General features: G+C 43.2%; 1 pseudogene; it reads left to right on the top strand.

The window, feature by feature from the left end:
- Nucleotides 1-9598: 9598 nt before the first annotated feature.
- LOC138081230 (probable ATP-dependent RNA helicase DDX60) lies at nucleotides 9599-99620 on the top strand (annotated as a pseudogene).
- The last annotated feature ends 5775 nt before the right edge of the window (nucleotides 99621-105395 follow it).

The raw sequence follows: 105395 nt of genomic DNA, 5'->3' as shown, positions 1-105395 counted from the left end.
TGGACAACGAATGCAGTAGCAATCTCCTCCCCTCCCCCTTCTCCCCCATTCTCGCCTCTTCCTCCTCCATTTTAAGATAAGCGGATGCTAACCCTATGACCCAAGCTTCATCTCAGCGTTTTAACAGATTTTATTATTGTGTTAAATTATTCAGGAGGCACCACGTGTGTTTTCTGTCTGCATCAGACTGCACCTAGGCTGCTGCTGCTGCTGCTGCTAAGTCGCTTCAGTCGTGTCCGACTCTGTGCGACCCCATAGACGGCAGCCCACCAGGCTCCCCCGTCCCTGGGATTCTCCAGGCATGAACACTGCAGTGGGTTGCCATTGCCTTCTCCTGCACCTAGGCAATAACTTGCAAATCCTGGCTTCATTTTAAAACCCACCTAAAGTGTGTGCTAGGACATGCACACTCGTACTAATATTTTTCTCTTATTAACACATTACCAAGAAGATGCACATCCTTGCAGTTTTTAGGAAGAGAAGAGAAGAGAATGCAGTCTAGTGAGCATTCACTGTACACAATGACAAGAAGAACCATAACGTATTACTGATAAATTAGTGGCTCATCGTTTTTCATTGTTGTGGAGTCATTCACAAAGGAATGAAAATACATTTCCCCTTCCTCTTTCTGGAAAGTATAGCCAAGTTTTATGATCTTTAAGGTGCCTTGGTCACAGGAGACAATTCAGACCTTTTTGCAGAAATGAAAAGTTAAAAGTTGCAGGTGTGAAAACCATCAAAGCAACTGAAGTTGGTGTGTAGGATGGGAACAGTATTGTTGGTGTATCTGCAGGGAGGTGGGGGCTGAGGCTTCTGGGGAAGATGCCTTCTCAGACCCTGGAGGGACAGAGGGGTGGCAGGTTCTGTGATGGCCCAGGAGGCTGATGAGAGCACCGTGGCCTGGCAGCAGAGTGGCAGGGGTGGGCTCCTCCGCCTACCGATGGACTCGGGGCGGACAGTACGTCTCACCATGAATCTCACGTGGATGTGCTGTTTCTCAGCCCAGAGGGAGCCCTGGCCCACATGTCCCTGGAGTGCCGGGTTCCCAAAGGCCTGGAAGCCATAAGACTGTAAGAAGAATAAAGAAATAAAAAGATAGCTTGTGGTCCTGAGAAGCATCAAAGATAGATATGATTTTATTCAAAAAGACAAAATGACTTTTCCTGAATAACGTGAGCATGGAGCAAACCATGCTTGTTTAGCAGGTATTGTAAGAATCGGGACACAAAAGTTCTTTTCCTTAGAAGAGACTCTTGACCAAGGCTCGTAAGTTATCGTGGGAAGGTCTGGGGATGTTAAGGATGCGACCTGTGTGTACAGTCATGCCATGTGAGGTCCACTTTTATTTACTGTCAGAGCCATTTCTGTGAGCACTAAGTCTGGGGTGGGGTCATGACCCCTCCCCAGGTCTCACTTAGTTCATCTTCCAAGTGGCTTCTTCTCTGGGGGACAGTCCCTGCTCTTTCCGAGGCCTGCACTGAGCGGCCCGCCCTCTGTCCATGTGTTCTCAGGGAAGCCTCCGGCTGTGGCTGAGCGCCTGCTTCCCTCCAGGTGTGTGGCCTGTGTCCTCGTGACGTCAGCCTGCTGTCTGTGTCCCTGCCCCAGGTGTACCCCACCTGCCTAGGGCAGGCTAGCTTCACCACCTACCCGCCCTGTTCTCCTCACAGGTGACCCAGTGGGCCTGCTCCCCCTTGATCAGCCTGGACTAGTGCTACTTTCTAATGACTTATTGAGGAAATTAATGTCTTAGAACAATAAATATATATCACCTCACACTGTTTCTGTGTGTGAGGAATGCTGTCCAGTCTGAGCCTGCTGACCCCTAGGTCGGGGTATCATGAATTGACATCCAGGTGTTACACGTGGCTCCTTTCTTCTGAAAGCAGGACTGGGCTCTGGAATCTGCCTCCAAGGGTGTCACTCATGTGCATATTTCTTTGCACAGGTGTATAAACTTCCATTTAGATTATAAGGACCCTGGTTTTTCAGACAAACACTAGGCGAAGGTAATCAAAGCTTTTGTGATGGAAGGGATGTGAAAAGGACCTGCCCCTTCATTCTTCTTTGATGTTTTCTCACCCTGGGGGCCCAGAAAGCTCTGAAAACCCTCTGGTTTTCCAGGAGCTGATCCCCTTCCCCTCTTTCTGAATATTTTCCTTCCCCTTCACTCGCGATATGGTCTGCCAGCAAACAGGGATCATGGGACAGCACATAAAATAGTAAACTGAGAAATCAGGAATCAGATAAAATTAGAGGCATAGAATGCTTGCAGAGTTGTTCTGATGATCACTTGTTGGCCCGTTTGGCCATCCTGGGAACAGATATCCTTCAAACCATGGACAGGCTTCCTACGTCTTCCTCCTCCCATGTATGTGGCTTGGACACAGGTCACAGGATCAGGTGTGACCTAGAGCCTTGTTTGTTTAAACAGGTTATGTCCATCTGTGTGTGTGTGCTCAGTCGCTCAGTCGTATCCGACTCTTTTGTGACCCCCGTGGACTGTAGCCCACCAGGCTCCTCCGACCATGGGATTTTCCAGGCAAGAACATTGGAGTGGGGTGCCATTACCTTCTCCAGGGGATCTCCCTGATCCAGGGATCAAACTTGCGTCTCTTGAGTCTCCTGCATTGGCAGGTGGACTCCTTACCACTGAGCCACCTGAGAAGCCTTGTGTCCATCTGTACATAGCAGTAAACTTCAGATTTGTCCCTCATGAGTTATACTTTAGGAACTGTGATTAAATCTGCTGCATTTGTGTAGCCTAAGCCTGCAGGTCGTCTTTTGATCACAGGCTTCTGTTACTTGGGATGTTTACCAGTTTGTGTATGTGCACAAAAATGACTAGAGGAAAGTACCTTTATCACAGTAGTCATCAAAGGAGGGTTGACATTTCTGAGAATAGATTCTATAGTGCGTATTTTAAATGGATATTGTGGCCCAGTTAGGAATTATGATCTTCAGCAGAAATAATCTCATTTTCAGCTTGACTCTTAGGGCCCAACTGTAGAGAAGTTTTATTCTTCAGGGCTTAAAAACCAGTGACATTAATTTCAAAGTGGTGTTTATTGGATTTAAGCAAAATACATTTAACATTTTTTAGAAAGAATAACATGGGTATCTTTGAATAATGAGAAAAGTACAGATTGTGTTTAGAATAGTGATATAAATTTTGAAAAAAAATTAGTAAATAGAAATTGTCTATTGAAAGAAGACTATGGCATGGACAACTGAGTTTTATCCAAGTTATAGAGGTTGGCTTAATTAACACCTGAAGATTTAATTAATTCTCCATATTGATAAGTCAAAAGAGAAAAGTATATGGCCATTACCATAGGTTATTAATGAGCCTTTAGACAAAATTTAACATCCACTCTTACTTAAAACAGAGAAGGCGACGGCATCCCACTCCAGTACTCTTGCCTGGAAAATCCCATGGATGGAAAAGCCTGGTAGGCTACAGTCCGTGGGGTTGCGAAGAGTCAGACACAACTGAACGACCTCACTTTCACTTTTCATTTTCATGCATTGGAGAAGGAAATGGCAACCCACTCCAGTGTTCTTGCCTGGAGAATCCCAGGGATGGCGGAGCCTGGTGGGCTGTTGTCTATGGGGTCGCACAGAGTCAGACACGACTGAAGCGACTTAGCAGTAGCAGCTTAGTTAAAAAAATCCCTCAGTGGGATGGGGAGAGGAGGGTTCCCCTGTCATATGGTGCATTAATTATATTGAAGGGTATGTGTATGTGGTCCAGCCTTGTGTATACACAGATTCATTTACACGCACCTAAGATGCATCGCATAGTGACACAGGGAACACCAAGCACAAAATGCATGCCTTAACCTGTTCTAAAGGAAAGAGGAGGCAGAGTAAGGGAATAAATGGAGTGTTATGGGAAGAACTGATTTTGTAATATAAAAAATCCTCCATAAAAAATTCTACAAATGTTGTACAACCTCAATTAAAATAGTATTTTGTGTGTGTGGAACTGGGAAAACTGATGTGAGTTTATCCAGAGGAATTATTGTGGCAAAATATGCAGGAAGATTGTAAGAAAGGGGACAGGGCTGGAGAGGAGCTCTTTGAGAGCAATGACATGCGCACCAGCTCCTAGTAGATGAGAAATAGGGGTGGGATGATGGCTTGAATGGGATGACATCTTACTCTTGTATAGGAAGAACATTTCCCTGAAATGGCTGCACATAGTCAATGACTACATCTGCTTCTTTTTCTTGTCCAGTTCCACTGCCTGGCGCTCATTACAGTTTAAGGACTGATACCCACTTCACTTCCTGCGGCAGAAAGCAAGCTCGTTAGGCTCACACAAATTGAACAGAAAAAGGGATGTGGGGTGAATGAATAAGTAAGCAGTTACAGAACTATATTCAGGACAGGATTAGGATAAGAATAGTGTACACTTTGGTGTGTGTAACATCATCGTTATATATTATATAGATATGTACACAAATATACCGCTATATATCGATGTCTGTTATTTCTCTCTTTCTGGCACATAACTGACACATTTTTAAGTTTTCCTGGAGGGTGACAGTGGTCAGCCTGGGAGCAAGTGCTCTCAGATCGTGTGAGCAGACCTGGGCAGGACATGACCCCAAGGTGGCCTTGCAGTGTTACTTCTAAAAATGGCATCAGACATTATCTTGACTATGATTGTTGTTTCTCTTTATTCTTTGCCTAATTAATTGTAGTAATTTTTAACATGTACTTTCTAATATACCAAGACGTGAGATGGAAAAACTGTCCCAAATATTTTGTTAAGGGCAACAAGCACATTCCATCCTTGTTATTCTCTGTGGACGGTTAAATTAAAGAAAACTTTCAACTCCTTTTTTCCTATACTTGGCATTTGTGTGCATTCATTACATGAACCATCAAAAAAAAAAAAAAAAAAAAGACAAGTTAACCATACAATGAGCTAAAGCCATTTTAATTTTTTTACATCCTTTCTTGCCTGGTGAACCTACAAGAGAGTAAAAAATTTTGAAGTCATTTAGGTATAAAATATAGAGTAATCAAGAAATTCTGAATTCAGTATGTTTCAATTCAGAGAGTTAAAAATAAACTTCACTGATGTTAGTATCTTAAACCAGAGTCCCTCTTCTATGGGGCAGGCCTGCTTGCTGATTTGCCGCTGTTTAATCTGAGCAAATGGCAGATTAAATGACTCTGCATCTGCGACCAGTCCTCTTCGCCTGGCCGACATCAAAATGGCACGTCCTTTGACCCACTTCATCCCAGGTCTGCTCCAAGGACATAATCTCAACTATAGCAAGAGCTGTATGCAAAATACATTCAATTCCACGTTGCTTATGGTAGCAGGAAGCTGAAGCAACTCAAATACAGTTTGTGGAACAGCTTAGCAAAGTCAGGGAGTTTTGAAGTGGCCACAAAAAGTGACTTTTTTGAAGTATTTACATTAGGTAGGAAAAAGGAAAACAGGAAAGAAACCAACAGTTTTCACAGTTTGAATATAACTTAATTAAAACAATCTTTGCATGGCTGAAAGTTCTAATGGTTTACATTGAAATGCTTCACTATTTTCTACAAATGTAAAGACTTCCCCAAACTGTATGAGGCTCTCTGATTGTTGTTGTTGTTGTTGTTAGAGGGGAAGGCAGATCTGCCAGGATAATTCAATGTCTAATTGTGGCTTTGAGACTTCACAGCCTCCTCCCAGCTGACAGCCTCTGCTTCTCCTAGAGTTCTTGTTTTCTCTGCCTTGGGGAGACGTGGGGTGGGGAGCATCAGACTTGCCTGGGGAGCATTTGCTGCAACAAGCGGGGACGTGGGGACAGCTGCCCACAGCTTCAGGGGCAGCTCCCCATGAAGCCTGCCCTGGACCATGTGGCCGGGACTCCCTGGGGAAAGCAGACAGGAAGGAAGAATGTGTCAGAGGGGGAACGCGGCTGTCGGAGCAGAGAACGATTTGAACGCTGAAAAAGGCCAGCGTGGGGGCCAGTTGCTGTCCACAGAAACCCTGGATCCGCCCTGGCCCGCCGCAGCTGGACTCGCTCTTTGCTCAGCGCCTGCTATTCTGGGAAGGAATCTGCAGGGAGCTGGCGGGTCTTCAGCCCCGAGGTTTCCTCTGATGGACTGACGAGCAGGTGTTGGAGAAGCCTGTGTCAGAAATGTCACACACCCGGGGGCTCATGTTACTCCTATCACTGGGACTGTAGTTTAGCTAGAAGGTGTAGTTTCTTATCAAGGAGTCTTCCTGCTGGAGGAAAGTGGAGGAGATTATTTACAACACTTTCAGGCAATTGCTTGTCCATAGACACAGCCTATGCTAGGGTCAATACCATGTTTATCTCCAATTTATCGATCGAAAATTGTACCCATGATTGTACAGCCGATACATACATGAATGTAATCCAGAATGACCTTCTCGAAGAAAGGATGTTGACAGTTTAATCTTAAAAAATATTAAACTCCCTTGGGTTAATTTGATCTCACCAGCAACTTGTCAGAAAAGCATTACAACAGTGATCCTGTCGGTATTAAAAGGAAAAAAGCATATGTAAAGTGTCAGATGGTCAAACACCTCAGGTGTATAATTTGTTATGCTATTTTTATATTGTTTTGTTTCTTGATTTTTCAAGAAAATTTATCCAAAGCAAAAGAAACATGTATATGAATTATTCAGATTTTCAGTAAAAATAAGGAAATTTAAATAAGGCCAACATGTCCAATATAGTTCCCACCATGTGCAGAGTGATCACTGACATCCTTCTGTGGGGTCTGGGGTCTGCCTCCTCACTTTACTTTGGTGGCTCCCCTTGTCCACGGCCACCTTGATCTTTGGTTCAGCCACACAGGTGTCTCTGCTGTCCCTGGATGGTCTCACTGCCCCAGTGCCGGGCTGCCCTTCAGCCAGACACAGCGGCTCCCGGGGAGGAGAATACGCTGGATCCTTCCCTCCTTCACAGCTTCAGTCAGAAGTCATGCTCTTGGCAGAGTTCCCTATCCAGCAGTCTACAATTTATCCTCCTTTCTCCTTCAGCACCTTACATCCCTTCATGCCTGTGTTTTTTGTCTCTTGTAGTTTCTCTTAATCTAACACAATGCTCTTCTTGCTTCTCTTGTTATTAGTTATATTCCCCACTAGAACAGAAGCTCTGAAGAAGGGGTTCTGTGTTTTGTTTGCTTTTCCATCAACCATGTATAACAAGCGCCTGGGACATAGTCTTTAGATTGTCAATAATGCCTGCAAAGGAATGCCTGGAAAATATGAGGTTTGGGTGCAATTGGCCTGATGCTGCTGTTGCCACTCAATCAAATTATCCACTTTTCACATGCTTGTTCTTGTTGTTCAGTCACTAAGTTGAGCCCAACTGTTTGCAACTCTTTGAGACCTGATGGACTACAGCCCATCAGGTTCCTCTGTCCTTTACTGTCTCCTGGAGTTTGCTCAAAATCATGTCCATTGAGTTGGTGATGCTATCTAACCATCTCATCCTGTATCACCTGCTTCTCCTCTTGCCTTCAGTCATTCCCAGCATCAGAGTCTTTTCTAATGAGTCAGCTCTTCCCATCAGGTGGTCGAAGTATTGGAGCTTCAGCTTTGGCATCAGTCCTTTCAATGAATATTTGGAGTTGATTTCCTTTAGGGTTGGCTGGTTTGATGTCCTTGCTGTCCAAGGGACTCTCAAGAGTCTTCTCCAGCAACAAAGTTTGAAAGCATCAATTCTTTGGTGCTCAGCCTTCTTTATGGTCCAACTCTCACATCCATGCATGACTACTGGAAAAACCATGGCTTTGATTAAACAGACCTATGTCAGCAAAATGATGTCTGCTTTTTAGCATGCTGTCTAGTTTTGTCATAGCTTTCCTTCCAAGGAGCAAGCATCCTTTAATATTGTGGCCCAGTCACCATCCGCAGTGATTTTGGAGCTCAAGAAAATAAAATCTGTCACTGTTTCCATTTTTTTGTCATCTATTTGCCTTGAAGTGATGGGACCCGACGGCATGATCTTCGTTTTTTGAATGTTGAGTTTTAAGCCAACCTTTTGACTCTCCTCTTTCACTCTCATCAAGAGGCTCTTAAGTTCCTCTTTGCTTTCTGCCATTAGAGTGGTATCATCTGTATATCTGAGGTTGTTGATATTTCTCCAGGCAATCCTTATTCCAGCTTGTGAGTTATCCAGCTGAGCATTTCACATCTTGTACTCTGTGTATAATTTAAATAAGCAGGGTGACAATATACAGCCTTGACGTACTTCTTTCCCAGTTTTGTTCCACATGCTATGTAACTCTAAATTAGATATTGAACTTTGGAGTTATTGGATCATTTTTAGTAAAAATAATTTAATGATTAAATGTTGGTGTTTAGTTGCTCAGTCGTGTCCGACTCTTTGTGACCCCATGGACTATGGCCCACCAGGCTCCTCTGTCCATGGGATTTCCCAGGCAAGAATACTGGAGTGGGTTGCCATTTCCATCTCCAGGGGATCTTCCTGACCCAGGGATGGAAGCTGTGTCTCCTGCATTGGCAGGTGGATTTCTTTACCACTGAGTCACCTGGGAAGCCACAATGATTAAACAGAAACCTGCTGAAAAAACAAAAAAGAAAAAACCACAAACCACAAACAAAAAGACCCCAAGGCACTAAGACCTGCATCTGCCTCACAGTTCAGGGAAGGACCCCCAATCTAGCGCCCCATTCATGGTTCCTGAAGAGAATGATAATAATATAAGAACAACAACAACAATAATAATACGTGCATCCTATTGCTTTGTCCTTGGCCTCTTTACAAGAACTGATTCATTTACTCGTTTGACACCTCCGTGAGTTGGGCCATATTGTCTGGATGGATTTCACAGATGAGAATCTGAGGCCAATTCCCTACCTCATCTGCTATCCTTGGAGCTAATGCGTAGGGGAGCTGGTATGAGACAGATCATCTGAATCAGAATACTCATTTGTCACTGTGAAGCTATGGTGTTTGGGAGCACTAAAAAGAGATGAAATATGAACAGGCAGATCTAATCTGAAAGCTATGAAGTATGGTTAATGGATTTTAAACCGGGGAGTTGCATAATTAGGCTTACACGTGGGAGGAAGTACTTGGGCAGACAAATGCAGAGCTCGTTCCCATCAACGGAACGGGTGATACAAAAGGAACGTAGAATTCAGCTCTGTGTGATCCAGAGGCCACTGTGGGCTGAGAGGTTCCTTCCCTGGGTTGGGAAGATCCCCTGGAGAAGGAAATGGCAACCCACTCCAGCATTCTTGCCTGGAGAATCATGGGCAGGGGAGCTTGGCGGGCTACAGTCCATGGTATCACAGAGTCTGACACACTGAGGGACTGAGCATGCACACAGAGATGTAATAAGAAGAGCAGATTTGGAAGGGAATAATGTAGCTGAAGTCAAGGGAGAAGAGACCCTTTCAAAGAAGAAATGCCATGAAAATCTCAGACATTGACAACAGGTCAGTAACTCAAGAACTAAACAGGGCTGTTTGGATTTGGCCGTCCATAGCTTGTCGCTGGTGGTGTTTGGCAGAGGAGCCCTATGCAGATTCAGTCTAAGGTTAGGTCAGCTCAACCGCCTTCAGGAGTTTGAAAGGGAAGGAGTAGAGATGGAGCGTGTACACCCTGTAAGTTCCCACAGGGAAAGAGAGGAAGTGAAGTGGGGTGCGGGCTCATTCTCACAGGTGTTTCAAAGATGGAAGTGGATTGGTTATTTTAATGGAGTTGATGGTAAATGTTAGTTGTACTGAATTCTTATTGTCGTAACAAATTCCAACTAACTTACTGGATTAAAACACACAAATTTGTTTTCTTTCAATTCTGAAAATCAGAAGTCTAAAGTCAAGGTGTTAGCAGGGCTGTGTTACATCAGGGGGTTTAGGGGGATCTGTTTCCTTGTCTTTTCCAGCTTGTAGAGGTTCCTCAATACCTGTCATGTGCCCACCCCCATCTCTAAGCCAGTAGCATGGCACTTCTCTCCTCTCTAACCTGCCTGAGATCATATTGGGCCTCTTGGATAATCCAGGATAATCTCCCATCTCAAAGTCCTTAAATGAATGAATGACATATGCAAGTTCTTTTGGCCGTCTAAGGTAATATTCACAGGTCCTGCAGATTAGGGCATGGACTTCATTCACTGGGGGCCATTTATTTGTCTACTACAGTCTACTCTCTGCCCAGAAAAACTCATGTCTGTTTCACATGAAAAATATAGTCACCCCATCCCAAAGTCCCCCAAAGCCTCAACCCATGATGGTATCACCTCAAGTCCAAACTTTCATTTAAATCTTATCAGCTCAGCACATCCAAATATCATCAGCCAAATTATTTAAATCAGGTATGGGTGAGGCTGCTGCATATGAACCATTCTCAGTCTTTGATTCTCACTCCTTTCCATCAAAGTAGCGTGGAGCTAGAAGGCAGGTTATCTGTGCCCAAGATGGAACATTGTGACAGGGTCAGGGTATCAGTTATGAACATCCCTGTTCAGAAAAGAAGAAAATGAAAAAAAAGAAGTTACTGGTTGGTCCCAAGAAATTAAAATTTCTAGCAAACAATCCTCTGTGGCTCTGGGCTCTGCCTTCTGGCCTTGAGGTTCTGCCCTTGGGGTCATCCTTCCTTTTTCTTGAAAGGTATCGCACATCCTGAGGCTGGACTGTGGCTTTTTTCTCAGCAAACTTTAGAGAATTATTGTATTAGTTGTAGGTTTGTTGTGTCCTTGGGAGCAAGTGAATTCAGGCTCATTTTAAACCCTCCCTCTGTCACTCTTTACTGTCTTTATGGGACAGATTACAAGGGAGTACTGATTCTTCAGCTGTCAGGCTCAAAACCTTCAAGCAAGCTACTTTTGAGCTGTGTGTCATTTGTCATATTTATGATTGATTTAAATTTTTTGTGTAATTATTTGATTAGTATCCATCTTAGCCACCAGATTGTTTATTCCATGAAGTTTGTTACCATTAGTGTTTTGGCTCATTCTCTTTGTTGTTGTAAGTATAAGTGCATTTTTTATTTTTCTTTTTTTTTCCCAAGAGTGCTGTTTACATAAAATATCGTCTATTTAGAGGTGACAAAATAAAACACATTAGCCACATTTAGTAAATATTCTATTCTAAGGTCAAAATAGCAACCACAATGGGGTAGTTTTCAGTCTTTGACATTTATAGTTTATAAAACCACAATATCATGAGATACTCAGATTAAACAGTATTAAAAATAATTGGATTGCCCTCTCTTCTTTCCCTAACAATAAGTAAATTATGTGTTTATTTGGAAAGTATTGATGGTTCACAATAATCCTCTTTTTAAAGTTAGCATATCATGCAGTATTTTTCAGGAAAATGACAAAATTAATATTGAGTGAAATAGCAAAAGCTAGGTAAGTACTTTGAAACAAAAAATAACGTGCTGTGAAATTTTCTGCTCTGTGTCTCCGTGTATCTATAAAGTGATAAACACATAAATGATCATTCAGCATACTTACTTAGAGCAATTTGGTGATGGTGGGAAAGCATTATTTTCCCTATGGCTGTCAACAGGTGTCATTACCAGATGGTTTCCAAAATGAATCAGATTTCTGATGTTTTGCATGCGTATATATTACATATGTTTGTATCCAGAATAATGGCCTTAGAATCAGATTTTAAGTTTAGATCCTGGCTCTGCCTTTTAGCACTGGACATATTACTTTGTCCCAGTGAGCCCAGTTTTTCTTGTTATGAAATAGTAATTGCAATTTGTCTTTATGTAGGATAGTTGTAATGCTGAAATGAGGTTATTTTTGAAATTCATAGCAGACTGCCTGCTGTGATAAGTACTCATCAAAGATGACTTCCCTGCTAGTCCAGTGGTTGAGAATCCACCTTCCAATGCTGGAGACCCTAGTTCGATCCCCAGTCAAATATTCATTGGAAGGACTGATGCTGAAGCTCCAATACTCTGGCTACCTGATGTGAAGAACTGACTCATTGGAAAAGACCTTGATGCTGGGAAAGATTGAAGGCAGGAAGAGAATGGGACAACAGAGGATGAGATGGTCAGCTGCTGTCACCAACTTGATGGACATGAGTTTGAGCAAGCTCAGGGAGTTGGTGATGAACAGTGAAGCTGGGATGCTGCAGTGCATGGGGTTGCAAAGAGTTGGACACTACTGAGCAACTGAACTGAACTGACTCAACAAAGAGTAGCTGTTGATATAACTACAACACCAATGATGCTGATAATAAAAAAAAATAGCAACATATCCTTGTAGAAAATATAGTCATAAATCAGTAACATTTATTTTAACTGGTTGATTTTTATTTTATATATCCCACTTTACTAAAAGATTTTGTTGAATCTAACTTTTGTGATTGATGGAGACTCCTTGCTTGTCACATGCTTACATGAGAAGTCATTCAACAGGGACAGTAGCTTCTTCTACCTGGTAGAATGATGTCTCGCAGATTTTATGAGACATGAAGGACAGTTTGCATAGTTCTCAGATAGTCTTAATGAACTAGCCAGGACTTCAGGTGTCATGCTGAAGAGGAGTGGTGAGAGGGGTAACCTTTCTCTGTCGCTGATCTCAGTGGGGAAGCTTTGCGTTTCTTGTGCATGCTAAGTTGCTTCAGTCGTGTCCAGCTCTTTGTGATGCTGTGGACCATGGCCTGCCATGAGCCTCTGTCTGTGGGATTCTCACTGTTAAGTATAATGTTTCCTCTAAGTTTTTTGTACATGGTCTTTATCTAGTTGAGGAAGTTCCTCTCTATTCATAATTTATTGATTTTTTAAAATTATGAGTGGATGTTGGCTTTTGTCAAATGTTTTCTTTTCATATCTTGATATGATCATTTGATGTTTCTTCCTTAGCCAGTTGATGAATTTTAAACCATCCTTGCATACCTGGGGTAAATCCCACTTGGTTGTGAAATAGAATTCTTTTTATACATTGTTGAATTTAATTTGCCATGATTTTGTTGAGGACTCTCCAGTCTGTGTTCATGATACATGTTGGTCTGTAGTTTGCTTTTCCTGCAGTGTCTTTTCCTGTTTTGGGATTAGGGTAATGCTGACCTCCCAGGATGAAGTAGCATGTATTTCCTCTACTTCTGTCCTCTGAAAGAGGCTTTAGACAATTGGTATAACTACTTCCTTAACTATTGGGTAGAATTCATCACTGAGTCTATCTGTGCCTGAAATTTTCTGCTTTGTAAGGTTATTGATTATTGATTGAATGTCTTTAGTAGATAGAGGCCTATTCATATTGCTTATTTCTTCTTGTATAAGTTTTGGAAGATCTTGCCTTTCAAGAGATGGGTGCAGTTCATCTAGGTCATCAAATTTATTGATGTACAGTTGTTCACAGTATTCTGTGATTATCCTATTATGTCCATAGGATTGTCATGAATGTTCCCTCTTCATTTTTGATATTAGTAATTTTTGTCCTCTCTCTCTTTCCCTTAGTTAGCCTAGCAAGTGGCTTATCAATTTCTTTGAACTTCTCGAAGAACGAGGTCTTGGTTTTATCATTTTTGTCTGCTAATATCCTGTTTTTGACCTCATTGATTTCTGCTGCAATTCTTACTATTTTTTATTTCCTATTGTTAATTTTGGGCTAATTTTGCTCTTCTCTTTCTGTCATGGCAGTCCAAGCACAGGCTGGAAAAGAATTTCCAGACACAGCATTGCGGAAGGGAGTGAGTTTATTAAGAGCAAAGAGCAGAGATAAGGGGGGGCACTGAGAGCTCAGTGGACTGACCTCCTGACAGACCAGGGAGCATTAACAGTTTCTGTGGTTTAGTAGTCAGTTTTTATAGCCTCAAGGCAAATAAAATCCATGCTGTAAGGTTGGCATTAGGCGATTGGTTAGGGCACTGTAGGGTGAGCACTGAGGTGGGCCTTTTACCTAACTTGGAGTCAGGAAGCTTGCTGCTGATGATCAGGGGCCTTTTGTCAACAGTGACGCAGAGGCTCAGTCAGTTCCGGAGGTGACCTTGGCACTGGGCTTGCACCTGTGGCCTAGTTTTCTAAAGTAGAAGCTTGGATTACTGATTTTAGATCTTTCTTTTCTAATGTATGCATTTAATACTATAAATTTCCTTCTAAGAATTGTTTTCACTGCATTTCACAAATTTTGATGTTATATTTTAACTTAAATTTAGTTCAAAATATTCTAAAATTTCTCATGAGATATCTTCTTTGGTCCATATGTTACTTAGATAAGTGTTAAGCTCCAGTTATTTCGGATTTTCCAGTTATATTTCTGTTATTGATTTCTAGTTTAAATCTATTTTCAGCTGTGAGAAGTATTATATGACCATAGACTGATGTCTTTTTAATTCTTTGAAAATAAAAATTAAAATCTCTTCACTTAACTTTTAAACTACTTTACTTAAAATAAAGTATATCATTATAACAAATGGAGATTTGCAGAAAATATATAACCCATAATCTCAGTACTCAAAGAAAACCATTCTTCAATTTTCAACATTTTATTATAAAAATTTGCAAACATAAAAGGTTGAAAGGTGTGCCACAAGTATCCATAGCCCCACCATCTAATTCTATGATTATGTTTTATTATATTTGCTTTACATATGTCCATAAATTTTCTATGCCTCTAGTTACCCATCAGTCATTTATTAAAAAGAAGATGGAGAGAGAAGAACATTTCAAAGGAAGTTGCAAATGTTCAGTTCAGTCACTCAGTTGTGTCCAACTCTTTGCGACCCCATGGACTGCAGCATGCTAGGCTTCCCTGTCCATCACCAACTCCTGGAACTTGCTCAGACTCATGTCCATCGAGTTGGTGATGCCATCCAACCACCTCATCTTCTGTCATCTTCTTCTCCTCCTGCCTTCAAACTTTCCCAGCATCAGGGTCTTTACCAGTGAGTCAGTTCTTCCCATCAGGTGGCCAAAATATTCGAGTTTCAGCTTCAGCATCAGTCCTTCCAATGAATGTTCAAGGTACATTTCCTTCAGGGTTGACTGGGTGGATCTCCTTGAAGTCCAAGGGACTCTCAAGAGTCTTCTCCAACACCACAGTTCAAAATATCAATTCTTAGGCGTTCAGCTTTCTTTATGGTACAACTCTCACATTAATACTTGACTACTGGAAAAACCATAGCCTTGACTAGATGGACCTTTGTTGGCAAAGTAATGTCTCTGCTTTTTAATATGCTGTCTAGGTTGGTCACAGCTTTTCTTCCAAGGAGTAAGCATCTTTTAATTTCATGGCTGCAGTCACCATTAGTGATTTTGGAGCCGAAGAAAAGAAAGTATCTCACTGTTCCCATTGTTTCTCCACTTATTTGCCGTGAAGTGATGGGACCAGATGCCATGATCTTAGTTTTCTGAATGTTGAGTTTTAAGCCAACTTTTTCACTCTCCTCTTTCACTTTCATCAAGAAGCTCTTTAGTTCCTCTTTGCTTTCTTCTGTAAGGGTGGTGTCATCTGCATATCTGAGATTATTGATATTTCTTCCAGCAACCTTGATTCCAGCTTGTGCTTCCTACACCAGCATTTCACATGATGTACTCTACATATAAGTTAAATAAGTACGGTGACAATATACAACCTTGACATACTCCTTTCCCAATTTGGAACCAGTCCCATGTCCAGTTATAACTGTTGCTTCTTGACCTGCATATAGATTTCTCAGGAGGCAGGTCAGGTGGTCTGGTATTCCCATCTCTTGAAGAATTTTCCAGTTTATTGTGATCCCAGGTGGTCTGGTATTCCCATCTCTTGAAGAATTTTCCAGTTTATTGTGATCCACATAGTCAAAGGCTTTGACGTAGTCAATAAAGCAGAAGTAGATGTTTTCCTGGAGCTCTCTTGCTTTTGTAATGATTCAACAGATGTTGACAATTTGATCTCTGGTTCCTCTGCCTTTTCTAAATTCAGCTTGAACATCTAAAATTTCACGGTTCATGTACTGTTGAAGCCTGGCTTGGAGAATTTTGAGCATTACTTTGCTAGCATGTGAGATGAGTGCAATTGTGTGGTAGTTTGAGCATTCTTTGGCATTGCCTTTTTTTGGGGATTGGAATGAAAACTTGACCTTTTCCAGTGCTATGGCCACTGCTGAGTTTTCCAAATTTGCTGGCATATTGAGTGCAGGACTTTCACAGCATCACTTTTAGGAATTGAAATAGCTCAACTGGAATTCTATCACCTCCACTAGCTTTGTTCATAGTGATGCTTCCTAAGGCTCAGTTAACTTCACATTCCAGGATGTCTGGCTCTAGGTGAGTGATCACACCATCGTGATTATCTGGGTCATGAAGATCTTTTTTGTACAGTTCTTCTGTTTTTTCTTCCCACCTCTTCTTAATATCTTCTGCTTCTGTTAGGTCCATACCATTTCTATCCTTTATGTGCCCATCTTTACATGAAATATTCCCTTAGTATCTCTAGTTTTCTTGATGAGATCTCTAGTTTTTCTCATTCTATTGTTTTCCTTTATTTCTTTGCATTGATCACTGAGGAAGGCTTTCTTATCTCTCCTTGCTAGTCTTTGGAACTCTGCATTCAAATGAATATATCTTTCCTTTCCTCCTTTGCCTTTTGCCTTTCTTCTTTTCTCAGCTATTTGTAAGGCCTTGTCAGACAGCCATTTTGCCTTTCTGCATTTCTGTTTTCTTGGGGATGATCTTGATCCCTGTCCCTGTACACTGTCATGAACCTCCGTCCATAGTTCTTCAGGCACTCTATCAGATCTAATCCCTTGAATCTATTTCTCACTTCCACTGTAAAATCATAAGGAATTTGATTTAGGTCATACCTGAATGGTCTAGTGGTTTTCCCTTGTTCATTTTAAATCTGAATTTGACAATAAGGAGCTCATGATCTGAGCCACAAGCAGCTCCCAGTCTTGTATTTTTGACTGTATAGAATTTCTCCATCTTTGGCTGCAAAAAATATAATTAATCTGATTTCGGTATTGACCATCTGGTGATGTTCATGTGTAGAATCTTCTCTTGTGTTGTTGGAAGAGGGTGTTTGCTATGACCAGTGTGTTCCCTTTGCAAAATTTTATTAGCCTTTGCCCTACTTCATTCTGTACTCCAAGGCCAGATTTACCTGTTATTCCAGATATCTCTTGGCTTCCTACATTTGCATTCCAGTCCCTATGATGAAGAGGGCATCTTTTTTTGGTGTTGGTTCTAGAAGGTCTTATAGGTCTTCACAGAACCTTTCAACTTCAGCTTCTTCTGCATTACTGGTTGGAGCATAGACTTGGATTACTGTGATATTGAATGGTTTGCCTTGGAAACAAACAGAGGTCATTCTGGCATTTTTGAGATTGCACCCAAGTACTGCATTTTGGACTCTTTTGTTGATTACGAGAGCTACTCCATTTCTTCTAAGGGATTTTTCCTGGTGGTAGTAGGTATAATGGTCATCAGAATTAAATTCGCCCATTCCAGTCCATTTTAGTTCGCTGATCCCTAAAATGTCGATGTTCACTCTTGCCATCTCCTGTTTGACCACTTGTAATTTGCCTTGATTCATGGACCTAACATTCCAGGTTCCTATGCCATATTGTTCTTTACAGCATTGGACTCTATTTCCATCACCCATCACATCCACAACTGGGTGTTGTTTTTGATTTGGCTCTGTCTCTTCATTCTTTCTTATTTCATTTTCTATTAGTCCATGGAGTTGCAAAGAGTTGGACACGACTAAGAGACTTTCACTTCACTTCACTTCACCCTATGGACTGCAGCATGCCAGGCTTCCTTCTCTTTTACTATCTCCCAGAGCTTTCTCAGACTCATGTCCATTGAGTTGGTGATGCCATCCAACCATCTCATCCTCTGTCATCCCTTCTCCTGCCTTCAGTCTTTCCCAGCATCAGAGTCTTTCTAACGAGTCAGCTCTTAGCATCAGGTGGCCAAAGTATTGGAGCTTCAGCTTCATCATCAGTCCTTCCAATGAATATTCAGGATTGATTTACTTTAGGATGAACTGGTTTGATCTGTTTGCAGTCCAAGGGACTCTCAAGAGTCTTCTCAAACACCGCAGTTCAGAAGCATCAATTCGTTGGCACTCAACCTTCTTGTGGTCCACCTCTCACTTCCATACATGACCACTGGAAAAACTATAGCCTTGACTAGATGGACCTTTGTTGGCAAAATAATGTTTCTGCTTTTTAATATGCTGTCTAAGTTGGTCATAACTTTCATTCCAAGGAATAAGCGTCTTTTAATTTCATGTCTGCAGTCACCATCAGCAGTGATTTTGGAGCCCAAGAAAAGAAAGTCTGTCACTGTTTCCATTGTTTCCCCATCTATTTGCCATGAAGTGATGGGACCGGAAGCCATGATGTTAGTTTTCTGAATGTTGAGTTTTAAGCCAACCTTTCATTCCCCTCTTTCACTTTCATCAAGAAGCTCTTTAGTTCCTCTTTGCTTTCTGCCATTAGGATTGTGTCATTTGCATATCTAAGGTTATTGATATTTCTCCCAGCAATCTTGGTTCCAGCTTGTGCTTCATCCAGCCCGGCATGTTGCATGATGTGTTCTGCATATAAGTTAAGTAAACATTGTTCATACCTTAATTAGAAATACTTTTTTGATTAAAATGCTAACCACTATCTGGGCCTTCATTGAGTCATAATCTTTGTGCTGGTGAGGGGCTGTGGCCTCGGTGGCTGCTGACTGATCAGGGTGGTAGTTACTGAAGGGTGGGGTGGCCATGGAGATTTCTTAAAATAAGACAACACTGAAGTTTGTAGCATTGAATTGACTCTTCCTTTCATAAACAATTTCTCTGTAACTTAGATGCCATGTGATCTAACTCACAGGAGAACTTCTTTCAAAATTAGAGTCTGTCCTCTAAAACCCTGCCTCTGCTTTATCACCTAAGTTTAAGACACGTTCTAAATCCGTTGCTTCCTTTTCAGCAATCTTCACAGCATCTCCAGCAGAAATAGATTCCATCTCAAGAAGCCATTCTCTTTGGTTATCCATAAAAAGCGACTCCTCTATTAGAGTTTTATGATCAAATGGCAGCAAATAATCACATCCTCAGGCTCCACGTCTCATTTTAGCTCTCTTGCTGTTTCTTTCTCCTTCTTCTTTTCTTTTTTTTTTTACATTTTTGGGGAATTAGTTTATTTTTATTTATTTTTTAAAATTAATTAATTTATTTTAATCGGAGGCTAATTACTTCAGAATATTTTTGTGGTTTCTGCCATACACCAGCAGGAATCAGCCACAGGTGCACTTGTGTCCCCTCCTCCCTTGCTGTTTCCACCACATCGGCTGTTACTTCTTCCACTGAAGGGCTGAACCCGTCAAAGTGATGCATGAGGGTTGGAATCACCTTCTCCATTAACTCCTGTTAATGTTGATGTCTAGACCACTTCCCCTGAGTCACAAGTATTCTTAATGGGATCTAGAGCAGTGAAGCTTTTCCAGAAAGCTTACAGGTTACTTTTCCCAGGTCCATCAGAGGAATCACTATCTGTGGCAGCTGTCTCCCTATAGAATGTATTTACTGACATGTTTATTAAGGTCACAGTCTTTTATGGGTGCAGTTCATGATTCCACTAAACAATTACAATAGTAACATCAAAGAGCTTTGTTTATAGATCACCATAATAAATTGAATAATAATGACAGTTTGAAATATTGTGAGAATTACCAAAATGTGACACAGAGATATAGAATGAGCAAATTTTGTTGGAAAAAATGGTAGTGATAGAATTGCTCAATGTAAGATTGCCAAAACATTCAATTTTGTAGAATGTGCAATATCTTGAACACAGTAAAGTGAAATGCAATAAAACAAGGCAATCCTTTATGTTATGGCAATATGTTCTCCCCGTCTGTGGCTTGCCACTTGATTTTCTTAATGCTATCTTCAGATGACCAGACAGCTTTTTCTGATGAAATCTAATTCGTCATACTTTTAGTAGTTGCTGTTCCTGTACCACTTAAAAAAATAAAGCCTCTTGATCATATAGTCTCCTATATTTAGTTCTAGGGTAGTTGAAAAGTAGTTTCAATTTTTGAACTTGAGTCTAAGATATACTTTGAATTGAATTTTTTGTGTATGTGGTTTGAGTTAGAGTTTGAGGTCCAGTTATTCCAGTATCTACTGTTGAGAAGGTTTCTTTTTCCTTCAGTGGATTACTTTGTTCTTGTTGTTTTGGTGAAAAATGACCGTATATGTTAGTTTACTTCTGGGCTGTCTCCTCCATTTCAAAAATGGGCTTAGCTTTGTTTGTTGCCAGTATCACAATGTCCTAATCAGCATAACTTTATAGAAAGTCTTGAAATCAATTTTGTTCTGTGCCGTGCTTAGTCGTTCTTCGTGTGTCTGACTCTTTGTGACCCCATGGACTGTAGCCTGCCAGCTCCTCTGTCTATGGGATTTCCCAGGCAAGAACACTGCAGTGGGTTGCCATGCCCTCCTCCAGGGGATCTTCTCCAACCAGGGAAGATTGTTTGTTCTTTGTCCAGGTGCTATGCACCTCCACATAAATTTTACAGCCAGCTTCTGAATTTCTGTTTTTTTAAAGAAGCTTGATGGAATTATACTCCTTATAGCTGTAGAGTCTTTCAATGAATGAACATGGTATATATCTCCATTTATTTAGATCCTCTCTAGTTTCCATCACCAGTTGTTTGTAGTTTTAAGTGTGGAGGTCTTGTGTATCTTTTATTAAATATATTTACAGATATTTCATTAAAAAAATTATCCACTGAACTTTTAATTTCTTCATCTTTTGCTGCTAGTGTATAGAAATACAATCGATTTTGCATATTGACCTATTATCCTACAATCTTGCTAAACTAGCTCATTAATTTTAGTCATTCTGTTGTACATTTCTTAAGATTTTCTACATGTCTTTAGTGAATAAATAGGTTCTTATTACTTCTTCAATTTTATGTCTTTTTCCTTGTATTATTAAATTGGCTGATTCCTTCAGTAAGGGTTGACGTAGAGTGAATAAGCAACTTCACTCTCTTCTTGATCTTAAAGGGAAAAGGTTATGTCACCATTTGATACTGTGTTATCTGTAGTTTTTTTGTGACTTCCCTGGTGGCTCAGATGGTAAAGCGTCTGTCTACAATGCAGGAGACCCGGGTTCAATCCCTGGGTCGGGAAGATCCCCTGGAGAAGGAAATGGCTACCTTTATCAAGACTGAATAAATCCCCTTTATTACTAGTTTCCTGAGCATTTTTATCATAAATAGGTGTTAAGTTTTTTCAAGTGCTTTTTGTATGTACATTGTTATATGCTTTTCCTCTTATTTTTTTTAATTTAGTGTATTACATTGACTGATTTTGGAGTATTAATTCAACCTTTTATTCCTGGGAAAATTCTACTTGGCCATATTTTTAAAAAGATATATAAGTGGATTTGATTTCCTAATATTTTGTGTATGCATATATTCATTCATGAAGGATACTGATGTATCATTTTCTTTCTTTTAGAATGTCTGTCAGGCTATTTTCTTATCAGTATTACACTGACCTAGTAAATTTATATTCTTTATATAATATTAAATATTACATAAATTTTTATATTGCTAATTTATGACTTCTGTCCCATCTTATGGATTAATTTATCTAGTGGTTTAGTAGTTTTGTTGATGTTTTCAAGGACCCAGCTTTAGCTTTTCTTGTTGCTGTCTTGCTGGGTCTTCACGGTTGAGCAGGTTTTTCCAGGGAGCAGGTGGTGCTCAGGCCTCTCATTGCAGTGGCTTCTCTTGTTGCAGAGCACAGGCTCTAGGGCTCATGAGCTTTAGGAGTTGCAGCATGTGGGCTCAGTAGTTGAGGCTCGTGGGCGACCCAGGGACTGAACCCCTGTCTTCTGCATTGGCAGGTGGATTCTTTACCACTAAGCCATCAGAGAAGGCCATGGCACCCCACTCCAGTACTCTTGCCTGGAAAATCCCATGGACAGAGGAGCCTGGTAGGCTGCAGACCATGGGGTCGCTAAGAGTTGGACACGACTGAGCGACTTCACTCTCACTTTTCACTTTCATGCATTGGAGAAAGAAATGGCAACCCACTGCAGTGTTCTTGCTTGGAGAACCCCTGGGATGGCGGATCCTGATGGGCTGCCGTCTATGGGATCATATAGAATCGGACACGACTGATGCGACTTAGCAGCAGCAGCAAGCCATCAGGGAAGCTCTGGTTTTGTTATTTTCTCAAGTGTTTGTCTGTTTTCTAAAAAAATTCATTAATTTCTACCTATATTTGTTATTTCTTTCTCTTGGAGTTTCTTTATGTTGTTTCCCCTCCCTTATTAAATTGGAACCTCAGGTCAAGACCTTTTTTCTTTATGATTTTGAACATTTAAAATTTATTTTTAATCATTGCTTTAGTGGCACATCACAAATTTGCATCTACTGGTTTTTTCTTCCCCATTTAATTAGATGTATTTTGTAAAATACCTCATCATTCTTCTTTGACAAGGGATTAGCTAGAAGTGTTCTATTTAAATTTATAAATACTTGTTTTTTTCTAGATATGTTATCACTATTGGTATCTAATGTAATTCCATTGTAGTCAGATAAGTTATTCCTGTATAATTTCAGTTATTTTAAAATGTTGGGGCTTGTTTTATGACCCCCAAAATGGCCTATTTGAATGAATGTGCCATGCGTTCTTGGGAAAAATGCATCTTCCATAGTTTTTGAATATAGTGTTCTGAAAATGTCATCAGGTCACAATGGATGATAGGTAAGACTCATTTTTATTTGTGATGCAGTAAAGTGAAAATGAAGTGAAAGTCTCTCAGTGGTATCTGACTCTTTGCGACCCCATGGACTGGAGTGGGTAACCTTTCCCTTCTCTAGGGGAATCTTCCCACTCCAGGAATTGAACCCAGGTCTCCTATATTGCAGGCAGATTCTTTACCAGTTGAGCCACTAGGGAAGCCCAAGAATACTGGAATGGGTAGCCTATCCCTTCTCCAGCAGATCTTCCCAACCTAGGAATCGAACCAGGGCCTCCTGCATTGCAGGCAGATTCTTTACCTACTGAGTTATCAGGGAAGCCCCTATTTATTTGTGATGATGGATGTCTATTTTAAGGACATCCAGAAACATGAGGAAGGAGAAGAAATTTCATCAGCAGCCTTTTTCCTGTCCAGAAGCCATCCTTAAATTCTAGGAAGCCCTTTAGACTTCAAAAACTCACCAGGAATTTTATTTATAGCCCAGTAAAATGGCACATTCAACAGAGGCACTACGCTCTCATTGTTTCCTTTATTTAAATATCCTCAAACAAGGTAATTGTCTGGCTTTTAAAAATTACAAATTGAATGGATTCCAATTTTAGCAAATCTCAATCTGAATATAGAATTTCTCCTACCCTACTCTTTATAAGCAATTATTGCTTTACTTTTAAGCAATCTAGACTATTTCACTGAAAAATAGAATTTTTTATCTGCTTATTAAAGACTTGTGTTGTTTAAGGAGGAAATACATTACCTGAACTACTAGGTTTAATCCGATGAGAGTGACCCACATCAGTTTCCCAAAACAGATATAACAGATCCATCCACTTGCTACTTTGACCCCTGTTTGAACTCAGAGAGTAAAAGAATTGGAAGTTGAGAAGTGAAATTGATAGATACTCTAAGTAGTGTACACCTGCTTAAATATAGAAGACAAATTTATTTAAATCCTAATTTTGACCTATGGCATATATTTGTGAAATGACAGTTGAGGATTCAGATCTCTACTTAACTTATGGTCCTTGACTATAATTCAGAGCAAAACATTGGACCACACTGATTCTGATCCTATGACCCTTTGACTTCTAACTAATAATATTAGCTGCCATGAAGTGAAGATTTCAAAGTAATGTACATTTTTCCCCTCACTGCAAGAAGCTGAATGTTTATGTTTTGATTTCTTAAGCTTCTTTCACTGAGGTCTGTCTTAATCCTCTGTCTTCAATACAGTGCTAACACTGATGTTCAAACAGGGTTTTCTGGATGTCTTTCATGAGAGTAGAAATTTTTCTTGGAAAAGCATTGCCCATGTTTCCTGGTAGTTTCAAAGGAAGCCTGGATGACCTCAAACACTCCTTTGTAATTTCTTAAACAAAGCTAGTGGAGGTGATGGCATTCCAGTTGAGCTGTTTCAGATTCTGAAAGATGATGCTGTGAAAGTGCTGCATTCAATATGCCAGCAAATTTGGAAAACTCAGCAGTGGTCACAGGACTGCAAAAGGTCAGTTTTCATCCCAATCCCAAAGAAAGACAATGCCAAAGAATGCTCAAACTACTGCACAATTGCACTCATCTCACATGCTAGTAAAGTAATGCTCAAAATTCTCCAAGGCAGGCTTCAGCAATATGTGAACTGTGAACTTCCAGATGTTCCAGCTGGTTTTAGAAAAGGCAGAGGAACCAGAGATCAAATTGCCAACATCCCTGGATCATGGAAAAAGCAAGAGAGTTCCAGAAAAACATCTATTTATGCTTTATTGACTATGCCAAAGCCTTTGACTGTGTGGATCACAATAAACTGTGGAAAATTCTTCAAGAGATGGCAATACCAGACCACCTGACCTGCCTCTTGAGAAATCTGTATGCAGGTCAGGAAGCAACAGTTAGAACTGGACATGGAGCAACAGACTGGTTCCAAATAGGAAAAGGAGTACGTCAAGGCTGTATATTGTCATCCTGCTTATTTAACTTATATGCAGCGTACATCATGAGAAACACTGGACTGGAAGAAACACAAGCTGGAATCAAGATTGCCGGGAGAAATATCAATAACCTCAGATATGCAGGTGACACCACCCTTATGGCAGAAAGTGAAGAGGAACTAAAAAGCCTCTTGATGAAAGTGACAGAGGAGAGTGAAAAAGTTGGTTTAAAGCTCAACATTCAGAAAATGAAGATCATGGGATCCAGTCCCATCACTTCATGGGAAATAGATGGGGAAACAGTAGAAACAGTGTCAGACTTTATTTGTTTTGGCTCCAAAATCACTGCAGATGTTGATTGCAGCCATGAAATTAAAAGACGCTTACCCCTTGGAAGAAAAGTTATGACCAACCTAGATAGTATATTTAAAAGCAGAGATGTTACTTTGCCGACTAAGGTCCATCTAGTCAAGGCTATGGTTTTTCCAGTAGTCATGTATGGATGTGAGAGTTGGACTGTGAAGAACGTTGAGTGCTGAAGAATTGATGCTTTTGAACTGTGGTGTTGGAGAAGACTCTTGAGAGTCCCTGGACTGCAAGGAGATCCAACCAGTCCATTCTGAAGGAGATCAACCCTGGGATTTCTTTGGAAGGAATGATGCTAAAGCTGAAACTCCAGTACTTTGGCCACCTCATGAGAAGAGTTGACTCATTGGAAAAGACTCTGATGCTGGGAGGGATTGGGGGCAGGAGGAGAAGGGGACGACAGAGGATGAGATGGCTGGATGGCATCACAGACTCGATGGACATGAGTCTGAGTGAACTCCAGGAGTTGGTGATGGACAGGGAGGCCTGGTGTGCTGCGATTCATGGGGTCGCAAAGAGTCGGACACGACTGAGTGACCGAACTGAACTGAACTGAATCATACTTATCCAGAGGATGAGGGTCAATGTTATGTTTCTACCAGGGCAAGAATCTGATAGCCTCAGACCTTATGCATATGTTATGCAAAGCACAGAAAGAAACAAAACATTTTAAGAGGTAATATACAGGAACAATTCTCATTGTTTTGTCCTCATATTTTATTTCTCAAAATGGCTTAATTCAACATTCTTTCCATCTTTTTTTGTAAGATTTATCAGAGATAGTCTCAGAAGAGGTAATAAATTTAGTAATAGTAACAATTGTTTTTGCTAGTTCCTTTTCTAAATAATCTGTTTTAATTCTCAGAAAAATCCTATGAGATACAGGGTGTTTATTTATCTCTGTTTGTGGTATTATCACATCACCTGTCAAAGCATATTTAGAGTATAGAAATAATTTTCTCACATTAAATACCTAATGAAAGATTGACAGTGAATGTCTTTCTATTAATTTTTATTTTATATTGGAGTAAAGTTTCAGGTATACAGCAAAGTGATTCAGTTATGTATATACATGAATCATTATTTTTCAAATTCTTCTCCTATTTAGGTTGTTACATAATATTGAGCAGAATTCCCTGTTCTTTACAGCAGGACCTTACTGGTTATCCATTTTAAATATAACAGTGTGTACATGTGGATCCCAAACTCCTGAACTATACCTCCCTCGACTCTTCTCGGTAACCATCAGTTTGTTCTCTAAGCCTGTGAGTCTGTTTCTATTTTTTTTTAAGAAATTCATTTTTTTCAGTTTTTTAGATTCCATATATAAGTGATACCATATGATATTTGCCTTTTTCTGTCTGACTTACTGCACTTAGTATGATAATCTCTAGGTCCATCCATGTTAAGGCAAATGGCATTATTTCATTCTTTAGGGCTGAGTAGTATTCCATGGTATATATGTACCACAGCTTCTTTATTCATTCTTCTGTTGAGCTGACATTTAGATTGTTTCCATGTATTGTATACTGCACATAGTGCTGCAGTGAACATTAGGGTGCATATATATTTTTTTGACATTTAGTTTTGTCTGGGTATAAGCCCAGGAGTGGGATTGCTGGATTATGTGGTAGCTCTATTTTTAGTGTTTTGAGGAACTTCATCCTGTTTTCCTGGATTCCCTGGTGGCTCAGATGATAAAGAGTCCACCTACAATTCAGAAGACCTGGGTTCTATTTCTGGGTTGGGAAGATCTCTGGAGAAGGGAATGGCAACCCACTCCAGTATTCTTGCCTGGAGAATTCCATGGACAGAAGAGCCTGGCGGGCTACACTCCAAGGGGCTGCAGTCAGACATGACTGAGCGAGTAACTTCACTTTCATAGTCTATTTTCCCTAGTAGCTGCACCAATTTACATTCCAAGCCCCATGCTGTTTTTCTCTGAGTTTGAAAACCACCTTATAAATGTACAAATGGTAACAAAAATCAGTGAAAATTTGCTGTTTTGAGAGACATCCTCCATGACAGTGAAACATTTATAGAGTCCTGTGTTTTGGTTTACTGTTTGATTTTGTGTTGTCTCTGTTATCAAAAATTTCTTAGGTTTTTAAAAGAACTTTAAATTATATTTTCACAGTGAGAAAAGGTTCAGCCATCAGTAAATCTTTATTTTGTCTGAGAAATGCCAGACTCAGAATGTTAAAAATGCAGCATAAGTACTCTGTTTGGTCTCTCCTTAGGAATAACCTTATTTTTTTTAATTGAGGATTTTATTTTCTGCAAAATTATTTCCCACTCCATTGACTATAGCCACTTCCCTAAAAGCAGTTATTTTATTCATCAGCATTTGGATTCAGTCTATGAATGAGCATTATAGTTGTGTTATATGTTGATAATTGCGGGTGGTATAAGGATGGAGGTCATACTATTTTCTGTAATTTTGAAGACTTCATAATCCAAGCAACCCATTGTATTATTTAATAAAAATTAATTTGGCAAAAAGTTTAAGCAAATTACAGCTTAAATGAAATTGTCCCAAAGACATATACAGGTGATTTTACTCAGTGTACATTGTAACACATACAGAATTTATATATCTTATTTTTTTATAGTTGGAAAACTGAAGCCATAATTTTAGAGAAAACTACATAGCTGTGATCTACTGTATTATACACTGACTAAAAATATTGTGGTGCTCTGTCTCCTCGTTCAAAAAGCCTATTGCAGAATAATTCAGAATCTGAGCTCTAAAAGTGGGACTAGTGGCACATCTGGGGTTTCCCTTCATTGCTGTACCGCTCCAGCCAACACATTTGAAGAGTTATTTCTCATATGTGTAAAATCAGGATAGTAACAGTGGGCTTCCTCATAGGGTTCTAGTAAAACCTAAATGTGGCCATAGTTGTAGTGGAGCTAGACGCTGCTCAACATGTCGTAAGCCCTTGATCAATGTGATCTGTTATTAGCTATTTCTTCATAATATCCCCATCCTGTGTACTCTGTGTCCTGAAAGCAGTTTGTTAGCACATGCTAGATATTCAAGAAACGTTAGCTGATTTGATGAATAAATACTCATGTTTCAATCAACAAAGCAACGAAACTGCAATTCACTTGAATGTAAGCAAAGGAGAGAATCAAGAAGGAAGAAGCACAGAGAACTCAGTGTTCTTCTCTGCTCTGCTGTCCCCGGTGCCCAGGTTTTGTTTGTGTCTGTGTCCTCACCTGGTAGCTCAAGTGGTTAGCAGGATGCCGCCGCCTTTACTGGGACTGGGGAAAGCGGGGAAGCCCCAAGTTTGAGGCATTTGGTTGCAGGCGTCTTAAATTTGAGATGTCCATTGACTACACATCCAAGTGGAAATGCTGGTAGGCAATCGGACATGTGTCTGGAGTTCTAGTAATTTCAGAGACCAGGAACATTGCATCCCAAGGTGCGAGGTGTCAACTGGGTCGACACTCCTTCTCTGTTCGCAGACTGCACATTGTGTTACCAAGGACAAAGGTGATGTCTCGAGAAAACATGCTGATGGATTTTAAAGACTGATGACTCCTTCCCTAGAACAGTAGTTCTTTGAGCCCTGTGCAGTCGCTTTTTATGAACTGGATTTCTTTTTAGCCTGGAATACACCAGTATCCAGACTGAGACTGCATACAAGGTTTCCTCTGAGTGTGAGTGTGTGAACATGTCTAGGGGCACATTCAAGGAGGGAGGCATTTTTTATTAGAAAATCCATGTTCATGAACAGATTCTTAAAAGGGTCCTATGAGCCAAAAAGTATTTTTAAAATTCAGAATTTCTCCAGCATGCGCAACATGAACACACAACAACAGAAATGTTCTTTTATAAAAGGCAGTTTAGTAAAGTGGAACCATCATAAGCATTGGTGTTTCCAAGGTTGTGCTAGTGGCAAAGAATCTGCCTGCCAGTGCAGGAGAAGAAAGAGATGCATGTTTGATCCTTGGGTTGGGAGGATCCCCTGGAGAAGGAAATGGCAACCTGCTCAAGTATTCTTGCCTGGAAATCCCATCAACAGAGGAGCCTGGTGGACTACAGTCCATGGGATTGCAAAGAGTCGGATAAGACTGAAGCAACTTAGCCCTCATCCATGCACATATTGCAAGCTTTGATGCCAGTCCTCCTGGTAGAATCCAGGTAGCATTAGTTACCATGACAAATGCTTGGTCTCCACCATGTGAATGGAGAGCATCATAACACCTACCCTGAGAAGCTGCTGGAAGATTGAACTTTAAGCACAGAAAGAGACTGAAACACGCGCGCAGTGAGGTCTCCCCAGATTCATTTCTTTCCCCCTTCTTACTCACTTTCTCTGGTGATTAGAAAAATTAGAAAAGCAAGTACTAAGTGGAGCTTCAGATAATGCTCTCTCTGCATTGTTTTCTAAAAAACCCCAGTAAGTTAAATATATGTTCTCCTAAGCACTCTGATTTCCCCAGTTTTATTTGTTTTATTTTTGGCTGTGCTGGGTCCTCATTGCTGCGGGTGTTTTTGTCTAGTTGTGGCGAGCAGTGGCTGCTCTCTAGTTGCGGTGTGTGCGCTTCTCGTTGTGGTGGCTCCTCTTGCTGTGGAGCCTGGGCTGTAGGACATATGGGCTCAGCAGTTGTGGCCTCCCAGGCTCTACAGCACAGGTTCAGCACACAGACTTAGTTGCCTTAATACCTGTAGAATTTTCCCAGGTCAGGGATTGAACCTGGGTCTCTTGCATTGGCAGGTGGATTATTTATCACTGAGCCACCTGGGAAGCCTCTCTCCCTGTTTTGACATTTAATACATACAAATTAGCCAGAGGACAGGGGTAAGTTCCAAAGGAAGGACGCAATGGTCAGAAGCCAAGGGCGTTTCTAGAGTGGAGACCCCGGGGGGGCCCGGTGCAGCCACACCAGCCACACCTCCTGATGAATGACTGTCTCCACCCAGAGGCTGCATCCTGCCCTTCCCCGAGATGGGACAGTACGTTCTCAAGATGCTAACATCAAGTCATGCAGACATTATACCCGGAGCCCCAAGCTTCCTATCCATGGGAAGTAGAGAAGCTTGTCCGAAAAGAACACTTTACGAATGTCGAATAATTCAGGAAGATTGTTTTTTACTCAGCATGTTCTTAACTGAAAGAAAACATACAGAAAAAATGGTTCACATCTGACTACACAGAACTCCAGTAGTGGAATGATGACTATCCCTTCAAGTTTTACTTTATTTTTCAGAGTTTCTTATGCAAATCACCTTTTTCCATTCGAGGATCAGAAAAAGGAAGAAAGGGGTTTTCTTGCCTAGCAGTTCATCACAATCAACAGTGGTGTAAAGCTTTGTTTAAGGAAACTAGGTTGAAGGTACAACTAATTTCTCATTTTGACATTTTAGGTGACAGATGATAATTTTACTGACCTCCTCAATTAGGAAAACATGCACTAAAAACTAGATTGCTCTTGCATTAACTGCTACAAGTTTCAAAGCTGCCAGAGTCTGTCCTAATAGGGTTCCCAGAAATGAACATGAAGTCTTATCTGCCATCTGATCAATCCAGGTCCCATTAAGAGCATAATATGCTGAGATGCGGGCAGTTTATCTCTGGTTGGCAAGGTCACAGAAGGCAGCCTTTAGTCTAGTCTGAGGCACTGAACCCCTCAGGACAGTTTCCTATTGATCAAAGTCCATCAAACTTGTATTTCAAAACCGAACCTTTCAGTACCTCTTCCATAGTCCCTTTCCATGTTAAATGTCCTAAGTCAGGGGCTCATGCTAACATCTTCCTTTCTCCTGTGGGTTGCATGAAGCTTTGCTGTGTCATCTGAATCATCATCTTACTCTAAAAAACAGAGAAAGTTGTGTACAACACCTTCAGTGAAATATACATCTGTCCCAGATACAAAATATGTATCTGTCCCAGATACAAAAACATGACTGCTCCCCAGGTGAACGTGGTCATCACTTTCTCCATCTGTCCTTCCTATAGACGGTCACCTGCCACTCTTGAGCACCTTCTGTGCTTTGAGCAGGCCGTGGGAAGGCCTAGCCTTGTGGTGGGGTGGGGGGCTGCGGTTCGTGTGGACGTGATTCTCTCTGTGTGGCTTTGCTGCTCCGCTGCCCTGGCTTGGACAGCCTGTTCTTCTAGGATTGGGTGTGTCTGTATGTTCTTAAAAATGGTTACTGTACTTCATACTAGCTTATTTTCTGTTTCATGATGAGAAATAAAGAGCATGATCACCTTTAAAATAGATTCATGTTGCGGGAAACTGCTGTATAGTGCAGGGAGCTCAGATCAGTGCTCTGTGATAACCTAGAAAAGTAAGACAGTAGGAGGGAGGCTAGATGGGTAGGAGGGAGACTTAAGAGGGAGAGGATATGCATATAGCTGTTGTGGATATGTCTGGTGATGAAAGTAAAACCTGGTGCTGTAAAGAACTGTAATGCATAGGTACCTGGAATGTTAGGTCCATGAATCAAGGTAACTTGGATGTGGTCAAGTAGGAGATGGCAAGAGTGAACATTGACATCTTAGGAATCAGCGAACTAAAATGGACATGAATAAGGGAATTTAATTCAAATGACCATTATACCTACCACTATGGGCAAGAATCCCTTAGAAGAAATGGAGTAGCCCTCATAATCAACAAAAGAGTCCAAAATGCAGTACTTGGGTGCAACCTCAAAAAAAACAGAATGATCTCTTGTAAGGCTTGGAGAACTGCACTCTGAAAAGGACACTCAGGGACAGCCTCTAGTGGACTGACAAAGTTTATTATCCAATTGTGTAGTTTTATAATTTTCAGGGAATAGAGCATAAGGCTGACTTGCACGTAGCCATTCCAGATAAACATTAAAGCATTCAAGCATAAAATACAGTTCCTACTGCCCAAGCCATAACATAGCTTTGGTGAAACTCTAAAGGGAGCCTTATCATGAAACAACAGTCCTTGCTCTCAGAAACAGGTGGTCAGAAGGAAGCCTCCGAGCGCCTCAAGGCCGGGCGTATTGGCCCTTCGTCATCCGTTCCCAGCCTTGGGCGCTCAGTGAACGCTCATAACCCTTCGTTATGCTCGTCCCAGCTTCCAAGCTTCGTCATGAGTGGAGCAAATACATTTTCAGTATTTGCTTAAAGCCTTCCAGCTCCTCCACAATCTCTGTTCATTTCGAAGGTAAATCATTCAACATCACAGTAATCCAAGTCTATGCCCTAACCACTGATGTTGAAGAAGCTGAAGTTGAGTAGTTCTATGGAGACCTACAAGACCTCCTAAAACTAACACCAAAAAAGATGTCCTATTCATCATAGGGAATTGGAATGCAAAAATAGGAAGTCAGGAGATGCCTGGAGTAACAGGCAAGTTTGGCCTTAAAGTCCAAAATGAAGCAGGGCAAAGGCTAAAGGAACTTTGCCAAAAGAACACATTGGTCATGGTAAACATGCTTTTCCAACAACACCAGAGACTGTACACATGGACATCACCAGACGGTCAGTACCAAAATCAGATTGATTACATTCTTTGCAGCCAAAGGTGGAGAAACTCTATACAGTCAGCACTGTATAGAGCTGACTGTGGCTCAGATCATCAGCTCCTTATAGCAAAATTCAGGCTTAAACTGAAGAAAGTGGAGAAAACCATCAGGCCACTCAGGTACAACCCAAACCAAATCCCCTATGATTATACAGTGGAGGTGACAGATTCCAGGGATTCGATCTGGTAAACAGTGCTTGAAGAACTAGGGACAGAGGTTCATAACATTGCACAGGAGGCACTGGCCAAAACCATCTGAAAGAAAAAGAAAGGTAAGAAGTCAAAGTGGTTGTCTGCAGAGGCCTTACAAATAGAAAAGAATAGAAGCCAAAAGCAAGGGAGAAAGGGAAAGGTGCCCCGAACTGAATGCAGAGTTCCAGAGAATAGCAAGGAGAGACAAGAAGGCCTTCTTCAATGAACAATGCAAAGGAATAGAGGAAAACAACAGAAGGGGAAAGACTAGCGATCTCTTCAAGAAAATTGGAGCTATCAAAGAAACATTTCATGCAAAGACAGGCACAATAAAGGACAGAAATGATAAAGATGTAATAGAAGCAGAAGAGATCAAGAAGAGACGGCAAGAATACACAAAACTGTACAAAAAAGATCTTAGTGACCCGGGTAACCAAGAAGGTGTGGTCACTCACCAAGAGCCAGACATTCTGCAGTGTGAAGTGAAGGGGCTTAAGGAAGTGTTGCTGCTAATAAAGGTAGTGGAGGTGATGGAATTCCAGCTGAGCTGTTTAAAAATTGTAAAAGATGATGCTATTAAAGTGTTGCATGCAATATGTCAGCAAGTTTGGGAAAACTCAGCAGTGGCCATAGGACTGGAAAAGATCAATCTTCATTCCAGTTCCCAAGATGGGCAGTACTAAAGAATGTTCGAACTATTGCACAATTGTGCTAATTTCACATGCTAGCAAGGTAATGCCCCAAATCCTTCAAGCTAGGCTTCAGAAGTACTTGAATTGAGACCTTCCAGATGTACAAACTGGATTTAGAAAAGGCAGAGGAACCAGAGATCAAATTGCCAACATTTGCTGGGTCATAGAGAAAGCAAGGGAATTCCAGAAAAACATATACTTCATATGTTTCATTGACTATGCTAAAGCCTTTGACTGTGTGGGTCATAACCAACTGTGGAAAACTCTTAAAGTGATGGGAATACCAGATCAATTTACCTGTGTCCTGAGAAACCTGTATGTACGCAGGTCAAGAAGCAACAGTTAGAACTGGACATGGAACAACGGACTGGTTCAAAATTCAAGGAGTACATCAAGGCTGTATATGTCATCCTGCTTATTTAACTTCTATGCAGAGTACATCATATGAAATGCCAGGCTGGATGAAGCACAAGCTGGAATCAAGATTGCTGGGAGAAATATCGGTAACCTCAGATATGCAGATGCCACCACCTTTATGGCAGAAAGCAAAGAGGAACTAAAGAGCCTCTTGATGAAAGTGAAAGAGGAGAGTGAAAAAGACAGCTTAAAATTCAATGTTCAAAAAAACTAAGATCACGGCATCCAGTCCCATCACTTCATGGCAAATAGAAGGGGAAAAGGTAGAAGCAGTGACAGATTTCCTCTTCTTGGGCTCTAAAAACACTGTGAATGGTGACTGAAGCCATGAAATCAGAAAACGTTTGCTTCTTGGAAGGAAAGCTATGACAAACCTAGACAGTGTATTAAAAAGCAGAGACATCACTTTGCTGACAAAGGTTCATATAGTCAAAGCTATGGTCTTTCCAGTGGTTATGTACCGATGTGAGAGTTGGACCATAAAGAAGTCAGAGTGCTGAAGAACTGATGCTTTCAAACTGTGATGCTGGAGAAGACTCTTGAGAGTTCCTTGGACAGCAAGGAGATCAAACCAGTCAACCCTAAAGGAAATCAACCCTGAATACTCATTGGAAGGACTGATGCTAAAGCTGAAGCTCCAATACTTTGGGCACCTGATATGAAGAGCTGACTATTAGAAAAGACACTGATGCTGAGCAAGATTGAGGGCAGGAAGAGAAGGAGGAGACAGAGGTTGAGATGGTTGGATGGCACCATGGATTCAATGGATATGAGTTTGGGCAAACTCTGGGAAACGATGAGGGACAGGGAGGTCTGGTATACTTGGTATATGCAGTCCATGGGGTCACAAAGAGTTGGACACAACTTGGAGATTGAACAACAGCAACAGCCGATTTATGCTGTACAGCAGAAACTAACACAACATGGTAAAGCAATTACATCCCAAACAACAACAAAAAAATAGATTCATCTTGGAATAATGCCAGATCTAATTAGTTGATGAATCAATCAGGTCCCTTTTTCAATACATTGCTTTATTACAATATATCTGTGTTTTTTGAAGCATGAGAGCATTCCTCTTTCCTTCCTCCCTCTGATGAGAGTATGTTTCTGTGTCATCAACCAAGAAGCTTGGTTGACATTATGTTCTGTTCTTAGAACTAGAAAACCCATTTATGCATTTATTTTTTTCTGTTTATTATAAAATTATAATAAAAATTGGAAAACTGAAGAAAAATAGATAGTATGTACTCCTAGCCTACCTCTCAAATTGATGCTGATAACTATTAGTATTTTGACTTAATTTCTGCTACTATTTTATTTTAGGGCATAGGTTTTGTTGTGAGTGTTTCTCTCTCTCTTTTTTTCACTTTTTAAAAAATTTGGCTGAGCTGGGTTGTCATTGCAACATGTGGGGTCTAGTTCCTTGACCTAGGGGTCAAACCTGGGTTCCCTGTGTTGGGAGCACGGAGTCTTATCCACGGGACCACGAGGGAAGTCCCTGTGGTTGTTCCTTGTATGGTTGCAGTCATACTATACATACTGTGCATTATTTTACCTTAAAGGTATTTTCATTTTTCTCACAGCACTGTGCCAAAATAATTTTTATGACTGTTAAATATTGTTCACGTGACCTACTATATTTTATATAATTGCTCCATTATTACAGAAAGTGAAAGTGAAAGTGAAGTCGCTCAGTCGTGTCTGACTCTTTGCGACTCTGTGGACTGTAGCCTACCAGGCTTCTCTATCCATGGGATTCTCCAGGCAAGAATACTGGAGTGGGTTACCATTTCCTTCTCCAGGGGATCTTCCCAACCCAGGGATTGAACACAGGTCTCCTGCATTGGAGGCAGATGCTTTAACCTCTGAGCCACCAAGGAAGATTATTATAGAGCATTAGGATAATTTTCAGGTTTTATATCATAAATGCTATTGGTCTCAAAATTGTGTGTTTAAAGATTTCCTTCTAACTTGGAATGAAATTCTTAGATTTTCTGAAATGGAAAGTGGGATTATTGGCCAAAAAGCTACTGAAAATGTGGGGATCTCGGTACCTCTTGTCAGATTGTCATGGAAGGCGGTTAGTAACGCATGTGTGGGCAGCCCGCACAGGAGCGAGTTAGTGCTCCTGGAGCCCTAGCCCGTCGGCTGTCCCTCCTGTTCCTCTTCCAGGCATTGGCCAGTTTCCCTCCCTTCCCCACCCGCAGGCGGGGTGGGGAGACCCTTGGCTTCCTCCTCCTGCTGCTCTCTCTGCCTTCCTCCCTCCACACAAACCAGAGCTCTAGGGGCCACTCAGCCCACAGGGAAGTGGGGCCCTCCCAGAGGTCAGGCTCCCCTTCTCCAGCGGGCAGCCTGGCTTGGAGTGCTGTGCACCCCCAGGAACCACGGCACTGTCACTTCGGTGCTCCCCAGGGTGCTCCCCCAAATCTGGTCTCCTCTGTAGGCTTTCTTCTCCTTTAGCCCCCACCCCCAGGCTCCTCTCCCCGCCCTGTCCCCTGAAGCCCGAAGCAGCCGCTCCCGCCCCCAAACTAAGCCCAGGCCTTTGGCTCTTTCTGTCGCAGGCTTCCCCCAGTAGGTTTCCATATGTTATATTTCTGTTCGCATTTGTTTAGATAGTTTAGATAGTTTTAAATTTTACCTTTGGTTTACTTGATAACCAGTTGATTATTCAGCAGTGTTGTTTAATTTTGTGTGTTTATTTTTTCCATTAAAAAAAAGGTTTTGTAAGTTTTCCACTGAAAAATTTGCTGGTAGCCTCATGGGGGTTCTCTTGTATGTAACAAGTCGTTCTATTACTGCTGCATTTAGGATGCTTTCTTTATCCTAAGGGCTTCCCAGATGGCTCAGTGGTAAAGAATCCACCTGCCAATGCAGGAGGCGAAGATTCGATCCCTGGGTTGGGAAGATGCCCTGGAGAAGGAAATGGCAACCTGCTCCAGTATTCTTGCCTGGGAAATCCCATGGACAGAGAGCCTGGTGGGTCACAAAGAGCTGGACATGACTGAGTGACCAAACAACAATGGCATAGAGCTGGTTAGGAGGATCCAGGTTTCTTCCAGTTTAAGACCCACTTTGCAGGCCTTAACGGCTCAGTAAGGATAACTCCCTGGGCTGTGGGAGGTGTCAGAGCATCCTCATCTCAATAAAAGCTTATTTATAAACACAGGTTCAAGAGGGCGGGGACATGTGTATACCTGTGGCTGATTCGGGCTTCCCAGGTGGCTCAGTGGTAAAGAACCCCCTGCCAATGCAGGAAACGGGGGTTTGAATCTGGGTTGGGAAGATCGTTGGAGAAGGGCATGGCAACCCACTCCAGTATTCTTGCCTGGAGAATTCCCATGGACAGAGGAGCCTGGTGGCCTACAGTCCACAGGGTCACAAAGAGCTTTGTGCCTTGGGTTAATCTTATTCAGAACTCTCTGGGTTTCCTAGACCTAGATGTGTTTCCTTCCTCAGATTGGGGATGTTTTCAGAGACTATTTCTTCTAATAATTTTTCTCTCTTGCTCTTTCTCTTATGCTTTTGGGATCTCTATAATGCAAATGTTATTCGGCTTGATCTTGTCCCCAGGTCCCCTGAAGGTAGCTTTGTTTTTGGCTTTGCTGCTCTGTCTGGGCAAGCTCCTCTGGTCTGTCCCCCAGTCTGTTGACTCCCTCCCCCCCGCTGTTGAGCCTCTCTGGTGTGTTTGTCGGCTCAGAAACACGACTGTTTGGGTTTTTCTCTTTGCTGAAGTTCTCACTGTGTTTGTTCATCATCCTTGCCCTGAATTCAGTGAGCACTTTCAGGACTATGACTATGACCTCTATCAGTTAGATTGCTTATATCTGTTTCATTTAATTATTTTTCTGAGATTTTTTTTTTTTGTATTGTTCTTTTGATGGAAACACATCTCCTTATTTTGCCTAACTCTCTGTTCCTATGTATTAGGTGAGTCAGCTCTCTTTTCTGGTCTTGAAGGAGTAGACAGCATAGTAGGTTGCCTGTGAGCTTGGAAGCACAGCTCTGCCTGGCCACAAGAGCCAGGCGCCGAGGGGCTGCGTGCCCCTCCTGTTGTGATGAGGCTGTGCAGGCAGGTGGGGTGGCCCCGGGAGTGACTGCGCGGCCCGCCACAGCAGCTGTGGCCGTGGTGAGTGTAGTACAGTTTGTAACACATTAATTTGGCCAGTTCTGAGGCCCTTATTACGAGCTGCTAGTGTCCCTTTCTTGTCCAGTGCCTCAAACCCACACCCCAACCACCTCCCAAACAGAGTTCACACACTCCAGGCCACCATGCACCTGCCCTTATTACCCCCAGGCAGGTGCGACAACCAGAACTGGTGGGATTTATTTGGAGCCTGGATTAGGCTGCTCACTTGCCTCACCAGCTCCTTTCCATGAAAACCACAGGCCAGGCACCACCCACTGTTCCCCTCTCCTCTGCCGGCTGACTGACCCCAGTGCTTCCTCTGAGTGGCCCTGCCTGGTCTGCTCTCGCCCTGGAACTCAGCTGACAGAGCTGCTGGACTCCCTCTGATCTCTCCTCTCAGTCTGCTTCTGCCTTGCCATGCCTGACTGAGCTGATGTTGTGAAGGGGAGTCCCACGCACTTCCCATTTACCACCACAGCCATTCGACATGCATCTGAGGCTGGGAGATGAGGAGGGGAGTCAGGGGCCTGTCCTGGGGCCCCAGTTCAGCCTCAATGCAATTGCTTCTTCATAAAAAGCCCTGCTCTTTCGTATTCTTGTCGTGGGAGTGGACTGTCCTCTACCCACCGTGTTGAATCAAGACCTTGAACCCATCTGGGCTCTTGGCTTTCTTCTTCACCTCAAGTCCTGCCATAATCCTGGGTGACACCAGCACCCTCTTGTCTGTCAGTTCCACACCCCGCAGTCTTGAATCCGATCTGTGATTTTATCTTCTTGTACCTGCTGCTTTTCACCTCTGTGCATTGTCTAACCCTTGATTGTGCAGCAACGCTTATGTCCTCTGCTTCCAAATCCCAGATCAAAATATGTGTCAGTATGTACTGCTGTTGGCAATTTGATCTCTGGCTCCTCTGCCTTTTCTAAAACCAGCTTGAACATCAGGGAGTTCACAGTTCACGTGTTGCTGAAGCCTGCCTTGGAGAATTTTGAGCATTACTTTACTAGCATGTGAGATGAGTGCAATTGTGTGGTAGTTTGAGCATTCTTTGGCATTGCCTTTCTTTGGGATTGGAATGAAAACTGACCTTTTGCAGTCCCGTGGCCACTGCTGAGTTTTCCAAATTTGCTGGCATATTGAGTGCAGCACTTTCACAGCATCATTTTTCAGGATGTGAAACAGCTCAACTGGAATTCCACCACCTCCACTAGCTTTGTTCATAGTGATGCTTTCTAAGGCCCACTTGACTTCACTTTCCAAGATATCTGGCTCTAGATTAGTGATCACATCATCATGATTATCTGGGTCATGAAGATCTTTTTTGTACAGTTCTTCCGTGTATTCTTGCCACCTCTTCTTAATATCTTCTGCTTCTGTTAGGTCCATACCATTTCTGTCCTTTATTGAGTCCATCCTTGCATGAAATGTTCCCTTGGTATCTCTAATTTTCTTGAAGAGATCTCTAGTCTTTCCCATTCTGTTGTTTTCCTCTATTTCTTTGCCTTGATCGCTGAAGAAGGCTTTCTTATCTCTAATTGCTATTCTTTGGAACTCTGCATTCAGACGTTTATATCTTTCCTTTTCTCTTTTCCTTTTCACTTCTCTTCTTTTCACAGCTATTTGTAAGGCCTCCCCAGACAGCCATTTTGCTTTTTTGCATTTCTTTTCCATGGGGATGTTCTTGATCCCTGTCTCCTGTACAATGTCACGAACCTCCGTCCATAGTTCACCAGGTACTCTGTCTATCAGATGTAGTCCCTTAAATCTATTTCTCACTTCCACTGTATAATCATAAGGGATTTGATTTAGGTCATACCTGAATGGTCTAGCGGTTTTCCCTACTTTCTTCAGTTTGAGTCTGAATTTGGTAATAACGAGTTCATGATCTGAGCCACAGTCAGCTCCTGGTCTTGTATTTGTTGACTGTATAGAGCTTCTCCATCTTTGGCTGCATAGAATATAATCAATCTGATTTCGGTGTTGACCATCTGGTGATGTCCATGTGTAGAGTCTTCTCTTGTGTTGTTCGAAGAGGGTGTTTGCTATGACCAGTGCATTTTCTTGGCAAAACTCCATTAGTCTTTGCCCTGCTTCATTCTGTACTCCAAGGCCAAATTTGCCTGTTACTCCAGGTGTTTCTTGACTTCCTACTTTTGCATTCCAGTCCCCTATAATGAAAAGGATATCTTTTTTGGGTGTTAGTTCTAAAGGTCTTGTAGGTCTTCATAAAACCGTTCAACTTCAGCTTCTTCAGTGTTACTGGTTGGGGCACAGACTTGGATTACTGTGATATTGAATGGTTTGCCTTGGAGACGAACAGAGATCATTCTGTCGTTTTTGAGATTGCATCCAAGTACTGCATTTCAGACTCTTTTGTTGACCATGATGGCTACTCCATTTCTTCTGAGGGATTCCTGCCCACAGTAGTAGATATAATGGTCATCTGAGTTAAATTCACCCATTCCAGTCCATTTTAGTTCACTGATTCCTAGAATGTCAACGTTCACCCTTGCCATCTCTTGTTTGACCACTTCCAATTTGCCTTGATTCATGGACCTGACATTCCAGGTTTCTATGCAATATTGCTCTTTACGGCATTGGATCTTGCTTCTATCACCAGTCACATCCAGAAATGGGTATTGTTTTTGCTTTGGCTCCATCCCTTCATTCTTTCTGGAGTTATTTCTCCACTGATCTCCAGTAGCATATTGGGCACCTAATGACCTGGGGAGTTCCTCTTTTGGTATCCTATCATTTTGCCTTTTCCTACTGTTCATGGGTTTCTCAAGGCAAGAATACTGAAGTGGTTTGCCATTCCCTTCTCCAGTGGACCACGCTCTGTCAGACCTCTCCACCATGACCCGCCCGTCTTGGGTTGCCCTGCAGGCATGGCTTGGTTTCATTGAGTTAGACAAGGCTGTGGTCCTAGTGTGATTAGATTGACTAGTTTTCTGTGAGTATGGTTTCAGTGTGTCTGCCCTCTGATGCCCTCTTGCAACATCTACCATCTTACTTGGGTTTCTCTTACCTTGGGCATGGGGTATCTCTTCACAGCTGCTCCAGCAAAGCACAGCCGCTGCTGCTTACCTTGGATGAAGGCTATGGTTTTTCCAGTGGTCATGTATGGACATGAGAGTTTTACTGTGAAGAAAGCTGAGTGCTGAAGCATTGATGCTTTTGAATTGTGGTGTTGGAGAAGACTCTTGAGAGTCCCTTGCACTGCAAGGAGATCCAACCAGTCCATCCTAAAGGAGATCAGTCCTGGGTGTTCTTTGGAAGGAATGATGCTAAAGCTGAAACTCCACCTCATGCGAAGAGTTGACTCATTGGAAAAGACTCTGATGCTGGGAGGGATTGGGGGCAGGAGGAGAAGGAGATGACAGAGGATGAGATGGCTGGATGGCATCACCGACTCGATGGACATGAGTTTGGGTGAACTCCGGGAGTTGGTGATGGACAGGGAGCCCTGGCGTGCTTCAATTTATGGGGTCGCAATGAGTCAGACACGACTGAGCGACTGAACTGAACTGAACTGATACACTGCTGTATAAGAAACTACTCTCAAATTTAGAGGCTAAAGCAACAGCCTCAGACCTCATGTGTTTTTATCCAGAGCATTAAATGACCCTCACTGACTTTAAATACTTGACACGAAGTGTCCTCTACGCAGGCCCAGCACTCATCTGTGGACTGGCAGATCTTTAGTCCATTTGTAAGTAGGTTAGCATCTGCACACTTTAAATGCTCACACTTTACAGCATACTTTGACCCATTCATTGTTTCCTGCTCTTTGAGGACATGTGTGATGCCACGGTCTGTACAACAGTATTTATAGTAGCAAACAGTAACAGCCTCAATCTCCAGGGTATGGAGTGGCCAAGTAAATTCATAGAGTTTAAAGTGGTCATAGAAAGTGATGTGAATGAAATGTTTATAATTGCATAGGAAAAACTCTCTGTAGAATGATAATGAAAAGAAATAATCATCATCTGTGTTTCCAGTATGAATGCATTATTTAAAATGCAGCATCTTTTAAAATTTATCTATTTATTTTTTACCGTGCTGAATCTTCCTTGCTGTGCGGGCTTTATTCCAGTTGGCAGGGGGCGGGGCTCCTCTAGCTGTGCGGGCTTCTCTTCTCTTGCTGTGAGCGCGGGCTCCAGGGCACGTGCGCTTCAGTTGCTGGCTCTCGGGCTCCGGAGCACAGGCTCAGTAGTTGTGCAGCACAGGCTTAGTTGTTCCGTGGTGTGTGGAATCTTCCTGGACCAGGGATTGAACCTGTGTCCCCTGCATTGGCAAGCAGATTCTTATCCACTGCATCAACAGGGAGGCCCACAGCATTTTTTTTTTTTTTTAATGATGGCAGACTGCACTGTTTTAAGTTGAGTCTATATAAATAAGAGGAAGTAAAGCCTTGATGGAAAGAGGTAGTTTGGCTTTTTTTCTCCATTAGAGGGGAAGGCAGATCTGCCAGGAAAATATGATGTTTAAAAGTGGCTTTGAGACTCCACCGCCTCAATCCCAGCTGACAGCCTCTGCTTCTCCTAGAGTTCTTGTTTTCTCTGCCTTGGGGAGATGTGGGGTGGGGAGCATCAGACTTGCCTGGGGAGCATTTGCTGCAACAAGCGGGGACGTGGGGACAGCTGCCCACAGCTTCAGGGGCAGCTCCCCATGAAGCCTGCCCTGGACCATGTGGCCGGGACTCCCTGGGGAAAGCAGACAGGAAGGAAGAATGTGTCAGAGGGGGAAAGCGGCTGTCGGAGCAGAGAACGATTTGAATGCTGAAAAAGGCCAGCGTGGGGGCCAGTTGCTGTCCACAGAAACCCCGGGTCCACCCTGGCCCGCTGCAGCTGAACTTGCTCTTTGCTCAGCGCCTGCTATTCTGGGAAGGAATCTGCAGGGAGCTGGCGGGTCTTCAGCCCCGAGGTTTCCTCTGATGGACTGACGAGCAGGTGTTGGAGAAGCCTGTGTCAGAAATGTCACACACCCGGGGGCTCATCTTCACTTTCTACTGGAGCCTGGAATTGTGTTTAAATGTTTTATGTGTTTCTTCATGATGAAGAGGTCAGTATATTATTGGTGACACTTTTCCATAGGGATACATAAAAATTGATTAATTCCATTGTTTATTTATGATTTGTATATTTAATACTCAGGTTATTATTACATAATTCAAACCAAAGCAAATTCAGTAAAGACGAACTCTGTTGGTAATAAAAAGTGTTGACTTTATGATATTAAGAAAGCATAAGACTATCTTGGTGTTTAAAAAAAATTTCATCGTGGGACTCCCTGATGGTCCAGCGGTTAAGACTCTGAGCTTCTGATGCAACAGGTACAAGTTCAGTCCTTATTCAGGAAACTAAAATGCCACATGCTTCTTGGCAAGACCAAAAAATTCAATTACATCTCAAAAAGTAAGTCTTGAGATTCCTTAGAAATGTTAGGTAAACTCCTGAAACAATAATCACAGCATAATCAGAAAAAAATGTAAAAAGTGAAATAGCGTAGTATTCAGCTGCTGCGCTCTTGACAGATAATTTTCAGGAGCTGAATCATGTCTGTGTCTGTGTGTGTGCTCAGTTGTGTCAGACTCTTTGCGACCCCATGGACTATAGCCTGCCAGGCTGTCTGTCCATGGGATTCTCCAGGGAGGAATACTGGAGTGGGTTGTCGTTTCCTTCTCCAGGGGATCTTCCCGATCCAGGGATCGAACCTGCATCTCCTGCTTGGCAGATGGGTTCTTTACCGCTGACCTAGTGACGAAGGGGTGGCAGTCCTCACTGGCTCTCCAGGCACCAGCCCACCTTGGTGTGTTCTCAGCCCGAGGGTGCCCCCTGCTTCCACCATGGACCCACTCCCTTTATGGCTCCAGGAAGCCCCCGACCCCCGGCACTCCATCCAGCGGCAGCTGGTGCATGACTGTTACAGAAAAGCCAGCTGTCCTGCTCTGTGCCTGTTCCCACAGCCCTTCTGCTGTCTGCAGTGTCCCGTCTCTGAAGGGCCAGGCTCCCCGGGGAGGGGGGCAGCAGCCTGGATGTGCACGTGCTTTGTGGGTGACATCTTAGCCGTGTCACCTTTCTCCAGGGGCACAGGTGTGACAGCACTGATGGTCTCATCTGAGGAGGTCCCTTCTTTCACTGAAGTGCTCATCCTGGACTCACGGATGTTGACAGAATGCCCAGTGTGTGCTGGGGGTGGATGCTGCACAGACAGACGGTGCCGGCCTGCCACCCTGGAGCGGGGCTCAGGATCTGAGTGGTGAGCTGAGGGCTCCACTGCCAACAAGGAGTGCAGAGACCTGGTGACCGGCCCCCATCTAATGTGTGGACACAACGCTGATGGCTTTTAGTCCTGGTTGGGTTCTGGGGACAACATGATCTACATCTGCTCATCTCACCTGACTGCTGGTGTGACTTGCAAGTCACTGTCTCATGGGGGCCCCCTGTACCACACGCTGTAAAACCTGCCTCCGCTGAGCTCAGTGAGCATTCCAGAGGTGCCCTCCACTCCTTCGTTGAAGAGGCCTCCTCTCGTGACTCCTCAGTACCTGACTACCTGTGGTAGCCACAGGTACCTCCAGGCTTGTGACATCAAGTGCTGCTTTCCTCAGCCCTGCACTCCGGATCCTGGAAAAGAGGTGCTCAGGACCCTGAGCCTGTGACCCTCTGGACTCTGCCCTCCCCGATTCGGTTGGTTAACAGCAGCACCCCACAGTGTGGAATTGGGACCAGGCTGCTTGTGGAGGGCGGGGGTGTGGGGCTGAACCTGGGGACCCACAGGTCCCGCCCTGGAGCAGGACTTGTCCTTTGTGCCCCCTGCCCTCAGTCCAGGCCGGATGCTGGGGAGCTGGAGGAGGTACCCCGATCCCAGACCATTCAGTTGCCTGGGAACACCCAGGGATCGCCTGAGTGAACAGAAATGGGAGTTGGCAGATTCTGTAGATGGAGTTACCACCAGTATGTGTGCAGGAACTCAGAGGTGTGGGGCTGCTCTCCCATCTCTCAAACCAGGTGTCCTGGTGGAGGAGGGGGCCATGGCCAAACAGCTGGTGGCCCTTCTGCAGCAGTCTCAGCTCCAAGGCTGGCCACCCAGGGGCCCTGCCTGGGCATCTCCACGTGTGCCTGCCCCTGGCCTGGAAGGCCTTCCCTTTGGGTGGAAGGGCTCCAGACATCTTTGCTTTGCAGATACCCAAACAGAGAGCCAGTAGCAGACTTGTCTACATCTGCTAACCCCCAGAGAGCCCTCCTGGGACATGCCTCGTCCCCTTGGGAGTCCTAGATGCCATCCAGACGTCACGCACAGCAAGGACTCCTGTCCCATCTCAGAAGACATTGCTAGGCCTGAAGGGAGTGCTCCGGGCACCCACCTTCCATACACACCCCTGGCAGCCGGTCTAATTGGTTTAGTTTAGACGACCAAGGGACTCTTCAGAACTCTGATTGAAGTTAAACAGTAGCACATGCCACCCTCCCACCTGCTGTGAGTGTCACCCTTACTACAGGCACCAATCACGCTCTACCATCACTGTAGAACATGCAGAAGTCTTGGGGGAAAGGCATCAGCTATGTCTACAAACAGTTTGATGGGACACGAGCAGGGTCAACTTCCCCTGTGTCCAGAGAGAGCACTGGGGAAGGTGGATCCAGATTGTCAGCTGCAGGCAAGGTATGGAGGAGAGCCAGCAGTGGAATGGAGAGGTGCTGACCCGGAGCTCACCCAACAGGACCCGCTTCTGGGAGGTCCCCAGGGGAGGCGGCTGGAGGGAGGGGCTGACAGAGGGGGCGGGGTTATGATTGTCGACAAGCTGGACAAGGTCCAGGTGTGGTCGCAGGAGTAGGTTGTTGAAGTGGAAAGCAAGACTAGAGCTTCCAGTGCTGTTGAAATATGCTGGATGGAAGAGGGGAAGGACTGGGTCAGGGGTTGCTGAGGTTTCCCTTCCTCAACTCATTAAAAACCCTGAACAACCACAAAATACCATACATACCAAAACACTTCCCATCTCAACAAGTGAGCCAAAGGAGAAACCAGAGTGAAATCAGTTGCCCCTCAGTGAAAGGCTCTCAGCTGAGGATCTTGAAGGGTGGATCAGGTCACAGAGAAAGCTGTGGGCAGACCTGTGGCCCAGACAAGGTGTTGGATCTTGGTGCCATTTACTGCTGTGTTACCCCTCTACGTTTATGAAATGATAAAATATTTATGAAATATTTTATGAAATGATAAAAATAATAGCGCATATCTCATGGCATTGTTATGAAGGTTACTGTGGGAACAAATGTGAAGAGGTCAGCATATTTTGAACACACAGTGGCTTTGGCTATTGCTACGTCTTCTTATAACACAAAGTCCATATTTCTGCTGCTGATAAATGCGTTATCACTTTCTGACCATATTAGTTTACAATATTGTGATAAAGTACAACAGACTTAGTGGTTTGAAACAGCACCCATGCATTTCCCTACAGTTCTGCAGGTCAGCGCTATGGGGCTAAAGTCAAGGTGCAAGAGTGCTGGTCCCTGGAGGCTCTCCAGGAGAATCCGTTTCCTTGCTTCGCCAGCTTGTAGAGACAGCAGACTCTCTAAACTGTGGCCTGCCCTTCTCCTGATGGCCAGCAGTATGGCCCCCCCCCCCCCACCAGGCTGCTGGTCTCAGTGGGCCTCGGCCTGCAGTGGCTTGGAGCAGGGTTTTGGGTCCCCACCAGAGCCTGTGGTCGGTCATTGCGGGGAGAGTGCTGAGTCTGAGCCGTTACACCACCAGGGACCAGGGACCAGGTCTGGCCTGTCGGCTGTGTAGAGATGAATTTCCTCATAGAGATGAAAAGTAGTGAAACTAGTAAAGTGTCTGTTAGGAGGAAAAAGAGTACCCATGTAGACACATGGGTGGGCTCAGAGACAGTCAGGCCCTCGTGGTGGTTTGGACAAGACCTGTACTTCTTCTGCCTGACTGAATGCTACCTCATGAATCTAATTAGCTAAGGAGGACAGTTTGCCATCGTTTTAGTCAAGGTAACATGCAACAGTGGGATTCTTTTCTGTGATTTGAGAACTGAAACCTGCAGTGACATTGTTTTGTAAGCAGTCTATTTTTTTCTTTTTTCAAAGAGAAATAGACCAATGAAAATTTAGAAAATTTAGAGGGGATAGCAGAAAAAGTTATTACCCATAATCCCAGTATTCAGAAATGACTAAGAGTTGAGGATTTTTTTGTTTTTGTTTTTTGCCTTTTGCACTTTTATCTATTATGACAATCTCTGTATTTTAATTGAGGATATAGAACATTCATATTTATTTATTTATTATTATCCATTTTTGTTGGAGTTTAGTTGCTTTACAGAATTGTTAGTTTTTGCTGTGCAGCAAAGTGAATCAGCTACACGTATACATATATGCCCTCTTTTGGGGGTTTCCTTCCCATTCAGGTCACCGCAGAGCACTGAGTAGAGTTCTCTGAACTGTACACTATGTTCTCGGTAGTCGTCTATTTTATACATGGTATCAAGAGTGTATAAATGTCAGTTCCAGTCTCCCAGCTCCTCCCACTCCCTCCTCCCCTCTTGGTGTCCATACATTTGTTCTCTATGTCTGTGTCTCAATTTCTGCTTTGCAAATAAGATCATCTCTATCATTTTTCTAGATTTCATGTGTAAGCGATATTATCTGATATTTGTTTGTTTCTTTCTGACCTACTGGAGCTTTCCTGTGAGGACATACAGGACCCTGCGGGAGGGAGGCCAAGCTGATCTCTAGTCTAGCCTCCCAACTCCAAGTAAATCCATCTCTGTCTTCAAAACTCAGCAGTTTGAGCCCAGAGGAAGGCCAGACTCACTAGCGTTGCTCTGTTCTTATTTGCTCTGCAGTAAATACCTCTAAGGGAAGATACTTGGCTGGTGAAATTTTAGCACTGTCAAGTTCATATGTGTATAATGCCACCTCCTTCTCATTCTACCCCTAAAGGTTTTGGTGCATGCCTGTCCAGTTGTTTTGTGATCTACAGTATTTAAAGTGTTTGAACATTGCTGACTGCTTGCAAGCAGTGCACAAGCTGTGGTTTTTTGATAAAAACCAGTGCTACTTCCGGATGACCTGAGATTGTCCCTACAGAGCGATCCACCCTATCTTTCCTTGTGGATGATTTGTAGCCGCCATTTGGTTTTAGTATTTTTCTTTCCTTTTTTTTTTTTTTGAAGTGCGTTTGGAGAGGAAAAGAATTAGAATGGGAAGGGAAAGTGTGGTAAATTCTGAGTTAAAGGAGACACATGTATTTAAACCCAATTTGGGGTTTGTGGATGTATTTGCAAAATGGCAGTCAGGGGTCTATTTCCTGACTGTGAATCAGAACATGACTGTGTTGGAACCCCCTTTAAAGGCTTCCATGGTATATGTTAACCAGTGAGCTAGTAGAGAACGAAATGATGATTTCACAGTTATCTATCCATCCTCCCAGGATGCTGAGCATGCATATTGCAACTTCCAGGAACTTCGTGCTCTGAGAACGGCATTAATCCTCCATCTTCAGCATAATACCAACATTGATGTTCAAACAACCTTTTTTGGGTGCTGGTCACAAGAGTGGATCACTTTCCTGGAAGGCAGTTGTCCGTATTTTCTGATTGTTGGTCAATGAAGGTCAGTGCTGTACTCTTCTCTGGCCAGTCATCTGATATCCTACTTTATGTGTACTTTATGCAGAGCAAGTACAAAAACCAGATGTTTTTCCATAAGGTAATTTCCACCTGAAAGACAAACTTTTAGAATTTCACAAAGTTTTCTGTATTACATGACTTGGTTTCATTTTCACCTGTTTTATGGAAATTATCATAGGTTTAACAGAGAGGTATAGAAATGATAACAATAAAATAAAAATGCTGTCTTCTCCAGGGCAGTTATTGTCGTAACAGTAGTGCTTGGTACTTTCTGTGGATCACTTTGTTTACCTTCACAGTGACGCTGTGAGGGAGGTGTCAGTGTCATCTGTGTTTTGCAGATCATGAAATAGATACTTGAATAAATAATCTGCCCATTGTGTGTGTGTGTGTGTGTGTGTGTGTGAGTTGATCAGTCATGTCTGATTCTGTGACCCCATGGACTGTAGCCCGCCAGGCTCCTTTGCCCGTGGGATTCTCCGGGCAAGAATACTGGAGTGAGTTGCCACTTCCTTCTCCAGAGGGATCTTCCCAACCCAGGGACTGCACTGGGTCTCCTGCACTGCAGGCAGATTCTTTACTGTCTGAGCCACCAGGGAAGCCCCATCTGCCCATTGTCAACCCCAGATGAGTAATAGAGCCTGGATTTGAAAAGAGGCAGCCTGACCCCAGTGCTTCTGTCCTTAAGTATGGCGGGTCATTCTGCCTCCACTTCGGAAGGCCAGACACACATCCACGTACAGCAGCTCTTAATGAGACAACAACGGAGAAATTTGATGAAGAAGGAAAACATATTAAATACAACTTTTCAAAAAAACTGGTTCAGTGGTTAAGAATCTGCCTTGTAATGCAGGGGATGTGGATTTGATCCCAGGGCAGAGAACTAGGATCCCACGTGCTGCAAAGCAACTGAGTCCACATGCTACAACTAGAGAGTCGGTGTGCCGCAACTAATCCCTGATGTGGCCAATAAATGCACACTATTTTAAAAAGAAAATTAAAAAATAATTATTGGCCATGTTGTGTGGCATGTGGGGCCTTAGTTCCCAGACTAAGGATCAAACCCACGCCCCCTGCGTTGGAAGTGCAGAGGCCTTAGCAACGGACTGCTAGGGAAGTCCCTGACATAAAGTTATTTCCTAACAGAAAATCATTAACAGAATTTTCAAATTATTTAGAATTTTAATCCTGTGATCTTATTATTTTGCTGTATTGGTAAAATTGGTAATGACTGTAATATGCTTTTGAGAGTTCAAAAAATGCTCACCAACTTTAGAAATCTGGTTTCTGTCTAATTTTCACTACCTATAGTGAATTTAGAATATGAAGATAATTCTACATATCATCAAAATGATTTTTGAGTCAATTAACGTTTCTCACTTTTTTTGAGTTTAGGGTCATACCCCTCTGGACATTGGACACATCCATCATAAGATAGTTTACTATTCTTTCATTAGAGCTTCAGTCATTAAACTATTTCCAACTCTAGTTGCCGGCAGTGAGCAGGAACAGCCTTGGGTTCTTCTTTTAATTAAAAAAATTTTTATAGTGATACGGTGTCCTATAATCAGTATATCTCATTTTATTCTGTTAGTGCAGTTTCTGAATCTGAGTTTGAAGAGTCCTTACAAAACTTCCTTACTAAACTTTCCATAAGAACAGTATTTTGTAAAGGAGGATTTATTTTTGGTAAAATAATTTATATGAACACTCACCTTACAGAGGTTATTTCATTCATCACTTGGAGGACTGTGTGAAATGCACATAAAATGCTATGTAAATGGCTGTGGCTGGATGTTTATTACCTGGGCGGGGGTTATGCTGGTCTCTCTGCTTATGTTTGAACTTTTTCTAATATAATATATTGCATTAAATGGGTAAATAGTTTCTTTTTGAGATGTTGAAGATGTTCTAAAATTAGATTGTGACAGTGGTTGTACACAGTTTTGTAAATTTACCAAAAGCCATTGTACCCTTAGAGTGAGTGGATTTTCTGTCATGTTAATTACACCATCATAACGTTGTTAAAAAATGAAATGGGTCCAGACAAAAATTAATTTGGTGAAAACAAATCAGTGCTGTTTGGCAGGCTTTAACAGCATTGTCAATACTCTATAATTACATTTGGGCCTTAGGAAGCATCACTAAGAACAAAGCTAGTGGAGGTGATGGAATTCCAGTTGAGCTGTTTCAAATCCTAAAAGATAATGCTGTTAAGTACTGCAGCCAGTATGTCACCAAATTTGGGAAACTCAGCAGTGGCCACAGGACTGGAAAAGGTCAGTTTTCATTACAATCCCAAAGACAGGCAATGCCAAAGAATGTTCAAATTACTGCCCAAATTGCACTCACCTTACACGCTAACAAAGTAGTGCTCAAAATTCTCCAAGCCAGGCTTCAACCATGAAATTCCAGGTGTTCAAGCTGGATTTAGAAAAGGCAGAGGAACCAGAGATCAAATTGCCAATATCTGCTGGATCATCAAAAAAGCAAGAGAGTTCCAGAAAATCATCTATTTCTGCTTTCTTGGCTATGCCAATGCCTTTGACTATGTGGATAAACTGTGGAAAATTGTGAAAGAGATGGGAATACCAGACCACCTTACCTGCCTCCTAAGAAATCTGTATGCAGGTCAGGAAGCAATAGTTAGAACTGGACATGGATCAACAGACTGGTTCCAAATCAGGAAAGGAATATGTCAAGGCTGTATATTGTCACCCTGATAATTTAACTTATATGCAGAGTACATCATACAAAAATGCTGGGCTGGAAGAAGCACAAGCTGGAATCAGGATTGTCAGGGGAAATATCATCAACCTCAGATACACAGATGACACCAACCTTATGGCAGAATGTGAAGAACTAAAGAGCTTCTTGATGAAAGTGAAAGAGGAGAGTGAAAAGTTGGCTTAAAGCTCAACATTCAGAAAACTAAGATCATGGCATCTGGTCCCATCACTTCATGGCAAACAGATGGGGAAACAATGGAAACAGTGAGAGACTTTATTTTCTTGGGCTCCAAAATCACTGCAGCCGTGAAATTAAAAGACGCTTGCTCCTTGGAAGAAAAGCTATGACCAACCTAGACAGCATATTAAAAAACAGAGACATTACTTTGCCAACAAAGGTCCATCTAGCCAAAGCTATGGTTTTTCCAGTAGTCATGTATGGATGTGAGAGTTGGACTATAAAGAAAGCTGAGCACCGAAGAATTGATGCTTTTGAACTGTGGTGTTGGAGAAGATTCTTGAGAGTCCCTTGGACCACAAGGAGATCCAAACAGTCCATCCTAAAGGAAATCAGTCCTGAATATTCATTGGAAGGACTGATGCTAAAGCTGAAACTCCAATTTTCTGGTCACCTGATGCTAAGAACTGATTCCTTGGAAAAGACCCTGATGCTGGGAAAGATTGATGGCAGGAGAAGAACAGGACAACAGAGGATGAGATGGTTGGAGGGCATCACCAACTTGATGGACACGAGTTTGAGCAAGCTCCAGAAGTTGATGATGGACAGGGAAGCCTGATGTGCTGCAGTCCATGGGGTTGCGAAGAGTCAGACACAACTGATCGAGTGAAATGAATTACATTAGTGTATTTTTTTTTTACTTAGAAATATATTGTAACAATAATATATTCAATATATGATTTTCTATAATTGGAGAGTAGTGGAATGTTTTATTTATGTGATTTGCCCTCCTTTTGCAGAATGAAAAGAACATTGAGAATGCTTATAAGGCGCTGATGGAGGAACTGGAGGAATGCCGAGCTTTAGCGTTAGGACGTCTTTTTGGAAATTTAAAATGGGAAATTATGATGGAAGAAGTACTTAAGCTTTAAAAAAAGCTTCTTATTTGAATGAATTGTTTAATTATTAAGAAATATGCAATAATAGTAGAGTTTCCATATACTTCTCACTCAGCTTTCCCTAACATTAACATCTAATATAATGAAGGTACATTTGTCAAACCAGGAAATTAATATCACTATAATGGTAAAAAATGCACCTGCCAATGCAGTAGATACAAGAGACATGGGTTCTATCCCTGGGTGGAAAAGATTCCCTGGAGAAGCAACTGACAGCCCACTCCAGGATTCTTGCCTGGGAAATCTCATGGACAGAGCAGCCTGGTAGGCTACAGTCCATGGGGTTGCAAAGAGTTGGACATGACTGAGCACACACACACACACACACACACACACACACAAACAATATTAACCAACAGACAAATATATTAATAATAGACTTTAATAGACCACTTTTGCTGATTGTCAAAAAATTCTTCACAAAGCTTATCTTTATGGATGTGTAATAGCTCTCTAATGCTGAATATTTAAATTGTTTGAAAACTGGCTTTAACAAATAACTCTGTAGGGAATGTCTTGGAGCATAAATCTTTGTACACATTTTGTATAGCTCGCTAACCTACATACCTGGAACTTGAATAGTCAATCCCAAAGTATCAACATGCTTAATGGTAATCATTCAGTTCAGTTCAGTTCAGTCGCTCAGTCGTGTCCGACTCTTTGCAACCCCATGAATCGCAGCACGCCAGGCCTTCCTGTACATCAACAACTCCCGGAGTCCACCCAAACCCATGTCCATTGAGTCGGTGATGCCATCCAGCCATCTCATCCTCTGTCATCCCCTTCTCCTCCTGCCCCCAATCCCTCCCAGCATCAGGGTCTTTTCCAATGAGTCAACTCTTCGCATGAGGTGGCCGAACTACTGGAGTTTCAGGTTTAGCATCAGACCTTCCAATGAACACCCAGGCCTGATCTCCTTTATGATGGACTGGTTGCACCTCCTTGCAGTCCAAGGGACTCTCAAGAGTCTTCTCCAACACCACAGTTCAAAAGCATCATATTGCCAAATGTCTTTGCAGTAACTCTGTGCCTATTTATACTCATTGGCAAAATGGAAGAGAAATGACTTATCCTGTGATTTACAGTGCTGCTGCTGCTGCTAAGACGCTTCAGTTGTGTCTGACTCTGTGCAACCCCATAAACAGCAGCCCACCAGGGTCCCCTGTCCCTGGGATTCTCCAGGCAAGAACACTGGAGTGGGTTGCCATTTCCTTCTCCAGATTTCCAGTGCTATTAACCTTAAAATATACTTTGCTAATTTGAAAGTAAAAATATGCTATCTCATCATCTTTATTACTAAAGAGACTTGGATGCTTTTATCAATATTTGTATTTCTTGTGTAAATTATCTACTCATCTCTTCTTAAAGGCTTAGATACTTTCTTATTGAGAAAGAAGCTTCAGTCAGACATCACTGAAGCTCCCTTACTTCAGTCATGTCTGACTCTTTGCAACCCCATGGACTGTAGCCTGCCAGGTTCCTCTGTCCATGGGATTTCCCAGGCAAGAACACTGAAGTGAGTTGCCGTGCCAAGTAGTATTACCTCTTTTATTGATGAACAATGAAGTCTCAGAGAGGGCCCAATAGCAAAGATAGAGCACATTCATAAGTGAATTAAAATCCATTCCTTATTGCTCATATGTGGAATCTAAAATACAACACTGATGAGCTTACCTACAGAACAGAATCAGACTCACTGACACAGAGAGCAGACTTCTGGGTGCCATGGGGAGAGCGAGGGAGGGATGGGGTGGAAGATCAGGATTAGCAGATATGAACTAGTGTGTGTAGGGTGGATAAACAGCACAGGGAACTCCAGTCAGTATCCAGTGAAAAACCATAATGGAAAGTCATGACTACGTAGCTGAGTCACTGCTCTACAGGAGAAATTAGCACAACATTATAAATCAACTACACGTCAATAAAAAATTAAAACTGATTCCCAGTCAGAGTTGACAGCTATTTAGAGAATCATGGGCATGGTTAAGGGGCCCCACAGGGCAGCTGGACTCCTAAGAAGAGCCTGTCATCCATCTCTGAGGTCTGAACACTTCTCTTTGGGCAAAACTCCAGCCGCGTTTGCCTGGCATGCGGAGTTTCTATGTGCTACTTTACAACGGCCACAGTAGACAGGAGAAACGAAAAGGAGAGGTGGAAAGAAGCAGATGAAGGAGAGACAGCTGGGCAGAGACATGCAAGGTGGTGGCAGATGACACGACCGGGGCCAGGGCGCCGCCAACTGACTGTTCTTCCGAGTGAATCTCACTCATCTGTTGTGATCGTCTCCACACGTGAATCCACGGAGCACATGGTCACTGGGTTCCCTGCTGCCCACCATCCCCCACCATTCCATACTAACTTCCATCCTACCCGCAAAGTCAGTCTTTCCTGAGGACCTTGCCACAGCAAGAAGCACAAGGCTTGGTCTCTGGTGTCGCTCTAATTAAGAGGCCGTGTCAGGATTTGCAGATGGTGGCTGTGAGAGAGAGCAGGGTTAGCAGTGGCTTACCCGCCTGGGGCCAGCGGGGCTGCGGGGAGGATCCATGTTAAAACTCTTGTGTAGCCTTTATAGCATTGGTAAGTGTTTGGTAATGTTTGTAAATAAAGTGTAGGTTGATTGGAAGAAAGAGGGGACCAAAACAGCCCTAAATGTGAAGTATGAAAAGGCCAGCTGTGAGGAGGAAGAGAGAGTATGTCTGTGACCTAAAAACAGGAGAGGAATTAGCCAAGTCTGGGTCCAGTCTTTGAATTAAAGACTTTAATGTTTACACCACATGTTTATGTCTGGTCACTGTTAGGATTCAATACTTCTTGCCAAGTTTTAGCCAGATTGTTAAAGTTATCTCAGTATTTTTCTTTGAATATAGTAGAGAAGGCATGGAAATCCTAGCTGGAGAAAGATTTGTGTTCCTCCAAACTTACACCAATTTGGGTTTTAATGACCTGATTTTTGTCATGAACTACAAGAGTTTTCTTTTTCTCCAGCACTTACATGGCTACCTCTCAATTATCTATGGAGGTGATGGAGTGTATATATAGCTGCATTTTAATTTTATTGAGTTTTCTGTGTTCCAAAACCTCCATTAATGCTGAGTAAATAGTGAATTTAATTGGGACAGGTTGACTGGCCAAGTGACTAATCTTGGATAATCAAACATTTGTTATTTTTGATAGCCTTTTTAAACAGTTTTGTTGTATATTCTTTACCAAGATGAAACCACGGAAGACTTAAGTATAACTGTGCAGATGGTGAAAAGGATCTGCTTTGTGATGGGAAAATACCCAGAGCTTCTGCAGGAGGCAGACCAGCAACTCCTGGCCAGGTGCCTGCGGTGTTTAGGGTTCAAGGAGCTGGCGAGTTCTTTGCATCCAGTGCATAATGTTTTCAGAATAGCTCCATTTTAATAGAGCAGCTGTTAGGTGTACAGAAAGTGTCTTGTGCAGTCACATCCTGTCAGACTTTTTCTACTGAAAATATTTGCTTCAAGTTCTTGATCATTATTAGTAATCCAGATGCCCCAACCTGAAAAGTGAAAGTGAAGTTGCTCAGTCATCTTTGCGACTCATGGACTGTAGCCTACCAGGCTCCTCCATCCATGGGACTTTCCAAGCAAGAATACTGGAGTGGGTTGCCATTTCCTTCTCCAAGTAACCTAGAACTGGAACATTTTACAAATGCTTCTCTGGACAAGCAAATTGCATGCTTGATAGTCTCTGCAGACCCTTAAAACTAGTCCTGTGTTTAATTCTAGGAGAACATTAAAAGCTATATTGTGATTGTTCCGTTGTCTTTGTATCAGATTGTCACTCACGTACTGTGATGGGTGTTTGAAAATCTTGATGTCTGCTATTTACTCTTAGTTAAGATAATGATTTAGATGGTAAAAGATTTCTTCAATAAATATTATAAAATTTCAAAGATGGTAAAATGCTTTTCTGATAAAAATTAGTTTTCAGTCATTTTATTTTAAAAAATAAAATAAATAATTTTGATCATTTAAATGATGTTAAAGTTTAAAATCACTTTCAAGTTGGACTTTTACACTAATACAGGTCACAGGAAAGGGCATAAAGGAGAAGAAAAAGGACAAATACTCACAGTGGGCCTTGGGCCAGCCCGGTTTCAGCTGCAGTACATGGGCCACTATCTGGTGCATGATGAGCGGAAAGATCCAGACCCCAGAGTTCAGGACTTTGTTCCTGACAACTGGCAGGTAATGCCTGAATTTTCTATTGTATAATTAAATCTGATCTCAGAAGCTACTCATGATTGTGGTTCCTCATATCATGTTTGGCATGAAATTCTTAATACTGAATCATGTCATTTAAGACTGCCATAGGAAATGTCAAATGTGAACTTTTTCCCACTTAAAGAAAGTGAATTTTCCATATCATCCACTTTTTGTAAGTGGACCATCTTCTTGGAGGTGTTCTGGTGGATTCACATGTGTGTATTTGAAGTTACAGCTAAAACGACTCATTTCTGCATTGGTCCAACCGTATGAATTAAACATGCTTCCCTACAAGAGAGCCGTTTCAGAGGTTCACTCTCACAGGCTGTCTCATCAGCATCTGACTGTCCTCCTTGAGTTGGCGCTGGCGGTGCTGGTCACCCACAGGCTCTCTGCTGCTGCTGGGGGAGGGGCCCAGGTCCTTCCTGCCTGAGGGCAGGCCTGGGGCTGCCAGGGTTTCCGGGAATCCTACACACAGGGCACTGCTGATGCTGCCTTCGCTCTGAAGTGCAGCCCAGAGAGGACTTGGATTCAGATAGTGAGCAGGGTGGGGCTTTGGAGGGCTAGTCTGTCTTCAGCCCATCACATGGTCTCTCGATCCTTTGATGAGTCATCATTTTAATGAATGAAAGTGCAGACTGAGGGATGAGAATCTGTTCTAATGAAGAACCCACAGGCCCTCTAAAGTAGGGCCATTCTTCTCTTTACAAAGGAGAAGATAAGTAGTAAAATGGCTAATTATTGATTTTTTTTCTATTCAGCTACTTTTTCACCCTCACAAAAATACATATTCTTAGATCTTCATTTCTCTAAGCCAAGGTGCACTTAATGACAAGTCAGCAGAAGGAAAATCTGCCCAAGAATAAGATAACTTGTTCTGACTCAGTCCCCATTTTTCACACAGAGCCCACCTTTGTATGCTCAAAAGCACTGTGGTTTTCTCTTCTGGGAGAGGCAGTGATCTCCTCACAAGTTCTCTAGGATCTCTTGGCGTGTTTTCAGCTCCCAACTACTGCTTTGCGGCCCAGTGTTACCTGGCCCAAGCTCGCTCTGCTTGTGGCAAGTCAGTAAGTCAGGAGGCAAGTTGTTGGGATAAGAATTTTAATCGGAAAGCCAGCAGACCCAGAAGATGGCAGACTGGTGTCTCAGAAAACCATCTCCCTCAGTCCCAGTTCAGACTCCTTTTATACACAAGAGAGGAGGGACCCAGGACCAATCGCCAAGAAGGACCACTCAGGTGGCTGGTTGACAGTTGCTCTTAATGGTCGCTTGCTTGGGGGAGGGGCCCAGTGTGGCCCCGACCCCCGAGGGAAACAGGCTGCTGGAGCCCACGTCTGCCCTGCTGCCCTCAGAAGGGGATTATGAGGGAGGTGTCTTCACTTACTGGTTTTGCTGTCGCTGCACCTGGTGCTGACGTGACAGTGCTCTGAATCTGCAGCAAGAGCTCCTGGACATCGTGGACAAGAACAAGTCTGCAGTCATCGTGGCCCCCAAGTCCTCAGGGAAGACCTACGCCTCCTACTGCTGCATGGAGAGGGTGCTGCATGAGGGCAATGAGCGCGTGGTCGTGTATGTGGCCCCCACCAAGGTACGTCCTAGGGCTGGAGGTCATCCCAGAGTGACAAGGGGGTGGTCGTGTGTGTGGCCTCCACCAAGGTACATCCCAGGGCTGGCAGTCGTTCCCGGGTGACAAGGGGGTGCTCATGGACATGGCCCCCACCAAGGTAACAATCACGTGAATTTTCTCATTTACTCCTGAATCTCCTCTTTTGAAATAAGCCCTTGGTCATGTGGTAGATTAGCCCACTTTATTTTTTTTTTCCAGTTTATTTTTTCAATTTTTATTGAGATAAAATTGACATGTAACATATTAGTTTCGGGTATACACCATAATGGTCAGTAATGGTGCATATTGTGACGTGATCTCTACAATAATTCTAGTTACCATGAATCACCTCATGCAGTTACACCTTTGTTCCCCCTTGTGATGAGAACTTTGGACTACACTCTTGGCAGCTTTCAGGTACACAGTGTTCTTCAGGTATACAGTGTTATTAGGAATAGTCACTATCACATCCAGGACTGACTGACCACTGGAGCTTTGTACCTTTCGACCCCTTCCCACTTTCCCCTGCCCCCACCACCATCTCCACCAACCACTGCGGGGGACGACCCGTGAAGGGTTGAATCCTGGGAGCTGCTCCGCAGGTATGCGGAGCCTTAGGCGTTGACCTAAGCTCCCTGTCCCGCCACCCTCAAGAATTTTTACAGCCCTTAAGGCTCCAGGCCGTCTTGCTCCAGGAGGTCTGGCTCTTGCAACATGTCTTAAAAGATAGATTACTTATGCATACATTGGTAGGGGTCTGGTGATTGTATTTTGAGATTAAAGAATATCCCTATACATGTCTTAAGTCACGTACTTTACCCTATAAATACCGTGGCCTAATAAAGGAAGGCATCAGACATAGTGGGTCTGATCCTCTCAACCCCATCTTTTGTCTCTCTCTCTTATTTTTCCACGCGGGGACGCTCCGTTTCTCTCCCCTTGCAGGTGCGACTCTTGCTTGTGCTGGCCGCGGCAAACCACCAGGCTGTTCTGTTCCGTGAGTGTTACTTTATTTTCTGTGCTTTATCCTTCCAGTTTGAGAGCCTAAAGTAACGCTCTCCTTGGAGGGTTGTGAGGGAGAGTCTGGAGTTGCACCCTTGTCGTTCAGCTTTTTGCTGTAACTGAGCGAGGCACCTCCATTTTGCTGGGCAGTGTGGAGTCACAAAGGACCCCGCATCACCTCTGCCCTCCGAGGGGCGTATCCACTCTGCTCTCGGGCATCAGTTCCTTGCCTGTTCCTCACGCCTAGTGGCTTTGCCATATTTGTTTTATGGCTAAAACCACCTGAAGTCAAACTTAACAATAAAATATGATCTTTGTTATTTAGACGAAAGTTTGATTTCCAGAAAGTATAAGTTTGCATATCCTCACTTACAACCCCTTGTTTTTAATGTGATTACTCTTAAGAAAGGCAGATTTAGTTGACATAACTTTGATTCTACAGATTAAAATAAGATCTCACCCCATTTTATTGATATTTATAGGAAAATGTAGCGTTGAGTGACTTAGGGTCAGACTCAGAACCAGATCGATCAACATGTTAAATGAAATTAGCACTTTAGTTTTTATTGTAGCTTTTCTGTTTTTCACACTTGTGAAAGCAGCAAGTGTTCATAATAAGAAATGAATAAAAAATACATCAAGAAAAATTAAGCTTACTGGAAGTGGAATTGGTAATTCAACACAGTACCTATTCCTTTTCTAAAAGTTTTAGAACCCAAAAGTTTAGAAGCCAAATTACTCTTCTAAAAGTTTAAATCTATTTTTATTCCCTCTGGAAGTGTATGGGAGTATATATTCTCTTATTTGTAAACAACATTCCTATGATTTTAAAATTTTATTTCCATGCTGATAAAAAATTTCCATCTCATATTAAATCTGAATTTCTGTGATTACTGACGGGAGAGTCTTCCCATATGATTTCTGGGCAGTGATGTTTCTTTATTCATGAGCTGCTTGTTCATGAAATCTGCCTATTTTCTTTTTCTTTTAGTGAAGGGGAATTCCCTTTTTATTGATTGGCCAGAACTGTATGTAATAAGTATATTTCTTTTTCTCTCCAAATTATAACCAATATACCTCTGTCATTTTGTCTTTTTACTATATTGCACCTATGTTAATGGTATTTTGTTAATATTTGTGTAGTCAGATTTATCAGTATTTCCATTTAGCTTTGCCATGTGTGTGCTCAAATATATGAAAGTATGTGAAATTGTTCACTTTCTAGTATCGTTATGCTCATGTTTTAAAGTTTACATTTTAATCTAGGTGAAACTTTCTAGGGGCATAAAGTATGAAGTGGAGAGATATATGTGGGTTTGCACATACTCACTGGCCGCCACCTGCCTGGTCTGGGGTGAGGATTGCCTGTACCCGCACAGATAGAGGTCTGGAGGCCACCCCCAAATATGCAGACCACATGACCACCCCAGTGCCCGCCTCGGCCATTCTCCTACGTAGACTCATGGCTTCTCTGCAAGCCCTGATCGCCCAGGGAGCAGCTGTTGTTTCTCACGCGTGGCAACACTTTCTGGTTTTCTCTCTGATGAAGCCATTTTTCCCACTTTACTTTACACTGAGGCAATGACCAAGGCTCAGGCGTAGTCACGCAGCTGGTAGACAGCCTGTGGGTCAGTGTATGAGGGCAGATGGGGGGAGAAAGAGGTGATGACGCCCCCGCCCCCGCCCCAGCAGCACGTGCTTTCAGACAGAGCCTGTTGTTCTCTGGGTTTTTCCCGGTGCTCTGTCACATGATTCAGTTCAGTCTCTCAGTCATGTCTGACTCTTTGCAACCTCATGGACTACAGCACATCAGGCTTCCCTGTCTATCACCAACTCCCGGAGCTTGCTCAAACTCGGGTCCATTCAGTCAGTGATATCCAACCATTTGACCCTGTGTCGTCCCCTTTTCCTCCTGTCTTCAATCTTTCCCAGCATCGGGGTCTTTTCCAACGAGTCAGTTCTTCTCATCAGGTAGCCAAAGTGTTGGAGTTCCAGCTTCAGCATCAGTTTTTCCAATGAATATTAGGACTGATTTCCTTTAGGATGGACTGGCTTGATCTCTTTGCAGTCCAAGGGACTCTCAAGAGTCTTCTCCAACACCATAGTTCAAAAACATCAATTCTTCAAATCTGTCACATGATAAACGAATCTCTTTATTTGTCAATCAGGCCCTTCTCAATTAAGTGGCAGCAACCATTGAGAATCGTTTTAACAAAAATCTGCCAAATGGGGAAAGTCTGCGTGGTGTTTTCACCTGGGACTATTGTCATGATGCCCTGAACTCTCAGGTAGGATGCACGCTAACTAATGCATTGGTTACTGACGTACATGATAGCACTTAGGAGTCTGTCTCAGTAGAAGTGTGGTACCTCCCCAGGGTCTTGTACAAGTAATTTTCTTGAATTTACAAAAGGCATCATCTGGTTTATAAGTGGATTAAAAATGATCTGAAAAACCCCATAGTGTAAAAAGTAAAAGCTCTGATTTCCATTCAGAATAACTGTTTCTTGATATTTCTCAATGAGAAGGATGCTTGTCATGATTTCAAATGTTATATTTATGGATGGACTTCTGGTGTTAAGTAAATCAAACAGTTTTCCTCCTTACTGAACTCACAGAAAATGGTTAAAGCTAAACAAACATCCTATCCCAACTTCCATCATTGTTGATTTCTTCTTTTTAAGATTTTTTTTGATGTGGACCATTTTTAAAGTCTTTATTGAATTTGTTGCAATATTGCTTCCGTTTTATATTTCGGTTTTTTGGCTGTGAGGCGTACAGGATCTTAGATCCCTCACCAGGGATCAAACTCACACCGCCTGCATTGGAAGGTGAAGTCTTAACCACTAGACCACCAGAGAAGTTACCCCATCATTGTTAATTTTTAATAAACGTTCTTCAACCTAAACTGAACCTCAGGGTCAGATTTTGAAGAAATAAATCTGTGACAATTAACTCCTTCTATTGTTATTACCTTGATTGCTCATAAATAAGAATTTAAACTTCAAATCTGATATTTTACCATTTAGACCTAAAAAAATTGCAGGTTCACAGTATTCAGAAAAAATACATTGCATCTGTAGTGAAATGTTCTCTGAAACAGGATCGTATTCTAGCTATTAGCAGCTCCATTTAGGAGTTTTAACTCTCTCTTTTATATTCTTAGAAGCACATCTGTATGTGGCAAGCACTTAAAGTGTTCTTGTTTGTGGGTGCTCATCACAGTGCCTGCCTGCTTTGAAATTCTGCTGCTGGCTCCGTACCACCAGGTGTGGTGACAAGGATCAGATACATCATATTTGATGAGGTAGGCTTGGGGCTGTTCCTCTGGGCTGGTTTCCTGGTTGCGTCAGTGCTACACTAAAGATGTTTGCTGCTTCAGGGCGTTGTCGTCTGTGTGGAGTTTCTGTTGGGTGGCGGGGGACACCGGCTTCTCCATGAACCACCGTTTTCCTGTTCTGGCTTAGGACCGGGTATCTGTGTCTGTGGGCTTCTGGAAGGCAGAGGAGCTGTCTGTGATGACCATGGTTTCGGGGGAGCAGAACCACCAGGACATAGGTGTTCCTGGGCAGAGATTCCATAATCCAATCTTTGATCCCTAAAGCAAAGAATAAGGCCTCTAGCAAGGATGTCAGTTACATGAGTTATCTTTTCACTTGTGATCCCAGCAGGAAACCAACGACATACCCCAAACAGAACAGTGCCAGAAGAGCATTTTCCAAAGGTGTGTGTATAGGGGGGAGGGGCTACTGGGGGTTAGTGCAGGAATGCCGGGCAAGGAGCCCACCCGTTGGTCTAAGGGTACAAGGCAACGACGCGGTCCTTGAGGCCCACAGGGAGGTTCTGTGTGTGCTGGCCGCTTGGGGAGGACAGCTGCCTTAGTGAGGGTGGCGGGGGACAGGGGCGGGCGGGCAGGGGGGCACAGCTGGCTCAGGGCAACCTGCCAGGAAGACAGCTGGTGGCACTGAGACCTCATCCTCATTCCCTTCAGGTCTCTTGCCCAGGCTCTCATTTGTCCAAATCCGATGGACCCAGAGAACCCCTGGAACCCTTTAGAAGTAGCCTCTGTGGCTCAGTTTCCCAGGGCAGAGAAAGCAGGATGGAAAATAGACATTTATAGGGCAAATGAAGGGTGCTGAGAATGTTTTTATAGCAGAGTAAGAGTATCTATTCAGAGAGGCTTACAGCATTATAGAAGAATTCTGCTTTAAGGGGCTTTTGGCTTAAAGGGGAAATGATGATAAAAAGCCTGTATTTCACTTAACTTTTCTTGTGTGAACTAGGAGCCACCAAGAAGGCTGTACTTTTGATTTGTTTGAAGCTGACTTCTTGTGTTTATTTCTGCTCAATCTGTATACACTGCATCTTGAAGGCCTTGAATATTCACATTTGCAAAACATCCAACAGCTTTGTCTTTGCACTCCAGTGCCTTGACCTGTCAGAGAAGGCAATGGCACCCCACTCCAGCACTCTTGCCTGTAAAATCCCATGGACGGAGGAGCCTGGAAGGCTGCGGTCCATGGGGTCGCTGAGGGTCGGACACGACTGAGGGACTTCACTTTCACTTTTCACTTTCATGCATTGGAGAAGGAAATGGCAACCCACTCCAGTGTTCTTGCCTGGAGAATCTCAGGGACAGGGGAGCTTGGTGGGCTGCCATCTATGGGGTTGCACAGAGTCGGAAACGACTGAAGTGACTTAGCAGCAACTTAGCAGTAGCAGCGTTGAACTGTACTCTCATTTCCAAGCTCTGAAATGAAGTGACATGGGGTACCTCAGCTTCCCCAGTTTGTGTAAGGGTAAAGCTGGAGGTCTTTGGAGACTGATGGCTCTTCTGGCAGAGTCAGGAAAGAGTGCCATGTGTACAGACTGTAAGGCCACCACTCGGCTGAGTGGTGTGTTATCTGACTGTGTGTGGTCAGTCTCTCAGTCATGTCTGACTCTTTGCCACTCAATGGACTACGGCCTGCCAGGCTCCTCTGTCCATAGGATTTCTTAGGCAAGAATACTGGAGTGGGTTGCCGCGCTCTCCTCCAGGGGATTTTGCCAACCAGGGATCAAACCCGTGTCTCTTGCGCCTACTGTACTGGCAGGTGGATTCTTCACCATTGTGCCACCTGGAAAGTCTATAATAAATAGCATTCTCCAGGGAAGAATACTGGAGTTGGTAGCCATTCCCTTTTCCAGGGGATCTTCCTGACTCTGGGATTGAACTCGGGTCTCTTGTGCCTCCTGCATTGCAGGCAGGTTCTGTACCATCTGAGCCACCAAACCAAATAGGCAAGGGAATTTAAAAAAATTATCTAACGACTGTGATAGTAAGCCCTTTCCAGTTGATTGCCAGGTGTCAGTGCAATCTGTTTAAAGGAAACCACTGTGAGATGAAGTATTTCCTGCCATATCATAGACAAAGGTGTCACAGCCTTCAGCTATTTTGGCCCTCCAAATGTGACTTTCTAAGCCCCAAGGGCGCCCAGGAAGAACAGTGTGTGCCATCTGGCAGCCTTGGAGCTGCCACCACTGCCTATGGTGAACGAGGAACTAAGGACGTGAATAATCAAATCACAGGGCAGTGGCCCCAGATAGCTGAGATGCGTAAGAAAGGGGTGATTTCAGGGAGCCCAGACTCTTGCGTCTTCCCACACACAGAAAAGTGCAATTCCTTAATGAGATATCTCGTCTTCCCTCAGTTCAGTTCGGTTCAGTGACTCAGTCATGTTTGACTCTTTGCGACCCCATGGGCTACAGCACGTGTTCCCTAATTAGCAGTAATCTTTTGATTTTCAGACTACCTGCCCCTGTTGCAAGTTTCTATATTACCTGACTTCCCACCCTCCCCTCCCCTCCCTGTCTCCTCAGAGCAGTTCTCTCAGGGTCACTTGAGACACTGTCTCCTGGGCTTGAAGCCCTAAAAATTCCCACCAAACGAAACATAACTCTCAGCATGTTTAGTTTTTAACTAAAACTTGTGTCCTGTGATTTGATTATTCACATCCTTATTTCCTTGCTCACCATAGGGAGTGCTGGCAGCTCCATGGCTGACAGATAGCAGGTATTGTTGTTTCTGGGCGTCCTCGGGGCTCAGAAATTCACATTTGGAGGGCAAAAAATAGATGCAAACTTATATTTTATAAGTTGACACCACTTCTGAGAGTCTTCTCTAAATCTAGTTCCATTTGCTTTATCAGGTCAAAGGACATTCGTGAATTCAGCCAGTATAGAAGCAGTGTCTCCACAATGCCAGGCACTGTGGGTGGGGCAATGCACAGGTGTGAGCCACAGACTCACTGGGCCAAAGGGGTCAGACAGCTGAGCATACGTGTGCCTGTGGCAGCCCACTTCCCGGCATATGGTGGCGAGAAGGGCCAGCCTGTCTGACTGTGATGATGGCCAGGTAGGGGATGGGTGCAGCCTGAGGACAGCTCTGCAGTGCTGGTGGGAAGAGTCTTCCAGTGGGTGACACTGAGCCGAATTCTGCAAGTCCAAAAGCGGGTCAGAGCATTCTAACCAGAGGGAACAGTGTATGTGGAAGCTCTGGGATAGGAAATTTGTGGTCAAGCAACAAAGCGAAGTCCAGTGTGTATGGAGAGAAGCAAGTGCATGAAGGGAGAGGGGCTGGAACGAGGCTGGAGAGCCAGCTGGTGGGGGTGGTAACCCCCAACACCATGTTCGCCCTGTTCAGGAGTTTGTATTTTGTTCCACATGTAGTGGGAACATACTGAGAAAATGTAACTGGGGGCACGGCCTGATTGAGTTCATCCTCGAGACACATCTATTGGCTATGACGTGAAGAGTGCAGGGGTGGTCCAGGGAACTGGGAGGTCAGCCGGGAGGATATTGTGGATGACCTGGGGGCCGTGGAAGTGGAGAAAATGCTTAGATTTGAAAGATATTTTGCAAAGTAAGATACAGAGGAATTATTGATGGATTGGTTGTGGGAATTAAAAGAATTAATTAGGATGTGTGTTAGGATTTTGTGTTGGCTGAATTTGTCAGTGTTTATTTAAACTTGGCATAGTTGGCAAATATGAAACCATGTATGATGGTGATTCAAGCTTCCAGGCCTTATTTTCATCTGCTATTTTTAAATCAACTGGAAAGTTATTTAATTTATTTAATCTAAATAATCTAAACTAAAACAACAAACAAAAGCCATTCACCAACTTCTCCCATGTGCACTTCTTGCAACTACATATGTGTTCTCTATGTATTTGAGCTTGTTTGTGTGTGTGTGTTTTAAGATTTCACATGTGAAATCATTGTTTGTCTTTTTATGTCTGACTTATTGATTTATTTCTCTTAGCATAATGCCCTTGACATCCTCCCATGATCACAGATGGGAAGATTTCATTCTTTTTCATAGTTAAATAATATTCCATTCTGTGTATACATACTACAGTTTCTTCATCCATACATTCATCCTTCAGTGAACACTTAGGTTGCTTCCTATCTTGGCTGTTATACATGGTGCTGCAGTAAACATGGGGGATGCATATATCCTTTCGTTCTCTTTGGATAAATACCCAGGAGTGGAATTGCTGGATCATATGGCCGTTCTAGTTTTAGCTTATTGAGGCGCCTCTGGTACTGTTCTGAATGGCTGTAACCATCTCACATTCCCACTAACAGTGTACAAGGGCTCCTGTTTCACCATACCCTCACCAACAATGTTTTTTTTTAATGTGTTTACTTGGTCTCTGAGTAATGGACGTTCAGGGTGCTTTTCACCATGCTTTTGTTTATTTGTGTTTTCACCTTTGGGCTGTGCTGGGTCTTCACTGCTGCATGGGCTCTGCTCTAGTTGCGGCAATCGGGGGCTTCTCTCTAGTCATGGTGCCCAGGCTTCTCACTGCAGCGGCTTCTCCTGTGCAGCCCGGGCTCTGGGCTGTGAGGGCGTCATCGTGGCACGTGGGCTCAGTAGTTGCAGCTCCTGGTCTCTAGAGCACAGGCTTAATTGCTGTGGTGTGCAGGCTTAGTTGAGCCGTGGCTTGTGGGATCTTCCTGGATCAGGGATTGAACCTGTGTCTCCTGGATTGGCAGGTAGATTCTTTACCACTGAGCCACCAGGGAAGCCTCCAGCCAACAGATTTGATTTGTGTTCTTTCTGGTGGTGGCTGTTCTGACAGGTGTGAGTGATATCGCATGTGGTTTTGATTTTCCTTTCTCAATGGTGGGTAAAGTTGAGCATCGTTTCATGTAACTATTGGCCATCTGCTTGTTTCCTTTGGAAAGCCATCTTTCAGACCTCCTGCTCAGTTTTAATGGAGCATTTTTGTCTTTAATAGGCCCACTGTTTCGGTGAGGAAATTGGAGCAGAAATCTGGGAGCATCTCCTCATCATTATCCGCTGCCTCTTCCTGGCCCTTTCCACCACCATCAGCAACCCGGGGCATCTGACTTGAGTAGGCCCGAGCTTCAGTCTAGATAGAATACTTACCTGTTTTGAATGTTTGAATGTTATCTTTTCTATATGCGTTCTGGAAAGTTCCATAACCACCTGATGAATCTCTTACCTTATCTCTGAATATTCAGGGGATAAACCCACCCCTCCTGGCAGGTGCTGAGCAAGGCCACACTCTGTAAAGGAAAAAACCAAGGGTTCCCCCAGCCAGATCTTCGGCTGAGTAGGAAATTTCCCCTGTATCTCAAAAAAGGCTCACCAGAAGTGATTGATTTATTTTTCTTTTTCTTTGTCCTTTTGCAAAGAAATAAAATTAAAATAGCATAGTGGCTCCCTGGTGGCTCAGACAGTAAAGAATCTGTCTGCAGTGCAAGAGACCCAGTGTCGATCCCTGGATCAGGAGGATCCCCTGGAGAAAGGATAGGCTACCCACTCCAGTATTCTTGCCTGGAGAATCCCATGGACAGAGGAACCTGGTGGGCTACAGTTTGTGGGGTCACAGAGTCAGACGCTTTGATTGAGCGATAGACACACACACAGAAGGACGCAGTTTGCCATGGACCTTGAGACTTCTTGTGTTGTCCCAGTTTGCAGATGTTTAGAAAGATAGGGAAGCATTATTAGCTGAAAGCCCCATATCATTTTTCCCTTGCGCTACATCCTTGCCCACTGACAACAATTTTAGCAAAGACTCAGATTTGCCAAGTGCCTTTCTAAGTACTTTGCATATGTTGATTTGTCTTAGATGGCCAAAAACTCTTACGATTTATTATTTTAATTGCTGCTGTTACAGTTTTTCTGACTGCTATTATTATTTCCTTTTAAATATGAAAAACGAGGCACAGAGAGATTTTGTGATTCAACAAAGAGTCTCAGCCCATGGTAAGGAGGCTGGGATTCCATCTTAGGTCGTCTGGCTCCGGGGCCTATTCATTTATGTACAGGTTTTAAGGCACATGCAATTTTCTGTATTTTGAAGTACTTGATATTTCAGGAAGTGGTTCCATGTTCTGCATAAATAATATGTAATTTAAATTTTAACGTGGCTACAATCTGTAAAACGGTACTGAAAACAAGCAGACAGTATGATTGAAAAAAGTATTGCTTCTACAGAAATGCCAGCTGCCGTGCCAGTTCCCACAAAAACTACTTGCTGATGAAGGAGTCATGTAAAGTGAGACTTGGTAGGTTTGACACATCATAGGAATTTTGTCTCTTCCTTTCAAGTTATCCCATCATTATGTGTCCATTCATTGGGAAATTCTTGCTCTTCACTTCCAGTGCTCGATGAAGAGAGATTCAATGATTTAGAGAAATGCATATGGTCAGTGAGCAATCATGACATTTCCTTTGACCATTTTCACCTGTGTGCTGCGTTAACAACGGACCACGTGAGTGATGCTTCCGCCATGTGTGTTCTGAGCAACGGCTATTATTTATGTGACATTGCAGAGCTGCCTGGGTGGTCCTCATCAGAATTACAGAATCAGTACTTTTCACAGATATTTAATCTGAGTTTTAAAAGTAACAAGAATAACTTCCCAGTTTTTATCTCTTCCTTAATGGTGTATGTCTCTGCAAAGCTTAAAAATGACTGAGCACTTTAACCTGAAGTTTTTTGGGTTGATTTTTCTTTATTCTTAGATGTTATATTTGGCCATTTTCCTTCTTCTCAGCACCCATGTCCACCTTTTTGGACACTGTCTCTTCTCTTAGTGCAGCTACAACTTTGTGTGGACAGTGTCTCATACATGTGAGAATTTGATCACTGTGAATTAGGTTAGACAAGGAAAGGATGCTTTTCACTGATGTAGCAATCACAGTGTGATGTTTTGGTAGTAAATCAGTAAGGTGGAAGTCTTAAGGTGACCTCATTTGGGGCTCTGGGGTTTGAGTGGGGGAAGATTTCTTAATTTTCCTTTCCATTGTATTCTGAGGATGGCCCATTAAAGTTTTGGTTGCCTCTCAAAGTGATAATTAGGCAATAGTTTTCCTTCCTTCCAAGACTGAACAAGTTAAATATACTCTAAATTCTGTTGTCAGGTGAAGCCTTGTAGTCTGACAGTTTTTAAGCCACATGCAGTTTTCTTTAGTTACAATAGTTGATGTCATAGGGAGTAGTTCCCAAGTTCTGCCTGAATGACGAATCTGGATCCGAAACCTAACTTAGGTAAATAAATAGGATAATTCTGATCCTGCTGAGCCTCTGATGGCTTTCTCTTGCAAACAGCCAAAGGCACAGCTCCTTGGTCAGGCTTCTGAGGTCTTCCAGGACCCAGCCCCAAGTGCTGCTCATCCACTTGATGGATTTTACTGGACGCCCTCATGGTTTATCTGTAAACTGGAGTGTTGCACCACAGATGCACCGTACCAGCCATCCAGACCCTGTTGCTCTTGGATGGCTCTTCTCATGGGAAATCTCTTCAGAATCCTCTGTGACCTGCTTAGCTGGAGGGGGTCTTCTCTCCATGCACCTGGTCTGTATTTCCTGTCCGACAGCAGTCGTGGTTGGCTTGCTGCTGAAGTTCCTTAAGAGCTTGTCTTCTTACTGGAATAATTCCCTGAAGACAGATTTTCTGCCCTTGTGGTTTGTAACTAACTGGATTGAAATGTTTGTTACATGAATATAGACACCCAGAGTGAGCACGTTCTTTGGGTTCTAAGGATTTTATGTATCTTGCCTCTTTTAACCTTCACAACAATTGGATGGATGCCTTACTGATACTCCCGTTTGACAAGCAAGGCAGGTAGGGCAGAGAGAACCTGTACTGCCGAGGAAGGGGTGGGACTGGGGTGCAGTCTCAGATGGATGACCCCAGAGCCTGCAGCTTCATCGCTGTGTTCTGAACAGACTGGTGGACAGATGCGTGAGTGAGGGACTGAGTGAGAAGCATGTTACGGCCTTTGGGCTGTGACGCAGTAGCTTCTAAAAGCAATGAAATTAGTTCAGTGTGGTAATTTTCCAATAGGATTTCATTACGGGACTTTCTTTTTTTGTGTGGCAACGGCTCCATTTACATCTAAAGAAAACTGAAATGTGGGTGAAATTCCTGTGACCTAACTCACACCCCGAAACTGGAGTAGTGGTGATAACCCGCACATGGATAACAAGCCCCCTTTCTCTGTGTCCATCTCTTCTCCTCTTCCCTTTCCACCTTGTCGCCAGGCGTCTCAGTGCAGCGTTTACACAGTCCTCCGTTCTGTGTAGATGGTTCAGGGCAGACTGTCTTTAGGTGGCAGCGAGCACAGGGATTGGGAGAACTTGGTGAGGTTGGCATCTTGCTCCAAGTGCCTGTCTGCTCTCTCAGTGGCTATTAATGGCTGGCTGGGAAGCGGATCCAGCTACTCTAACCCCACGTGACTCCTGCAAAGGTCATGCTGCTGCGTGAGTCTCTTTTGCAATAGGGACCCAGCTTGGACGGCATTGAATGTGTATGTTGACCGTTGTGTGTGTAGCGTGTGTTCACACGGAGTGTTTCCTAAAGCATCAGTGGTGAATGGCATGGCAGCCTCCCTGAACAAGGAGACGACCCCTGATCTTGTGTAGCAGACCTCAGGTGGGCGTGAGGAGGTTGGGTGGTGCGGCCACAGGAACAGAAGAGCTGTCCCCACAGGTGTCTGCTGTGGCTCTGCTCTCACATGGGGCTCTAGAAGGAAAGGCTGAGTGGCTCGAGGGCCTGCCTCCACGTGAGGCTCATTTCTGGCACAGGGTGGAGTCCAACCTTGTCACCAGCTATCTGGCCACTCGGAGACAGCTGTTGGGACAGGGGTGTCAGCCCCAGCAAGTGTGGGAGGGGCTGCCCATCTTTCTGCTGCCTGTGGAACTGGGCTTCCCATCACCTGCGGGGTTGGGGACAATGCGATTTGCTGAAGCACCATCGTGATGTGATGCTGTGTGCTCATAAATGAAGGAGGGTGGGAGCCTGTGGCCTTTTATCTCTCTTCCTTGTCTCCCTGGGCTGGCTCATTAGTTGTCACACAGTGAACACCAGCTGAATGGAATGGTGTAGCCCAGCTTTTGGTCACAGAGTTGTTAAATTGATTAAAAATGAAGACCTGTAAGTTGATCATTCATCAGGTACATGGACAGTCGAGGCATCGGTCACATGCTGGGTGTTTTCCTAGGCTTGTGCCGTGTGTTGTATAGCTTAGTTCTGACGGCAAAGGCAGTACGTCTCTCCATGGTGGAAATAAGGGCATGCAGGGTTCTGTAAGAGGCTAAGAGCCCTAAGAAACCAAATGCATTCTAGTGACCAAACCAGAACAATTATATCTTAAAAATTGTGATAGTTCTAGTATTTATTTTATTTGGGCAAGATATTGTTGTTGTTCAGTGGCCTAGTCATGTCTGACTCTTTGAGATCCACCCCGTGCACTGCAAGTTGCCACTTTTACGTGGTAATAATAACAGAACAAATGCTAAAGCAAGATATTCAAATACTATTTGGCGAAAAGCAGTTTTTTCTGTTCAGCAACTTCACTGCTCAGGCTGAGATGCTGAACTGTAGCCCAGGCACTCACCTGCATTCTGTTGATTTTTACAGCCTCAGTCCAAGTACGTTTGGCATAAAACCTTGTGTACGTTTCCGGGTGCAGCATGCTGACTTCGTATGTTTGTTTTGCAGTATGAGGGCCACCTGTGTCGCGTCTGAGTCCTAATCCTTTTTTTTTTTTTTCGTGGTGGGACAGTTCAGATCTAGTCCCAGCATGTTTGGGCTGCCCAGCTGGCTCAGGGGTAAAGAACCTTCCTGCCAGTGCAGGTTTGATCCTGAGTCGGGAAGATCCCCTGGAGGAGGACGTGGCAACCCACTCCAACATCCTTGCCTAGGAAATCTCATGGACAGAGAAGCCTGGTGGGCCACAGTCCATGGGGTTCAAAGAGTCAGATATGACTGAGTAACTGAGCACACACATCCTCAGCACGTTGGTGTTCATAATTCAGCTTTGTTGTCTGTAGTCACTGTGCTGGGCCTTAGCTCTTCAGGTCTTACTTATCTCCTAGTTTAAAAAGTCCAAAACCTTGTGCTGAGGTGTTTGCCTTATTTGCTTTTACTGCAGTCTGTAAGGTGGCAAGAGAGATACTTGGATCCTACGTTGTAGATGAGGAACCAGCATTTAGAGGTGGAATTAGAATTAGATCTGATTTAAACTTGGCTGTATTTTCCAGCCTAACAATTTTTTTCAACTGTATTATTTGAAGTGGCTTTTTGTTTTTTTAGCCCTGAGTTTCCAAACCTGAGTTTCACAACTTAGTAGCTGTTTATTAAAACTCATTCCCTACTGTCAAATAACTTTGGAGAAATCTGTGTACATAGCCCCTTCCTGAAGACATAACCTTTCCAATGAGAAACCTTGAGGAAGCCTATTCATAAACCACCCCACCCCACCCCAACCTTTTCTTTTGAAAGAAATCTGCCAGCATTTCAGGGATCATAGTTTCACAGGCAGTGGATTTGTAGCAATAGTGGGTGAATCCAACAGAATTTACTGCAATACAAGCTTTTGGGGAACAGGATTTTAAAATTTATATTTTAAAATATCTGAGGAAAAATAAATGACATGGATATCCATAGGGCTTAAAGCAGAACTGAGTCAGTACCTGGAGAGAAGTTTCCTTGAGTGTTGTGAAAGTGACCTTCAAGTGATCTTCAGTACAGTTCAGTTTAGTCGCTCAATTGTGTCCGACTCTGCGACCCCATGAATTGCAGCACGCCAGGCCTCCCTGTCCATCACCAACTTCTGGAGTTCACTCAGACTCACATCCATCGAGTTGGTGATGCCATCCAGCCATCTCATCCTCTGTCGTTCCCTTCTCCTCCTGCCTCCAATCCCTCCCAGCATCAGGGTCTTTTCCAATGAGTCAACTCTTCACATGAGGTGGCCAAAGTATTGGAGTTTCAGCTTTAGCATCAGTCCTTCTAAGTGATCTTAGGACTTGAGAAAGTCAGACTTGCCCCTTTCAGGCTGGTGCTCAAAAGCCAGGAGCCATATTTATAGTGAAATCACACTTCTGGTGCCAGGGTGGAGCCTGTGTGTTCTTGTCTGAACCGAATTTGCAGATCTTTTAGACACCCCCTCACCTCTACACTTATAGAGAACTGGCCCAGCTGCAAGGTCTCAGAACTTTGTATAGGAACTTTGTGGTGGGCTTTTGGGTTTTTCCCCTTTCTTAGTAAATCAGGGACACTCTTGGTTAGTACTGTTTCCATCAAGCATTTTAGATCAGGGATAGTTTCAGTGTCTGGGTTCACGATAGTGACTCTGAAGCAAAGGATAAAACTTCAGATGAAACAGAAAGAATATTAAATTTTTCCATTTTATTTTAAATGTAGATTGAAAAGTTTGGATTCCCTTCCAATCTTACCCTTTCACCTCAGGAGATGGTCCAGCTTTATGATACCTACCATGTTTGAATTCTGGAAAAGTTGTCTCAGAGCTCAGGTAAACAGTAATTTAGCAATTGTTTTTGAATTGATTTTAGTGGATGGTAACTGCCATTCACAGAGATGAGCTATCACCCTTCCTAATCATCTGCATCTGATCTTTGAAAATCACCAGTGGATTCTTTACAAAATAAGATTGCTCCTCCTCTAACAGCCTTCCTGCTCACAGTCTGTGTTTTCCCCTCAACTCCTGAGCTTGCTTCCTCTTCTGCTTTCTGGGACGGGACCACCCTTCCATCTCCCGCACTGTGTGCCGGGTCCTGGGTTTCTATTCTTGCCTTCCTGTCCTCTCCTGCCCCTTCCTTCTCTCTGCCCATCTGTGTTCAGCTCCCTGTTGGTTTTGTTGCACATTCTTCTGTAAGGGCTCACCATCCCATTAGGTTTACACACCAGGAACAATGGGGAGATAGTTTGCCCCCTGTTTGCAAGACACTTGCAATTGTGTTCATGAGACATATTGTTGAGAAGCACTTGGATTTTCTTGCATGCTTTTACTGAATTTTGTGGCATTCCTTTTCAAGGAGTTGTGTCCAGAGGAATAAAATAAATTCATTTTATTTTGAGAATAAAGTAGTCATTAGGAAGATGGATGCTAGAAAGTGTGAAGAGAGCTTAAAGGCAGAACTGACGAGCTGGGTGAAGAATGGCCACACCAACAAGGTAATTTTCACACATGTTTTGGATGAAGCATCTCTGTGTTCTTGTTTCCTTGAGTTATACTGTGCAGTCATGACTATTGTCTTGACTTTTTAATCTTCAACCTCCATTCTAGGATTTTCAGTTGAGCGTGAAGTCCAGTGGTTCTGAGATAGACCAGAAAGGACCTTGGTCCTCAACTTCTCCCCTGCCCCACCCGCCACATGTGCTCTGAGTTCTGACGGATGCAGGCAGCGGAAGCCCTTCCGTGGACCAGGTCGTGATGCCCAGACAGTGTGGGGCTGGAGTTACAGTGATTGGTGATAGCTGAGGAGAGCTTTTGACTTCTTTATCTCTTTTTCAGAAGCTTTTTTTTTCTTTTATGACTTTTGTTTTAATTTTCAGAAATTATTTTTGTGTTAAAACCTCAACCCGGGGTCATATGAGTTATGCATATTTATTTTAAGTAAGTTGATGATCTTTTTTATTTTGATGTTTGCTTTGTTGTCATATATTGAAGTTTCTGATTTTGGGGGTGTGACACATATTAGAATTCTCAGGTGAGCTTTTCCCATTATCTTTTAACTTAGATTATCTCCTCCTGCTCAGAAACATAGTTTTATTTTATTCCACTTATTTTGCCAAGAAAAACCTTTAAAATATATTTATAAGAGATTTTTACATGATAAAGAGAGAAACTGATTCACCCCATCTGCTGCCACAGTGAAAGTGGCGTTATTTACCAAATAATCCTCTTCCTGACTGATTTGTGTTGCTTTAAAAAGTTGCATGTTAAATTGCACCTGTGTGCGTGGTTATTACTTTTCATCTTTTTGTTCTCTAGTGTACTTCTTTAGTTCTTTTGCAATGTTTTATCTTATACTTTCATCTTTATTATTTTTGTTACATACTCTATTAAAGAACCAGAGGCATATAGATTAGATAGCGATGAATATGTTTTATCAAGAAGTAGGCACTCCTGTCTTCATTATGCAGAACTTAAAATAATTTTATTTTCCCTGCTGTAGGCAAGAATGGTCCTGGAGAGTGTTCATCCTCCTTCAGTCCTCAGTCCTTTGGTTGTTCAGAAAACATGGCAATTATGTTTCTACTTCTTGTTGCAAAGCTAAGGGAAATGGAGAAGTTACCTGCATGGTTTTTTCTGTGAGTCACTTAGTTTGTTTTTTATTAGATGCATTCCTTTAAGGATAAGAGTTATACAAACTTGACTTTTTTAGTGTTCAATAGGATTTTTGGTTCCCTTTTGCTATCAGAGTACATATTTAAAATGACACCTTTCCAGTTCAACTTTAAATGTTCTCACCACAAAAGGGAAAAAAGATAACTTGGGAGGTAATGGTTTTGTTAACTAACCTTATTATGGTCATCATTTTGCTATATATACCTGTAACAAATTATTGTGTTTTCTTCACCTTAAATGTGTATAGTGTTATATGTCAATTTTGTCTTGATAAAACTGAAAACAAAAAGCACAGAAAAAAGCAAAGGAAGCACTACAATTCACAGAAGATTGACCATCAAGAAATCTAACTTAGTTCACTAATCATAATATTCTCTGGTGAAATAAGTCAAAGAGAGAAAGACATATACTCTATGATCTCACTTATGTGTGAAATCTAAATAGTCATACAAACTAGTGTACATGGGGAACAGAAATGGTCACACAGACATAGGAAACAAGCTTATGGTTACCAAAGGGAAGAGGGAAGGTGGGGAGGGGCAAACTGGAAGCTTGGGATTAACAAACTGTTAATACTGTATATTAGATAGCCAGCAAGGACCTGCTCTACAGCACAGGGGATTTTAGTCATGGTCTTGTAATAACCCATAATGGAGTAGAGTCTTCAAAAACACTGAATTACTGTCTTGTATAACTGAAACTAACATGATATTATAAATCAACTATACTTCAGTAAAAAATAAAGTCAGGACTTAGATATATTTAGCTAATACTAAGGATCTTTGGGGGCTTTCCAGGTGGCACTAGTGGTAAAGAACCCGCCTGCCAATGCAGGAGACGTAAGAGACATGGGTTCCATCCCTGGGTTGGGAGGGTCCCCTGGAGGAGGGCATGACAACCCACTCCAGTGTTCTTGCCTGGAGAATCCCACGGACAGAGTAGCCTGGCAGGCTACAGTCCATGGGGTTGCACAGAGTTGGACGTGACTGAGGTGACTTAGAACACACACAAGGGTCTTTGATTCTGTTACAAGAGAGACGTAAAGGCCACTGGAATTAAATATAAGAGCAACTATGATAACAATAAAAATAAATTTTAAAATAGCAGAAAATTTTTTTGTTAATTTTTTGCCCCTCTCTTAAGAGTATACAGGGGAGCACCTCTCTTCTGTAGACAGAGAAAACGCACTGGGGTCGGCCCCTTGCCTGTGGGGTGCCCGACCCCTCCTACAGGAACATTTTCCAGGGGGCTCTGCTTGCTGCTGCCCCAGGAGGGGGACTTCTGACCTCCCAAAATGTGGTTAGTGATGGGGCTGTGACCCAGAGCACCCCGTGTTCAGAATGAAGCTCGTAGCAAGGGGTATTCAATCTCGACAGCCGTATGTCAGTGGTAGCAGTGGCTGCCTGGGTGGTTGAATTGTTTTTATCACATCACTTTCAAGGCACGCCTTCTTTTCCTCTCTTTCCAAGTTTGATTTAGGGGCTGTGGAGAGAAGGGCTGAAAGTGTGAAAAAGTTTCTACAGCGAAAGCAGGAGTGCAGAAGGCCCCCCAGGGCAGATAGAGAGACCCGCAACGTGGCGAACAAACTGCACAAAGTGGCAAAAATCCATGGAGAAATACAAGGCAGTGTGAGTGTGCAGCTCAGCACATTGTGCTGGGAAGGCCGGGATAGTCGCACGTCCCAGCAGGGAGGCCGCTGGCTGCACGGACCAGTTAGTTGTCACTGGGACTTGTTTGCTGGCCAGTTCTGTGCTTGGAGAACTGTGTGTGTGGTGGGCCCCTCTGCCTCGGGGCCCTCATTCTGGGGCCCTAGTTCTTGGGGCCTAATTCTGACTCCTCTGGGTCTGAAATGCATCCCTCCCGCCCCCATCCTCGTGTCCTCAGTGACGTCCTGGTCTCGAAGTGTCCACATCTTCCTTGGATGGTCACAAAGTTCTTCATGGAACCTGACCTTGAGGCTCCCTCCTATACTGCAGCTGACATTCAGGCTGATAACCTCACCCTCACTCGCTCTTCCTTCTGGGCGGTTGTCCACGGACCAGCATGTGTGGGCTTTGCCCTCACCTCTTCAGGTGCGCTTCCTACTACTCCCATCCGACAGTACCCCTCACACACCTCTCCCTAGGGCTGTGTCCCCCTGTACTGTCCCGTAATCTTGGGCCCTCCATCCCATGCCCCCAGAGCTTCTGTGCAGCAGCTCGCCTGAGGCATGCCTGCCCCTCTTCCCCCCACCCCTGTTTGGACTTGTCCCTTTCTCCCGGGCTCATGCCGCACTGCAGTACTTGGTGGGTCAGTTGTGATGTATTGGTCTCTTTCTCCTAAATTGTCGCTCCCTCACAGCAGGGACCGTGCATTTTCCTCTTTTTATCTCCAGCTGTTATTTTATGTGGTGTCCTGCTACTCACAGCTTACAAAATCAATTACATTCTCACAAATGTCGGTAGAAAGGAAAGGTGCTTTTAATCAGGATGCCACCCATCTGGGAAGAAGGCGGGCTAAGTATCTGCTAGAAACACCTCTGAGATCCTGCTCGGCTGAATGGCATTGAAACATGTAAATTATCATATGTGAAACGAATCCCCAGTCCAGGTTCGATACATGTTACAGGGTGCTCAGGGCTGGTGCACTGGGATGACCCAGAGGGATGGGATGGGGAGGGAGGTGGGAGAGGGGTTCAGGATGGGGAACACATGTACACCCGTGATGGATTCAAGTCAATGTATGGCAAAACCAATACAATATTGTAAAGTAAAATAAATAAATATATAAATTTAAATTAAAAAAATAAAAACCATTGAGCACCTAAAAAATAAATAAATAAAAATTAAGGGAAGGAGGGGAGTCATCTCAGTGAATCACTGAGATGAGGGGGGTCAGTTGCCATCCCCTCCAGGCTTGAGGATGCCTCAGAATCTTCCTCTGGATGTTCTCTTGTTCACATAGTTTGGTCACACAGTTTACACGATTACTGAAGGGGAAGCTCGAGAAGAGCTCTGGTCACCTATTAATTACTGATTCTCATTTCTTCTTCTCTGATCTCTGTAGAGAACCAAACAGCCAGGCAACATATTGTGTGTCCAGACTTGAAAGGTGTGCTTGGGCAGAGATGAGTAGAGCCTGGGGCTCCTGGTTAAAAGTCAGAGACAGTGTCGCTCTGCTAAGTGACAAGGAGAGGACCTCATGCCGAGGAGGGCTTCCTGCAGAGAGCTGCGCACACAGTCTCAACGCACTGCTGGCCGGGCCACAGCTGTTCATACCTGTTTTGCAGTGAACGGTAGTTACTTCCTTGAAAGTGGAAACAGCTTTTAGAGCTCCTTTGTTTCTCACGTTCTAGAGCAAGGTAGGATTTCCTGCTGACACTTCTGTGTGTCTTCCTTCCACCGGCTGTGTATCCTTCCTTCCACCTTCCTTCCATCGTCTCCTTGGTCGTGACAGCAGCTGTTGGCCTTTTCAGGCTCTAGTTTTCTAATAGCTTTTCTTCAGGCCTCTAGGAGTTATGGTTTCAAGCTGGATTCAGTTCAGTTCAGTTGCTGGATGGCATCACCGACACAATGGACATGGTTTGGGTGAACTCTGGGAGTTGGTTATGGACAGGGAGGCCTGGCATCCTGCGGATCATGGGGTCGCAAAGAGTCACACGTGACTGAGCGACTGAACTGAACTGAAGTTAGCTAAATTATTATATGGTGTGCCTGATATTTTCATTTCATCATTTTAAAATGAGATTTAAATTAAAATGAGATGAGAGGTGATCATTATCACCCACAAGTGTTCCTGCTGCAAGAGACTCTGCTGACTGATGCAGACAGCTCTGGGGTGCTGTGGACATCCTGTTATCAAGAATTCTCATGTATTTTCAATCTAGACACAATATTCACTTAATGGAAATATCAGCTTTATGCATTTTTTCTGATTTGTTAAAGAAGCAAACTATTCATAACGACCCGAATTCTGAAAAAAGAAGGAAAATTTGAAGAAGAAACCTGTGTAAAGCATAAAAGGCTCAGAGGAGAAATTATGAACAGTGGAGTATTTCTAGTTGAATTGTGGTCTGAAGTCCTTAATCAATGAATGTTTCAGCTGTTTTTATAATTCCAGCTTTCATTTATGACAGTGTGGCTTCTTTCCCTCTTTATGACGCATCCAGTTAATTGTTCTGCACTTCTGGGGGACATTCAGGAGAGGATCATTGAATATTTTAATAAGTATACAATATTTTACAGTAATTTTCTTCATTGTATTCACTTTTTTTCTTCCTTTTCCTCAGAAGTGCAAATTATAAATTTGTTTTTTTTAGAAATGACAAGTATACAAATTTGCTTAAAATGGAATTTGTGAATGTTGATACCCACTTATAAAGGATAACCACTAAAATATCAAAACCTAGTCAGGCCAAGTTATCTAACATCTTAGACTCATTTTAGAATAACTTTCAAGAAATATGATTTTAGTTTTTTTGTGCCTTTATTGTCTTCAGTTCAGTTCAGTTCAGTTCAGTGGCTCACTCGTGTCTACTCTTTGTGACCCCATGATTCACAGCATGCCAGGCCTCGCTGTGCATCACTCCCAGAGTATACCCAAACTCATGTCCATTGAGTCGGTGATGCCATCCAGCCATCTCATCCTCTGTTGTCCCCTTCTCCTCCTGCCTTCATCTTTGCCAGCATCAGGTCTTTTCAAATGATTCAGCTCTTCTCATGAGGTGGCCAAAGTATTGGAGTTTCAGCTTCAGAATCAGTCCTTCCAATGAACACCCAGGACTGATATCCTTTACGATGGACTGATTGGATCTCCTTGTAGTCCAAGGGACTCTCAACAGTCTTCTCCAACACCACAGTCCAAAAGCATCAATTCTTCAGCGCTCAGCCTTCTTCACAGTCCAACTCTCACATCCATACATGACTACTGGAAAAACCATAGCCTTGACTAAATGGACCTTTGTTTGCAAAGTAATGTATCTGTTTTTTAACATGCTATCTAGGTTGGTCATAACTTTCCTTCCAAGGAGTAAGCGTCTTTTAATTTCATGGCTGCAATTACCATTTGCAGTGACTTTAGAGCCCCCCAGAATAAAGTCTGACACTGTTTCCACTGTTTCCACATCTATTTCCCATGAAGTGATGGGACCAGATGCCATGATCTTTGTTTTCTGAATGTTGAGCTTTAAGCCAGCGTTTTCACTCTCCTCTTTTACTTTCATCAAGAGGCTTTTTAGCTCCTCTTTACTTTCTGCCATGAGGGTGGTGTCATCTGCATATCTGAGGTTATTGATATTTCTCCTGGCAATCTTGATTCCAGCTTGTGCTTCTTCCAGCCCAGCGTTTCTCATGATGTACTCTGCATAGAAGTTAAATAAGCAGGGTGACAGTATACAGCCTTGACGTACTCCTTTTCCTATTTGGAACCAGTCTGTTGTTCTATGTCGAGTTCTAACTGTTGCTTCCTGATCTGCATATAAGTTTCTCAAGAGGCAGGTCAAGTGGTCTGGTATTCCCAACTCTTTCAGAATTTTCCACAGTTTATTGTGATACACACAGTCAAAGGCTTTGGCATAGTCAATAAAGCAGAAATAGATGTTTTTCTGGAGCTCTCTTGCTTTTTCGATGATCCAGCGGATGTTGGCCAATTGATCTCTGGTTCCTCTGCCTTTTCTAAAACCAGCTTGAACATCTGGAAGTTCACGGTTCACGTATTGCTGAAGCCTGCCTTGGAGAATTTTGAGCATTACTTTACTAGCATGTGAGATGAGTGCAATTGTGCTGTAGTTTGAGCATTCTTTGGCGTTGCCTTTCTTTGGGATTGGAATGAAAACTGACCTTTTCCAGTTCTGTGGCCACTGCTGAGTTTTCCAAATTTGCTGGCATATTGAGTGCAGCACTTTCACAGCATCATCTTTCAGGATTTGAAATAGCTCCACTGGAATTCCATCACCTCCACTAGCTTTGTTCATAGTGAAGTCAAGTAAGGCCCATTTGACTTCACATTCCAGGATGTCTGGCTCTAGGTAAGTGATCACACCATTGTGATTATCTGAGTCATGAGGATCTTTTTTGTACAGTTCTTCTGTGTATTCTTGCCACCTTTTCTTAATATCTTCTGCTTCTGTTAGGTCTAGACTATTTCTGTCCTTTATCGAGCCCATCTTTGCATGAAATGTTCCCTTGGCATCTCTATTTTCTTGAAGAGATCTCTAGTCTTTCCCATTCTGTTGTTTTCCTCTATTTCTTTGCCTTGATCGCTGAAGAAGGCTTTCTTATCTCTTCTTGCTATTCTTTGGAACTCTGCATTCAGATGCTTATATCTTTCCTTTTCTCCTTTGCTTTTCGCGTCTCTTCTTTTCACAGCTATTTGTAAGGCTTCCTCAGACAGCCATTTTGCTTTTTTGCATTTCTTTTCCATGGGGATGGTCTTGATCCCTGTCTCCTGTACAATGTCACTAACCTCCATCCATAGTTCACCAGGCACTCTATCTATCAGATCTAGGCCCTGAAATCTATTTCTCACTTCCACTGTATAATCATGAGGAATTTGATTTAGCTCATACCTGAATGGTCTAGTGGTTTTCCCCACTTTTTTCAATTTAAGTCTGCATTTGGCAATAAGGAGTTCATGATCTAAGCCACAGTCAGCTCCCTGTCTTGTTTTTGCTGACTGTATAGAGCTTCTCCATCTTTGGCTGCAAAGAATATAATCAATCTGATTTTGGTGTTGACCATCTGTTGATGTCCATGTGTAGAGCCTTCTCTTGTGTTGTTGGAAGAGGGTGTTTGCTATGACCAGTGCGTTTTTTTGGCAAAACTCTATTAGTCTTTGCCCTGCTTCATTCCGCATTCTAAGGCCAAATGTGCCTGTTACGCCAGGTGTTTCTTGACTCCCTACTTTTGCATTCCAGTCCCCTATAATGAAAAGGACATCTTTTTTGGGTATTAGTTCTAAAAGGTCTTGTAGGTCTGCACAGAACCATTCAACTTCAGCTTCTTATTGTCTTAATGTAAAGTATACAGATGTGTAGAGTCATGCCTTTTTTTTTTCATTCTAATGTGTAAAGCAACCTGGAAAACAAACTTCATTATAATAGTTGCAAGATTCCCATCTGCACTCAGGATTCTTTCCTAGCATTTGTCCTTATCTACTCTTGAGAGAAGTAATAACCAGAATGCAATATGTTAGTCTTCTCTGATACTGCCAGGTGTATTTCTGAGATGAGGTGATCGTGGAGGATAGGTTTGGGTCTGAAAAGGCTGCACGTGATCCCTCAGCCTGCATGCTGCCCGGGGCTGACTCAGGCCTCTCTAATGGCTGCACAGGCTGTCACCTGTGTCTCCTGGTGACTTACGGGTGGAAACAGACCCCAGCTCACCTCAAGGCTGATCTTGGCACCTCTAGAATATCTGCACAGTGTATGTTAGAATGAGAGTCTAGCAGATACAATTTTCTATACTTCTTCAACTGTGAAGCATTTGAATTTGTATGCAGTTTTTAGGAAAATTGAATTTTTCTGTCAAATTTGATGTCAAAAACTGGAGATAGAAAATAAATAAAGCTTTAGTTAGCCTGAGGGATGGGATAGTTCAGAAGGTTTTGCTAATTCCTATTAAATCCATATGAATACTTACACTTAAAATATATTTAAATGGTAAGCTGATAAATCTGGGTAATTAAAGCCTGATAAATGTGCTCTAATAAGACAAGTACATTTTAGGTTTGAGTTACGTGGCATTCTTTTCACCTGGCATTGACAGGCATAACCTCAAACTCAAAAAAAAAAAAACAAAAAGAAAGAAACTTAAAAAAATACAAGGAATATATTTACTGATTTTCCTGATATTTTATATTCAGTTTTTAAAATTCGAATTCCAGGGCAAGATTGGAGAGAGTGATTTTGTGGGAGACTGAAATAAGTGAAATGAAGAAAAGCCTTAGAAAGCATTACAAAGTTCCTCCGGACTGCATTTACACTGAGCACTCGGTTGTGGACTGTCAGATAGGAGGAAAGGATGGGACTACATTTGGGGTGTGTGTGTTAATTGTGTGGCTGGGGCTGCTCCAGGGACACAACCGTCGCCTAAGCAGCTTAAACAATAGGAATTTACTTTCTCAGAGGTCTGGAGCGTGGAAGTCAGGGATCAGGGTGTTGGTGTGGTCTGCTCCTTCCGAGTCCGTGAGGGCCTGTGTCCTTAGTTTGTAGATGGCATTTCTAGTCCACCACTTGTGGATTCTGCCCCAAACACAACTGCCCCTTGTAAGAGGACTGTCTAGCACTACACTCTCCTAATCTACTCGAGAGAAGTAAGAGCCAGAATGCAATGTCCGTCTTTTCTGATGCTTTCAGGTGTATTTCTGAGCACAGTTTTAATCACTGTTAAGTAACAGAGTGAAACCTTTAATTTGATATCTCTGACTCTTTGGTGTTTCAGACTTTAATGAAGATCTTACGCAGACTGTGGGAGACGAGAAGAGGCTAGAAGCTGTGTGGTCTGTTACGGCGGGGCAGCAGTTATCATCAAGGGTCGATGGAGATCAGGCAGGGACAAATGGTGGAGACACTCTTCAGGCTGAAGCACATCACGGTTGGTGAACTTTGAGGCTAACTTTCCTAAAAGCACTGCCTTCATCCCTTTGGACTGCATGTCCCCTGATAGCTTATAGGGAAACGTGCCCTGACATCACCTCTCTCTCCCCCAGGTCCCTCCACTTACCAGGATGCTCTGCCAACACTCAGCATTTTTATTTTGTTCTTTCAATGCATTTTTACATAGTTCATATACAAAGCATGTGCAATTTGGGATCCTGTCTGCTTTACCTTTGAGCTTCTCAGGTGGCTGAGCAGTAAAGAATCTGCCCGCCAATGCAACAGGCTTGGGTTCGATCCTTGGGTCGGGAAGATCCCCTGGAGAAGGAAATGGCAACGCACTCCAGTATTCTTGTGTGGGAAATCCCATGGATAGAGGAGCCTGGCGGGCTGCAAAGAGTCGGATACAACTAAGCAACTGAGCACGCAAATGTAATCAAGTAAATTATTAATGAACATTACATAATCAACATCTTTTAAGTGCATCATAACACACACACATATATATACTCTACTTAGACATTTTCTTGACATTTTCTGGTTTATACATTTATATCAGCATTTCTCATTATTGAAATGACTGTTTCAGAAGGCAAAAGTATTATTAAGGCTATAGAATTATATTGCTATTTTTCCCTCCAGGACGGATCTATTTGGTGTGACTGATGTTGAGTATTTTGGTTAAAAAGTAGAGCTGTGAGTGTAGCTCAGAGAGTTTCCTATTTGCCACCCACCACACCCCCCAGCTCCCTGCATTACTCACATCTTACATCATTGTGGTGCCTTTGTTACAGCTTTCATTTTCCTACAGTGTGGTCAAAATTGCATAAAAGAATGACTCTAGACAATGCTTAATGTGGGTAGATTAAAATTATTAATATCTGAATAAAAGTTTTAAAAGAGCACACACACAAAAAAGAGAGGCTTCCTGTTCAAGATGGCAGAGCAGAAGGACGTGTGCTTATTTCCTCCTGCGAGAGCACCAGAATCAGACAGCTGTTGAACAGCCATCAGTGGGAGGACGCTGGAACCCACAAATGAAAAAGAGGGAAAACGTGTCCCAATAGTGTATGTATCAGAAGTGGGCGTTGTTGGAGGTAATGCCCAAAGGAAGGGTAAAATTACTGATCAGTTTTAGAATTTTACTACTATGGATTGTGTACATTTGTCAGAGCCCACTGAAAGAACAGAATTTGAGAGTGTAACTTCCAAACCCAAGAGGAAAAGCAGCTGGCAGCAGAAACAGCTGAATCAATGAAAAGTAATCAGCAAAGCAGACAAAGTGGTTCAAAACACTGGACAAATAAAAGGCACAGTATTAACTGGTAGGTATATCATCAAATAGGACAATTATGTTAAATATATTGGATGTGTATAATTCTAATTAACAGGACAATATTTTGAACTTGGTTACCAAAATACCCAAGCAGATATTGATTATACGGTACGCATTAAAACATAAGCGGAAAAGAATTGAAAGGGAAAAGTGCAATAATAACCAAAAGAAAGCTGATTCAGTAATAACCAAAATAAGCTGATGCTTATATGAAATAAAATATACTTTAAGGTAAAATCATTACTTCAGGGATGGATGGTACCACCATTAGGAAGGTATAGTAATTTAGTGTTTTTACATGATATCACAAGTCAAGATGTATAAAGAAGAAACCATAATGGGAACAGGAAAATACAGAGTTGATCAATAAAACCCTACACAGGCAGACAGAGGTGGTGCAGGTCAGCTTGTGCTTCGAGGAAAATGTATCGCCACAGTGACGGGAAGAGAGACAAGAGAGGGCGTGAACAACCTTTGTTAAGTCCGGAGCAAGGTAGGCATATGGCAGAGTCCAACTGGTGGCTTCAGTTTCTTCTAAAAAATGTGAGTCAAAATAGTATTTTCAAATAGAGGTAGGAAAGCAAAAGCCTCAGGAAATATCCTTTTCCCTATATCTTATCTCTTCTGATGCCATCACATCTTACCTGGAATCGTCTAAAAACCTCCTTCAGATTATTCAGCTTCCACTCACCCACTTCCTAAGAGTAGTTCAGAGCAGCCAAAGCAAGAGTGGAAACATGCATAAACTCGTCTACTCTGCTTCTTTTACAGTCTAAGCTCCTCAGAGTAGTGCTCTTCATGCTCGATGCGACCTGACCCCTGCTGTGCCTCGGATTTTATCTCCTACTCTTTGCTTGCCTCGGGAATCTTACTTCTTCATTTTTGCTTTGGCTGTGCGGGGTCTCTGTTGCTGCTCGGGCTTCTGCCCAGCTGCAGCATGCGGGCTTCTCCTGTTGTGAGCACGGGCTCTAGGCTGTGTGGGCGCAGTAGCTGTGGCACCCAGGCTTACTTGCTCCACAGCATGTGGGATCTTCCTGGATCAGGGATCAAACCTGTGTCTCCTGCATTCGCAGGTGGATTCATTACCAATGAGCCACCAGGGAAGCCCTAGAAATCGTTTTTTGTTTTTTTTTTTAATTTTTATTTTTACTTTATTTTACTTTACAATACTGTATTGGTTTTGCCATACATTGACATGAATCCACCACGGGTGTACATGTGTTCCCAAACATGAACCCCCCTCCCACCTCCCTCCCCATAACATCTCTCTGGGTCGTCACCGAGCACCAGCCCCAAGCATCCTGTATCCTGCGTTGGACATAGACCTAGAAATCTTTTAATGTAAAATCAATACTCCTTTTATAACCTATTGCTTCTATTTATGCAAAAATTGAATGCTTACTGAGTGGCTTTGGTTTCATATCTTTTTGTAAACTAAAAGTGATAGATAATTGTAATATTAAGGAAAAACATTGAAAAGAAAGGAAATCCCTGTAAGACATAACTATTTCAAATGAAAACGTAAAGTTTGCAGTTTTGATTACATTGGCTACTCTCTGGACTTTTATATAACAAAAATGATTTCAGAGAGTCTAATTCAGTCAATATTCAATGCCTTCCTATACAGCTGTGTTTTCTATGTTAAATTTATTTTTCTATTTGTTTTTTGTTTTGTTTTATCCTCATTTCACAGATGGTGTCAGCTATGTCAACTCTTGCTTTGGGAGTTAATATGCCATGCCATGTAAATCTGTTGTTTTTACGGAAGATTCTTTTTTTTGGGGGGGTGCCTTAAACTTCCAACAGGTACTGATGCCTTTTGTTACATTTGTATACATGAGATTCTGCAACACCCATTCAGTGAGCTGAGATACACCATGCTTATTCTGAGACATTTGGGGACTATAAAATACTGAAAATAGATTCTAGATATATGACATCTGATGCATATGACTATTTTTAAAGATGTTTTCTAGTCATTGATTAAATAGATTCATTTTCTTAGGAATATTCTTGTTTTGGTAAATATTATTGAACTGAACAAAAATGATATGAAGGGTCATAAATGTTCTCAGTTAAGACTAGTTTCAGGAAATATATGGAAATAAGACAGAAATTTCTCCTGCTTAAAAGCCATGACCTGTAACACAGATGTTACTGAAGAAGTAAACACATTTTAATAGTGATTTTGTGAAATCAGACAATACTTTGAAATTTGCTAAAATTAATTATGCCAAGACAGGATGCTTTCAGGATTTTTGAAAGTTTAACATTCCATATAGTCTAGGTAAGTGTGACGTTGATGGAGACAGGATTCGATCTAGGTGGGTGTGACCATTGATGGAGACAGGAATGAGCCTGCTGATGAGCTGTGTATGCTCTCTCTAGACGTCCGGCCATGCAGGCAGACATGCGGAGGACCTCACAGGAAGCGTGTTCTTCTGCAACATCCCATTACCCAAGACAGAACGGCCTCTGAGATCAAATGTGCCTGAACTGAATGACCAGTTTCCTCTAAGCCTTTCTGTGGTCCTCAGACGCATGCTGTTAGGTGCCAAGGCAGATGACAAGGAAGATGCCAGTGCCAAGGTATTAACACACGTTTCAGAGGATCTGACTCAACTCAGTAAACAGAACCGTTCCCCTCTATTGTGTGATATTGCCTGAGCTCCCTAGGCTGCAGGGAATAAAATGACAGTGTGCCTCAAGTAAACCCACAGTGACGTTTGATTCTACTCCACAGAACCCTGGTGCTGCTGCTGCGGAGTTGCTTCGGTCGTGTCCGACTCTGTGCGATCCCATAGACGGCAGCCCACCAGGCTCCCCCTGTCCCCGGGATTCTCCAGGCAAGAACATGGGAGTGCCACAGAACCCTTATTCCTCACAAAAGCAATCTTACAACCTCCATGCTTCCAAACATATGGAAAATTTAGCCCTCGACTTTACTGCTGTAATTACTCCTGGGATCTACATATATTAGACAAGAGACATTATTTTTTCTGTAAATATATCTTGTCTGAAATATTTTAAAAGTCAAATTTCAAAGAAGTAGTTAATGGTTTAAAAATGTACATGATATCGAAATGTTTATAATTCTTGGTTCTATATTTTTATACCTTATTACATATATATAATACAAAAAGTATGTAATATTTATAATAAATATAGTTTAATAATATATTTAATAAATGTAATTTTAATAATAATTTATTATAATAAGTATGGTACATTTTAATAAATTTAAGAGCAATATGGAATGCCTAATTTAAAGTGTAGAAATTCATCATACCTTATACATGGTACATACATATGTGGGCTACCATGTTTTATAATAATAGCGTCTAATGGTCCCATGGGCGTTGCATCTGAAGACAGTACAGAGTTCGCCCCATGTCTAACTTTGTGTTTTGATCTGCATCTGTGTAGGCACTGTCAGTTCTCCAGCGTTCACTGATGTCCTTCAAGCAACCAAATATCGAGTGCATGTTGAAATTTTATTTTATATATTCTTTACAATTCTTGGTCACAGAGGTAAGATTTATACTATTTTTACCAAATCTAAGTTTCTGTTAGTTTTTGCCTCTATTGTACCGAAATTTGCTTTGTTAATGATTTATTTGTTGGATATTTCTGAGGTCTGGAGACAGAGGTTAGCTTGTTGGAACTGGTTTCCAGGGATTCCTGGATCAAGAGTGTGTTCCCATTGGATATTCTGGGCTTGTGTCCCATTTACACTACCACGAACCCTCCAAGTTTGTTTTAGTGAGCTTGCTGGTGAAAGGTTTATTTTACAAGTTGTGTGTTCCAGCCGACATCAAAGGTGACCAGAGGTGCCTTTCCCACACTCCTTCTCATTAAACTGTGCTTGTGTATGCACACCCCCCATACAGCATAAGCACACCATCATACCACACACACACAGCATACACACATACAACCCACATGCTCTCATGCACACCACATCGACACCACACGCCACACAAATATACAGTCATCAGTCAGTTCAGTCACTCAGTCGTGTCCGACTCTTTGTGACCCCGTGAATGGCAGCACGCCAGGCCTCCCTGTCCATCACCAGCTCCCGGAGTCCATAGAGTCAGTGATGCATCCAACCATCTCATCCTCTGTTGTCCCCTTCTCCACCTGCCCTCAATCTTTCCTAGTATCAGGGTCTTTTCTGGTGAGTCAGCTCTTGGCATCAGGTGGCCAAAGTATTGGAGCTTCAGCTTCAAGATCAGTCCTTCCAATGAACATTCAGGGTTGATTTCCTTTAGGACTGAGTGGTTGGATCTCCTTGCAGTCCAAGGGACTCCCAAGAGTCTTCTGCAACACCACAGTTCAAAAGCATCAGTTCTTCTGTGCTCAGCCTTCTTTATGGTCCAACACTCACATCCATACCTGACTGCCGGAAAAATCTTAGCTTTATACAGACCTTTGTCAGCAAAGTGATGTCTCTGTTTTTTAATACACTGTCTAAGTTTGTCATCGGTTTTCTTCCAAGTAGCAAGCATCTTTTAATCTCATGGTTGCAATCACCATCCCCAGTGGTTTTGGAGCCCAAGAAAATAAAATATGTCACTGTTTCCATTGTTTCCCCATCTATTTGCCATGAAGTGATAGGACTGGATGCCATGATCTTAGTTTTTTCAATGTTGAGTTTTAGGTCAACTTCTTCACTGTCCTCTTTCACCCTCCTCAAGAGGCTCTTTAGTTCCTCCTCTCTTCCTGCCATTAGGGTGGTGTCATCTCCATGTCTGAGGCTGTTGATATTTCTCCTGGAAGTCTTGATTCCAGCTTGTCTTTCATCCAACCTGACCTTTTCATGGTGTACTCTGCATAGAAGTACAGATTATACTACAAGGGTGACAATAAACAGCCTTGTTGTATTACAAAGTAATATAATTTATTTGTAATTAATTTTATTTATTTAAAATTCACCAAACATCTGAAAAGTGACTTCAAATCCTTTTTACCTTGAAATTTTAAGTTTAGGTATTAAGAACTGATCCAACATATTTCTAAAATGATGATTTTTTTTTTCTTTAAAGTTTTGAAAAATTACAGTCTTTGTTTTAAACAGGCCCAAAGACATTTTCTGAAAACATAGTGGAGACTCTGGTGGTGGTGTTAGCAAATCGTTTTGGGCAACGATATTCTCTTCAGTGTGTGAAAAACTTTGAAAAGAGATTTTTTTCATTCAGTGGCAAGAAAAAAATATACCGCAACCTTGTGATTTTATCAGAACTCTTCCCATTGTAACCTGCAGTGAAATTGTGTTCGTATAATGACAAAAGCTTTGCTGTTGCTCACTAGAATCGCTTCTTCATCCTGCCTCAGCCAGGTCTGGGCATTTGCCAGAACTTCTCAGACAAGGCTAAGCTTGAGCTCCTATTTAAATATGGCAAACTTTATTCCTGACAGAGATTCTTAGCAAACTATAATAGAGGAGTTTTTTGTTACATTGAAATAAATTTCAAACAACATCACATTCAAAATGGAGAAATCATAGCCACAGGGACATTTATATCTGAAACGAGATGTGAATGTTCAGTGTAGCGGTCATTTGAAAATGTCATTATGGAAATTTCAGTGACTGCCAAATGGCACGAAATAAAACTAGGGTGGATGCCTTGGGTAGGTGAGCAGAGCGAGCAGGGAGCAGGGCCAACCGATATGAAACCGGACCCCGTGCTGCCGAGCCTCAGCACGCGGGTGGCGTAAGCACTTTCTTCATCCGCCAACCTTTGCTGGGAGGATTGAATGGATGGATGTGTGCAGTGGCTGAGAACAGTGCTTGGCACATGGGAACAGTAAGTGTTCTATCTCATTTCACAATTATTGTTATTTAGGGACAAAATGGCTCCTGAAAAAGGCAGAAGACTTGGCAGAAAAATAATTACAATTCATAGCAGTTTAGTATGTCTTCAGATGCAAAATAGATCTAATGAAAGGGACAGCTTTCCCATACACTAAAGTGATAAAGGAAATAAAGTATAAAATAATTGAGTAGAAAATGCAAATTAACAAGACACCACAGTTCTCTTGTAAGTCTGGCAAAGATTACAACGAACAGTTGTGTTGATAGAATTGTACATAGGTAGATCCGTTACAAATGTTAATATAGTATTCCTGAAATTTACAGTAGTGACACAATCGAAATACAAACACAGTGATGTAAACTGCATTAGCTTCATCAGGCTGCTGTCAGAGGCGAGGTGGGTTAGACACTGAGGGCTGCCTTCTCTCCGCTGGAGGTGAGTCCAGGCAGGACTGGTCGCTCTGCTGTCTGCCTCCCTCCGCCTTCCTCGGCTTGTGGACACATCACCATCATCTCTGCCCCCATGTGCCTGAATACGTGTCCACATTTTCCCCTTTATAGGGGCGCTAGCCACTAGGTTAGAAGCCCACTCGACCTCATCTTAGCTAACTGGATGTGCAGTGACCCTCTTTCTTTTCTTTCCCCTTTTAAAATTTTAGTTTATTTTTGGCTGAGCTGAGTCTTTGCTGCTGCTCAGGCTTTCTCTAGTTGCAGAGAGCAGGGGCTACTCTTTGTCGCGGAGCATGGGCTCTGGGGCACGTGGGCACAGGTGGCGGGGCGCCGGGGCTCAGCTGCTCTGCAGCAGGATTGAACCCATGTCCCCTGCACCAGCAGTTGGACTTCCGACTGCCAGACCACCAGGGACATTCTGACCCTCTCTCTGTTTTTTTTAATTGATTAGTTAATTGGTTTCTGGCTGTGCTGAGTCTCCCTTGCCGTGTGGGCTTGCCTCTGGTTGTGGCGAGTGGGGAACTGCTCTCTAGTTGTGCTGCGCAGGCTTCTCATGGCAGCGGCCTGAGTTGTTGTGGCTCCCAGGGTCCAGGGTGTACACTCAGGAGTTGGGTGCACAGGCTTAGTTGCTCCTTGGCGTGTGGGATCTTCCTGAACAGGGATGAAACCCATGTTCCCTACACTAGCAGGCAGATCTTTGCCCCTGACCCCATTTCTTAATAAGGGGCTTAGGATTTCAGGACAGAATTTATTGAGGGACACGATTAAACCTAATGTAGAATAATTATTCACCATTGAAAATTGAATGCCACTCACATGTCAACAAGAAGGAAATGGTTAGGTGAATTCTCAGTTCAGTTCAGTTCAGTTCAGTCACTCAGTCGTGTCCGACTCTTTGCGACCCCATGAATAGCAACACGCCAGGCCTCCCTGTCCATCATCATCTCCTGGAGCTCACTCAAACTCATGTCCATCGAGTCCATGATGCCATCCAGCCATCTCATCCTGGGTCGTCCCCTTCTCCTCCTGCCCCCAATCCCTCCCAGCATCAGAGTCTTTTCCAATGAGTCAACTCTTCGCTTGAGGTGTCCAAAGTACTGGAGCTTCAGCTTTAGCATCATTCCTTCCAAGGAAATCCCAGGGCTGATCTCCTTCAGAATGGACTGGTTGGACTTCCTTGCAGTCCAAGGGACTCTCAAGAGTCTTCTCCAACACCACAGTTCAAAAGCATCAATTCTTCGGCACTCAGCCTTCTTCAGAGTCCAACTCTCACATCCATACATGACCACAGGAACATACCTCATATATAGAAATATTATATAGCCACTAAAATTCATCCTTTCAGATAATATCCTGTGACATGGAAAAGTGCTCCAGAAGTAATGTTGAGTATAAAAATCAAACAAAAATCCCACAACATCAGTTTGTATGTAAAACACAGGAAGGAAATACCATATGCCAAAACCTTTATAACCTGTATGCCTGAGTGGTAAGATCACAAGTAACTTTAGTGTGTGTGTGTGTGTGTTTAATACTTTGCTGTAAATAATGAAGCTTACACTTAGAAACATATTCCCATCCAGACTTGTAAAATTCTTATGACCCTGTGTCCCCCGGACTCTGGTCTCCCCTGCCTGGACTTTGATTGGCCATACCCATCTCTTTCGTGTCCCCAGGTAGTTCTGAAGGCCCTGCCTGAGGACTTGGCCACCGGGGCAGAGGAACACAATGGCAGAGTTCAGAACGATGTTTCCTTCCTCCTGACAATTTCTAAGCTGGCTGACATGAGAAAAGAATGCCAGCTGCCTCTCTCAGAGACTGGTAAGGCTGAGAACGTCCGTGCTGTGTAGTCAAGAGCAGAAGATAAATGTCAAAATCTTGAGATAGAATTAAACATTAGAATACAAGGGGGAAACTTGGGCGGGAAGAACACTGAGGAAACACACATCCTCCTCCAGACTTTTGCTGTGCAATGGTGCTCCTACAGTATCTTATTTGGAATCAGCTAAACCACCACGGATTTGATTTGACATTAAATACTTAAAACACATCTACATTTTCTGGCATTATGCTAAGCTAACAGACCATCAGTTCAATTCAGTTACTCAGTCGTGTCCAACTCTTTGCGACACCATGGACTGTAGCACACTAAGCTTCCCTGTCCATCACCAACTCCCAGAGCTTGCTCAAACTCATGTCCATTGAGTCGGTGATGCTATCCAACCATCTCATCCTCTGTTTTCCCCTTTTCCTCCCGCCTTCAATCTTTCCCAGCATCAGGGTCTTTTCCAATGAGTCAGCTCTTCGCATTACGTGGCCAAAGTATTGGAGTTCCAGCTTCAGCATCAGTCCTTCCAATGAATATTCAGGACTGATTTCCTTTAGGATGGACTGGTTGGATCTCCTTGCAGTCCAAAGGACTCTCAAGAGTCTTCTCCAACACCACAGTTCAAAAGCATCAATTCTTCAGCGCTCAGCTTTCTTTATGGTCCAACTCGCACATCCATACAATTTAGTCCATAATATCCCTTTTTCTCTTGATGCTGTTTGTCTTTTGGTCAAGACTGATGTCCTCACTAGTTAAGCTTTCAAATCTGAATAACTTTGGAAATAGTTAAAAAAGGACCATTGGCACTACGGGGCTCATCAGTATGTGTGAACTTCCTTGAGTACACTATGAGAGCAACAAGGAAGTCCAGGCATTGCGCGTGCCTTTGAGGACAGGAGAGAGTAAATGAAAAAAGTAACAGAATATAAGGAAAGTGCATCCATCTGTGCCAAATGAAGTAAAGGCTTAGGAAGTAGAGAATACACTCTGTGCCCAGGACAAAGAGGAGGAGGAGAGGAGAGGGACGAGGAGGAGGAGGATCTGAGAGGGACGAGGAGGAGGTGGATCTGAGAGGGGACTAAGAGGGAAGTCAGAAGGGGCAGTGTCCTTCCCTCCCTTCTGGAAGAACCAGGGAGGGAAGAGGAGCGGTTAGCTCCGCCTAGGTTCATTTTTATTTCTGGATAGACTGTTCTATTGGAATGTGGGAGGCCTAGGAGCGACAAAGAGGAAAGGGTGGGTTCTTTCAGTCATCGAATATGAAATCAGCCAGCAGTGAGGCACTTCTCAGGAAAGAATGTCATTGTTTCCAGGAAACCGCCTGCATTTCCGACGGTGGCTCAGAACACTTACCTGCCTTCTGACTTTCTCTGGGGCGATGTCTATGGGCAGGCTAATGCCCCTCCCTGCAGAGCAGTGGGGTCCTGGTCCTGGGACCCCCTGAGCTGGTGATGTGGTCAAGGAACGTTCTCTGCCCTGCTGATCTCAGGGAACACGTCTGGGACGAGGGAAGGGGGTAGGGGGAGGGCAGAGTGCAGACAGGGGGAGACGGCGTCCCCTGAGCTGGTGATGTGGTCAAGGGACGTTCTCTGCCCTGCTGATCTCAGAGGACACGTCTGGGGCGAGGGAAGTGGGTAGGGGGAGGGCAGAGTGCAGACCGGGAGACGGCGTGAGGCACTGCTCTGCTCCTCCTCCGCTCACACTAGCATCTCAGGCCTGGGTGGGGGAGCTCAGTCAGAGCTGGTGGGGCACAGGGAGGAGGGTGAGGCCGCCATTCCCTGCCCTGCTGGGTTCTGAAGAGGAAACCTAGCCCTACTGGGCAGTGAGGCCAATTTTAACACTGTTACAAGAAATCTTGCAGTTTTTGTAGCTCTGAAGCATCTTTTAAAACAACTTTTTATATGAAATACAGTGATTTACAATGGTGTGTCGGTGCCTTAAAAGCAATTAACCAATGATGAAATGCATTTTAAAGGAGTGGTTGCTGGTCCTGGGGTTTGGCCTGAGACTGTCAGATCACCGGACTCTGTTGCTTTGTCAACGGTGTTCATCCAGTTTCCAGGTGGGGATGCAGCAGCCCTGTGGGACCAGTTGATGAGGACAGATAACAGCGCCCATGACACAGACCAGAACGGCTGTGGTGCGGGAAGAAGGCCTTCCCAGTGTTGGCCCAGCAGTACCATCCTTAGCTGTTCATCTTAAACGTTTTCTGCCGGGGTCCAGCCCCGGTGGATCCAGGGAATTCGAAGGGTGGATGGCGTTGGCGTGGAAAGACTTGTTTATTGATTGATAGAAGATTAGATTAAGGAACTATAGTGTAGTAGGAAGATTAAGTGGAGGAAGAAAGCTGAATAGCTTGGTTTACGTGGAAGACCAATAAAATTCCAGACAAGGAATTTGCACCATCTACGTTGGGCCGCCGGCGCCCGCTTGGATATCTAAGGGTGCCTCGCCTTAAGCTCCCTTTCGCGTGGGTCTTAACAGCCAGGGCAAGTAAGTAGACCTGGCGAGCCTCTGCGCCCCAGATGGAAATTCAGCCTGAAATTAAAGTAAAGAGCAGAGAGAGGGAAAGGGAGAGAAGAAGAGAGAGAGAAAGACACGGGGGGAGCCAGGTTCCCAAGAAACCAGGCCGAGAGACTAGTTCGAGAAACTGGTCCGAGAAACTGGTCCCATCCTTTATTGTTCAGAAGGCCTTTTATACTTTTGATAAAACATGGAGATCAATGGGTAACACAAAATTATGTAGCGTTCGCAACCCAGACTCTTTCTGTATATTATTTTGTATACAAAAGGTCTCAGGTGATTTACATTATCTTCTGGCCAAGAGGCTTGTTAACACTTTTTGGCTCTCTTCCTTAATGAATGTTAATTTTGTTTCTCCTGAAGTGTTTTTCTTTAATCTGCATCTCCTTAAAGCGCTAAAGTTACATCTCTATAGAACAAAGGCACAGTGGGTTATAACAAAGAAGGTACTTAACTCAAAGATCTAATGTTGCTAACACAATGTCTACTACTTGTTTTTCTCTATACCAACTATATCTACAAATAAAGGATATGAAAATTTGGCAGCAAGTATTGACTCAACAAATGAAAACTTTTAATCAGTCCTATTCTAAAGATTTTTACTCTTCGGAAGCCCCTACATTCCTAAGATGTTTTAAGCTTCCTGTGCCTCCTGTGGTCAGGAGGCCTCAAACAATCACATGCGCAGCTGTACGAGTCCTGCAGGCAGGCTAGAAAGCCATCGGAGGGGTTTTTGGATTGAAATACTCTTTCAAATGCAGAAGACTAAAGCCCTAAATTGACTTTTTCCAGAAAATGTCAGAAGAGTGGAAAAGCAGAGCACAAAAGCGGGCAGATTTTTGTTGGGGTACATGCTTAGGAATTTCCAGAGGGGTCCCTGAAGTCTGAGCACGCCTTGCATATGTCAGCTTCCTTCCTCATGACCTTGTCACGGGCGGGATTCCTCACACTGGCTCCCGGCAGTTTTCCTCTTGAAAACACTTAATCAGTAGCCTGGTAATAATGGAAAAAACTGAGGCTTCCCAGTAGTGTTAGTGGTAAAGAACCTGCCTGCCGATGCAGGAGATGCGAGAGTGTTGGGCTCGATCCCTGGGTTGCGAGGATCCCCTGGAGGAGGAAATTGCAACCCACTCCTGTATTCTTGCCTGGAGAATCCCATGGAGAGAGGAGCCTGGTGGGCTATAGTCCATGGGTCACAAAAGAGTTGGACGTGACTGAAGCGACTCAGCATGCATGCACCAAGGGAATAACAAGTCTGTTTAGCTTTAAATAATATTGTGTTTAACCAGAGAACAGTGTTCAGTCCCTTCCCTCTTTGATTTCCTGCTTCATTTCTTCTGGACTTTTTGGGTAAAGAATGTGTGGACTCTGCGGGTCTGCCACCTGATGCCTGGGACAGAGCAGGACTGCAGTCTCCCTGCTTGCCTGCCCAACACAAGCGATCAAGACCTGCTTGACATCAGTGTGGTAAAAGATGTGTGTGGACATATGGCTGAGCTTCCTTTCATCATGTGTACTCGCTTAAGAGAAACAATTTCACCATGATTATAGTAGTAGCTGTGTTCAGTAGACCTTAAGAGTATATACTTGAGTAAGTAAATCTTGGGGCTTCCCAGGCGGTGCTAGTGGTAAAGAATCCACCTGCCAATGAAGGAGGCATGAGATGCAGGCTCAACCCCTGGGTCAGGAAGGTCCCCTGAAGGAGGGCACCCACTCCAGTATTCTTGCCGGGAGAATCCCCTGGACAGAGGAGCCTGGTGGGCTACAGTCCCTGGGGTTTCAAGGAGTCGGACACGACTGGGGGAGCGACTGAACAACAAGAATAAGTATATCTTACTCTTCTTCCAAAACAAGAATTCAAACTTTTCACTGAAGTGTAAAAACAAATCTTTTTAAAATACTTGAGTGGTTTTTAAATAGAAAGTTAAATGAGGTAAGGAAAAGAATGTAATGTTCTCAGTTTCTCATCACTTACGGATTATGCCTGACTGTGAGGATGGTCAGCCCAGAGGCCCGGGCTGCTCCTGTGTGGACCAGAGCCCAGCACCCCTGCCGGAGACCCCGTCCCATAGGCACCGAGTAGACACACAGCAAAATAGGCCCCTGCGACTGGCGGGTTGTGTCTGTGTGTCCTCATTCTTGTGATCCTTGCACCTAAGATGGTGTGGGATACAGAGGGAAACAACAAATATATAACACACACTTTAATTTTTAAGATGAACACACGAGCCACTGTTTCCTGCCCCAGGTGATTGAGAGTAATGAGCCTGCTGGCCGGTCCTGTGAAAAACCCTAGAGCCTTATCCACGGCACAGAGAGAAGCAGTATGTTTTTGTTTTCTTGGATGGAAACTTCTGGGAGATATTTCCTCATGCTTTTTTGATTGAATTATAGTTGATTTGAGCTTCCCTGGTGGCTCAGACGGTAAGAATCCGTATGCAACGCAGGAGACGCAAGTTTGATCCCTGGGTCGGGAGGATCCCGTGGAGAAGGGAACCCACTCCAGTACTCTTGCCTGGGGAATCCCATGGACACAGGAGCCTGGTTGGCTGCAGTCCTTGGGGTCGCAAAGAGTCGTATGTGACTGAGTGACTAAGCCACCACAGAGCTGATTTACAGTGCTGTGTTAGTTACTGCGGTACAGCAAAGCAATTCAGTCATACACACGTACGTGCATATATCCCTTTTTTACAAGTTGTTTTTATTATGGTTCTTCACAGGATATTGAATATAGGTCCCTGTGCTGTACAGTGGGGCCTTGTTATTTATCCGTTCTGTGCATAGACATTGACAGGTGCTAACCCCAGCCTCCCACTCCGTACCTCCCTCAACCCTGTCCCCCCTGGCCGCCACAAGTCTGTGCTCTCTGTCTGTGAGTCTCTGTCTGTTTCACAGACACACTTGTGCCATATCTGAGGCTCTACACAGTACCATCTGGTGTTTGTCTTTCCCTTCTGACTTGCTGCAGCGGGTGTGATCATCTGCGCTTTCTTCCCTGTGGCCTGAACTGGCGTTACAATGGCCGAGCCATTTGCATTGCACTGTCGGTGTCCCCGGTCTGCTGTATCCATTCATGGGCCCTTGCTTCCTTAGGCTGCCTCCACGTCTTGGCTGTTGTACCTAGTGCTGCCCTGACCATTGGCCTGCAGGTGTCTTAGACAACTGTGGTTTTCTCCAGATCTGTGCTCGGTACCTGTATGTCTAACGTTGGAAAGAACCCCCACGCTGTTCTCCCTAGTAGATGATTCGATTTCCATCCCCACCAGCAGTGCAGGAGATTTCCCGTCTGTCTGCACTCTCTCCAGCATTGACTGCCTTAGATGTTCTGAGATGGCCCTGCTGAGCGGTGTGAGGTAATGTCACTGGACTTTCAACTTGCATTTCTCTAGTGATTAGCAACGCTGACTCATGGGCTTCATGGGCTTTATGGCCATGTGTATGCTTTCTTCGGAGAAATGTGTGTTTATATCATTGCCCCGTTTTTATTGGGTTGCTGGTTTTGACATAGAGTGGCACAAGCCGTTTGTACATTTTGGAGATGAATAGTTTGTGGGTATCTTTGTTTGCAAATATCTTTTTTCCACTCTGAGAGTGATCTTTTTCTTTGGTTTGGTTTTCTTTGCTGTGCTCAAGCTCTTCAGCTTAATTACATACCATTTGTTTGTTTTTGTCTTGTTTTCCATTATTCTAAGAGGTGGGAAAAAAGAACTTGCAGCGATTTACGTTAAAGTGGATTCTGCCTGTATTTTCCTCCAGAGTTTCTTAGTATCCTTGCATGGAAATCTTTAATCTCTTTGGAGTTGATTTGTTTGTATGATGTTAGGGAGTATTCTGATTTCATCCTCATTTTCATCCTTTCAGGAACCTGTCCTCCAGAGTGGTTGTTCCCAAGTAACAATCCTAGCAGCAGTGTGTGAGGGTTCCCTTTTCTCCAGACCATCTCCAGCATGGATTGTTTGTAGAGTTTGTGGCAGTGGTCATTCTCACTGAGGCAAGGTGAGCCCTTTTTGTAGTTTTGATTTGGATTTTTCTAATTTTTAGTGATGTTGTTATCTTTTCATGTGATTCTTTATAAACAGTGCGAGGTAAATTTACCTCTTGAAATTGGTTTCTTGAACTACTGCCCTATTTGGAGTTGTTTGATGACCTTCCTTAGGAAATTACTTGAGGGCAGAAGAAGATTTTTCCTTACAACCCTGAAAACCTTTCCTTGTGTGAGAAGGCAATGGCACCCCACTCCAGTACTCTTGCCTGGAAAATCTCATGGACAGAGGAGCCTGGAAGGCTGTAGTCCATGGGGTCACTGAGGGTCGGACACGACTGAGTGGCTTCACTTTCACTTTTCACTTTCATGAACTGGAAAAGGAAATGGTAACCCACTCCAGTGTTCTTGCCTGGAGAATCCCAGGGACAGGGGAGCCTGGTGGCCTGCCGTCCGTGGGGTCGCACAGAATCGGACACGACTGAAGCAACTTAGCAGCAGCAGCAACAGAGGTTTTATAGTTGTAGTTCCTCAAAATGGCCACAAAACAGCAGCATTTCTCCATGCCGCACTTCTTTTTTTGGTGGTGGGGTGGGCTGTAGAGGATTTCATTTTTCTTTTGTATTGGAGTAAAATTAATTTACTTTACCCTACCTGCCTCCTGAGAAACCTGTATGCAGGTCAAGAAGCAACAGTTAGAACAAACATGGAACAACAAACTGATTCAAAATTGAGAAAGGAGCATGTCAAGGCTGTATATTATCGTTGTGCTTATTTAACTTATATGCAGAGTACATCATGAGAAATGGCTGGATGAAGCACAGGCTGGAATCAAGATTGCTGGGAGAAACACCAATAACCTCAGCTATACAGATGACACCATCTTTATGGCAAAAAGTGAAGAAGAACTAAAGAGCCTCTTGATGAAGGGAAAAGAAGAGAGTGAAAAAGCTGGAGTAAAGCTCAACATTCAGAAAACGAAGATCATGGCATCTGGTCCCATCACTTCATGGCAAATAGATGGGGAAACAATGTCAGACTTGATTTTGGGGGCTTCAAAATCACTGCAGATGGTGACTGCAGCCAAGAAATTAAAAGATGTTTGCTACTTGGAAGAAAAGCTATGATCAACCTAGATAGCATATTAAAAATCAGAGACATTACTTTGCCGATAAAGGTCTGTTTAGTCAAAGCTCTGGTTTTTCCAGTGGTCATGTATGGAAGTGAGAGTTGGACCATAAAGAAGGCTGAGCACCAAAGAATTGATGCTTTTGAACTGTGGTGTTGGAGAAGACTCTTGAGAGTCCCTTGGACTGCAAGGAGATCCAAACAGTCCATCCTAAAGGAAATTAGTCCTGAATATTCATTGTAAGGACTGATGCTGAAGCTGAAACTCCTATACTTTGGCCACCTGATGTGAAGAGCCAGCTCATTAGAAAAGACCCTTATGCCAGGAAATATTGAGGGCAGGAGGAGAAGGGGACCATTCCTAGAGATGGTTGGATGACATCACCGACTCAATGGACCTGAGTCTGAGCAAGCCCCAGGAGATGGAGAAGGACAAGGAAGCCTGGCAGGCTGCAGTCCACGGGGTTGCAAAGAGTCGGACATGACTGAACAACAACAGCAACAAAGCCGGTTTCCAATGTTGCGGTTGTTTTAGGTGTACAAGAACTTGACGCGGTTATACTTAGACACACGTCTGTTCTTTATTGTGTCCTTTTCCCACATAGGTTATTACAGTATGTGCGGTGGAGTCACCTGTGCACTTCCCTGTCATTTTTGATTATCTATTTGATCGATGTTAGTGTGCGCATGTTAATTCCAAGCACTTCATTTATCTCTTTCCTCTAACTTTTTTTCTACTCATAAGTTGGTGTTTTAGTTGTCAGTCTGTTTCTGTTGTGAAAGTTCCCCCTTTAAGTATGCTATATGGTATTACTCTTCCTATCTCTGATTTACTTCACTTAGTAATGTTCTCTCTTTGTCTGTGCTGCTTCCAGTGACACTGTTTGGTTCTGCTTTACGGATGAACAGTATTCCATTTATAGATGTAGCAGTATTCATTTTTCTCTGGATGGACATTTTGGTGGATTCTGTGTCTTGACTGTGGTAAATAGTGGTGCTCAGAAAGTAGGGGTGCACAAGCCATTTGGAATTATGGTTTCCACGTCTTGGATCATGTGGTAACCCTGTTTAGAGGAACTTTAGTTTTTAGGAGCTAAAGTTCATTAAACTTGAAAACTTAAAAACTAAAGCTCACTTAGTTTCCTTTAGTTTTTAAGGAACCTCCATGCTATTTCCCATCCTGGCTGCACCCATTTCCATCTCCATCTAGAGTGACGGAGGATGCCTTTGCCCGATGCCCTGAGCAGCATTTATTCTTCATAGATCCTTCAGATGGTGGTCCTTCTGACTGATGCGACGGGATTGCTCATCATAACGTTGGTTTGCATAGATTTACCGATTAGTGATGTGGAATATCGTTCCATGTGCTTTTTTACGTTATACAGTGTGACTCCAACTTTCTGCTTGAAATGGGCTCCTTGTAAGTCTTTCCTGTTTTGAGTTCTTCTCAGATGATTTATCCCAGGACATTCCTTGAGGGCAGGAGTCCTTTACAGCCCTACAGGCCTTGCCCATCAGCCCCAGCTTTCAAATGGTTGTAACAAAAAAGGGCCACAAGGGGGCAGCATTGTTTCCTGCCCCACTCTGTTTTTTCACAATTTAGTTTTGTCTATTGGATTTGAGTTGATTTTCAATGTTGTGTTTCTTTGAGGTGTGTGGAGTCTTGATTCAGTGATACACAGATGAATAGTAGACACATATCTGTGTCTGTATCCGGGGTCTGGCCTCTTCTCGTCATTGGGATCTTTTCCCCAGTGGGCCTGGCAGCCCTTTGGGAGTCACCCCCAGCCACCCCATTCCCTGCCTGAGCCTGGCTCTGGGAAGGCCCCGGGCCAGTGTAAGTCACCCCTTCATGTAAGCATAGGTCAGATGGTGAAGGTTCAGGCAGCAGTGAGCCCGGCTCTGGAGACTGTGCCCGCGCCTGGCATCATCTCAGAGATGTAGAGCAGAGCCCCTCAGGACCCCCAGGAGCCAGAAGGACGGTCTCATCACAGAGAGCTTCTTAAGCTCACCTGATTGGAGTCTAGCTGGTTTACAGTGTTGTACTGGAAGCCAGTGCAGCTGTGCTGTACAGCACGGCGACTCGGTCACGCATGCGCTCCGTGTTCTCTCCCACCATGGCTGACCCCAGGAGCCTGCCTGTAGTCCCCTGTGCTCCGCAGTCGGCCCTGGTTGCTTGTGCTTCCTGCAGGTAACAGCCTGCGTCTGCTAACCCACCCTCCCAGTCCTTCCGTTGCTCACTCTCTCACACCTTGGCAACCGCAGGGCTGCTCTCTATGCCTGTGAGGCTGCTTCTGCTTTGCAGGCAGGTTCATTTGCGTCAATGTGCTCTGCACATAGCTCATATTGTATCCTTGCCTTTCTGTTTCACTTACTTCACTTAGTTTGATCGTCTCTAAGTTCACCCATGTTGCTGCAAGTGTCATTATTTCACTTGTTTTGACTAATATTCCCTTGCATTTATGTACCACATTTTCTGTGTCCATTTATCTGTCCATGGACAGTTGGGTCGCTTCCATGTCTTGGCTATGGTGAACAGTGCTGCTGTGAACCTAAGGGTTTGTGTGCTTATTGAAGTAGACTTTTCACCAGAGCAGGATTGCTGGGTCACATGGGATTTCTATTTTTAGTTTTCTGAGAAGCCTTCATACTATGCTCTGTAGTGACTGCGCCAGCTTCCCCCCAGCAGTGTAGGCATGTTTGATGTGCAGTACATTCTAAAGACTGAGGACAAAGTCCGGTAGTTATATTCTGAAAGGCAGTTTAAGAAAAAAATAGGTATATATGGAGAGGGGGAATGCTACTTGTGTTATGCATAGCTGATACAATATCAGTTGGTAAAGTCATGAATAGTTTTTCAGGAAAAATGGATTTCAAAAAACTATTTGTAGTATAAAAATACAAATATAAAAGTGACTCTGACTTCACATTTCAAGCAAGCTCCAGGAGTTAGTGAAGGACAGGGAGGCCTGGCATGCTGCAGTCCATGGGGTCGCAATGAGTCAGACATGACTGAGTGGTGATCTGATTTCTATGATTTCTAAGACTCAACATTTTGAATATTGATTTTTTTTTTTTTACTGACTTTGGTTGTTTATATTAAAGTGAAGAAAACCTTAATACGCTGATTGAACACTTGACAATACTTAATTAAAACATATTATTGTCTAGATAGTAGATGTAAAGAACCAGGATAGTCAAATTTTATAATAGACTAAAGTGAAAGTGAAGTCGCTCAGTCGTGTTTGACTGTTTTGCGACCCCATGGACTGTAGCCCACCAGGCTCCTCTGTCCATGGAATTTTCCAGGCAAGAGTGCTGGACTGGGTTGCCATTTCCTTCTCCAATAATAGATTAAGGCTTGCCTCAAAAAAAAGATGGTAACAATGTAAAATCTCTGCATGTCCTCAGGGTATGTTAGGAACAATTGCCGTGGATGCAAAAAATATTCCTCTCCTTTACTCGAGTAAACGCAACAACATTGGAAGAACCTGCCCTTTGAATGGTTATGTACTGAACTTCTACAAACGTGACTGCACCGACTGAGGATAACTGGTATAAGCTTCCCTGTGTTAATATGTTCTACAGACATGCACGTGTGTTTGTGTAATGGGGGCTGTTTCATCATGACCTATGAGATTAGTTTTAAGATACAGTGATTTAAGAAGACTCACTAAGATGCAATTCATTTCAAATGGTTTAAAAGATGCTTTTTCAAATTATGATTGAGGTGAAGATCACATAACATAAAATTGTCCATTTTAAAGTGAACAATTTCAGGATATTTGATGCATTCAGAATGAACAACCACCGTCTCCATCGA

Source organism: Capricornis sumatraensis, chromosome 6, assembly GCF_032405125.1.
Source record: "Capricornis sumatraensis isolate serow.1 chromosome 6, serow.2, whole genome shotgun sequence".
Taxonomy (NCBI): domain Eukaryota; kingdom Metazoa; phylum Chordata; class Mammalia; order Artiodactyla; family Bovidae; genus Capricornis; species Capricornis sumatraensis.
This window is presented reverse-complemented; position numbering and strand designations above follow the sequence as displayed.